Source organism: Coenobita brevimanus, chromosome 3 (assembly GCF_032717465.1).
Source record: "Coenobita brevimanus isolate Jiangsu-jjx chromosome 3, ASM3271746v2, whole genome shotgun sequence".
In the NCBI taxonomy this organism is placed as follows: Eukaryota; Metazoa; Arthropoda; class Malacostraca; order Decapoda; family Coenobitidae; genus Coenobita; species Coenobita brevimanus.
In genome coordinates, this window is record NC_136956.1 from 22158435 (window position 1) to 22302613 (window position 144179).

General features: G+C 42.4%; 2 protein-coding genes across 2 annotated transcripts; both read left to right on the forward strand.

The window, feature by feature from the left end:
- The first annotated feature begins 15996 nt into the window (after positions 1–15996).
- On the forward strand, positions 15997–94805 carry LOC145393495 (adhesion molecule nephrin-like). The gene is made up of 13 exons (XM_080267624.1): positions 15997–16182; positions 51014–51146; positions 52537–52709; positions 61830–62020; positions 67065–67227; positions 69067–69221; positions 76091–76235; positions 86547–86674; positions 87713–87872; positions 89300–89479; positions 89657–89779; positions 91434–91546; positions 94602–94805. Exons 1-13 carry the CDS (start codon positions 16104–16106, stop codon positions 94803–94805), a joined length of 1947 nt encoding a protein of 648 aa, XP_080123750.1. The 5' UTR covers positions 15997–16103.
- A 169-nt stretch (positions 94806–94974) lies between these two features.
- LOC145393501 (uncharacterized) lies at positions 94975–96031 on the forward strand. The gene is made up of 3 exons (XM_080267633.1): positions 94975–95014; positions 95292–95516; positions 95860–96031. Exons 1-3 carry the CDS (start codon positions 94975–94977, stop codon positions 95964–95966), a joined length of 372 nt encoding a protein of 123 aa, XP_080123759.1. The 3' UTR covers positions 95967–96031.
- The last annotated feature ends 48148 nt before the right edge of the window (positions 96032–144179 follow it).

Here is a 144179-nt window from a genome sequence, read left to right on the forward strand (position 1 = left end):
ACCAGCCACTGCGGTATATAACACAGAGTGAAAACTTTTGATACAACCTAACCGGAAGTACTGATAAATTCTGCGCTCAGTTTATGATATGCATGAGAGTCCTTGTATACATGTGTGCCTTCCAAACAATTTACAACCAAACTGACGTGAATGTTAAAGCGAAAAATATGGCAAAAAAAGAAAGAAAGAAGGAAACCAAGGGACAGCAGTCAGAGGATGCAATATCTGCCACCAACTGGTCTAGCGGCCGAAAATTTGGTCATGCCATGGAACCCTGATCTTCAACTGAAACCTCTCAAAATCAAATTACTTTATTTTTGCCTAACCCTTAACCCTTCCACCAACTTTGTTTCAAATAAGATTAGAACTATTTGAGCTGACTTTTTCCAGTGATTATTACCTTTGACACTCGTCTGTGACCTTGACCTCCGACTGTTCCCAGAATCGAATCTCTTTAGAGCTGCTCTAACCTGAACCCTAACACAAATTTTCGGTTACAGTGGATAAAACTGTATAAGTAGACGTTGCCCAGTGACCATGAGCTTTGATCTATCGTTCTAAAATGCAATTAATTTACTCCTTGGCCAACCCTCAACCCTTCCACCAGGTTTGGATAAAATCAGATCAGAAGTGTTTATCGTACTTTAACAATCACACACACAGGTCGACCTCTGACCTTGACCTGGGATCTCGGTCCTTGTCTGGGTGCTGTTAAAATAAAATCACATTATTTTTGCCTTATTCTTAATCCCTCCAGAAAGTTTGGTCCAAATCGGATGAAAACTGCTTAAGTTCACCCTGCCCTCAGAACTTTGGCATTTGACCTAGCTAGTGTTTTCGAGAGCACTAGTCCTCCTCCTTGGCCACACCCCAGTCATTCCATTAAGTTCTGTTAAAATCATGTAATATCTCAACATGGTGGAGTCAAAGGCTTTTCGTCTCATTAACTTTCCTCCTCTTACTGGCCCCCTTCAATCCCTGTCTCTTCGCCGCACTGTTGCATCTTTATCTCTTTTCTAACGCTGTTTCAATGGTCACTGATCCTCTGAACTGTCTGCTTGCATCCCTCCACCACGACAGCGGACACGCAGCACCCGTCTATCAACAAATTCTCATCTCTTCTCTGTCCAACTCTCTAATGCAACTGTTAACCGCTACTCACAGTCCGTCATGTATGCAACTGGTCAACTCTGGAACTGTCTCCCTCCGTCTGTTTTTCCTACTGCCTATGATCTCCAGCCTTTCAAACGGTGTGTCCAGGCATCTCGAAATGAATGGATCTTGAATTTGGCTCTCTGTTTTCTTGTTTTTGTTTTTTTCTTGGAGGAAGCAGTTTGCAGGTCACAGGCCTTTGGTTCTTTCTTCTTTGCATTAAAAAAAAATACAAAGTCGAACTCTGACTATGCCTTGTGATTTTGACATTTGACTATGTCCTTAAACCTGAATTACTTGATTCTTGGCTTACCCTTAACACTTCCCTCAAATGTGGTCTAAGTTGGATAATAAGTGTTTTGACATATTGTACTAGGTCCACGTTTGATCCATCCTTCTGAACTTGACCTTTGACTCATTATTTCTCAAAGCCATAATTTACTCATTTCCTGTCCCTCAACTGTGCCACCAAGTTTGGTTAATATTGGATAAAAACAGCTTTAGCTATTTTATTCACACACACACACACACACACACACACACACACACACACACACACACACACACACACACACACACCACTCAAAATACATCACCCTCTCTTCCTTGGCGAACGCAGGTGTAAAAGCAAAGTACTTTGGAACCAACTTGCTTGTAAAAACAGCCTCCGATACGTGATGAAGACTTGCACTGGCGTCTCGAAATGAAGGGGTTAGAATACTCAATGAATGTTCCCTATGAGAGTTTGATTGATTTATTAGACAAGAAACACATTGTCACCGGACCCAAGCACAACAGACGAGAGAAACAAGCTGAAAGAATGGCAAGATCTAGCAAGTTTAAGTACCTGTAAATCCACTAAGTCTGGATAACGATAAGATGTACTACGTTTAGATTGCTTCAAGTTGCTTTTACATACGTTTGCCGTCACTCATACAACAAACAAACACTTGACAATCCATCTGAATAGTAAAGAATAATGGCAAGATCTACTACGGTAAGTCTGAGTGACGATAAATCTAAGTATAAGCACGGATAGATCTACAAAGATTAAGTAACAATAAATCCACTAAGTTCAGATAACGATACGACACAAAGTATATGTTGTGCTTGGAGATGCTTTTACATACGTCTGCCGTCACTCACACACCAAACAAACACTTCACAATCAATCCGAATATTATAGGGAAGATACGAAAAAAAAACACGAATCATTTTGTGGTAAGTCAACTGCTTTGGAGGCGCTGATCGTAAAAAGAAATTTATTAGGAAAGTTTCTGAAGGCTTCCCGTGGCTTTACTGCTCTTGCTGAGACCCCAGGCTTACTTGAACGTGAACACCGTGGACTACAGGCTTCAGCTGCCATTGTTTTGCTTTCAACCATCCTCTTTACGTGGGATAGGGATGTACTTGAGGGACATTTGTATAAGGGCAGCGGAGACCCACGGTTAGAGAAGTGACACCACGTGAAGGCGTCCCTCTAACACCATAGTAAACAGATTAAGGTGTTTTATGATTGATTTCTAGAGACTGGGTGGGTTATATCACACGAGGGGAATGAAGGCGCCCCTCTAGAGCACCATAGTAAACAGATTACGGTGTTTTATGATTCATTTCTAGAGACTGGGTGGGTTATATCACACGAGGGAAATGAAGGCGCCCCTCTAGAGCACCATATTAACAGATTAAGGTGTTTTATGATTTTCTAGACACTGTGCGAGATATATCACAAGAGGGGAGACCTTTTGGCATTGGGTCGTGACGCGGGAACAGTGGACGTGACAACCTAACCTGAAGTATTGATCATCAGGCTAACATCACCACAGCCACTCGTACTAGGCAGAGATGGAGAGGCAGAGGTGGTGGAGAGACTGAGGCGGTGGAGAGACTGGGGTGGTGGAGAGACTGACGTGGTGGAGAGACGGGTGGTGGAGAGACTGAGGTGGTGGAGAGACTGGGGTGGTGGAGAGACTGACGTGGTGGAGAGACTGGGGTGGTGGAGAGACTGGGGTGGTGGAGAGACTGGGGTGGTGGAGAGACTGGGGTGGTGGAGAGACTGAGGTGGAGGGGTGGAGAGACTGAGGTGGAGGGGTGGAGAGACTGAGGTGGTGGAGAGACTGAGGTGATGGAGAGACTGAGGTAGAGAGGTGGAGAGACTGAGGTGGAGGGGTGGAGAGACTGAGGTGGAGGGGTGGAGAAACTGAGGTAGATGGGTGGAGAGACTAATGGTGGAGAGAAGGTACAAGATGGAACTGAACTGGAGATACAATACAAAGAACAATATAACTTGGAATATTTAGCATCCGCCTGTAGCACCATTCGAACAGGGCAGTACTCCCCAGGTGGATGGAAAGGAGAGAGAGAGAGAGAGAGAGAAACAGAGAGAGATGAAGCTCCCGTTTCAACAGCCCTCAGAACTCATTTCAGATCACCCTTGTTTTCAGCGTTTCAGTAACACAGAGAGTAGGTCTGCATACTCTCCCATACATTTTTCTCTGAGTGTCTTCATTAAACTACATGCACATTGTACACCACACTTCCTGTCTCAAAATGTGGAAAAAAATAAATGGTACCTGAACACCCAGCTTTGGTGTTCCAGGGGATGGGGGGAGAGGCGGACCATAAATGCCTTCACCATCCGCCCCTCTCCTTCACCATCCGCCCCTCTCCCGGTGACGACCCAGCGAGAAGAATGGAACCATTGTCTCACTGTCTATTCATTTCTGCAATATTCGTAGCATTTCCTCCAGTTTTCTCTCCGTAAACCTCGCCTTCTCTTCCTCACTGAGACTCAGATGTCAGAGGAGACCCATCTCTGTGTCGTTTTTTCTCTATATACACCTCAAAGACTTGGGTGGTTGTTGTGTTTATGTGCGTAACAATATTTCCTGTTCTCGTGTTCCTGAACTTTTATCCCCCGAGTTCTCTACACACTGGCTTTGGCTACCCTGTCATTCTCTGGCTAAATATATCTATGTTGTGTATTTTCCCTTAAAACTATCAACTATAATAAATTCTTTGACTCCCTACCGGTACTTCTAAGATGGAACATATTCTATCAATTTCTCCTTTCTCTGAAATCTCCAGTTTTAGTAATCCGAATGTTTACCACCACTGTGGCTGTCCTCTCCTTTCAGTGATCCACCTGGTGAGCATGCCTTGGCCTACATCTTTCCTATCCTTAATGACTCAGATCAGCTTGTACAGAACCCTACCCATTTACCTGACCGCCTTGAAGAGAATTCCAACAAGACATTTTCATTTCAATCCTTCTGCTTACTCTGTTAATCGTTTCTCCCCTTTGGGCTCCTCCTATCACAACCTTACCATCTTAAACCTGTCCTATTGCTCCAGTAAGACGTGAGGACCCTTCCAAGAAGCGGCGGAGACGGGACTTAGAGCAGCAGTACCTTTTTCATATTTCATGATTATTTTTTCAATGGCCGAGACCCATGTAAGTATGCCTCACAAATCACAGAGATTATTCTTTCTGGCATGGAGGCATACATTCCTTTCTTTTTTCCTTGACTAGTAAGAAGGAAATGGTTTAATCAAGCTTGTTCTAACGTTGTCCACAACAAAGGGAAAGCCCATCAAAGACACCAGCGTAAACCCACCCCTGAATCTCATCTCTTCTATGCTTCTGCCCAGAATCGTGCTAAGTCTGTTCGTTGCTCTGCAAAGAATCATTTCATTCGTACTAAACGCTCTGAACTCTCTGACTCATATTCTTCTCATCCCTTCTGCAACCTTGCCAAAAACCTTTAACAACTTTATCCTTCTCCCCACCTCTTTTCTGCTCTGATAGTTCTGTAGCTGTTTGTTCTACTGAAAAGGCGGAACTCTTTGTTCAAACTTTCTCCTCCATTTCCACCCAAGTCGACTCCAGTGCTGTTCCTCCACCTCTTCCCCCTTCTGACCTCTTTCTGACTGGCATTATAGGCCTAATTTCAATTTATGTAGTTTCTGTCCTCACATGTCTCAGTACTAACAAGGTATACGAGCCTGATGGAATCCCTCATAGCGGTACTGTTCTCAAGAATTGTGCTTCTGTGCTGACATCCTACTTAGGTACACTCTTTCACGTGTCTGTCGACTTATACCTTTCCTTCTTGCTGGAAATCTGCTCTCAGTCGACCTATCCTAAAGAAGAGTCACCGGTCACGACCCTCTATCACCCAATTCCTTCATCATCCTGTATTTCAAGATTTTAAATTCAATTCTTTAACCCTCAAAAAATAATTAAAGCACCCTTCCTGTTCTACTGCCAGTATGTGCTCTGCCAGTGACGCTCCACCGGCTATCTTCTCACCTTCCATTCAGACTCGTGGTCATCTTCCTTTCGGGTCTGGTGAAAGCTTTGCCATTGCACTTGACATCTCAAAAGCTTTCGATCGAGTCTGGCATACTCTAAACCTTTAAAATCCAAACTGCCCTCTTGCAGCCTATGCCCTTCTACCTGTGCCTTCATCTCTAGCTTCCTTTCTTGTCGCTCAATAGCTGCTGCTGTAGACGGCCACAAATATTCAACAGCTATCGATACCGGTGTTTCTCAGGGTTCTGTCCTGCCACCAACTCTCTTCCCTCTATTCATCAACGACTGTCTAGGCAGTGCATCTAACCGTATCCACTCATACGATGATAACTTCACCCTTCACCATTTCATTTGCTTCTTGGAGCATCCATCTCGGCAGTTACTTCAACAAACACTGGATGATACTATGGCACACCTAATGTCTGACTTGGCTCATATCTCTTACTGGGATAAAGGTAACATTGTTGTTTTCGCCTAAATGCATCAGACACCTGATTCCTACGTCTTTCGACCAGCCCAAATCTTCCACAGAAATATCCATTAATATTAAATATCCAGCTCGATCCTCTATTATCTCTGAACATATATGGGGTTTCATTCTCTCGGGATTTATCATGGAAAGATCATATTACCTCTTAAAAAAATCTGCTTCCGAGAGATTAGGTGCGCTAAGCCAACTCCACTCCCTCTTTACCCGTGCACAGCTGTTGACATTATACATATGTTTAAATACGGTATATGCCTCTCTTCACCCAGTTAACATTGGTACCACAGTAGGCTTTACTCACCCCGTCACTTGGTTTTGTAGTTACCACCCAGCGCTGTAAGTGGTTTCCTGGGTAACGGGCAACCATTAGGCTTGTCATTCAGTGGAGAGTCACCTTAAGAGAAGTAGGCAGCACTACATCAAGTGAGTGGATGATGGCCGTCACCACCTACCACTAACAAGAAAAAGAGATAAACAGCTACCTTAACAGACGGAAGGGATTAAGACTGACCCCCTGAATTTGGTCACTCACAGTAGCACGTGTGTGTGTGTGTGTGTGTGTGTGTGTGTGTGTTTCACTGTTTGTGTTTTTGTGTATGTTTGCATTTTTGTGTGTATGTGTTTATATTTTTGTGTGTATGTTTGTATTTTTGTGTACATCTGTTTCCATTTTCGTGTGTGTGTGTGTGTGTGTGTGTGTGTGTGTGTGTGTGTGTGTGTGTGTGTGTGTGTGTGTGTTTGTTTGTTTTTGTATGTATGTGTTTATATTTTTGTGTGCATGTTTGTATTTCTGTGTACATTTGTTTCTATTTTCGTGTGTGTGTGTGTGTGTGTGTGTGTGTGTGTGTGTGTGTGTGTGTGTGTGTGTGTGTGTGTTAACAGTATATCTCAGTTTTTATCCTTCTTGAACCAATTGGCTGGATGGAATGACAGTCCGACATGGATGAAGTAATCTGACCCTGAAAACAGTTGCTCAAAGGATAAGGTCCTGGGGCTGTCATTGATGCAACCCCTCCACTGATTGCAGGACACGGCTGATGCAATCTAGGTGAAATCCTTCTTGTTTAACTTGGGGAAGCCTGTCGCATTCTGGGGGCTTACTGAAGACTGTATCCTATTATTTTCGTTCAAAAAAGTGTATCCGAAGCAGAATACAATAGATTCGAAGTACCAGGTATATACATAGAGATAGATATAGATAGATAGATTGATGGATAGATAATAGATGGATGGATGGATGGATAGACACAGATATCCTTGGGTTGTGGGTGTTATTTAATATGTCAAACCCGACGAAGCAGAATGAAATTGTTTCGATGTACCAGATATATAAATATGGATAAATACAGATAGATAGATGGATAGATAGACAGACAGATTGATAGACAGATGGATGGATGGATGCATAGACATAAACATCCTTGGGTTATGGGTGTTATTAGATACCGGGTACGTCAAATCCAATGATGCCTATTTTAGTGAAACCTCCAATAGAGATATATACCGTATGGAGTTTTAAGGATCATCTTTTACAGCTAAGTACTAGAAAACCACTATTGGCTATCTACCGTACCCTTTCGGTTTGAAGAATCTGGCCTGATCTATATAAACCTGCCCAGTGGTAGCAAGAAATTAATTAAATATACAGGTACGCCATCAGAGTGAATGAGTATCCCCATCAGTATAACAATATCGTTTTCTATTTTATCTTTCCCATCTCCTCAACAAATTAAGACTCTCATGCATTTAACAGCCTAAAAAAAGCCGTTTACATCCCCTCCACATCAAAACGCCTCTCCCTAAGCTTTAAAATTTATCTATCTATCTATTAACTGCCAGACGCCTTAATCCCGTAAGGGGTGGCCACAAACAAATGGCCTCCATATCGCCCTGTCCCCCGCCATTTCACTGCCCTGCTCCCAGCTCACACCCCGCTCTCTCATATACCTCTTCACTCTATCCTTCCATCTCATCCTTGGCCTCACCCTCCCTCTCCCCCCCTCCACCTCACTCACATACACTCTTCTCGTCAGTCTCTCACTCTCCATCCTCTCCATATACCGGTAGCCTACTCTCCACTCCATCCCTCCATCTCATCCTTGGCTTCACCCTCCCTCTCCCCCCCTCCACCTCACTCACATACACTCCTCTCGTCAGTCTCTCACTCTCCAACCTCTCCACACGTAAATATCATGAATAAAACTTGAAACAGGTCATCAGATGGAAAGGATTAAGAGGGATACAAAATTAAGGCCCCAGGTTCATGTCCCTCAGATTACTTTGTTGTTAGTTAGACACCGCTTCATATATTAGCCATTTTTTCTCCCTCCAAATTGCCCTTCATAAAAATAATGGTTCTATGAGGTGGAGGGGTGGAGGGACAGAGAGAATTAGGTGGAGGGATGGAGGGACGAAGTGGAGGGATGAAGAGGGGTGGCGTGAAGGGATGCAAAGAGGGGATGAAGGGATGGCATGATGAGGTGGAGAGATGCAGAGATGAGATGGTGGGATGGAGGGACGTGGTTAAGAGGTTGAAGGATGAATTGGAGGGGTGGAAGGATGAGGTGGAGGGATGGAGGGATGAGATGGGGTGATGGAAGGATGAGATGAAAAGGCTGAGGATGAGGTGGAGGGATGGAGTGGAAGGGAGAAAGGATGAGGTAGTAGGGTGATGTGGAGGGGTGCAGAGATGAGATGGAGGGATGGAAGGAAGAGGTGAAGAGGCTGAAGGATGAAGTGGAGGAGTGAAGTGGAAGGGCGAAAGAATGAGGTGGTAGGGTAATGTGGAGGGGTGGAAGGATGAGGTGGAGGGGCGAAGGGATGAGGTGCAGGGGAGGAAGGATGAAGTGGAGGGATGGAAGGATGAAGTGGAGAGGTGAAGTTGATGCTTAGCTGATGCCCTTCCTAGGTCTGCCTGGCCAAGCAGACCCATCGACCTCAAGTAAACAGCCTCCTTCCTATGACTGATGTAATGGGATTGAAAAAAATTAATCCCTTCAGTCTGATATCCTATTTTGACAGTTTACCTTTGAGAGAGAGAGAGAGAGAGAGAGAGAGAGAGAGAGAGACAGACAGACAGACAGACAGACAGAGAGAGTTCCGACGAAAAGAGGTTAACTGCAGCATCATTTCATCTCTTTTACAATACTGTGCTCCCTTATTCTGGAAAAAAAAATTGTTTCATAGCAGCCAGAATATAAAGTTCACCCCATCGCAATAAAGGAAATTCCAGCAAACGTTTCTCTGACTAACAAACGTTCATTCCTGTTGTTCTGTGTGTCAGGGTGTTCCATAATTCTCGTTTGTTTGGATGGAGGTGATAAAGTGGGGAGATGGAGAGAGAGTAAGAGACTGAGAGAATGTATTTAAATGCAGTGGAGGGAAAAAAGGGGAAAGGGGGACCAAAGGGACTAAAACTGAGATGGATGGACAGGGTGAAGAGGTGCATGGAGTGACGTGAAATGGCGGAGGACGGTGAAGTGGAGGCGATCTGTTTGTGGCCGTCCATTCTGTGATGAAGGCGTCTGGCTATTAGTAAATGGATACCAACTTTACAGGGAAAAATGGAAATGTGATGTGTAATTTTTCACGCCCGTAATTTACCTGGAAAAAAATACAGGTGACACATAACGAGGACTTTCAGTAATTTTGAGACTGAGAATCAAGCTTTTTAGTAGCAACAGCATTTAAGAAGGTAATCCTCTTCTATTTTTCTATTGCATTAGCAGCCAAACAGAACACCATTAAAGGAGATAGAGAACGATAATGCACGTATTTCTGTATTCAGTGTTGCCAGTTCCGACACAGACCGAAAACACTGTACGTATTTTTGGATTCAGTGTTGCCAATTCCCTTCTTAAAATAAACCTAGGTCAATGTCACGTACCGTACTCTCCTTTCATCCCTTGAGCCAGGGGACTAGGGCTGAAGTGGGACGCCTTCATGTGGTTGCATTGATATAACCGGGCGGTTGAATTGACAGGTTATGCAAGCGTTCCTCACATATCTCCATATGTTTTTAAGGGAGAATGGGGGGACTGTGGGAGAGGGATAACTTTAGCCTGCAGTCCACTGGGTTCACATTTCAAATGAACCTAGAGCTACAGTACCATCACCTCCACTACCACCACCACCACCACCATCACCACGACAACAACAACAATAACAACAACAGCAATAACAATAAGAACAATAACAATAGCAACAGACATCACCATCACCACCACCACCACCACCACCACCACCACAACCACCACCACCACCACCACCACCACCACCACCACCACCACCACCACCACAACCACCACCACCACAACCACCACCACCACAACCACCACCACCACCACCACCACAACAACAACCCGAGGACATATTCTTACTAAAAACTACCTTACTCAGCCTTAGGTTCCTATTCTCGTCGGTTGAGAAAGCTCCCTAGCAACTCTTCATTAGCGATTTATTTTGCTTATCACACCTTGTCGTCATCTTCTGTGACACTTCATTCTAACATTGCCACACCTTGCATCAACAACCTACAAAACGATATCAGCCAGCCGTATCTAAAACTAAATCGCTAAGGATGAGGTGTTAGGGAGGGAAATCAGGTGGTAAGGGCGTAATCAGACTGTTTATAACCTCATCAATTACCTGGTCTCCCAAAATCTTAAGAATATCGTAAGGAAGTCACAAGAATGAAAAAAAAATGATTAAGCAAGAGAGCAAACTTAACTATTTCACTCCAGTGATATACTTTTCATTATATTCCAGTTACCTTCAATTACTTTCGTTCAGTCAGAAGAGAACTTTCGAACTGGAGAGGCAATATATTACTAGAGACAATTCTTTTCATTCTAGAGGTGGGTAAGGTCGTTGTATATATTATCTGAATCAATAAAAATGAAATTAAATCATATATTATCTAAGAAAAGGGGTCAAGGTCTTTTTAAAACGGATGCCAAGATATTCACATCCATCTGGAAATGAACGGATCTTGAATTTGGCTCCCTGTTATCTTGTTTCTGCTTTTTTCTTGCAGGGTGCTATCTTGCGGGTTTCTGGCACTTGGTTCCTTCTTCCTTGCATTAAAAAAGAATCTAGTAGTCAATTCTGAGGGTTAGGAGAAGGAAGTATTGTGGCATCTCGAGATTTTATGAGTATTTAGCGATTTCCTTGAAGTCGTGGCAATCTTTCCACTGATTTCTGCATTTTTTGTGTCATTCTAGCGCTTGTATCTATAGTATTAAATCTGAGAGAGAGAGAGAGAGAGAGAGAGAGAGAGAGAGAGAGAGAGAGTACATAAAAGACACATTTTACTATCATCACTTGTTCAGAAATAGTTACCAAACGCAATCACCAATAGCGTTAAAAGGGGTGGGTGGGTGGGATGGTGGGGGTAGAGGTAAGGAAAGGGAGTGGTGAGCAAAAGAATGAGTGTAATGGGTTGGAATATTTGGTGGGCAGTGGGGATGGCGAAGGAGAGTATACCCTGTGAAGAGAAGTGCTGTGGGATTACTGCTCTAAGTACAAGGAAAGCTAACCTTAAAATAAACTCCAAGACTAAGTGTCGAGGGAGGAGATGTAAAGAAAAGGACATGAGGAGCTTAGAAACTGGTAAGATGATCTGGTATTTTGGGAGTGAGTTGGGCGAGGTGATGCATTTATTGTCTGTGAAAACGGGTTCTGCAGAGTTAATGATTTAGGCGCAGTGGCGTTCTATAATAAGGTTTTCGTCAGCAGCAAGATACGGTGCGCTGCTCTCATTTACCAGGTCTTTCCACGTATAGAAAAATCAGGAGTTTGTTCACACTTTCCTGCACCTGGTTAAAACATGGTTCTTATTGATTTCGTAACTCTGCCCATACTGAGTGTTCGGTTTTTGGCGTGTAATTTACATCAGGTACTGTGCAGAATTTAAAAAGTACAACAACGACGGTGGACAAGAGACTGTGAAGAGGGTGGACTGTGAATCATGCTACTTTAAAAAAATTATTGAACAGAGCGGGTTTATATGAAACACATCGGCAATAGTGTACAGAGACATGATATTCACGTTAACAGTAATTGGGAAATGTTGACAGATTCTGAGTAGTGTCTTGCTCTGAATGATGATTTACTTCAATGTTTTTATGTGTCCAAGTCTGGGCACTGACTTGATAGCCCGTTTCCCCCAGGCCGTGCAGTCCAATGTATCATATATTTTGAGATGTCCACATTTTGGAATTAATATTGAGTGTCTATACTGAATACATGCAGGGCCGTTCATTAATGGCTAGTGTGAAATTAGTGGGGGTGTTTGCATGTGTCAAAGGGTCCTGTGCAAGAGTACCGTAGTAAATTTGGTTTTGATGAAATTCAACTCATTACTCGTACACAGTTCCCTGCCTCGGTCTGGGATCACATTCGCGTCTTTTCGATCAGCAGGTTACTTTTTTCATCACTTGAGCACCACCTTCCCCTGACATTACACTAGTTCTTTGTTAATAATAAACCCGAGAGAGGATGATGATACCGCAACACTGGGTAGAGCCGTGAGCTAGGCGGCATAAGAGGCCTCGCAGTGCCTCTTTTTTAGTGACTTATTTGGCATATTAAACATTATTCACTTCTCCTCTTAAACAGTATCTTTCATATCGGGAAAGGATTATTAGCGTACAAGAAGATATCGCGCTGTAATGCGTAAAATAAGAGGAAATGCGTTACTAAATCCTCAAAAACCACATACTTCTTCCAGCCATATCCGTATGTCAATGTAACTCAGCTGGTATCGTGACACCTCTCAAGGAATTCAGTTGGGTATTGACCTTCGCTGCAGGATCTATGTTGATAGGAAAAATAATTAGGACGGAGAATTTTGAAGGCAAGGGTGACATATAGCGAGGCTCTGATTAATAAGAGTTGCTGATAAATTGTACATACATTAGCTTTATTTTTTTTTACAACATGCAGTTTTCGGCAAGTTTTTAATTAAAGGTCGTAAGGGAGGGGAATATGTCGATAAAATGAAGCTTTATAGGGCAGGGTATCTCATTCCTTCACCTCCTCTTCCTCCACCTCCACCTCCTCTTCCTCCACCTATTCGTTCTCCACTTCCTCCTCCTCCTCCACCTCCTCTTCCTCCACCTATTTTTCCTCCACCTCCTATTCCTCCATTCATTCTTCCTCCACTTATTTATTCCTCCACCTACTCTTCCCCCATCTCCTCTTCCTCTTCCTCCTCTTCTTTCATCTCTCTCCTCTTTCTCTCTTCCTCCTTCACTGTACGTACATGAGTCTGTAGATTAGTAATACTGCATAAATAGGTAACGAAACAAATATGATGTAAACCTTTGCTACACTAAAAACATTTCTATCTATCTATCTATCTACCTAACTATCCATCTATTTATCCTTCTAACTATTGCCAGACGCCATAATCCCGTAAGGGGTGGCCATCTGACTCTGAGTTATTTGTTTTACGGGGAGGGGCACTAACTCTCCACCAACCCACTTGCTGACACGTAGGGAGCACGTATGATTCGGTTATATGCTTACCACCCAGAATTGTACATGGTTTCTTGGCTTACAGGAAACCATTTGGCTTGTCACTCAATGTAAAGCCACCTGTAAAGGAAAGAAAAGCAATAAGAAGTGACAGGAAAGATGGGAGAAATAGGAAGAGAGGAGGACAGGCACAGAAAAAGAATGATACAGGCTAAAGAAGCAGTAGGCATCACTACATCAAGTGAGTGCGATTAGCTAATTTCATCTCTGTTTCCAAATTACATCTCACAGCTAAACGTCAGTGGCTATTGATTCGTTGGATTTACGTAGAAGTGAAATGAAAGAGGCTATTCATTACGGAGAAAATAATTAACAGGATTACATGTTTCACAGTTTAGGTAACTGTCGTGGGGAATTATATTTGATTTAATCTCTCTCTCTCTCTCTCTCTCTCTCTCTCTCTCTCTCTCTTAGTACTTTTTTATAAGTAAGTATTTAGTATTTAATTTAGACTGTTCAGTATTACAATGAATTAAGAGAAGAGATAAACTAATAACATACTTCTTTTTATTGCAGGGTGAGAAGAGGGAGAGAGAGAGAGAGGCCACTGCACCCCAGCCTGACCTCTCCTGACCCCAAGTGCGACTGACCTTCCTGCAGCACCACACAACACTGCCGCATTACCACAATTTATCCCTAAGTGCCAGTGCAGAGCGCGTGATTTGGTTGTCTGAAACTGCCACATCTCTATTCTGAATGCTGTGCTGGTGACGAAGAATGCTGTGCTAATGACGAAAAATACTGTGCTTGTGACGAAAAATGCTGTTGATGACGAGAAATGCTTTTAATGACAAAATGCTGTGCTAGTGACGAGAAATGCTGTATTAGTGACGAAGAATGCTGTGGTAATGACGAAGAATGCTGTGGTAATGACGAAGAATGCTGTGGTAATGACGAAGAATGCTGTTGATGATGAAAAATGCTGTGCTAATGACAAAAAAATGCTATATTAGTGACAAAAAAAAATGTGCGAATGACGAATATGCTGTGCTAGTGACGAAGCAAGGGACGATTTTTTTTTCCCCCCAGCTGGAAAAGGACAATAATCTTCCTCAACTGTGAAAGATGATATTTACAGTAAGACCTGTGACTGAGGCTGGGTTGGCAGTCTCGTAGGGTAAGGAAGTTCCCTAGCACCTCTTCCTTAGCGATTTATTCTTGGATTTGGCTGGTGAATACGGTATCCTTTTCTAAGTCGTTCATGTCAAGTATGGCGACATTGGAAGGATTTGTATAAAACGGCAAAGGACAAAGTGTAATAAGCAAACTAAATCACTTAAGAAAAGGTGTTAAGGAGCTTCCTTTCCCGATGAGAATACAGGCCCAGGTGTTAAAGGATTGATCAATAGTACAAGTTGTTATAAGAACATACGTCTTCATTGTGAATTGATAATGTAATGCAATATATCACAATGTTTTCACTATAACAGGCACTGTATAGCCTATGGAGAAACTGATAAAAACAGATTTAGAAATAGCAATGGAACTGTAATAGGCAATTTTCCTGTAAACTGCTGCATTCATAATAGATGAAGGGAACGTCAAATAATATAACTAGATCACCAAAATTCTCAACGAAATAACAGTACGCAGGAATTTTTAAAGCTTTGTCTTGTGGACTTATTAAACTTTTCTGAACCTCTTCTGTACTAGCCTGTTATATTTTGTTTATCGCTCTTTTTTTGCATTTGTATATACTCCGTCAGTGTTGAAATGCTGTAGATCATAGAATATTTTATTAATATGTAATACCAACAAGATTCTAGTACGGAAGAGGTGTTAGAGAATGTACACAGCCAATGGGAACGTAAGGTCAATGGGAACCTGTGATATTGAAGCACGCGAGTTGTAAGTTTCGAAGCAGTGGTGTAACACGCTATAAACACTGGGTCAAAAGCAGGGATGGTTCTTCAGTTCATCAAATATGAGTAGCCTATACATATTCACTACCAATGATCCAACATCGAAAGTTTTAGTGATAATGTTGACAGGCCTTTATTGTCTAACTGTTCGAGTATTTCTTCACTGATTCTGCCGTTTACAGAGTAAGGAAAGTGTTATTATTTGGCATGTTATGAAAAGAATTGCATTTTTCCTTTTCAGATAATATTTAGCTGGAAAACTCACTGAACAATACGAGATGTATATACACCTTTTCAGAGATGGCACTGGTATGTTAATATTTACTGCATCCTGCTTGTGAGTGAAGCACTGTGTCAGGAACATTAAATTTCAACGGCATTGGGTATGACGACAGTGTAGTGTTTTATACGAGTCATTCGAGTAAGTGTTCTGCGAGTGATAAAGAAAAATCGAACTCCACATATCACGTACTTTAACAAAACATACCTTAAGTTGTATCAACATGATTGCCATTGAACTGTACTAATTAATATTTTCTAACCTAATTGTCAGTATTTATTGGTTTAGACACTGTTGGTTTTATTCCTGAAAAAGCACAGTGTGACGCACAAAGAGAAAACGATGGGCGAAAGGGAGCCATATCGATGGGGTGGAAAATGATGGTGACAGAGTTAAAATCATCACCCTGTAGCGCAGTGGTGTGTGAGTGGATGTGACAGGAGGCAGTCGGATCCGCTGTTTTTGGTGATGGTGAGGGCTGTGCTGCTGGCTGTGTTCTGCTGTGTCCTCCTACCGCCACTCTCACCCGCCCTCACACCACGCAAAGGTAAATCACAAATACACCTTTTTAATCCCTATATGTGGAAGTTGATAAGTGCAGTAATCTGTATGTGCCATCCTCAGATTATGCTCACATCAACATCATCATCATCATTTTCAGTATCATTTGTAAACCACAGCCTTCCTCCTAAAAACCTTCATCACAACCAAAAGTAAACCACACACTAGTATGGTATATTGTGAACTCTTCTCATGGTTTCAGTGCAGGTCAGTTATAATACTTTTTTTTTTTTTCTAATGATGAGGATAATGATAGATTTTTCTCTGCCTATGTCTTAACGCCGGAGGGGGTGACCACAGACAACTCGCCTACATTTCAACCTCTCCCTCTTTATCGGATTGCCTTCTCTCCAGCTCACATCAACCTGTACTTCATTCTCAGTCTCATTGTCCCCTCTCTCCCTCCATCTCTCCGCCTCCACATCGCATAAAAACTCTCTTGTAGTTGGTGTTCCATTCCCCATTCACTCCATATGGCCAAACCATTTCAGGGTACTTTTTATAACTGCAGCACTTCTACAACATCGTAATGCTCAGTAACTTAACCACTGCCTGTCTTTCTACATAACTACAAATGCTTCTCTGTACTAACTCATTCTCATTCCTCTCAGTCTTTATCTAAGAAAATAAATAAATAAATAAATAAGGTCCAAACTTCAGTTCCATACGTTAGGGTGCGGCCACACTTACTTCAAAAATGTGATCGACAAGAGGAAACGAGGCTCAGGGGTCCGTTCAATGTCCAAACTGCAGAGGTTTTAATCCGGTGCTTCGTTTCCTCTTGTCGATCATGTTTTGGGCAGGTGTGGCCGTACCCATAGATTGGGGATACGATTACTGTCGTGCAACTACTTACATACTTCTATGGCCACTTCCCTATTCCTGATTAGTGCCCTCCGTGTTCCTGTAAACTTCCTTCCTTGTTGTTCTCTTTGTTGCACACCATCCTGTAGATTCCCGTCCCTTCTCATTACACTACTTAACCCGTTGACTCATACTGTACAGTACGGTACCTCATATGAGTTTGGTCTGACGGGTTGTAACATACCTCATAGTAGCGAGATTTTCACCCTCCCGACAATGATTTCGAAGAAACCTCATCGAATAAATTTTGTGGCATATTAGGCTGTCTTATCTTACCCTCACTCCCAACTTTGAGCTCGGAGGCAAAGAAAAAGCAACCAGAATGAGCGAAATTTTTGGCATTTCCTTACCCATTTAACGGAGAATTAACATCTAAGGAAAGCCGAAACCTGCTTGAAAAAAAACTTGTTCTTGATGTTACACGCATGCAAAGTGGATAGTGGACATGGGAAGAGAAGCTTGGGTGGAAGTGATATTTGAAGTGGTGCGTCACTTATAGCAAATGGTGTATAGGCTAACTGGCTACTCAGCTTCAGATCCTCCTTCCACCTGGCGAGTTGCCGGTATGGTACCCTGCCAACTGAAGAACTTTCGACAATAACTCCTTAATTACGGTAAATTGAGAGAGAGAGAGAGAGAGAGAGAGAGAGAGAGAGAGAGAGAGAGAAAGAAAATAGCTGCGCAGTACCATATATAAGCGTTGATTTACACTTCAGGGCATTTAGCGAGGGTATTTTAATCTCCCATATTTCCACACCAAAAGGAAGCTCGGAACAAGAGTATGCCTTTAAGGAATGCTCAAAGAGGACAACACTAGAGCCCTAAAACTGTCCTATGAATCCTCCGAAAACTGTGCTGTTACCGTGATTTTCAAGTGATTGTTCTTAAAGCCACACAACTCATCCTTGCTTGACGATCACGCCCTACACCAAGCTTGGGCCAAAAGAGGTAAAAATTCTGAGTTGACCTTTGCCAGCGACATTGACTTCTGAGCTCCTGTTCTCAAATTTGAAACTCTTACTCTTTGACAGACCCCCATCCCTTGCTCTTAGTATGGTCCAGATGAAATTAACACCGAGTTTTAGGGTCGAGCATTTGACATTACCCGATGACTTTGCTCTCTCACTGATTATTTACAAACTGAATCACTTCATCCTTGCTTTATACCCAATCCTTTCACCAACACGTCTAAATCGCATGAAAATAGTATAAGATGACCTCGTGTGACCTTGACTTGCGATCAGTTGTTCTAAAAAATAACAGGTGAACTTTAGTGACTACAAATAATGATAACGAACACACACACACACACACACACACACACACACACACACATGATATGGCAGATGGAGTGAACAGTTATGCAAGTTTGTTTGCTGATGATGTAAAGATCTTGAGGAAGATAGAGGTTGAGGAGGATTGTAAAATACTGCAGGAGGATTTGGATAGGATACACAATTGGAGCCGGACGTGGGAAATGAAATTTAATGTAAAGAAATGTAAAATATTGGAAATGGGTAAAAGTACCAGGAGACCATCACTGAACTATTTTTTGGGTAATGAATTAATCACAAAAAGGAGAAAAGAGAAAGATTTGGGAGTGCTGGTCCAAGATAGTTTGTCACCAGAAAAGCACATTAACAAGATAGTTGGAGAGACTTATAAACTCTTGACTAACATAAGAGTAGCATTTCATTATATGGATGAGGAAATGATGAAAAAATTGATAGTGGCCATGATCCGCCCCAGGTTAGAATATGTAGCGGTACTGTGGTCCCCACACAAAAAGAAAGATATAAACAAGATTGAAAGAATACAAAAAACAGCAACCAAGATGGTCCCCAGTCTGACAGACCTGTCATACAAAGAGAGGCTGGAAAAACTGGATTTGCCTTCGTTAGAGGAAAGGAGAAAGAGGGGAGACATGATTGCGGTGTTCAGGACCATGGTGGAAGTAGATAAAATTGACAAAGTAGATCTGTTTGTATGGGATAAAAGAGCAACAAGAGGACACGGAATGAAATTGAAAAAGTCAAGCTGCTTGAAGGATTTCAAGAAATATAGCTTTCCTTACAGAAGTATAGACTTATGGAATAGCCAGGACAAAGAGATTGTCCAGTCTAAAAACTTAAACGAGTTTAAAGCTAAATTCGACTTATTGAGAAACAGCGACGGAAACCCACGAGCATAGTACATTCCGTTTATATCACAATTAGGTATATTAGGTAAATACTTAAATATTTGGAACGACTTAGACAAAGAGGTGGTGCATGAGAAAAATATTCATGTGTGTAAAGGTAGACTTGATAAATGTGGATATGGAGACAGGACAACACGAGCATTGCTCAATTCCTGTATACTACAAATAGGTAAATACAAATAGGTAAATACACCTAGCGACACAATACTCCTGCATTCCGTGTGTGGGTATAATCATTACAAAAAACACTCACGCTCTCCCTTTCCTGACCATTTTTAGTCTCGCTATGTACTTCGTGACTGACTGGAGAAAATTTACCAAAAAATCAAAACAAAAACAAAAAAACATCACTTGCGGACACTAAGCAACACACACATTACCAAAATCAACACACATAATTAAATATAACATCACAACAACATACTTAACCATTAATTCATCCTTAAATGTAGGGGGTCTAGCAAGCTGAGCCTTTCCTGTACTTTTTTTTTTCTCAGAAGTTGTCTATTTTCATCCAATCATACCTCAGTAACTACAGCACCTAGAACTTTCAACTAAAGATCATATACTCACCAATTCTTCTTCTCTCCATTGCAAGTGTCACGATTTCTCTAGAGGGAGGCACTGTGGAGGTAGGAGGTGATGAATGGGGGTAACTTTGAGGGTCACGGGTAGCTGCGTATGTACCAGTCGGTGGCTAATACAGGGAGTACAGGGTCAGACAGAGTTGCCCTGCCTCGCTCACACTTATTTGCACACCCCCTTGCCCCATTAGACCTTCCCATTCCTCTTTACCTGCCTCTGCCACTGGCCCATAAATAAATCTCTCACACCCTGTACGAGCGACTCACTTATTCACCCAATTGTTCCAGCTGTTCCAGGGTGACAGTGCCATACGGTGTGTGCGAAGAGACAACCAAGAATTATACGATACACAACACTTGCTTAGAAAGACTGCTTTAACTTGAACATGCTTTCCATATATGTTTCGACAGGTTACTTTTCACTGGTGTTCATCTTTTTATAATCGTGGGTACTATCTTCCAGCATTTTACGTTTAAAGGGAACTTCACTATAAGAATGGCAGTAAATTCTAAATTGATTTTTGTCACAACACTTATTTTTACGTATACTGCAAGTCACATTCATTTTCACTCGGCTGGTTTCTTATATATAGGTTTCTACAGTCCGACAGCAAAACCACAGTACAGTAATCGTCCCAAAATTTCACTTTCACTAATACTCTAAGGTATTTTTATGCCGGTGGATTAAGAAAAAAGAAATGTTTTTTTTTTTTTCCGAAATATCACTTTCGCTTTTCACTCATTTTCTATACGGGATGATACAAAACCACTACACAGTTTTTCTTATTACACATGATCAGTACCTAAGTTTCCTTATCTTCTATACCTTACATATACTTTCCTCTTCAGTCTTCCTTCACTAAATGATTATCAGTCCATTCATAAAAAACACTTCTTTTCTACACTGAAATTTCTACTTTATATCACTTACTCTCCGTACCATTTTTCTATACACATTTACACTCTGTATAAAGTGTTTTGTATTATAAAATACTTCCTCACACACCCGCAAAATGTCAGGCTGGGGCGATGTGGATGGTGCTGAGAGGATGGTGACGCACTGGCGCAGTGGTGATGCACGCTGTGGGCGATACTGTCATCTCGGAAACTCTTCCAATCGAACTATCGTTCAATCCCTCTCCTGCACGTGTGGGAGGCAGGGCGGGGCGGGGTGGGGGGCAGTGACAAGGATGCTTCTCGACGTGGCGAAAAGAATTGGACTACGGTGACGCAGAAATGGGGCATAACTCCTCCCCCTCCCTATTCCTGTGGAAGACTGGCAGGCTTGTTTACCCACCTCAGTGTTACCAGATCTCCATTACCAAATTATGCTAGACCATTTAAAATTATCCAGCAACCAGCAAAATTATGTTATTGGGGTTGCGAAATTTGAGTTAGTTTATTTTCAAAGTAAACTATTATACAAACAGCCCTTACGAAATAGAAGTAATGGTTAACACAGATCAACTGTACTGCGCATAGGAAAATAAAGGGATCTCAGGGATAATACTGAATAAGAACATAAAGCTGACTTTCAGCTGTAACAAACAAGGCTAAACAGTTTTGTGATTGAGATGGGATCGGTATCATAATACTTCTGCTTTCTGCATAATATTTTATGACAATTGGCTACCGGCATTAAAAAAAAAAACTGCAGTTAGCTACTCTACTATAAGGAATTCTGTAAACATTTCTGCTATTTGCTAATAAATGCGACTGGTTAAGAGCATCAGCCCAAGATCACAGCTGATTAGCAACTTGTAAACAAGACTAATTTTTCTTATACTGAAGCTTCTTAAAACTACACACTAAACACAACTGACTGTGAAACATGGAATATTAGCTACTGTCATATAAACATGATTGTCTGTTTTCCATTGGATTTCTGTCTCTACTTTCACATTCCACTTTACTCTCAATTTTCTCAAATTATTCAACATTTATGCCAAATGTACCAAAATTTTATTAGAATCATGCTAAATATATGAGAATGCCATTTATTATGTTAGCCTATGATATTCCCCTCAGATTATGCTAAAAACAGAAAAATTATGATAGATCTGGTAACACTGACCCACCTCCGATGCGCCTACGTCATGCACTGGGCACCATAGAAAATGGGTAGGACTCCAGATGCTGGTGGGATTTGCAGAGCGTCAGTGTTCATCAGAGCTGCCCTGAACATCTGGTTTATGACGCCAGTGGCCTTCATCCAAGCTTTAAGGGTTAAGACAAGCACCATATTCCACGAAGCAAAAGAAGACGCCTTAACTCAAACTTACACTGGCAATTTCTCACATAATACAATGCGACTCAAACTCGACTCCCTTCTCCTACCCACACAAGACGCCATTACAAGCCTAATAATTAAACAATGAAACTAACAACAAAATTAACACAACAGAAAGCTAAAATGCCCTTGTAACAACACTCAACCACTCCAAAGACCCCTCCATTCCTACAAATCACTTACTAGCATCATTAATCACAAATAACACCTCCAAGCCCCATTTTACCATCAGCACCAACACCAAGCACAGCCTATAGTGCAGAGAACAAGCAAACACACCCTTGGACGACTATGCAAACCTGAATCACCTTACATCAACATGCAATAAGTCATAAAAAACAAGCTTCCAGTTGACCGCAACATAACCCTCCTTTACTCCACAACAAACACCAAAACAAAACAAAACTCTGCAAGCACGGGTCTGGATGGCGTCAGTAACTTACACCTGAAATATTTATCACCACACGGCATCCAGGTCCTCACAAACATCTACAGCTATTCACATACACGTTGTAGTATTCGCAGTACCTGAAAGCTTAGAACAATCATCACTATACTTCTACCAATCAAGTACCTAAAATACTTTTCTTCGTACAGGTCCATTAACACAGTTCTCCACGCCATCCAAGACAGCCAAACGCCTGATTCTTAACAAAGTCACACCTCACGTCTCCCCTGTTACAACATGGCTTTAGAGCACAACACTTCACAAACACCTTATTGACCAGCGTCACAGAATATGCATCTGATGGCATCAAATCTGCAAGACCGTGCAACAACAGACATTAGTTAAGCATTTGGTGTCATCCTCTAACGTAAGCAAATCACGAACATCAACAGCACAAACATGAAGGAAAACAACAAACTCTAGCTTACCAACTACCTTGTTTATCTGGTAGAAAAGCACATACCGGTACTGAGCTCCAGGGTAGGTTGTCACGAATATGAAACTTTCGTAACAGAGTTGCAGAGGCCACCGTTCTTTCCCCTACACTCTTCAACGCATACATGCATAATATTCGCATGCCCAAATAGCCCAGATATAATCCCTAATATTCAGATGACATTACCCTAACATCCACACACCACACTGCACACATATCCTGCACACTGCACTACCTCTGCACACTTCAGGTATGGATCGAGAACAACAGGCTGACGATCATTCTAACCTAATGTCTGACTTGGCTCGTATCTCTGACTTGGGTAAAAATAATCTTGTTGTTTTTAATGCATCAAAGACTCAGTTTTTACACCTATCAACTGGAGAAAATCTTCCACAGGTATACCCACTAGTGTTTAATAATATTCACCTTAATCCTGCATCATCCTTGAACATGCTTGGGGTTTCATTTACTCGGCACTTATCTTGGAAAGATATTACGTCTCTTGTAAAATCTGCTTCCAAGAGATTAGGTGTGCTAAGCCGACTCCGTTCCTTGTTTACCCCTGCACAATTGTTGACTCTATACACGGGTTTTATTCGCCCCTGTGTGGAGTACAACTCTCATGTGTGGGAAGGCTCCCCATATACAGCTCTTCTCAATAGGGTGGAGTCAAAGGCTTTTCGCCTCATTAACTCTCATCCTCTTACTGACTCCCTTCAACCTCTGTCTCTTCGCCGCACTGTTGCATCTTTATCTCTTTTCTATCGCTACTTCAATGGTCACTGCTCCTCTGAACTGTCTGTTTGCATCCCTCCACAACTACGGCAACACTCGTGTAGCAACAAACTCTTATCCCTTTTCTGTCCAACTTTGTAATGCAAGAGTTAACCGTTACTCCCAGTCCTCCATTTATGCAACAGGTCAACTGTGGAACTGTTTCCCTCTGTCTGCATTTCCTACTTCCTATGATCTCCAGTCTTTTAAACGCAGTGTGTCCAGGCATCTCGAAATGAACGGATCTTGAATTTGGCTCTTTTGTATTTTTTTTTTCTCTTGGAAGGAATGATTTGCGAGCTCCTGGCCTTTGGTTCCTTCTTCCTTGCATTAAAAAAAAAAAAGTTGAGGGAGGTCTTATACTGGGAGGGGGGGGGGGAAAGAAGTGAGCAAGGGGAGAAAGAGGGGATTGTGAGTTATAGAGATTGAGGAGAGTAAGTAGGTAAGTAGCATAGACGTGTAGGAAAAAGGAAGGATGTAGGTACGCCGTTCTAGTATACACTAATGATTACGTTGTTTTACACAGTTATCGAGTTTAATATTTTGTGAGAATTAGTTTTGGCAATTTACGAGGCAACTGGCTAAAACAACGCAACATAAACTCTGCCTCTACACACACACACACACACACACACACACACACACACACTGGCATTAGGGAAACAGCGCTTTATTTTTTTTTATCCCTTCCATCCGATGAAGCATATTTTATTCTTGCTATACATCCATACGATTTTACGTAGCATTTACAGAAACACTTGTTGGTGGAAGGGTTAACAGAGACTAGAAGGAATGAAACTGAACTTATATAGGCTAATCCGACTATCTATCTATTTATCTGTCCATCTGCCTATCTATGGCCCGACGCCCTAATCCCGCAAGGGTGGCTGCAGACTGGATGGGTTGAACGTTACTGGAACATAAACGAAAGCATGAGTGTTTGACAATGAATACCTATGAATTTGCACGAATGTATCATAATGAACAATAATATATCATCAACTGTTATAAATATATCCCCTGCGTACTGCTTCTAATCCATGCTCTAAACTCGTTATGACTAAGACACTTCGAAAACAGTTTTAGTCACCCAAATAATTTCTACCTTCGTTTCACCTTAAGGTTCGTTGAAGACTCGTTATCTACGTGAATGTAATGCGTTTTTATTCTTGTTCATAGATATTAATGAATGTTTTTCCATAACCTCAGCTATACACCTTTATATTATTACTTAGTAGATGACTGTGCAAATCTGATCGCATACCATTCTGCTCGGGTGGCACTCCCAGCGAGGCGAGGTGCTGATGATAATAATTGGTCTTTCTTTATGTCATATCCACAGGTTTGGTTGAAAAAGACTATATATATTTTTTTTAAATTGCAGAACGGAGGAAGGAAAAACAAATAAATTAAAAAAATACGGAAATATGCATTTTTTTCCTCTCACAGGGACAGTCAAACATCGTACTTGTCTCTGTGTCACAGTCCCTCCCTCCCTCCCTCACTGAGTTACTATACTTTCTTGAATGGGTCCAGGTCTTGAGGAAGGAGTGTAAGGAGAATGAAATTTTGCACTATGGCAGCCCTCCTCTTCAGCTAAGTTCCAGGCAAGGACCTAGAGCCTGCCCCCTCCTTCCCTCCCGTGCCCAACCCCAAAGTATAAGGCATGGCCAGTCAATTTACCCAGAAACACAAATATGTACACACTGGCGGAGCATCACTCTCGCCAAGTTATAAGCATAGTGGGACCCCTGAAGATTATTACACACGGTAGGTGGTCCCAGGTGGTCTCAGCCAAAGTCGTTATGCGGGGCCAAACTTTTTTTACTGTCGAGCTCGTTTTGGGAAGGGCGTACCCACCAAGGGTCGTCATTCATGGGAGTGGAAGCTAGGGACAAGGAATTTTGCCTACTGGTACACGTTTACCCCGGTCACGTTTTAGGCAGATTGGGATCCCTGAGTACCTCTTTCAATGGGCAGTAGGAGGGGGGCAAGATGGATGCTGTCATAGTTTTTTACCCAAGAATATGAAATTTTACACAATGATAGATCTTTTCTGGGGCCACGTTTTATACAGGGTACGACCTCTAAAGATCACCCCTCACAAGGGTTGGGGGAGGGGGTGTAGACTGCCACCGGGGGCCGTAGCCAAAGCCTTTATGCATGGTCATTGTTTAAAACTTAAGAACACGAAAGTTTTCATACTGGTAGATGTTGACCCCGGCCACGTTTTAGTCAGAGTGAGGTCCCTGATGGGCACCCCCCACGGGAGGACTGCCCCTGGGGGGACAACGTTATAGTTTCTACGTAGGCACACGAAATTTTGGAGCATAGTGGACCTTTACCCGGACCAGAGTAGATAGATAGGGTATGTCCCTCCGCCTGACGCGTAAATAATTATTTCTTTACCCTTACAATATTGCAGGGGGGGTGGGGGTGACTGTCAAAAGCGTCCTTTGCCTTGCTGCGTTACTTGCAAATATACCACCTTTGCTGGAACAAATGACAAATAAAATTTCCGTCAGCAAGGCCATACATAAAGATATATGAATCTTATGGACTGGCCAAACTATTAAAACCCAAGTGTTGTCCGTCGTCTCTGCTTCCAGGCCATCATTAACCCTCTGTTGCTGGGATCCCTCACGCCTGAAAAAAACCGTTTGGTGTTAGCCTAAATAAAATCCCAGGTGTGTTAACATCAGAGAAAGCTGCTTCTGTTAACTCGAATTAACTTCCCGTGTTCAGGTCGACCATGAGACTATGCAGGGTCCAGTTTACAACAACCTATTCGTACCTGGAGCTGAAACATGGACCTGGCTTGGACATGCAGTGGTTGAGTGTCGCTGTTTGGGAAAGACTGGGGCCCTTGTAGAGTAGATGGACACTAATCTAACTCTTCTTCTACGCCTTTGTATAGAAAGGGTCGAAGTTATTACCTGCATTACCACTAACATCAAAAACATCACGAAATTATAGATATACTCGTGCAGCGTGTCAACAGACCAGCCTGTCAAATGTAAAAAATTATAAAAAAAATACAGATTCAGAAAAAGTCATCTAGTTTGTGTGTGTGTGTGTGTGTGTGTGTGTGTGTGTGTGTGTGTGTGTGTGTGTGTGTGTGTGTAATAGTTTTATAACATTACTGGCCAGACTGTAATCGAAATAGTGTCCTTTTATACAGTGGACCACTCCTTTGCCAATGTGGTGTTGGTGATACTGCGTGACTGTGGGTGGCGAAGTTGATTTTGCACTGTGGGGTGAAATGCTGGCTGAGTTGAGTGAGTTGGTTTTAGAATCTATCTGTCTATCTATCTATAGTCAGACACCTTAATCCAGTAATGGGTGGCCACAAACAAATCGCCCCCATGTTGCCCTGTCCCCTGCCATTACGTTGCCCTTCCCCCAGCACACACTCACACCTCTCCATTCCATCCCTCCATCTCATCCCCGGTCTCTCCCTCCCTCTACCCCCTCTACCTCACTCACATAGACTCCCCTCGTTAGTCTCTCACTCTCCATCCTCTCCACATGGCCAAACCACCTCAGTGTCTTTCTCCTAACACTTTCAATCACATCCACATCAACAGAATCATGAAATATATTGTTGCTACTTCTGTCTTGTGAATCTTGTTGAAATGTCTGTTTTGAATCGACACTGTTCAGGAAGTATTTGACGTCTGTACTCCTATCCACTGTCGTCGTTACGCTCAATATACTTTTTAAATATTGGAAAAACATGGGACACTTCCAGTTTTCATATCATTATAATGGAGAGCAATTGGTACTGAAAATGAAACATGAGAAGTTTCTAGTTAATTTTCAAGTGTATCAAACAAATTTTATATCTCGGTACACAATATGCTTTTTGCTCTAACTTGCCCTAAAATTGCCATCTATCCATGTTCAGTGCTGACCTGAGAAAACAGACAAACACTAGAATATAGTACAAGTCACAAAGAAGTGCAATAGACAGATGTAGCGCTGTCATGTATTTTTCAGCCACTGAGCTACGTGAAATAAGCAGCAAAAGGACGAAAATCTGAGCCATGCTAGGGTGCAGGAAGTGTAGTGAAGGTATATGAGAAGGTAGATTTGCCTTATGTTTTTGTGAATAAGTAATTTTAGTAGCAAGAGTTATTATCTTAGTCTTTCACTACAATGACAGACAAATTATTATATGGGCTACCCACCATTGTCAGGCGAGAGCAAACTGCCTGCTACTGTGCTGTACGTATAAGTATTCTTTCACACTCCCCAAGACGGATTTAGGCAACTTTGGAATGTTTTATATATTTAAAAGAGTTAACGAAGACTCAATATAAAAAAAAAAGACCTGTTCAAAAGCTCATTCCTAAGATTAATCAGATTACCCTTTAGTAACATGAAAAAATGGGAAAATGTATATCAGTGAAGGGATTAAACACAGAAATGGTATGTGCAGCCAGCAAGGCAAAACATAACACCGTAAAATTAAAGTCCTCGTATCCTCTTAATGGCCGGCCACACACCGCTCTTAAAAACAAGCTTGAGTTCCTGGTTTTTCCCTGTATTTTTGGCGGCACTCAAGCCCGTGGTGGAAAGGTGTGTGTTTTGGCGGGAAAATTGGTGTTGGGGCGGGAGTGGAGCCGCCTGGAATGGTTTCTGGGAGGGGGGGTCTCTTCGTGCTATTGCTGTATGTTTTCACTCGTTTTCAAAATTTAAAAGTTTATAAAAGCTTAGAGTGTTACGAAAGAACTTGCTATCATTACAGTTGTTTTGGCATGCAAGGTAAAACTGTGAGAAGCTTGGTGGATAAAGTGAGAGAGGGGTATTTGAAGTGAAGGACTAGCAGCGGAGACCGTGGCCAGCGAGTCGGAAGAGACGTTTGATGTCCCCCGTTTATCGACCCTAGTTCGGTATAGCGGAAAAAGTTCAGTGGGCTCAGAGGGGTTCGATAAATCCGAAATCCGTCATTGTCTGAGACGCAAAGCAATGAGGGATGAATAAAAGTGAAAATTTAAGGACCGTGAAGTGAAAGAAAATGGATACGGCAAACTTGACTAGCGCGTACAGGGGTTTTGGATTTTTTTTATATATATGCGGGAAGAAGGAACCAAAGACCAGAATCCCGCGAACTGTTTCCTCCAAGAAAAAATAAAATGAGATAAGAATGTCTGATTAGGAATGCTAAATCTGTGTGTGGCATTGCAAGGGTAACAACAATACCTTTTTTACTCTCACTTGGCTAAAAATGCCATCTTCCCATCTTAATTATCAGTTATAGCAATAGATTAACACTAGAATACAATATTAGTCATGAATAAGTGCTCTGGAAAGAATGTAGAACTGTATTACTGCCTTCTTGTGCCACTGAGCCACATGAAATAAGCTACAGCATGACGACAGAAGTCAAGAGTGAGAGCAGTGGAAATGAATCCTTTGAGAGGAGCATGTGGAGTCACATGGAGAGACAGGCTGACAAATGAGAAAGTGAAGGAGCGTTGTGGTGTGGATGTGGATGTGATATGAAGCGTTAGGACAAACACACTGAGGTGGTTTGGCCATGTGGAGAGGATGGAGGGTGAGAGACTGACGAGGAGAATGTATGTGAGTGAGGTGGAGGGGGGGGGAGAGGAAGGGGGAGGCCAAGGATGAGATGGAGGGATGGAGTGGAGAGGTATATGAGAGAGGGGAGTGTGAGCTGGGAGCAGGGCAGTGAAATGGCGGGGGACAGGGCGACATGGAGGCGATATGTTTGTGGCCAACACTTAAGGATTAATGCAACTGGCAATAGATAGACAGATAGATGACGAAAATCTGGGCCAAGTTAAGATGAAGAGAGTATATTAATAAAGACACAGTATGGTGAGATAAAAAAAAGTCGAGAGGAGAATCCAAGTGCCTAAAATGGAAACAAAAACGCGACACAAATGAGAGAAGGAAATTTATTAAGATTTCGGATACGTGTAGAGATCAGCATGAGTGAAAAGCTAAATTTATAATATTCTGAAAAAACAGGTCAAAGTAGAGGATAATCCATATAAACTTAATGATATTCACGCAAAGTTTATGAAAATAGTTCATCCTGTGCTTGTCGCGCTTCTACCGCGTTCAAAATAATTCTTTTCACTCGTGTTTTGCCTAAGTTACCGGTCCGTTTTTTTGGAGGTGACCATAAAAAGATGCCTAATTACCAACCCGTTTCAATAATACCGTGGAACTGTTAAAATTACTGAGCAACTGGTATATATATTAAATACATAAATATAAATATAATAAATAAATATTGATAGATAGATAGATAGATATAGATAGATATAGTTAGAGAGTTGGCCTGCAGTCCTAACGGACCCGGGTTCAAATCCCGCTGGGGCAGGGAACAGTTTAAGGATTTGAATTTCATAAATCAGACTTTACTGATCTACCAGAAGACCCGCCGACATGTCGTAAAAATACCCCCGCTAATACCAATACACCAGTCCTGTATGAGACAGCCCTAGCATGTATTCAATATGGACGGTGGGTGTTAGCGCCGAAGTGGTGACATGTAGAGGTGTGTGGTACGTAGGAGGACTACTGGGCCTTGAAAGCAGGCTGTGAAGCCTATGCCCAGAGTCGGTCACATTAAAAAAAAAAAAAAAGATAGACAGATAGATAGATAGGTATAGATGGATAGATAGATATATATTATGCAAGGAAGAAGGAAACAAAGGCCAGATGCTCGCAAGATTGTTCCCTCCAAGAAAAAACAAAAACCAGAAAGCAGAGAGCCAAATTCCAGATCCTCTCTACGGGCACAATTTTTTCATAATAATTATTTTTTGGAGGAAACAATATTAGGATTTCTGTTTAAAAAAAAAAATGGCTTTCCTCATTCCGCTAATGTGTTTGTGTTCAGTGAAATAGCTTTGTTGAACTGATGATGATAAACGACAGTCTGCAGTTCCCTTAATTTTCAGAGCGCTTTCAACACTATTTATACAAAAATCTTGGCCTAAAAGCTTAACTGCTATGAGGTAACATCAAAAGCACTACAATGGCTAACAGGTCACAGTCACTTACCGAACAGGATACATTTCAACTCTTAAATGGATGCCACTCAACTTGCCAAACATTATACTTCTCATATACCTTTCCAGACTTTATAGTGTGCATTTTTACGTCCACTGATTGCTTGTGGAGGGTGTGGAGAGTAAGCGTTTGGCTAGGAAAGTGTATGTGAATTATGTGGTGAGAATTAGGGAGAGGGGGAGACAGAGGATGAGGCGGAGGGTTTGCGTAGAAAGTTATGTGGATTAGAGTGGTATGGGATAGAAGATGAGGGAGAGGGCGGCCGAAGATGAGGTGGAGAGTCGGAATGGAAAGCTATGAGTGATTGGTGTGTAACAGCGGGCGGGGGAGAGGGAGGTTGAGGATGAGATGGAGGGACAAGGCGAAGGAGTGATTTATATGAGAGAAGTTTGAGATGGGGTGAGGGCTGCCTGATGGTGTAGGACAGAGAGGCGTGGAAGCATTTCTCGGTGACCCTTTCCAGGATTGATACATGTGGTGTTGACAGATTGCGTGACTGACAGATAGACTGCATGACTGATTAGAATTTCAGGAGGCAACCAGAATATCTGCACCTCACAAAAGCAAACTGAAGCACAAAACACATATAGGGGATTAGCAAAGGGATGCGATATACGGACCACCAAAGATATCGAAGGTAAATTTCTCTGTCTAACTGTTGGTCCACTAGTTTATGGAACTAATGGAAGGATCTTGATGCGATAAAGTTTTATTGATCCTACGATAAAGTATCCATTTTTGGTGAAAGTACTCTCGAGAAAAGAAAAAAAAGTTGGTGCCAATTCCGTATGAAACAATCCAGCACCACAGGGACATTGCAAATACCTGGATTTCGTATCCCAGACATCATTATGATGTACAATATCCCTTCCAAGTTATATTTTCTACCTGAGTCGTAGTATATTCGTATATTGGTATTACAGTATACGCAAACCTTCACTAAAATACATTTCTCTTCCTGAGGCATAACGTGTTGTATTAATCTCTTGAAATATCGCTGGAGCATTGGAGCACCGCATGGCAATATATATATATATATATATATATCTATATATATATATATATATATATATATATATATATATATATATATATATATTGCCTTACATACAGGGACATATCTGTATCTTCAGTACAGAATCCTAACACTGGAGTCCATAGTGTTTCTTATAATTCCATTCTCAAAACACCCTGTAAGAAATCTACAACGTTGTTGCTGCTGTTGTGGCCCCAGACTCCTCTGAAATGAGAACCCAGTGGACTGCAGGCCAAAGTTGCCCATCTTCAGTCTGTCATCCTTCTTTGAGGGAATGGGGAACAAGTTGTAGGCCTTTTGCATATCTGTGTAGTTGTGCCACTCCGTTAAATCAGTGCCGCCACACGTGTCCATCTCAGCCACCTTGCTTAGCCTTACGGTAATCACTCTGTTAATACCTTTCTAATTCTTTCCGAAAACTACCTGACATATTCCCAGGAAACAACAGACGGTGACAGTTTTCATATTAAGGTGTGGATCTGAAGGTATATGTATTGATATCATGGTACCGTGACTTGTTCAAAAGCAAGATTTATATCCACAACTGGAGATGTTTACGATGGAGACAGAGCAGCTCGGGCCAGACGTGCACCCTCTTCATGTATGTATGAAGAGGGACACAACATTTGCATTTAGCTGGAAAAAAATGATGATGAGGAAGTAGGGTTTATCAGAGAAATACCTACAGCAGTTGTCATCACCCCTTTCACCCAGTGTGGCCAAAGCAACGCCGTGTCCCGATCGATTTTTCACCAGCCCCCCCCCCCCAATCCCGGCAGATTTTCGATTTTTTTTTTTTTGGGGGGGGGCTAAAACCTCCGCTTTTTATGAGACACATTGGAAAATGCCCTTAAAAGTGCTCAGCTGAGCTTACAATTGCGTTATACAGGTGTCCCTTCGAATTCCTGGTACCGTCTTCTGTGGGCCCTGCTCCAGAGAAAACGTTTTCTATGAGAGGAGTAACTATTCCAAACCACTTCTAAAAGGTTAGATTTTTATTTGGTACGAATTTATATGTAGTACAAGAGTATACTGGTTTTCACACAATAATACAGGCAATATAAGCGTTGTTTCACTCACCAATCATATAAACATACGTCACCTTCCTTTAAGATGTTACCGCCTCATCACTTCTGCTTGTTTCTTCCTCTGGCTTCTTTCTACCTTTGTCCTCCACCTCGGGAGTAACTTTCACCTTGAATTTCGTCATTGGACTGTGGCACTGCATGTCTTTACTAGCCAGGTTACAGCTAACAAGTGAGTTGCCAAGAAAATGGCGTGCAGGGGGGGGGGAAAGGGGGTGTCAGGCGGGGCCAGGCAGTATCCCTGCCTGACGAGGGGTGGAGGAAGGTCTCCCACATATGCCTACCAAAAATCACCCGTGAAACTTGACAAATGTGCAAATGACGGACCTCGCAATCGCACAACATATGGCTACGTCGTCGGGTGTCACCGTGACAAAACGTGGGAACGTATCCATACATCGTCAGGACACCTCGGGTTAAAGCTCTTGATACATTTAACAGTGATAATCCAAACCAATTTTATGATACTGAAACCTCCATTACACCGGCTTATAGGTAAAAAGCACTTCCTATGATCAAATTTATCACTTTTATCACTCTATTTTCATCTATTTGCAGCTTATTTCACGCAGCTCAAGGGCAGTAAAGTAAAATGCTACGGCTCTGCATATTCCCACAGCATTTCTTCATGACAAGTATCGCATCAAGGGGATAATATATTTCACAACTCAGCATTCATAATAGAGAGATGGCAGTTTTGGGCCAAGTTAGTGTAAAAAGAGTATAGCGTTTAGTAGCCGTATGGGTGAAGATGATGGAAGTATAAACTAGAAATTTTATAACCTCTTTATTAATACAGTACTGTCACTAGGCAAAAACTCACATACAGTCACCTGGGAGCATTGCAACCTGTCTTACATATTTCTCATTCCTCCTCGATGGTTAAAAAGTATCCTTCCCTTTCACACTCTTCTGTACGTTTTACTGCCACTACAGAAATCTTTATCTAGCACTGTCCATGGCCACAGCCAGCAGGGAAGTGTCGGCGTGCTTTTGATAGTGATGAAGCAGGTGGGTGTGTCTGCGTTCCGTTTGAGCCTTAGTGGACTGCGTGTACCTGTATAGAGAGCGAGGTCAATCATAAACACACAAAGGGGCAAACGAGAAGGGACACACCTCGTTTGCTCTGTTGCCCTGATGACGCTGTGAAAATATTGATAACGAAGGGTGTTGTTTTATGTTTTCAGTTTTCTATTTACTTGGGCCTATTAATGAATGATGGCTCTACTATTTGATGATAAATATACTTTATGTAGGGTACGCAGATAGATAAATTTGTACATCATACATACATAAATAAGTACATACATACATTGACAGGCAGATAAATAAACGGATATGTAGATTTTCATGTAGAACTTTGATTTCACTGGCAAATAATATGTAAATCTGTTGAGGTGTACGGTATGCAGGAGGAGTACTGGGCCTTTGGAGTAGACTTTTATGGCACATAAAAGAAGTTACCTAACAGCATGAGAAATCGATTAGCAGTCTAAACATCAATGAAGACCAAGACCAGTGCTTCCCAAACTGTTCCGTTCCGTGGCCCCCTGGACACAATAATATAACATCCACGGCTCCATCCACAATTTGCACTGAAGAAGACAAAACATCGTCAGTCGAATGATTATGCTGGACATGAAATATTATCAACTCGAGTAATTAGAAGTAGAGACGAGGTGTGTACACGTAAAACAATATTCAATTTTTGAACTGGAAACTCAGTAGGTGGTAGGTGTTGGCGACTATCATCCACACACGATGTAGTGCTACCTACTTCTTCCTTCACCTTTATCACTCTTTTCCTGTGTCTGCCCTTGCTCTTCGTATTTCTCCAATCTTTCCTGTCATTTTTTATCGCTCTTCGTATTTCTCCCATCTTTCCCGTCATTTTTTGTTACTTTTCTTTCATTTTTCAGGTCGCTTTACATTGATTGACAAGCCAAATGGTTTCCTGTAAACCAGGAAACCATTTACGACGCTGGGTGGTGACCATATAACCAACCCATACGTGTTCCCTACGTGTCAGCCAGTAGGTTGGCGATGGGTTAGTGCCCCTCCCCTTAAAACAACTAACTCAAAGACAAACTACCGCCTCTTACGGTATTATGGTGTCTGGCTATAGATAGACAGAAAACTCAGTGGTATGGTAAAAAATCATCTTTTGTAGTCAAGTGGAGTAGCAGAGATTGAGTCATAAGATGGGCACACAAGAGGTCACCTTCCGCATAGGGCAGATTAATTTGATGATCGAGAACATGAGAAATTCTACTTTGCTCTGACATGCAGAATGGAAGGCCTGAAACACCCAGCCAGTCAATTTTATAGTAATAGGCCAGCGTTTTATTTTCACTCAAAACAACTTTAATCTCTTCCCGAATGCATCTTTGGCATCTCGAAATGAACGGATCTTGAATTTGTCTCTTTTTTGTACTGCATTTATTTATTTTTTTCTTGGAAGGAACGGTTTGCGGGCTCCTGGCCTTGGGTTCCTCCTTCCTTGCATTAAAAAAATAAAATAATTGAATCACTCGAGGTTCCTGGATATCACCATCCTTTGTCTCTTGGTCTGCTCTGTACGAGGTGGACTACAGGATGAGGATTCCACACAAATATTTCTCCGGGAATTACTATGAACTTTTATTTCTAGTGTCTCCAGGTACTTAAAATTATTCCATAGCCTCCCTAAGAAATACTGAATGAATATATTACTGCAGTTTCTTCAGTTTCTTACAGATGTCTCAAAGTTTATTACACCTCCTTGCATCTAAACTGGCTAACCATTCTGTGTGTGTGTGTGTGTGTGTGTGTGTGTGTGTGTGTGTGTGTGTGTGTGTGTGTGTGTGTGTGTGTGTGTGTGTGTGTGTGTGTGTGGTGCTTGAACTCAAAAAAACTGAAAAAACGACAGCTGTAGGATCAGAACTGTAGTCCTTCTATTAAAAATTGAACAGAGAAAGAGACATGGGAAAAAATATATAAGTTCAGTTTATTTCCATTTATTTTGACGATGCAATTTAGTTTGAATATTCGTTTTGACTTCCCTCGACATCTTACTTATCCCTAGAGAGAGAGAGAGAGAGAGAGAGAGAGAGAGAGAGAGAGAGAGAGAGAGGGAGGGAGAGAGAGAGAGAATGGGCGACTACCGGAATAGGGTATACCAGGAACTATAGTAGCAATAACAAAAACAATAACTACTACTACTACTACTACTGCTATTGCTACTACTACTACTACCACTACTATTGCTACTACTACTACTGCTGCTACTACTACTGCTACTGCTACTACTATTACTACTGCTAACAACAACAACACTGCTATTACTACTACTCTCACCACCTTCACCAGTTCTACTACTACTTCTACACTGCTACTACTACTACTACTACTACTACTACCACAACCACGATCACCACCACCACCACCACTACTACTACTACAACTACTACAACCACCATCAATAGCGCGAGTATCACAATGCATCCTTGGTTGTGTGTGTTTGCGTCGTTGCCTAGACAGTGACCCGCCGTTCAGTAAGGGGTCATTGTGCGAACGAACATTGAAGGGGAGTGTACGTGCGCTCCATTGATCCGGTACACGATGAGCGGCGTTACTATGGGCGTGTGGACGTGACCGTGGGCGTTTCTGTGGGCGTGTACTTGAATATTTCTGAATGGATCGTGTACTTCCTGTGGTATATAAAATGTGTTGTGTATGCTGTACTGAAATAATGGGAGAAACACTGAGGTGGTTTGGCCATGTGGAGAGGATGGAGAGTGAGAGACTGACGAGGAGAGTGTTATGTGAGTGACGTGGAGGTGGAGGGGGAGAGGGAAAGGCCAAGGATGAGATGGAGGGATGGAGTGGAGAGGTATATGAGAGAGGGGGGCGTGAACTGCGAGCAGGGCAGTGAAATGGCGGGGGACAGGGTGACGTGGAGGCGATTTGTTTGTGGCCACCCCGTATGGGATTAAGGTGTCTGGCAATAGATAAATAGATAGACATTCGGGGATTCATCCACTGCTTCAAAATATAAAGACAAAAGATTCGGATGTTTTTAGATCGAGTGGATACAAGAGTGAAAGCATACAGCGAATGATCTACACACACACACACACACACACACACACACACACAAACACACACACACAAAACTTCAATGGATTTAAAATTAGGTTCGCCCTACCTAGCTCGCATTACAAGCCTTATTTTCATGACGATTGTGAGTATTGTAATGCGCACACTCACATGAAAATCTATGCACCTTTCTGAGACATCCTGAGTAGTTGTACCTATTTCGGATATCATGCAACCTGTCCTGTGCGATGCTCCTCTGTTTTCATCCCTTGTACCACCAATTTATGCTTGCGATTGTGCACTGTGAAGGCCTCGTCCCTCTGTGTTGGTTACCGTCATCTATATTTCACTCTTCCTATCACCAGATGTTTATATTCAGCGTGTGGGATATTTTTCGAAGTGAGGGGTTAGATGCAGCCTTCATAGTATCTAGAGAGAGAGAGAGAGATTTCTGAAGTTGCGTAAATCGTTTGACGTTGGTAAAATTGATGTGACAAGTACGTACTTGGATTGACGGTCTTAATTACATCCTGCTTTAGAGTGGTGTGGTAGTGAGTGCTCTTTATGTCAGCATTCTAGTTTGATTTTTTTCTCCACGTCAAGCACATCTGTTCGTCACTTTCTCGTGCTAACAGAGAATTCACTAACCCCTTTTTCTTACCCTTCCGTACTGCATGAAACAACTTAGCATTTTCTTGTACCTGTTTTCACCTTACGAGTATACTGAAGTCGAATTGTGGAACCTATCTCACCTCTTAATGTGTGCGATACATTCACGCACTTGTCTGTATACTTCGGAATCACATACATTCTGAAAAATAGCCCAACACACCAAGATGTTTCATTTCAGTATCAACATAAATTCTTTAAATAACGTACAGCAGATTGTCATTGTGCCGTACGTAGAAATTTACCGGAAAGAAAGAAGTTTGAGGGAGGCTAATTATGGGACAATGGAAAAAAGTTGACAGTGATTTGGGTTTGATCTGAGGCAACTGCTACTACTACTACTACTACGATCACCACCTTCACCAGTACTACTACTACTGCTACTGCTACTACTACTGCTACTACTACTACTACTGCTACTACTACTACTACTGCTACTACTACTGCTACTACTACTACTACTACTTCTACTACTACTGGACCTCTGACACACACTGAACCCAGAAAGATCAGCGAAATAACTCTTTTACTACACTGCCCTCTCTTCTCAGCCTCTCAGTTCGCTGGTGTATTTTTTATTATATACTAGCAGGGGTATCCGGCGTTGCCCGGGCCAAAAATGCGAACACTCTACTCCTATTTGTTCTAGTTTAGTCTTTCTACTCCAGAAAGACCATGTACCTCTTATGCTTTTGAAGAGGGATTATATGATATCCAGGAACTTTCTATTTCAACTCGTGATTGAAGGACAAACAAAGAATCAAACAAACAACGCTGCTCCTTTATATACATAGATGTGTTACTAGCAGCCTAGTTTGCTAATCTTAAGGAAAACTATTAGATTGTGACGGGGTTGATGAGAACTGCTACCGACACCTGATTACAAAGTCTCCCAACACCTTTAAAAATACTCCTGACTTAGTAAGAATGAACTGAACAATACGTCAACAAACTGAAATCGAGTAATATATTTTGGTTGTCTCTGAGCGATGTAATTTGGATTCGGGGAGATATTATAAACTGAGAGAGATGCATATACTCTTAAGCTGACGAATTTACTCATAGAATGTTTTTTTTTATTCTGTTTTACTTTTTATATCCAAGGAAGAAGGAACCAAAGGCCAGGAGCCGTGATATTAATACCCAGAATAAATCAAAATGCACCATTGGACTGACAGGGTAATTTGAGAGGATACCCATGCAACTATTTTCGTGTACTTGACCTCTGTACGTTAATGCCAGGCCGATCAGTGTCAAAGGACCGGAAGTACTGGGTGACAGTGATGGATATGTACAGTCACGAACAACTCCTCACACACAAGGACGCACACACGCAAGTACACACTCTCTCTTGTATTTTGTTTTTCTCTTGGAAGGAACAGTTTTGCGGGCTCATGGCCTTTGGTTCCTTCTTCTTCACATAAACACACACACACACACACACACACACACACACACACACACACACACACACACGTACAACAGACACACACACCTCAGTATCAAATTTTTTTATCCTCTCTCTCTCTCTCTCTCTCACACACACACACACACACACACACACACACACACACACGCAAGCAAACACACAAGCAAACACTTCTCTCACATACACCCAGAAACACACAAACAAACACCTCAATCCTCGCAAACTTTCCTCTCTCTCTCTCTCATACACAAACACACACGCAAACACCTCAGACCCCACAAACTTCTCTCTCACATACACACAGAAATACACAAACACCTCAGTCCTTGCAAACCCCTCTCTCTCTCTCTCTCTCTCCTCTCTCTCTCTCAGATACATTACTGGGCGCCACAGTTTGGCACCAACAAGTGAAGGTGTAACTCTGTGTACGAGACGACTGGGTGTAGCTTGTGTTCCGTATTTATAATGATTCTCAACCCACCATCATCCTATAGGTGACTGTGGGTACTTATAAAATTTCTTCACGATTGTTATGCATATCTATATACCATCCATCCGTCCATCATCTAATCCAGTGTTGCCCCATGAGAAGCGTAGGAGCCCGGGGCTAGGCAAGTTGGTCCTGACATTTGAGATGAGTGACCAGCCTCACTCATCCCTGAGTGGCATTACATGAGCAACAAACCCCAACCACCCCTTGGATATAAACCTGCACCGGCTCAATCCAATTAGGGCGCCTTAATTACCCACTAAAACCACCAGGCGCCATAATTTGGTTATATGGTTACCACCCAGCGTAGTAAATGGTTTCCTGGTGTACAGGAAACCATTTGGCTTGTCACTCAGTGTAGATTCACCCACAGGCAGAAGGGAGAGGAAAGAATGAAGAAAAGAAAGACAGAAGCGGAAGAATGGAAAGGAGGATGGAAGAGAGAAAAGGGCAGGCACCCGAGAGCTGCACTGCATCGAGTGAGTGGATGGTGAGTGCCTCCACCAATCATCTTACATTAAAGCGATATAATACGCAAAAAAATGTTTAGGTGTAATAAGCAAAATAAATCGCTAAGGGAGAGGTGTTTCGAAGCCTCCTGTGCAGCTGTGAGATGGACGTGGGTTCGATCCCGTACTTTCTATTTTATTCTGGGTACGTAAAGACGAGTTTATTTTACGTAAGATAATATGATGAAGATCCTGGATATTACCTCTCTCTCTCTCTCTCTCTCTCTCTCTCTCTCTCTCTCTCTCTCTCTCTCTCTCTCTCTCTCTCTCTTTGTCCCATGAGGAGCATAGGGGCCTGCTTCTAGGCTACTCATTCCTGACATTTTAGGGGAGAATGACCAGCCTCCCCCTCCCCTGGGTGGCATTATAGAAGCAACAAACCCCAACCACTTCTTGCATGTAAAAACTTAGGAACCCTATTCGGTTGGAACACCTTAGCTCACTAAATTATGACGCACCACTTACTGATATGGTTACCACCCAGCGTAGTAATGGCCTCCTGGATTGCAGAAGATTATTTGGCTGTCTGGAATCTCAAGTAGGTGAATTCGCGTGCAGACAAGAAGAATAAATCCACACGAAAAAAAGGGAGAGTGAGAGACTGACGAGGAGTGTATGTGAGAGAGGTGGAGGGGGGGAGAGGGGGGGGAGGCCAAGGATGAGATGGAGGGATGGAGTGGAGAGGTATATTAGAGAGGGGTGTGTGAGCTGGAAGCATGGCAATGAAATGGCGGGGGACAGGTGACATGGAGGCGATTTGTTTGTGGCCTCCTCTTACGGGATTAAGGAGTCTGGCGATAGATAGATACAGACAGAGAAATATTTGATGATAAATGGTAAAATATCTCAGTCATATTCTCTCTTATATTCTCCTTGAGGTAATTCCAGAGGTGATTTATTCTGCTGAGGTACCATTAATCCAAGGCCCATATTCCTGTAGGGTCCCTAGCACCTCCTCCTTAGTGATTTGTTTTCCAGACTTCCTATTAATATACTCTTGCTTCTTCTATCTATCAATCTATTGCCAGACGCCATAATCCCGTAAGGGGTGGCCACAAACAAATCGCATCCATGTCAAATGTCCCCCGCCATTTCATTGCCCTGCTCCTAGCTCACACCTCCCTCTCTCATATACCTCTCCACTCCATCCCTCCATCCCATCCTTGGCCTTCCCCTCCCTCTCACCCCCCTCCACCTCACTGACATACACTCTCCTTGTCAGTCTCTCACTCTCCATCTCTTGCTTCTTATATATCCTTAATATTGACATAGGTACATGAATAACACACATGAATACAGTACCGTAACACCTCTTCCTTAGCGAATAATTTTCCAAACTACCCATCAATATCCTCATTTTGCTTCATAAATCTTTTTAATATCGCCATCCATTGCATGAATAACACACAAGAATATAATAACGTAGCAATTTCTGAAATAAACCGGTCAGGAAGAGGTGTTAGTAAGCTTCCTAACCGCATGAGAATACTCCATAAATGATCGCGACAGCTCTTCTCTTCAGGTTAAGCTAAGAAGAAGTAGCTCAGGTGAAGTCGCTAAGTATATTCATACCTTTAACACCCCAATTGTGAGGAAAAGCCTAGTATTCTCTTCTAGCTAATTCCAGACGATATTATTCAGCTGGAAGTAGATCCTGGAAGTCTGGAGTCCATATTCCCACCGGGTAAGGACGCTCCCTGGCCCTTCCTCCTCAGGCGATTGTATGAATGAAGGCAAAAGCATCAAGAAACAATATTACAATGTCTAAGCTCAAGTATGTTTATAAATACGGAGACACGTGTAATTCCCTGACTCTAATTGGAGGGTTACAGATGGTAAACTCCTGGATTTCACGGTATACTTCGTTATAGCCACTGTATACTATCAAGAACTGATTTTTTTTTTTCACTTATTTAACAACTGTATACTGTCGAGGACGGATTTTCTTTTGGGGGTTCTTTAGACATTGCTTTTTGTTAGGAAGAAGGAACCTAAGGCCACGAGCCCGCAATACTGTTCCTTCCAAGAGAAAAACAAAATACAAGAGAGCCAAATTCAAGATCCGATCATTTCGAGATGCCTGGACACACTGCGTTTGAAAGACTGGAGATCATAGGCAGCAGGAAATACAGACAGAGGGAGACAATTCAAACAATAATTTTTTCGCTAACTGTGAAGCAGTATACAATGAACAACTGATTTTTTCGCCTATTTAGCTACTTCATACTATGGAGAACCGATTTTTCCCCCTTATTTCCATCTTTCATATCTTATTTACCTATACCCAAACGTGTGTGTAGGTGGATAGGCCTGTCAGGTGCAGTTTGGATTCCGTCGACTGAATGGTTAGGTGACTCAGTGTGTAGCCCAATTTACTGCAAATGCTGTTGATAATTCTGTGTCTTGTGTGTGTGTGTGCTAGGATCAACTATATAAACACACACACACAAACACAATTCCTAGGAGGAAAAACAAGCTCAAACAATGATGATAATAACTTGATAATGCCCGTCAGTGTTAATATACAATCTCCCACGAAATAATGCGTTACGGAAATGTTGGGTGGAAGAGAGACAAAGGTTAGAGCTATATTCCTTTTTTTTTTTTTTCTAACGTTTCGGGCTGCGTTAGAGAGAAAACAAAATAATTCAAGCTTTATCCTGCGTCTCCCACCCAACATTTCGACGAGTGGCAATGGAGCATCTACAAATCTACATATATTCTTTCTTTTAAATAACACGACAGAGGAAGGAAAAACAAATGAATTTAAAAAAATAATCCATACACCAGATTACTGTCGTCCTCCATTCATAAAATATCTGTAACAGTTGGACTTGAACAGCTGTAGGTTGAAGTTTGGCGGGAAGCAACTCCGTGGAAGAGTGTTTCAGAGAGATGCAGTTCGGGGAATGAAAGAATTCTGATAGGCTGAAGTTCTGCAATATGGCTGTGTGACAGTCCAGTCATGAGCGCTACCAGATGCCCGTGTAGGACGAGGGAAGGCATGGAAAGGTGGCACAATGGATGCAACTTTGTCTGAGCATCTGCCATATAAGTATCTGTTAAATAATGCAAGGGAGGCAACATTCCTTCTTACTTGTAGGAAAGGTAATTTATTTATAATAGCAGGGTTAATAATAATTCCAACAGCTTTGTTCTGAATTTTGTCCAGTTGTTTTAATACAACCTCTCCACATCCATTCCTCAAGGGTGAGCAATATTCAAGCTGAGAGCGCACATGACTCTTATAAATTATATCTACCTGCTCGTCAGTGAGGGAGTTACGGACTCTGTACAATAATGCGTTACCCTGACCTGTCGAATTATAAAAACTGTCTTCTCTGGCCCAAACGTCAAACATGTAGATTGCTAATGCCCCGAGTAAGGTTAGGCGCACCTTTCATTTCACGGACGAGTTGGCGGGGCTGAGTAATTAACAGGTAAATCAGCGTCCCCGGCATGGGAGTAGGTAATTGAGCGGGCCAATCTCCATGGGTAACTTCCTAAACTAGGCAGACGAACGGATCAGCTTTCAGAGTCACATAAGCATTGGATCAGATATCAGAGTCATAATAGGCTTTGGATCCGTGAGCCGTGGTGCTGGAGAGGGACTTCATGCGGTGACACTGATATAACTGGGTGACGCAAGTGCCTGTTTTTCGAAGCGTCCCTCAGATACTTCTCTTATCCCCCGAAAGGAGAATGGTTGACTGTAGGAGATGGGGAACTCGAGCCTGCAGTCCACGGGGTTCACATTTCAGATGAACCTACAACAACAACAACAACAACACCTGAACCATGCGGCTGTGATCTAAGTGCCACAAACAACTTTTCTTTAGCGATTTATGAGGAATGTTACACCCTAATATTTCCTCACCCTGTATTTATTTAGTTCTAATATCGACCGTTTGTCCTAGTAACATAAAGGTAAAATGCTATAAAATACTTAATAATCACTGAGCATGAGATTCCAATAGCACCTAGGCCCGTATTAAGTTCCCTAACACGTTTTCCTTTGCGATTTATTTTTGGATACGGCTAGTTAATATCAATTTGTATGGTATTTATGCTGAGTATGATGGCATTAGAGGTATTAAAATGACAGAAGAGGAGAGTAAGGAGTAATAAACCAAATACATTGCTTAGGAATGGGTATTAGGGAGTGTTGGCCAAACTTGGTGGAAAGGTTAAAGGTCAGGAGAGGATAAATAATTCAGGTTTGAGAAAGGTCGATCAGTGGTAAAGGTCACATTACAAGGTTAAATCTATGAGCCATGAACTTTAAGAATTTTCGTTTTGAGCCAAACTTGGTGGAAGGGTTTAAGGTTGGCCAAGGATGAAATTTGTGACTCACCATCGCCATCATCATCATCATTATTATTATTATTATTATTACTGTTACACCCACGGTAGCGAGTCGAGAGCGGATGATTAGATTGGTGTGTGTGTGTGTGTGTGTGTGTGTGTGTGTGCTGAAGGACGAGACAGCCATCGAAGTTTTTTTTTTTTTTTTTTTTTAATAGAACAATAAGTCAAGGGCCAAAGTCATAGAGCTAGATCAAACTTTAACCTAGCAAAATCAGCTTAAGCAGTTTTTCCCCATTTGTAACAAAGCTTGGGTGAAAAATTGTTGATCAGACAAGGATTAAGTTATTGATCCTTTTAGAACAATCAGATATCATGATCACAGGGCAGGGTAAAATTCTATATGTGTTTGGGTTTTAAAAAATAACCCAGACAGTTTTCATGCATGTGGAGAGGACGGAGTGAGAGACTGAGGAGGAGAGTGTATGTGAGTGAGGTGAAGGGGAGGGGAGAGGGAAGGGGAGGCCAAGGATGAGATGGAGGGATGGAGTGGAGAGGTATATGAGAGAGGGGGATGTGAGCTGGGAGCAGGGCAGTGAAATGGCAGGAGACAGGGCGACATGGAGGCGATTTGTTTTAGGCCACCCTTTACGGGATTAAGGCGTCTGGCAATAGATAGATAGATAGATATGAAATTCTCGTTTTTAAGAGCAACAGGATAAAGGTCAAGGTCGATGAGAAAGGTCAATCTAATATTTTCATTCGATTGTTACCAAAATGAGGAATGGTTGATGGTAAGGCAAGAAGAAAAGATTGGATTCTGAAAGCAATCAACAAAGGTCATGGTCAAAGGAAAACGTCAAAAGCCAAAGTCACAGCTCAAGCTCAACTCACACATTTTTTATCTGATTTGAGCCAAACGGTGGAAGGATTAAGGATCATCCAAGAGTTTTTTTTATTATTTTTTTTTTTTAAGAATAGGTCAAAGTTGGTCACACGATGGGGTCAACTTAAACACTTTTGCATCCAGTGTAGAAAAGTTTTTTGTGAAAGTGTCCGGGTTAAAAGAATGGGAAACAGGGTCACATTTGGGCGTGACTAAAAGGTCAGGGTCACGGGAATATACCTAACGATTACCGGGCCGTGTCAGGTCAACAATTTTAATCTGAGCTGAGCCAATGTTGGTGGAAGGGTTAAGGATTAGGCAAGAGTGAACAGATTCGGTTTTGAAAGAAATATGTCGAAGATAAGGGTCACAGAAGAGAGTAGATGTTTCGACCCTCTGTCCAGTTGGTGGGAGCGCTGTTGTCCTCTATAATGCTCCTTCTGGCTATTATTATTATTATTATTATTATTATTATTACTATTATTATTATTATTATTATTATTTTTATTATTATTATTATCATTATTGTGCCTATTTTGCATACTCCTATTTGAAACTATTACGGTACATGGGCAAAGTATGTCAATGCTTAAATACGAACATACACGCATTCGTCTTCATAATGGGGTACATAAGTCACTATGAAAAATGTGTTACGACGAGTACAGTGCCATCTAAAATACCTATCACTCTGTATTGTAACTACTCCTAAACTACTTGGTATTTACTGATGGAAATTGGTAAGGAAATTGGATTGGAAACTACATCTATCAGCCAACATTTGAATTACCTCCCCACCCTAGCAGTGACAGGTCTTTACACACATACATACATACATACATGCATACATATATCTACATACACTCATTTATGCATTTATCCATACATACATATCCATCAATTCATACATACATACTATACATACACACATATTCATTCTTTCATTCATACATACATTCCATAAATTCATCCATTCATCCATCCATCCAGTTGTGCACATAAAAATCGATACATACATAGCTACATACATACATACATATTTATTCATTCATTCATCCATCCATACAGTTGTGCACATAAACATCGATACATTTCAAGACACTACACAGTGAGAAAGTGATCGATGGCTTTTGAATCCAGTGATACAATCTATGCAAGTTTTCAAAAGATCCTGTACGTGTTTCATATTCTTTGGCTAAACAAGTGCATGATATTTTTCTCTACACGTATACAGTTGGCAGCACGTGAGCCTGGTACAGTGTCTATGTGAGGTGGAGGTCTAGCTGAAGTCACCGCCGTAATCCGTAAGGGGTGACCACAAACAAATCGCCCCCATGTCTCACCGCCCTCTCCCCAGCTCATCCCCCTCCTCTCTCACGTATACCTCTCCACTCCATCCCTCCACTTCATTTCGGCTAATATTTGACACCCGTAATCCCGTAAGGGGTGGCCACAAAGAAATCGCCTCCATGTCTCCCTGCCCTTGCCATTTCGCTGTCCTCCCTCCAGCTCACACACCCCTCTCTCACATAAACCCCTCCAATCCCTCCTTCCACTTCATTTCGGCTAATATTTGACACCCGTAATCCCGTAAGGGGTGGCCACAAACAAATCGCCTCCATGTCTCCCTGCCCCTGCCATTTTGCTGCCCTCCCTCCAGCTCATACACCCCTCTCTCTCATATACCCCTCCAATCCCTCCATTCCATATCGGCTAGTATTATGACACCTCCTTTCCTTCATGTCAGTGCCACCAACAAACACGTGATTATGTCAGCGTTGCCAAGTGCAGAAAATGCTCGATCTCTGCTACACACTGATGCTGTACCAGGTTCATATGTTGCCAGATGTACATGCATATCCCTCTCTTATGACTTACAATTTCTGGAGGGATGCCTTCAAGTGGTGACATGATATAACTGGGCGAGTCAACTGCCCTGCTACACAAACATCCCTTCTTCCTATCCCCCGAAGAGAGGATGGTGGATTGGACATGAGGGGGTTAAGCTGTAGTTGATAGAGTTTGTGCTTCAGATGAGATGCGGGTCACACGGCAGCAAAAATAAACACCCGCTTTCCCCCTATACACGAAAAGAGCATGAAGTTTGGCCTAAAATGAGTCACTTAATTCCTGATGCTACGTGACCCCCCTCCCCCTCCTCCCCACACACACAGAAAAGTACCGGTATGAAGCTTGGCCCAAAAATGAGTTAGTGAAATCCAGGAGCTACGTATCCACACAAGAGTACTCCCAGAAAAATTAGTTCCAAAGTGGTGTCATGTGAAGATAACCAGATGAGGTAAAATTAGGGGGTTGGAATTCTTTTGGTCTGACTTATATTCCTGATTCTGTTTTATTATTATTATTATTATTATTATTATTATTATTATTATCATTACGATTATTTTCATTACGGCCCCTGAGCATCTTCCATCTCCTCCACACCTGATATTCTGACAAACACCTTTCCTCATATTCTCGTCCGGAAGCTCCCTAAGACCTGTTCCTAAGCGATTTACTTTGCTTATTACTCCATACTGTCCTCTTCGGTGTCTTTTAAATCAGTCAAATGCCACCATAATCATCATAACATTAAAAAAATAAATCGCTAAGGAAGAGGTGTTAGGGAGCTTCCTTCACCGACGAGAATACGGACTAGGGGTGAGAATTTCAGGCAGAGAGAGAGAGAGAGAGAGATTCAGTAACCTAGATTTTTTTTAATAGGATTAACCAGAAATACGTGTAAATAATTATGCATTCTTGGTTCCTTGTAAATCCTGGAGGAAAAGAAAAAGATATAAACCACTATAATTTCCCTCCCTGCCTAACACCTTTTCCTACGCGACTTATTTTGGTTATTACACCTTAATGTCCTCTTTTGTGTTATATAAATCCTTCTAATATCGCCATACTCTGCATAAATAACGTACAATGTATATTAACCAGCCATATCCAAAAATAAGTCGCTATGAAAGAGGTAATAGGAAGCTGCCTAACACGTTTTCCTAAGCGACTTAGTTTGCTTATTACACCTTACTGTCTTCTTCTGTGTTATATAAATCCTTCCAATATCGCCATACTCTGCATAAATAACGTAGAACAGTATATTAACCAGCCATATTCAATATTAAGTCGCTATGAAAGAGGTAATAGGAAGCCGCCTAACACGTTTTCCTAAGTGATTTATTTTGCTTATTACACCTTACTGTCCTCTTCTTTGATATATAAATCCTTCCAACATCGCCATACTCTGCATAAATAACGTACAGTGTACATTAACCAGCCACATCCAAAAATAAGTCGCTATGAAAACGGTGTTAGGGAGAAGACGGAACTAAGTATTGTCTTTAAGGAAAAAACATGACACATACGGAGACGCTGATCTCTCCTTCTCTTGTCAATCCTCCATAAAAAAGGTCTTAGGAACAGGCTTCAGAATAACTCCCTGTCCTAATGCAGTCTATTTGTCTTTTTCTTCCCAGTAAAGACAAGTACAGAGACACACTTTCCACGTCTCTTATTGTTTCTGATAAAAGGGAATCTAATTATGAGGAGATATTTCTATGATTTTTTCTATCTTTCTTTTTACTTTCTCTCTGTCTGTCTGTCTGTCTCTCTTCTTCTTTTTCTTCTTCTTTTCCTCTCCTCCTCCTCCTCTCTTCTTCCTCCTTATCCTCATCTTTCTCCTTCCCCTCCTTCTCCTCCTCCAATTCCTTCTCCTCCTCCTCCAATTCCTTCTCCTTCTTCATCTTTTTTTTTCTCTCTTCATCATCATCATTAACATTATCATCCTTATCATCATCATCATCATCATCTTCTCCTCCTCCTCTTCTTCTTCTTCATCATCATCTTCTTCTCCTCTTCCTCCTCCTCCTCCTCCTTTAAGTACAAGGAAAGAAGAGCTTGGAAACTTCCCTTCTTCAGTCCTTGTAAAAACACACCTAACTCATTACAATGCATAGAGCATAGTTAAGCAAGACTCTCCCCCCTCTCAGTATACTCAAAGTTAGGTATATAAAAAGAAAAGTTTGTTAGGTATACCAGTGTACAGAATGATAGTATAAAAGTTGGGTATATTAAGTACAGGGTGACGCAAAAAGAATGCAACCCATAAAAGTGTGTGTCATTTATACAGCTGATGAAAGATTTGCTTTGCTTTTGCATTCATGTTAAGCTGAGTTGATAACAAAACAGTCCTGAAGGTTTGGGTTCTGCAGTTCAAATGGTCTGTCTTTTTATGATCTTTCCAAAATGTGTTCCAAATGACCACCTCCACGTCGCAGGCACTCCTGAATGCTACATGATCAATTACGCGGACACACTCCTCCCTTGGGATGGCTCTGATGTTGGCGTGATTTCTGTTTTCAGGTCTCTGATTGTCTGCAGGTGGTTTTCATAAACATGATCCTTCAGATAACCCCAAATATAAAAATCTGGGGGCCTGAGGTTGGGTGAGTGTGGGGCCCACTCAGGGTCACACCTACTGATCAGTTGATCCCCGAATCGTTGTCGCAGCCACACCAACGTTTGGTGTGAAGTGTGTGGGGTCGCCCCATCCTGTTGGAACCATTGCTCCCCACCAGTGATGCCCCTATGTCTTCCTAGTGTCGTCCAGAATTTCCTCATGACCTCAAGATAACGTTCTGTGTTCACCGGGACAGACTGTTCTTCGTCTTTGAACCAAAAAGGTCCAGTGGTGTCATGCTTTGAGGTGGCCATCCATGCTGTGCAGCTTGTTTAATGCAGTGGACGCTGGAGAACTCCTCTGGTGGTGCTATGTTACTGAAAATATTGTTTTTGCTGCTGACTTGGCCTGAGAGAAGAAACTGTGTGCCGCATTCAGGAGTGCCTGCGACGTGGATGTGCTCAATTGGAACATATATTAGAAAGGTCATAAAAAACAGACCGTTTGAACTGCAGAACCTAAACTTTCAGGACTGTTTTGTTATCACCTCAGCTTAACGTGAATGCAAAAATAAAACAAATCTCTTATCAGTTGTATAAATGACACACACTTTTACGCGCTGCATTCATTTTGGGTACCAATGTATATAAGTTAGCTATATAAGTTAGGTGTATAAGCAAGGTGTATAAGTTAGGTATATAAGTTGGGTGTATAAGTTAGGCATATAAGTTAGGTATACAAGCTGGGTGTGAAAGTTAGGTATATAAGTCAGGTACCTTATACTCGTATAAGTTTGGTAAATAAGAAAAAGGTGTGTTAGGTATGTTAATGTACTGAATCATACATGCATTACCTAGTATTATAAAGCATTTCAAGGCCTTAGGAAAGTAACTAGATCATATAAAGATATCATTTTACCGATCTGATCGCATTATAATGATGATGATAATGATGATGATGGTAATGATGAAGATGATGATGGTACTACTACTACTACTCCTGCGACTACTGCTACTACTACTACTAATGCCACTACTACTGCTACTAATACAACAATAATAATAAAACAGCAACCGCAGCAGCAGGAGCAGCAACAACAACAACAACAACAACAACATAAACAACACTAATATTAATAATGATAATAATAATAGTAATAATCATCATCATCATCATCACCATCATAATAATAATAGCACTGGATGACAGGCAAAATTTACTATATGAGTTAAAAGTCTGAGAGAGAGAGAGAGAGAGATTAATACCCTGTTTCCTAGGTGTGTGGCGGCGTGTGGAGGCGGTGGCAGGGAGGGAGGCGGTACTGGCGTGTGAGGTGGGCAGCTTCGACGCTTCTGATCGAGTTTACGTCATTTTGTGGTACAGGAATGGACACAAAGAGCCATTCTACAGGTGCGTCTCTCTCTCTCTCTCTCTCTCTCTCTTTCTCAACCTCACACCGCAACACTGACCCCATGCACATCACACTCAACGCAGACCCTCCCTCAACATACCTTCAGCACTGCATTTCCGGGAGCGCTCGGCTAATGTGGCCAATTTCTAGCAGTCCACCTATTTCACATCCAGGAGGCCACACCACCACCACCACCACAAGCACCATAACCACCACAACCGCAACAAGCTTTTTTCCATTCATAGTGCAGTTTCTACTCCATATCATTTTTATCTAACCTTGGTCCATATACCTGTTAATATATATATATTATTTTACTTTTCTTTTAGGTAGGTTGTGATATCATCGTACCGAAAAGCACTCTCATCTCTGTGGAGCTCGAACCCACCTCTCCACTGCAGGCTTAAATGTATGGCCGTCACGGGTTATGAGGTTTTTTTCATCAGATCCACACGTCCAGACCTCGTGCAGTGGGGACGGGAGTGAACTTAAGGTCTCCCGGTCGCGATAATTGATATGTATATATATTATCGACAGGTTAGATGACATGTGTAATGACGGGAAGGCCTTAAATTCACTGCCACGCACACTGTATATATCGGAGTGTGTGGATCAGATATAAAAACGCCAATAATTATGTGACGGCCACCCCCACTTCCCCACACAGGTGAGGGTGTGGGGCGACGCCAAAGAAATTTATGATTCACTCCTTCACGCAGGTCGGGATCCAGCTCAAAATCCCATAAACTCTTCCTTGACCCACTGCCCCACCGATCCTCCAAACTTCACTGAAATCTGACCACAATTTAAAGATACCTTGAACTCAGATAAACAAACAAACACAGCGACTTCATAACTTGTATTTACTTTCACTGGTGGGGCTATCAACCGGCTCAGCAGACTAAAAACACCAGAGGATCCGCACACCATCAACAGTCGTAGTTACAGGCCTTGGGGACTCGTACAGGCCTGGCGAACAACAAAGGGGCAATGTTTTTAGTTTCTCCTGTGTTTATCATTACGTCTACAGCAGCCGGCCTGGGAGATTCCTAAGATCCATGGCGATGCTCTGAGTTGCCTGTTGTCCCCTTTATAGCTATGACAACCAGCCAGGGAGACCGAAGCAGCCTCAGGACCGTCCACTATAATGAGCAACTAGACCCATGAGTTCCCTGTCTGGGAGGCTCCTATAGGCCCCTGACGATAAATTCACCCATAATTAAGAGTTAGTTGCCTCTGCCGTTTTCCTTACAGCTACGACAACCGGTCCTGGAAACTAAAGGCACCCGAGGACAGATACATCAAGAGGCAAGATAAGGTATTGAGGTTTGACGCTACAGAACCGGGGCACTAACCTAACCCTTCTTTTCTTCTTTGCTTATACTGTAGCTATGATAACCGCCCCGGGAGACTCAAAGCTCCTGAAGACCGGCACACCATCAAGAGCCCCGTGCTGGAGGGGCGCGCCACCTTCCGTCCCGGCCAGGTGCCTGCCCTGCACATCAAGCCTGTCCTCATCACCGACCAGGCCAATTACACCTGCAGGGTCGACTTCCGCATAGGTAAGTGTTGGCGCAGGTGAATGATAAGCACAGGTTTAATAATGCACAGGTGGGTGTTTGTACTTGGAATAATATGCACAGGATTGTTCATGCACAGGGGGGTGTTTGTGCAATGAAATAATAGGCACAGGTTTTGTTTATGCATGAGTTTTGGGGTGAAGGAAGACAGACAGGAGCATTGGCAGTGGTCTACAGGCAGATGCTGGGTTAGAGACAGACAATATGTGGCTCGTCTGTCTGAGCAAGAAATACATGTAGGTGTTTGGGAAAGGTAGACAGAATATGACCGAGAGACACCACCGACTACTAGGCCAATACTCCAGCTTAAACGACTTGCCTAGGTTGGTACTGGATCTGGAAAATATTGGGGCGTGTTTTAGGTAGCACAGGAAACTTTGTCGCATCTTCTTAGTGATTTATTTTGCAGAGTATAAACTAACATTCTATTGTATGTTATTTATATTGCTTTAGTACTAACACGGTTTTCATCGGTATCATTCAAGAGGATACTGATGCGTCATGTGAAGAATAAGTAGCAAAAGAAGAGGTGTAGAGATTTCTCCAAAGACACTTACGACTCACAAAGGTTGGACTTAGGCACAGGTGGGTGTTGGTGCTAAGGCTGTAGTGAGACCATGCTATGTGGTTGGGAGTGCTAAGGTCCTCAACACAGGCAGGTCGGAATGGGACGTATGGTACAGTATTCTAGGTGACATAGGGACATGATAACCCTTCTTCCTCAACGTTTCATTTAGCGTAATACACTTTAATTTATCTTCCCTTACGTTACGGAGGCAAAAGCATGTAGTTACTAGAATTGCGGAACATAAGTGAATATCTTTGTGAATACTAAGAAATAGGCATGGGAAAATCCGCTAGGCTCCTTGGATATGGCCCACTTTCTGACACAAAAAATGCGAGTAGAAAAGGAAAGATTTAGGAAGTGATGAGATGGAATGAGGCACGACAGTTTTGAGATTAAACGTGGATAAAACAAAATGATGACGTCTAGGGCAGGTGGAGATACTGTCAAAGCAGAGGGAGTGTGGCCAGGCATAGTTTAAAGCAGGGGTTTGGGAAGTAACTTCACTTTGTGCAGTGTTTGTGATAAGTGGGTGCATTAGAGATGTAGTGGTATTAAAGGTGGGCTGCGAAATAATAATGATTTTAAGAATACGGTATGTAAAGGAGGGCATATAGAAGGAAGGAGGTGGGAAAGGATTAAGCTTTCCGGAGAATCCCTTGAGTGTGTGGAGGAGCTATGTTGTTTAGGGGACACGACATGTGCTGGAGATGGGGATGGAGCTAGCTTGGTAGTAAGGGTAAGGAGTAGTGAGGAAAAGTTGAAGGTGTTAAGAGTTAAGAGTGTAATGCTGTACAGTGGTGTGACCTGGGCAGTAAAGGAGTAGGATCTTCGTAGGGTCAAACGTATAGAGGTGAGCATGATCGATGGATGTGTAGTGCAAACTCGAAAGACAGACGGGGGGGGGGGCATTAGGACTGCGAGTGAAGAGTTATGAGGGAGAATGGCACTTGAATGTACTGTAATAGTCATTTGCTGAGAAGGGATATACAAAGGTGGTTCGGGCATGTGGAAAGGAGGGAGGATGATTGACAACTGGGTGCGGAGGGTGTGAGGTATAACACTGAAAGTTGAGTTGCGAGCGGCAGACCGAACTAGACTTGGGACGAGGTCATCCAGTGTAACATCAGGGATAAATGACTGAATACAACGGGTGCTAGAGATCGAGCAGCGTAGAGATCCGCCATTAGGTAACCAAGGCCAACGCATGGAAGCATGTTGGTCTTTACAAACGAAACGAAACTAAACAAACGAGATGGTTAGGGTGCCGTATGAAGGTGTAAAATGATAAAACATGTGAGTAGGCGTCCGGAGCCGTGGAAAATAAGGCCCTAGTATTTTTATTTATATATTTTTTTTAAGTTAGGAATGACGTCGAGAACTGAGGGGGTATTTTAAGACTCTACCTGAAGCCCTTAGTTCAAAGAGGTTAATCAAATCTTAGCAAAATCGTTGGGATATGAAAAGTAAAGGCAAAGGTGCACCAGAATCATGAAGTGCTCAGCCACACTGCTTATTTAGTCTTGGAGTTTTTTTTTGTTTTTTTCCTGGTTATTCACTGTCTGTCCTGCCACACCGAGCTACATCTCTCTGTCTCGGCTTCCTTTCTTACAAGTATCTTTGTCCTTTAGCCTCTGTCTTCCTCACTGTCTCACCTCTGTTACCTTCCACCATCCTTCCTTTCCTTCTTTCTTCCTCTGACAGTTTCCCTCCTTCATTCTCTCTCCCTCTCTCTCTCTCTCTCCATTACCTTCCACCTTCTTTCCTATCCTCCTTTCTTCCTCTGACACTCTTCCTCCTCCATTCTCTCTCTCTCTCTCTCTCTCTCTCCATTACCTTCCACCTTCCTTCCTATCCTCCTTTCTTCCTCTGACACTCTTCCTTCTCCATTCTCTCTCTCTCTCTCTCCATCACCTTCCACCTTCCTTCCTATCCTCCTTTCTTCTTCTGACACTCTTCCTCCTCCATTCTCTCTCTCTCTCTTTCTCTCTCTCTCCATTACCTTCCACCTTCCTTCCTATCTTCCTTTCTTCTTCTCACACTCTTCCTTCTCCATTCTCTCTCTCTCTCCATTACCTTCCACCTTCCTTCCTATCCTCCTCTCTTCCTCTGACACTCCTCCGTTCTCTCCCACTGTCCTACCATGTCTTCCCTTCCACCAGCCCTGCTATTCTCTCAGCTGCCTCCCATAAGTGTTACCTTAAGTATTAATCTTACATACCATTCTACGAGGGGTGGACGTATACGAGTCGCGAGGCATCAGGTGCTCGTGCCAGGCTCTACTGAGTTTTAACGAGCCTGCAGCTTCGTAATTAACATCCCTAATCACTCAGCCACAGTTTTGATAGTAAAATGAAAATGACGCTCCCAGATTTAGTCTCTAATTCTCCTCAAAACCAAGACGAATTCTGTAAAAGAAAGAAAAAGGAAAAGACATACACCAGTGCTTGCTTACATAGTGCCTTACACCAGGTATGATTACTGGTGTGATTACACCAGGTACTTGAGGCCACAGGACAATTACCAGGTACTTGATTACGGTGCCAGTTACACCAGGTGCTTGATTATTTCAGGTGCCAGTTATTCCAGGTTGATTACAGGTCGCCAGGTTACTTGGTGCATTGACCACCAGGTGCCGATTATTCCAGGTACTTGGGTCCTGGGTACTTGATTATTCCAGGTACGTGATGCAATTGATTATTCCAGGTACTTGATTACACCAGGTACTTGATTATTCCAGGTACTTGATTACACCAGGTACTTGATTACACCAGGTACTTGATTACACCAGGTACTTGATTACACCAGGTACTTGATTACACCAGGTACTTGATTACACCAGGTACTTGATTACACCAGGTACTTGATTACACCAGGTACTTGATTACACCAGGTACTTGACTATTCCAGGGACTTTGATCCAGATTAGGAGTGACCTTTTTTAGTTGATGTGGATAGATAGAGTTTCCAGTGATAGATATACTGTAGCTTCCAGAGATCGATATAGAAGTGATAGATAGAGCTTCCAGTGACAGATATAGGAGTGATAGATATAGCTTCCTTGATAGATAGAGCTTCCACTGATAGACAGAGCTTCCAGTGATAGACATAGGAGTGATAGATATAGCCTCCAGCGATAGATAGAACTCCCAATAAAGTAGATACATACCCATTACAGCATCTATCATTTTTTTTCAATAATTTACCTGGATGCATCATATCAAACTGACTTTATTACCACTCTCACCTTTATTAATTAATCTGTGATAATAAGAATTTTACTGACGCTGATATTGCTCTTATTCTTTACTGATAATTGGTGTTCAGTGAAATAATGAATGCTTGGATGTGTGTGTCTCGTTTGGTGATTATTCTGTGGCTGTTATTCTCGTCTCTTGTGCCCTGCTGTTCATTTCTGATGTCTTTTATTCCTTGGGTACTGTGGATGGGTAGGGAATGATGATGATGATAACAATACGGATACTACTACTACTACTACTACTGATTTGGTGATGATGATGATGATGATGATAATGATAATGATGATAATGATAATGATGATGATGACTGATTGATGATGACTGATTGATGATGATGACTGATTGATGATGATGATTGATTGATGATGATGATGATTGATTGATGATGATGATGATGATTGATGATGATGATTGATTGATGATGATGATTGATTGATGATGATGATTGATTGATGATGATGATTGATTGATGATGATGATTGATTGATGATGATGATTGATTGATGATGATTGATTGATGATGATTGATTGATTGATGATGATTGATTGATTGATGATGATTGATTGATTGATGATGATTGATTGATTGATGATGATTGATTGATTGATGATGATTGATTGATTGATGATGATTGATTGATTGATGATGATTGATTGATTGATGATGATTGATTGATTGATGATGATTGATTGATTGATGATGATGATTGATTGATGATGATTGATTGATTGATGATGATTGATTGATTGATGATGATTGATTGATTGATGATGATTGATTGATTGATGATGATTGATTGATTGATGATGATTGATTGATTGATGATGATTGATTGATTGATGATGATGGATTGATGGATGGATGGATTGATGGATGGATGGATTGATGGATGGATGGACTGATGGATGGATGGATTGATGGATGGATGGATGGATTGATGGATTGATGGATTATGATGATGATGATGATAATGATGATGATGATGATGATCATGATGATGATGACGATCATGATGATGATAATGATGATGATCATGATGATAATAATGATAATGATGATGATGATGATGATGATGATGATGATGATGATGATAAGGATAAGAATGATGACGATGATGATGATGATAATAATAATAAGGATAATAATAATAATAATAATAATAATAGTAGTAGTAGGAGAAGATGATGATGATGACAATGACGATGATGATGATGATACTACAACTACTACTACTACTAATAATAATAATGATGATGATAATAATGATTCCATGACATTACAGGAATAATGTAGAGTAATTTGGCATTCATACACCAATCTCTTGTCCTAATACAAACTCATGACAATATTAGCAGCAAAAAATAAATCTGTGAATACAAATAACGAAGTGAGAGAGAGAGAGAGAGAGAGAGAGAGAGAGAGAGAGAGAGAGAGAGAGAGAGAGAGAGAGAGAATAATAAAACTTTCCCATTATTAAAACTCTCAGTCAGCTAGAAATGAGTCCTAGAGTTGTCCTAACCATGAGAGGGTTAATGGTCCCACTATTAGCACTCTCAGGTTCTTATTCTCGTCGGGTAAGGAAGCTCCCTAACACCTCTTCCTTAGCGACTTATTTCTACATATGACTGGTTAATATCCTTTTGTATGTAATTTAGGCAGAGTATGGTGATATTGCGAGGATTTATGTAACACGGAATAGGACAGCTAGGCAAAATAAGTCGCTTAGGAAAAGGTGTTAGGGACCTTCGTTAACAGATGTAAATACCTGTCTCATCTCCTATACATGCGACTCAGCTAAATCAACTAATCTACCCTTGATTATAATATTTATCTATCTATTGCCAGATGCCATAATCCCATAAGGGGTGGCCATTTGACTCTGAGTTATTTGTTTTACGGGGAGGGGCACTAACCCTCCACCAACCCACTTGCTGACACGTAGGAAGCACGTATGGTTTGGTTATATGGTTACCACCCAGCGTTGTAAATGGTTTCTTGGCTTACAGGAAACCATTTGGCTTGTCACTCAATGTAAAGCCACCTGTAAAGGAAAGAAAAGCAATAAGAAGTGACAGGAAAGATGGGAGAAATAGGAAGAGAGGAGGGCAGGCACAGAAAAAGAATGATAATGGCTTAGGAAGAAGTAGGCAGCACTACATCACGTGAGTGGATGATGGTCGCCACCACCAACCACTAAAGGTATAATTAATCCCACTAGAGAATGGTTAATATTATCAGTATTATCACTCAGGTGTTGAAAGAATATACAGCCGTAGAATATAGAGTCGTTGGGTGGTATTCGTGTATGGGTAGGAAGCTTACTAACACCTCTTCCTTACCGGTTTATTTCTGATCCTGTGTTATTCATGCAGTCTGTGTCCACATTAAATAGATGTAAGAAGCAAAAAAGAGGATATTAAAGGGTAGGTTGGAAAATAAATCGTTAAGGAAGAGGTGCTAAGGAGCCTCCTTGCTTGAGAAAACGGGTCTCAATAAGTTCTTAATCCATTTCCGGTTACGTGTTTTAGTGATACATTCAACTTCCGGCCGATTTTACTCAGCTTGTGGGAGACCTGCTGCTGTGAAGGGGTATATGAAGGCTGTATGTTTTATTATTATTATTATTTTTTTATGCAGGGAAGAGAGAACCAAAGGCCAGAAGCCAGCAAGACTTACCTCCAAGAAAAAACAAAAACAAAATAACAGAGAGCCAAATTCAAGATTCCTTCATTTCGAGATGCCTGGACACACTGCGTTTAAAAAAAACTGGAGGTCATAGGCATAAGGGAGAGCGAGTGAAAGACAGTTCCAGAGTTGACCTATTACATATATGAAGGACTGGGAGTAACGGTTAATTCTTGCATTAGAGAGTTGGACAGAAAAGGGCTGAGAGTTTGCTGCCAGACGGTTTTTTACGTGTCCGCCGTAGTGGTGGAGGGATGCAAGCAGACAGTTCAGAGGAACAGTGACCATTGAAGTTGCCATAGAAAAGAGACAAAGATGCAACAGTGCGGGGAAGAGACAGAGGTTGAAGGGAGTCAGTAAGAGGAAGAGAGGTAATGAGACGAAAAGCCTTTGGTTTTACCTTGCTGAGAAGAGCTGTATGTGGGGATCCTCCCCACACATGAGAACTGTACTCTACACAGGGGCGAATAAAACCCCTGTATAAAGTCAACAACTTCCCAGTTGGGAAAGTTCTTCAGAATTCAACTAAACTTGTTTGGAAATAAATGTTTTGGAGACAGCAGTAATAAAGTGACTTACATGTCATCTGACTGAAGGGACTGAGTAAGTGAGGTAATTTGAAGAAGTGCTGTGCAGGGAAATAGAGCCGCAGTTTTGTCTTATTCTGTCAATGAACAACTTTAAGTAAGTTGCAGAATGACCGAAAAACTTCATTACGTTGAAGTGGAAGGAGTTTAGTCACGAAGAAGTGCTATAATTCACGTAGAGCCTAATACAATTTTATTCTGCCGGTAAGTTACGTGTAAGGGCTGCAAGACGACGAAAATCTTCACGTTACGTCTTAGAAGATGATGGGACCTCAACACTAGAAAATTTTGCTAGTCACGAAGAAGCGCAATGTAAAATATCTAGAACCGCATTTGGGTCTAATTTGGCCAGTGAGCTACGGGAATCATTTTGCAAAAGGACGAAAATCTTGGCCAAGTTAAGGTGGAGAAACTTTATCTTAGAGAGCAAGGAGGCGGCAGAGCGAGGTGGCAAGGCATGGCTCACTGGCAGAGAGAAAGAGAGAGAGTGAGAGAGAGAGAGGGGGGAGGAGGGAGCAAGAGGGCGAGTGGAGGGAGAGGGTGAGGGAAGGGGGAGTGGCAGGAAGGGAGGGGGTAAGCGAGAGGGGGAGGCGAAGTGGGGGAAGGGGGGACGGGTCTCCCAGGACGCCACATAAACGATATTAAGTTTCTGGCGGAGCACACCCAAGGGGGGAAGATGGCGGCCTGGTGAGAGGTGGTGGGATGGCAGCGGAGGGCGGGCTTATGTGATGATGGAATGGCACGGTGGCTGGGTGTTGGCAGGAATGTTGGCAGGAGAGAATTTGATGGTGTATTGGAAGAAAGTGGGAGAGGGAGAGAATTTGGTGATGTGTTGGTAAAGAGAATTTGGTGGTGTGTTGGCAGAGAGAATTTGGTAGTGTGTTGGCAGAGAGAATTTGGTAGTGTGTTGGCAGAGAGAATTTGGTAGTGTGTTGGTAAAGAGAATTTGGTGGTGTGTTGGCAGAGAGAATTTGGTGGTGTGTTGGCAGAGAGAATTTGGTGGTGTGTTGGTAGAGAGAATTTGGTGGTGTGTTGGCAGAGAGAATTTGGTGGTGTGTTGGTAGAGAGAATTTGGTGGTGTGTTGGTAGAGAGAATTTGGTGATGTGTTGGAAGAGATGTTGGCAGAATGGGAGGGCGGCTGGGTGTTGGCAAGAGAGGCTTTAGCGATGGGAGAGAGGGAGATGGTTATATTTTAGAGATATGAACGGAGAGAGAGAGAGAGAGAGAGAGAGAGAGAGAGAGAGAGAGAGAGAGAGAGAGAGAGAGAGAGAGAGAGAGAGAGAGAGAGAGAGAGAGAGAGAGAGAGAGAGAGAGAGAGAGTGTCGTATGCAAGGAAGAGAACACTAGGGAAACAGAATAAGATGATGGGGGGAGATTGGGAGGTTGCGTGCTAATGTATTGGTACAAAGGGAAGATTGTATGGGGTTGGCAATCGTGAATTTGATGAAGTGTTAATAAAATGGAAGTTGGCTGGGGACTGACAATAGAAAGTTTGATGATATGTTGGCAACAGGGATCTTGTGTTGGCAGTAGAGAATTTGATCGTGTTGGCAGACAGTGATGATTCTTGACAAAAGGGGATATGGTGAAGTGTTGGCAATGGAGATTTTACTGATGTGTTAACTTTAAAGTATTTGGTAATGTACTGGCAATGGAGTTAAATGCCATCCTGATAATACAATTTTTTTTTCTTAACTAGAGACACATATTGTACATAGGAAACAATCTAGATGCACCATATTTTTACCTGTGGGAATCGACTACTAGCTAAAGTCTCATCAACAGGTGACGTTCTTATTAACTCTACTCTTCGTGCCTTCAGACGATATAAATCAGTATAGGAGACACTTTTAAAACTGAACGGCTTAAATATATTTTTTGAAGCCCTTTCACTGGAGGATATCTCACCAAAGCCAGTTAGTATCATATGTGGTGACCTGATATAGTTAGAATGCGTCATGGGATTGAATTAAAGTCTTTTTTATTTTTTTCCCCCTGGCCAGCGTCGTCACACCGCACCCACCTGAGCTTGTGGGTAGTTGAGCCGCCGGAGCAGCCCGTGGTGGAGGTGGATGGGCGGCGTGTGCATGGCGAGGTGCTGGGGCCACTGCAGGAAAACACAGCACTGGTACTGACCTGCCGCGTGACCGGGGGAACGCCACCCCCAGCACTCGTATGGACACATGACGATAAGGTGAGTCATAAGTAATATTATAAGATGTCCGAAGATGGATGGCTAAATTTAATGGTGTTATAACGAAAAACTGAGGTACTGGGAGAGGCTGAAACAAAAACATGTCCAATAACTTAGATATTTAAATTGTTGGATGTAAACCGACTACTGCGGGTTGTGTTGAAAGGAACGATTGGGATTTAGTAAAAATTAATTGTCTGCCTTGTTGACGTTTGTGTAGTCCATAGGAATCAGTCTGTGATATTCTTCTTCTTTTTCATCTTCTTCATCATCACCTTCTTCTTATTATTATTTTTCTCTTTCTTCTCTTTCTTTTTCTTTTCCTCCTTCTCCTCCTCCTCATGCTCATCCTTCTTTTTCTTCCTACCCCACCTCCTTTCTCTCCTCGCCACTCACTTCCTCTCCTTCTATCCCTGCTAGACAGGAAAGTCCATGTTCACCCCTTCAGTCCGTTGTCATCTTTTAAAACCCTATTCCTGCTTTCTCTGGACAACCTTTTTCAGCTTTGAAGGGCCTTTCGAACTTACGGGGTTTGATATAGCCTTCTTTAGCTCTCAAGAACTAGGGAGTCAGTCTAAGTGAGAGGAAATATTCTAAAGTATGGGATTTGATACAGCCTTCCTTAACTCTTCACAACTTGCGAGTCGGTCTCATCAGAATGATATTGTCTGAAGGTATCATGAAAACAATAAAAACTGTGTCCTCAGGCTGAAGGGATTGACAGGTGTGGGCAAAAGGAACAGAGAAAGTGACTTCAACTAAGCATACAAGAACTGGGTCATTTCTGGCTGTCGAGTTACAGTGCAGCGGATGGGAAAGTGGTAGCATCCTCTCCTCATTTATCCCCATGCAGTCCCATTACCCCACCTCCCCCACTGTAAGTCCCCAAGTCAGAGATGGCCTAGTCTTGTGCACCAGGGCTATGGCATTGTCTGATACTTTTATGCGCACCTGTACTTAATCTGCATCAATATACAGGAGCAAACTGAGGTGTAATGTGGAAAAGTGTTAAGAACAAGTGATAAAACAAATCCGAGGCCGCTTGAACCGCGAATCATATAGTGAATGGCAGTGCAATGAATCTTTCTCTGGGTTTTGGTGTGGGAAGTGAAGGATTATCTATGTGATGATTTTTTTTTTAATTCTGTGGCTCTTTCTTTTTCAGACTATTTCTCACATTTTATAAAAGGTCTTTGGTGGTGAGGGGATACGTGGATACTACTTCTAATACTTCCAGGTCAAAAAGTCTCAGAACTGACTAAAGTTGTCTAGATTTAGCAGGAATGAAATAAAAAAAATGTATATATTATCTGAGCTGTTAAAACGCCAGGTTCATCAGACACATAAACCCGGTGGACTGCAGGTTGAAGTTGTCCCTCTCCTGCAGCCCACCATCTTCCTTTCACGGGATAGGGACGTCTGTATAACGGAATGTGGAGCCGCCCAGCCATACTGGTGTCACTACGTTAAGGGCTCCCTCTGCAGCACAAATTATTGGAGCGAAGTGGTTAAAAAAAAAGCTGCCTGATAATAATCCGTCTAAATGAGGTAATAAGGGAAATATGAGCAGACAGAGCAGCTGGGAGTGGACGTGAGTTGACGCAGGAATGAAATTATGTGGACAGTGGGATTGTTAATGGGTATGAACAAGGCTGGCAAAGGAGGAGGAAAAGCGTGTGGTGCGCTGAGAATTAAATTGATGGGAGGGCTGAGATTGGTGTTGCTGTTGTTGTTTTGCTATCTCTGTCTGTTCGAGCAAACCTATCTACTGCAGACAAGCAACCGTCTCTGCTTGGCCGTTCCGTGCAGTGAATCGATGGTCCCATGCGGCTGACAGTGCCTCCCACAGCGAAGCGCGGGGATAAGTGTGAAAGTTTGCTTCTTAGGAGGACGCCACACTTATATCTCTCTCTACGTAGCTAACAGGGACACCACAGTAGACTCCATTTCACCCCGTAACTAGGTTATATGTTTGCCACCCAGAGTTGCAAATGGTTTTCTGGGTCACAGGAAACCATTTTGTTTGTCAGTCAATGTAGAGCCACCTGAGGGGAAAGATGCTTAATAAATAGTGACAGGAAAGATGGGAGAAAGAGGGAGGGAGGAGAACAGACACAGAAAAGAATGACAGACATTATGGAAAAAAGTAGGTAGCTCAACATCAAGTGACTGGATGATGAGGGATGAGGTATAGAAAGAATAAGTGATAAATATTAATGGCTAAAGATACAGTAGATGAAAGCTGCTATTGACGATGTCGTTATGGCACTATTACAGGTACAGTCTGCAGAAGAAAGTCCAAAAACAACAACTAGCTTTAGTCTGGTATCTAAAAACAGCTTCGACTTCCTTTCAGCCATCAGTAGGATTATAATTGGCATATTATTACCTGAGGAAATTGGGCAATTCCCGCAGTTTTGATAATAGGTCATGGTTGTGTTGTATTCAGTGAGTCTTGGTTATGAGGTGCGAATGAGTCTCCTTGGTTACTAGTCAAATCAGCCTCCAATCTGACTGCATTTGGCCATGTACTGAGAGTAATGAGTTGAGGAGTTTGGGGTCTTCGCCAGCACAAACGCGGTACAACGTGTGAGCAGTGAGTCATGCTGTACAGATGGTGTGCTGCGTGAGCTGGGTGGGGGAACAGTATGGCATCAACACACACAACAGCGACAGCCAAACCTCCAGTACCTGAGCCTCACACATCAATATTCGAATACGTGAGAGCCATAACATATAGAGATTTTTTTTTTTTCTATTATATTTCTGCGTGACAGAAATAAATGGAGAGAAATTGTGAATGAATAAGTGATGACGCAGCCCTGAGGGGATATTCTCCCGCTTTTGGTCTGATCAGCTAGTCAGGTCAGGTGCGGGTAAGGGGATGGGTCTGTTATGATGTGGCAGGGGTAAACCAGTTCTGCTGTCGGGCCCTGCTGTGGATGTCACTGATTGCATTGCGCAGTTGACCCTTGTGCGTTGTGATGCAGTGAGGATCTGTCCGTTCTCCCCTTTGGGGCTAAGATGCGAATAAATGTGTTTGAATGGATGAGTAAATGGAGAGTGAGTCGTCCTGTCTCGGCTACCTCCCTTTCCTTGGGGGAAGCAGCCTAGGTATATAGATAGATAGATAGATTATATCCGGCGGCATATGACCCTGGCCATTGCTCCGCCGTTCTTTTTCTAATTTCGTGTAATCAATCAATTATAATTACATGCTCTGTGAAGATCTAAATTCCTCTTATCAGGGCACATATTCATTTCTTGGTATGCACTGAGAAACGTTTTACAGTTCCTATTCTAACCTCATTATCGTGATTCGACCTATTTTGGTAAAGAGACGAACCGTAGAATCAACACCTACATAGTGGTTCAAGATCTTTACTAACAATAGAGGAAAATAAAATGTATTACGACATTTGAGTTGATATAACTTCTCTCCTTGTACGAGCAGTGGCGGGATAACAAAAGTCGGATTCGTGGAGAAATGTCTTGATTATTTTGCTGTCGTTACCAGAGTTTGTTTTTGTAGTACGAACAAGAGACGTGGAATGTTTTTTGCATCTTGCTTTGGCCACCCTTGACAATGGTAGGCTCAGCTTGGCCGGTACCCCCCAGACAAACGAGCTGCAGTCACCTTGAAAGATGGATTGAACTACTTTCAGTTAGATATTTCTTTTCTCCCGTGTGTGGAATCGTTTGCGTATATTGTTTTCGATGTATTATTGTCATAGCAGCCTGTAGGCGAAAATCTAGTATCCTAAACCTTACAGTGTCAAAAGGCTGACCACATAAGCTTCTAAGGAGCGACACTGCACTAACAAGGCAGGCAAGAGTGAGGTATAAGCACAAGGGGACAGATTGGTTCATATTTATCACGCCCAACCTGGAACCCTTGCCTGGCTTCCACCATAGTGCGTTATAAGCGACACTTAACGAGGGAGAGCTCACCTCCCACACACCAGCTGCCGGAGGGGTCGATTTCGGGTCACTTGGAATGGGGGTCGAACGTTCAATCGACCTGGCCACAAAGTTCCTGCGTTAATTTCTGTCTCGCTTCACGTGTGTGTGTGTGTGTGTGTGTGTGTGTGTGTGTGTGTGTGTGTGTGTGTGTGTGTGTGTGTGTGTGTGTGTGTTTGTGTGTGTGTGTGTGTGTGTCGTATACTTAGTGGCTTTGATTTTGTAACACCCCTTCTTAAATCATATCTTACGCACATGACACATCAATATACTCGTGTGTTATTCATGCAAACTCTGTCAATATTAAACAGATACAAAAATAACTTAAATGAGAATCTTGCAGTGTGTTATGTCAGTTTCAATTACGACCCTTCAGTATTCAAGGTGAAGGAGTGGCCAATTTTATTCAGGTAACAACAAACTTACCTGTCTATATATCTATCTATTTGTTTATCTATCTATCTATCTATCGACACAAACGAATCGCCTCCATGTCACCCTGTCCTCTGTTATCTGGCTACCCTCTCTCAAGCTCATTTACCCTTCTCTCATACACCTTTCTACCTTTGATAAATAATAGTATTTGTCCTGTGCATGTAACATGCTTAGGTTCAATCTGGCAGTGGTTCGGTGACAGTGAAGCAACTCAGTAAACCACCTCTTTCTCGAAGCCTCTATAACACTTGCTTGTCCTGATGATGATGATAATGATAATGATACTGATGATAATGATGATGATTTGACTTAGTGCGCTGTACAGGTGATTGACAATGTGGCCAAGTCTCGAAGTGGTTCGGTGACGGTGAACCAACACAGGAAACCACTTCTTTCTCGTAGCCTCTACAATACATGCTTTTCCTGATGATGATAATAATGATGATAATGATGACGATAATGATGATGACTCTTGGCTTCGTGTGTTGTGCAGGTAACTGACGATGTGGTCGAGTCTTGCAGTGGTTCGGTGACAGTGAAGCAACTCAGGAAACCATTTCTTTCTCGAGGTCTCTACCACATATGCTTTTCCTGATGATAATGATGATGATAGTGATAATGATGACTCTTGGCTTCGTGTGTTGTGCAGGTAATTGACGATGTGGTGGAGTCTCGCAGTGGTTCGGTGACGGTGAACCAGCTCAGCCTCCCACGTCTGTCTCGAAGCCTCCACAACGCCCGCCTCTCATGTATGGCCACCAACAACAATGTCACTTCCCCTGCCACCACATCCGTCACCATCACCATGAACCGTAAGTCTTTGACGTGTATTTTAGGTGGCATGGGAAACGTGGCGCCTATTTTTCAGCGATTTATTTGTTATTCTACACCATTTTATCCTCTTGTGCAGTACTGGAACTTTGCTGATATGGGAAATACATAATGTGAAAAAGTCGATCATTGTGGAGTGTGGATAAATCGCTAAGAAAACGGTGCTACGGACTCCTATGCCACTCAGAATACAACCATTTCCTATATCTCGTCGGTAAAGTAGGTAGCCTTGCAGATCTTCCCTACCGGTATATATTTGCATGCAGCACGTCAGTCTTGTCTTCTACGATATTTATGCAGTCTGTATTGGCAATGAATAGACATGAACAGCACAGAGGAAGACATCAAGACATAAAAGGCAAAATACAGTAAATGACTATGGAGAACATGTCAGAAAGCCTAGTATATCCTGTCTGTCCCATGTTATCCCCAACAACATTCCTCACCAGCCACCACGTTCCTAACCCTCACCAATAACAGTGAGTATTGAGTGAACGACTAAATGAAACGATGTAGGAATGAACGCAGCAAGATAGGGGGTAATTTTGTCTTGTTACTGAGGTCGCTGGCAAATCTGGACGTAAACTCGGTGGGCTGCAGACGGAAATTGCCCTTCTGCAGTCACCCTTCACCAGGAGTCCTTTCTGGGGATAGTGAGAGAGCTGAGTGATGTTTGTATAACTAGGAAGTGAAGTCGATTGGTTGTGTCAGTGCTACTACGTGAAGGTGTCCCTCTGGTATGCCTGTAAATTGTATGTGTGTGTGTGTGTGTGTGTGTGTGTGTGTGTGTGTGTGTGTGTGTGTGTGTGTGTGTGTGTGTGTGTGTGTGTGTGTGTGTGTGTGTGTGTGTGTGTGTGTGTGTGTTTTAATGAAGCTACTCTAAGGGTGTGATTTACGAGGGGGCAAACCCTATTATTTATCCCACCCACCAGCCTGGTAGTCCGCAATTCACCACGCAGGTACATCATGGGTACATTGTGTGTGTGTGTGTGTGTGTGTGTGTGTGTGTGTGTGTGTGTGTGTGCTACTCTAAGGGTGTGATGTGTGTGTGTGTGTGTGTGTGTGTGTGTGTGTGTGTGTGTGTGTGTGTGTGTGTGTGTGTGTGTGTGTGTGTGTGTGTGTGTGTGTGTGTGTGTGTGTGTGTGTGTGTGTGTGTGTGTGTGTGTGTCTGAATGTGTGAAAGGAAAAAATGAGAAAGACTCTCGGGGATAAGTGTGTTTATGTTTGGGATAGTTAATAAAGCAAGCAATCGTAAGCTAAAGGCAGGTGACAGGTGGTACCACAGAGAGGCACAGCTGGCAACATATGAACCTCGGCCAGCAGCAATGTGTAGCAGAGGTGTAGCATATGGTACCCCTGACAACCCTGACATAATCACGTGTTTGTTGGTGGCACTGACATGAGGGAACGGAGGTGTCGAATATTAGCTGAAATAACCAGGTAAATGTGAAGCAGGAACGTCGGAAGTTGTGGCTAGACCTCCACTTCTTACAGACAGTCCTAGATTTATGTATGGACAACTGTACATTTATTACGTTTGGGAGGCAAGATGAAATTGGATCAACCTTGGGCTTCAAGTTTCGCGTATAAAGCCAGCGCTGTGTTTGTTTACACTGAGTTGGATGGACATCATTATAGAAGACATTCCATGAAATCTATACCGAAACATTACCAAATAAAGATTTCTAGATTTAAAGAAACTGCTTGGAACTTTAATCTCTAAACACTGAACTAAGGGTAACTGTCTTTATTCATGGCAGTCTAATCTTAAATATCCAGCGTTCTCTCAGTGCTATTTTCTTTTCTTTGTCCCCTGTCAGTGGTGCCTGTGGTGACCCGCCTAGAGCAGCCGCCAAGGTTCCTGAGGGTGGGTCATCAGTACCAGATATTGTGCATCTCGGCAGGCTCGCGTCCCCACCCCAACATTACGTGGACGCTGGCAAACCACGCTATTCTCAACCCCATTCTGGCGCAGGTAAGAGGAGACTGTAGTGACTGCTGCTGAAGCGTTTTTTATAGGAGCACCTCTCGTAAATTATTCCAGCTAACATCTCTCGTAAATCATTCCAACTAACACTTCTCGTAAACCATTCCACCTGACACCTCTCGTAAACCATTCCAACTAACACCTCTCGTAAACTATTCCAGCTAACACCTCTCGTAAATCATTCCAGCCAACATCTATCATAAACCATTCCAGCTACCACTTCTCGTAAATCATTCCACCTAACTCTTCTCGTACATCATTCCAGTCAACTCCAGGACGATTTCTTTCAACAGAGCATCTCTTAAAAGCCTGAGAGAGTTAACGTAATAATTCCACCATGCTAGTTTCCTAGCATTCACTTTCGTTTACCCTCTCATGCTCGGTACAACTTTTGCATGTATCTGCGTACCTCTGCGTCCATCCCACAGCAACCTCGCAAGGAAGCTAGCAAATCAAGTTATTCTCTGCCCCATCTTGGCTTATGTAAGCGTGAAATGTGTATTGTTTTTACTTTAACTTGACTTTAAACTATCATCTCTCCGTCTCCAGTGCCGAGTTATAACAACAGATTAACAGTAGAATGGGGTTAATAACTAAGACGTACTATGGAGAGCATGGAGAGCCACAGCAGTCTTTTTCTGTCATTCAGCTACATAAAATAAGACGCAAAAGGAAAATCTGGGTCAAGTTAGGGTGAAATAATGCAGTAATAGTGAGGAGCTTAACCCCATCCATCAGGAGACGTGTTAGTTTCATCATCTTAACCCCAGTCGATATCGTTCAAAATCAGAAGGCTGTCTCTTGGAAAAATGGGTTAACAGAGGCTACATCGCACCCCTCCAATTCGAAATGATGTTGGAGAGGAAGACCTTCACGCGGTGGCACTGAAATAACCGGGTAGTGGCTATACAAACGTTCCATGAGAGGAGGAGGAGGATGGACTGCAGAATAAAGGCTTCAACCTGCAGTCCACAGGGTTCGCATTCAGATGAGCCTGGGTCCACGGCAGAGGCAACAACTAATTCAAAAACATAGGGTCCCAAATCCAACATTACTTCAACGCTCGCTGATCATACCATCCTCAAGCCCTACCATGCCCAGGGGATTACAAAACTGCGGTAATCATCAGTTGCATGAAATATTAGGTCCATTGCTTTTCCTTTATTACACCTAAATGAAGATTGATGACTAATACACTTAATTCCCCTTACTTACGACCTTCACACTTTCAAAGAATATGTGTCCAGCCGTCTTGAAATAAACAGAACTTGAATCTGGTTTACTCTTTAGCGATACCAAGTTATATCTTTGAGGAAATCGACCAGGTCCCGGTATCTAACGAAATTTCTGACTTTTGTAAAATTACTGATCTAAGTCTCACCAGGTGTGTGGGAGGGGGGGGGGAACACCGTCCATCTGCCCCCCTCCCCCCGTGAATTTAACCATTTAGAATTGACACTCGGGTTAACCTTGAAAAATCCCAAGCAACCATCAGGCATTTTCAGCTGGGGAGGGAGGGGAAGGAGGCTAATCTTCCTTCCCCTTCCCCAGGCTAGGAATGCACATGCCTTAACTTAGTGATTTATTTTACAGGTTGGGATTTTGCGTAACACTCATCACACAGGTTAATATATTCAAAAAACCTCGTAGTATCCATCACACTCGAATTACTTGTATACATCGCTGTTTTAAGCAAGTGTTGACATCAGAATCAGGAAAGTATGAACTAGCACGTGGTAATGCGGGGATAAACACGTGGTAATGAGGGGATAAACACGTGGTGATGAGGATAAACACGTGGTGATGAGGATAAACACGTGGTAATGAGGATAAACACGTGGTAATGAGGATAAACACGTGGTAATGAGGATAAACACGTGGTAATGCTGGGATAAACACGTGGTAATGCTGGGATAAACACGTGGTAATGCGGGGATAAACACGTGGTAATGCGGGGATAAACACGTGGTAATGAGGGGATAAACACGTGGTAATGAGGGGATAAACACGTGGTAATGAGGGGATAAACACGTGGTAATGAGGGGATAAACACGTGGTAATGCGGGGATAAACACGTGGCAATGCGGGGATAAACACGTGGCAATGAGGGGATAAACACGTGGCAATGAGGGGATAAACACGTGGTAATGAGGGGATAAACACGTGGTAATGAGGGGATAAACACTTGGTAATGCGGGAATAAACACGTTGTAATAAACACGTGGTAATGAGGGGATAAACACGTGGTAATGCGGGGATAAACACGTGGCAATGGGGATAAACACGTGGTAATGAGGGGATAAACACGTGGTATTATGGAGAGGATACTGGCGTTGTGTGTAAGAGGTCAGAATATATCTATCGAGGAATTTGTATCTATCACCTCGGATCAACATTTGCAACTTCATAACTCTTCTTGAATCATTTATGCAACATCAGAATCTTTTAAAATCAGTGCGGTGAAAATCAGGATCTTTTAAAATCAGTGCAGTGCAATGGTAAAGGGCAGACTTGTCAATGAATTTTTTGGGGTGTAGTTCCTAGGAAAATATAAGGTGAGATTCTTAGACGATGTTGTTTGTTCTTAGAGATGTTTGTAATGTGTCTGTAATATGGACGATTTACGTATAACCTTTGTTCCATATTTCTGTATTTACGACAGGTAAGATCCAAGTTCCTAAACTATCAAAGCACTGTAGCATCGTGAGAATCAGTGTAGAGATATAAGTAACTATATTTTATCCATCTCAGTTCGTAAAATAATCTAATATTCAAGCTGCAAATTATTTCATCTATTTCTTACAAAGTGTCTCTCTATTTCTATGGTATTCTCTTTTCATCCCAGCTCATGGTTTCATTCCAAAATCCACGTCCCTGTTCTAAGCGACACGTACTATTGCGGACTCCAATATCGATCACCTCCTTACGATAAATAAAAAGAGACTGAACAGTAATTTTTGAAACTTACTGATGCGCCCTTCGGAACCCAGCGACTTTTCAGGATACTTCGTAAGCGTTTCATAATAGTTCGTGTTAAAAGAGGAGTGATATTCCTGACCGCAGTTGTACATATGTTCGTTCCAGTCCACACTTTCTGACAAGCATTATAATCGCCATCAACCTAACCATTTTATTTTCTCCCGTTCGATGTCACCTTCTTCCTTCAACTCAAAATCTCCACAGCACGATTATATTAACCTTATGTGAGATGGCTTGCCGTGAGGGAGTTAAATAAAGCACTCTCTATCACCTGTAGTACGAAAGGACTTAAAATTACAAGAAATCGTCTGAAGGAAGGAAGAATGAAAAGAACGCCATAGAGGTCAAGGGGTTAATGGTCACAGTACTAACCAACACAGTGCCTTGCCTAATTTGATAGTTTCCTGTTCGCATTTTTTTCTTCTGTTAAAAGCAATCCTATGTTACAACCAGGCTAATGACCAAAGCCTCTTGTTTTAAACTCACGACAAATTGCTATAATAGTGCAACAGCTGTGTGTGGTGCAGTAGAATTCACATATTATTCTTGCAAAACACGGCAGTAAATAGTGGCCATGTCCGTGGCATGCAGAGTGCGGAGTGATGAGGGTCATTACTAGTGGCCAGTCATGTGAACACCGCTCATTACCACACCTCATGTACGGGGGGAGGGGGGAGGGGACAAATATTCACCTGCTCTTCCACTATGTCTACTTTACACTTTAAGTCCGTCACTTTGTTCCCTGACGCCCCGCGTATGGGTGGGAAATATACCAAGCCTCTCTCAGCTTACGAATAATGGCCTGAGGAGTAAAGTGACAAGTAGAAGAGATGAAATATAAGGCACGCTTTTTTCTAGTACTGCATCATCACCCTCACCTGCAACACCAGGTCGTTTTGGCACATTGTCGTTTAGCACCTCTCGTTTCAGCACCAGATCGCTTATTATAGTACCCCCCATTTCAGCACCCCAGTTTGAGCGTTTCTCCTTTATTTACCCATTCGTGTCAGCACCGCGGGAAAGTTATGTCACGAGAGGATAAGTTAGCTGAAACGCAGTGTTGAAATGGAAGGTGTTTTAAAAAGGTGTTAAAATAGGTGTTAAACTGAAAGGTGTCTGAAAGGAGGTGTCTGACTGGGAGGTGATGAAAAAAATAAGTGCTGAGACGAGAGAGATCCGAACGATTACGTGCTGAGAGGACTACAGTAATTGTTCAAATGTAGTTACTGATACATAAAACACTAAAATAATAATTGCTGAACATATAGGGATGGCTCTGACGTATCCTTCAACCTTAACAAGTAAAATCCTCCGTAACTACCAAAGAGGAAATATGTCTTCAATATATCTAGCCTTAATCCTCACTTTCCTCTATAACGAAACATCTGCTAAACTACCTAAACATAGCACCAACAAGCTAAAACAGCGAACAAAAACTCAGATTTCTCCATATTCTTCTCTCTTCTTTCTTTCTCTTTCTTAGACCCCTCAAGCTCCTAAATGGAAACTAATCACCCTGGATTTGTCACAGAAGAGTTTTTCTCGATGGTGCTGCTTTGGGTGTCTGCCCTTTCCTCTCTTCCTTCCATCCTCTTCTGTCTTTCTTTCCTTCATTCTTTCCTCTTGATTTTGCCTACTGGTGACTTTACACTCCCTGTTGTCTTTCTTTACTTCATTCTTTCCTCTTCCTTCTGCCTATGGGTGGCCCTACACTGAGTGACAAGCCAAATGGTTTCCTGTACACCAGGAAACCATTTACAACGCAGGTTGGTAACCATATAACCAAATTATGGCGCTTGGTGGTTTAGTGGGTAATTAAGGCGCTCCAATCGGGTTGAGCAGGTGTAGGTTTATATCAAAGGGGTGGTTGGGGTTTAGTGCTCATATAATGCCACTCAGGGATGAGTGAGGCTAGTCACTCTCATCTTAAATGTCAGGACCAAGATGCCTAGCCCCGGGCTCTTACGCTCCTCATGGGGCGGCATTGGATTGGAGGACGAATGGATGGTTATATTCACCACCGTGTCTAATGCACGGTAGATATCGCCCGAAATGGTCAAAGATACGAGATCGGGAATTAGTTAAATTTTACTTTTCATCCTAAAGGCAAATTTAGCAGAAGGGCGGAAGATAAGCGAAGGGTGAAGCGGTTTAATTTTGAGAACAGTCAGAATTACAGGTCTCAGGACAGTGCCAGACTTTTGGCCCTTTAACTCAAAATGTTTTTATTCAGTTCAGATTAAACCTGCTAGGACGGTTTAGGGACAGATGTATATTAAATTTCTCGATTTTAAGATTACCAGGCCATGCGGAGAGGATGGAAATGAGAGACTGATGAGGAGAGTGTATGTGAGTGAGGTGGAGGCCAAGGATGAGATGGAGGGATGGAGTGGAGAGGTGTATGAGAGAGGGGTGTGTGAGCTGGGAGCAGGGCAGTGAAATGGCGGGGGACAGGGCGACATGGAGGCGATTTGTTTGTGGCCACCCCTTACGGGATTAAGGCGTCTGGCAATAGAAGAACACCAGGGCAAGAGTCACATTAAATTATTCGATTTTAAAAATGATTTATTTCAGACCTGAGCACAGTCAAAGGTCAAGGTCACAAAGCAAAGGTCAAAAGTTTGGTTATAGACGATCATCAATGTAGCAAAAGCAAATATAAAGGATGTTATATTGAAGGGGTTAACATATGGTTAGATTCCACCTTGCCAACACAGCTATCCCGCGTCCTGCCAACATAGCACTGAATTATCCTTCACCCATATTCTTTTACAGTCACTTCTCTCTTCTGCCAACACACAGCCACTTTTCTCTGCTTAATACGTCACTGCATTCTCTCTCTTGTCAACACGGTCCCCCCCCCCTCTCTCTCTCTTTCTCTGCTCCTTCTCGCTATTATCTCCAGAGTTTTATTCAGCTCAAGAGCGAGTTTAAGAACAGGAACAGGTTAGCCAGAGCCTTCATTAACCCCTTCACTACTATGATGCTCTTTATGAATTGAATTACAAAAACCTGGTGAACTTTCTTATTCAAAGGCTTTTTAAAAATAAGGGATAGGTATTGAAAAATAAAATACTTGAAGATGTAGGGATGGTAGTAAAGCAAATACCACCTGAACAAGATGTAGTAAGGAGTCTTGTGTCCTAGTCCCATCCCTTTATTATTATTATTATTATTATTATTACTCCAGTGCATGTCATTAAGTGCACCTGGAAAGTGTCAAGATAATGGTATATCTGTTAACAAATATGTCTTCCTATCTATCTACTGCCAGATGCCTTAATCCCGTAAGGGGTGGCCACAAACAAATCGACTCTATGTCTCCCCGTCCCCCGCCATTTCAATGCCCTGTTCCCAGCTCACACACCCCCTCCCTCATATACCTCTCCACTCCATCCCTCCACCTCATCCTCGGCCTCCCCCTCCCAAAAATAAGCCATTAAAAAAAAAATGCAGCGTTGGAGTTATATGCCTTGTTACTCCCTCGACCTTGTTCCATTGGTGTGTGGCGCTCTACCATCCCGTCATCTTCATAAATTTTTGTATGTACACCTATCTATCTATCTATCTACCGGTATCTATCTATGTATCTATCTGTCTAACTATCTAATTTTTACTTGTTTAATATAGAGCTGGTCAGTAACACATTGAACTCCTAAGACTGTATTATTAATCCTGTGAGTGGAAATGTGTACTCAAGCTTCTAATTTTTGTCGGTCATTTCTGAAAAGCTTGGAGCCATTGTTAGGTGTGATCAGCCCACATTCCGCACTGAAGATTGAAGTCAGGAACTATTCAGGAAGGCAGGCATGTTCTTTCATCACCGTATGCCTAAGGGTAAAGTAAAAAGAGTATAACCAGTCACTTTCCTGCGACAGACGGAGCACGGGGTGAACATGAGCACCTCGCGAGTGAAAGTGATTGCCTCCAGACGCCATCATGGGCAGCGGCTGAGTTGCACCTCCCTCAACCCTCTCTTTCCAGACTACCCTCTCACCGACTCCATCCTCCTCAACGTTACCTGTGAGTATCATTCCCATTTACCTCATACCTCACCTCCCATTCCTCCCACCTCCCTCTCCCCTTCCTCTCACTACCTTTTAACATTCCTCTCCCACCCTTTGACTTCCCCTTGCGTCTCACTTCCCTTTCTCTTCCCTTTCCCCTCCCTCTCGCCTCCCTCTCCTCCTACACTTCCATCTCACCTGATCCATCTACTTTAGCAATACCTGGATAGCTTCTTGCCATAAGAGACAACAGCACATTTTCCTAAGTGATATCCTGAATTGTGCATATCAGAGAAAATTGCATGTTAATTAAAGCATTTCTAAAACAACACAACTAGAAACCTTAACGTTAAATAGCACGCTTCTTATAGTGTGTGTGTGTGTGTGTGTGTGTGTGTGTGTGTGTGTGTGTGTGTGTAAACTTGCTAGTCATTCTGATGGTGAAAATACAGGGTGGGTAGGTTGCTGGGCGAATGGGTGGGAGGGTGGGTAGGCATGGGGTGTGCAGTGGGTGGCTGAGTAGAGCAGACATGGTGTGGGGATCGTGGAGCAGGTGGGTAGGCAGGTAGAGTGAAGTGGGTGGAATACCTGGGCTGGTTGAGGTGGGTGGGGTAGGTGGGTGTGCTGGAAGGGGGACTTGGTTGGGATGGGCAGGCTGGGTAGTGTGAGTGGACAGGATCAGTAGGGTAGATGGGTGAGCAGCGAGGTGTAGTGGGTGGGTGCACAGGGAGATTTGGTGTGTGTGGGTGGGTCGGCAGGGTGGGTAGGTGGATGGATGTGTAGTTTCCCACAGGACAAGGCAGAAGACTGAGTTAAGTTGCTAGTGGAAGAAGTACTTGAAATGGTTGAGGAAAAATTGAAACACGTTCAGATCAACCATATTACGGTGCTGCCTCTACTCCTCACCTGTCTTACGGTGCTGCCTGTAATCTTCACCTGTCTTACGGTGCTGCCTGTAATCTTCACCTGTCTTACGGTGCTGCCTGTAATCTTCACCTGTCTTACGGTGCTGCCTGTAATCTTCACCTGTCTTACGGTGCTGCCTGTAATCTTCACCTGTCTTACGGTGCTGCCTCTACTCCACCTGTCTTACGGTGCTGCCTCTAATCTGTCAACCACGATCTTTTTTTCCCGACAGCTCGAGGCGGAACAATATTTCGTAAATTTTGTCCATTAAAAAAAAAATCACAAGTGTGTTTACAATAAAGAAAGTAAATATCCATCAAGATCTATAACACGACCACCAAGTTCACGAATCATTCCTCAGTATTACGAAATAACACAGTGCTTTACCAACATAAGGTCGTATTCCGTGCAGAGTAAGATGGTTCCTAGCACCTCTTGATAAGCGATTAATTTTGTGTACTGCACCTAACATCCTCTTCTGTGTTATTTATACAGCTTTAACCCCTAAGTTCTAGGTGACAGGTATAGCCAGGTGTACAGAGGTGGTCGCGTTGCTACAGGTGATGGCTATGGCCGATATCGCGTTCCCACAACAGTTAGAATTGTCCACCAGTTTTGTCACCACAGGCTCGTACCTGCTCATGGTAGCGTAGGACACAGCATGATTAGCCACCCACACATTCTGACAGAGGAGGGAAACATGAGCTCTGATTATTCTTCGTCTGACTCCACCACCCCCGCTGGTACATGTGGTGCGACCTACACTTCCACCAAGCCATCCACACACCCAAGAAAGAGACCCGGAGTGTAACCCATTGCCGTATCCTTCCTGCATCACACTCACTCGCTCGTACAGTAACAGACTTTTATTTTTGACCAGTTTTTCTTTTCTTGAACAGGTGGCCTTTTTTGCCACCTGTATATATACGTAATTTCTCCTGCATGGTGGGAACAGCTCAATCATCATGAACCGTATCTACAGTGCATCATATTCTGCTTCCCCCGAACCTTTCATTCTTCATAGTGTCAGTTTCTTTACATTCACTCTTTCTATAGCTGATTAATAACTACATGCTGTTAAAATGTCTACGTTTCTCATATCAGCAGTCTGGACCGTAATATTAACACGTAAGAACACATTTTACAGACCATCTTTATATTACCGTGATTCCTTACCCACGACGTCTCATCTACACAACCCCTCTCCCTGGCCATCACAGTCATGCACGTCTCATCTACACAACCCCTCTCCCTGGCCACCACAGTCATGCACGTCTCATCTACACAACCCCTCTCCCTGGCCACCACAGTCATGCTATCTTACCATCAGCCCCATTACTCTTGTGGCCACGCATCCTTATCTAACTAGTAGCCTTTCAGAAGATAACAAGCAGAGGATCCTTTACAAGTGGAAATGTTGGGTAGGAGATACAGGTAAGGGCTTGAGGTCTTTACTTCTCTTTCTCTGTCGCCCGAAACGTCAGAGGAAGTACAGAATTCAGACTCTACCCTGTCTCTACCCCACCCAGTAAGCATAACAAAGCACTGAGCTACATTACTCCTGTGAAACCGGGTGACGAACTTTTGCTTAATTTTTGATGCTAGTAGACGACTGTATTTATCACAGGTAAGGCGCGTCTTGGTAAAGGGATTTGTTAACGCTTTACCTAACCCTTGTCTATCTATCTGTCTATCTATTGTTTACGCTTTACCTAACCCCTGTCTATCTATGTATCTATTGCCAGACGCCTTAATCCCGGAGGGGGTGGCCACATACAAGTTGCCTCCATGTCGACCTGTCCCCCACCATTTCGCAGCCCGTCCCCCAGGTCACACTCCCTCTCTCATATACCTCTCCACACCATCCCACCATCTCATCCTCGTCCCCCCTCCCTCTCCCCGCTCCCCCCTCACTCACATACACTCTCCTCGTCAATCTCTCGCTCCCCATCCTCTTCACAAGGCCGAACCTAGCCCCTTAATAATAAAATCGCCAGGAAACTAAGAATATTTTGAGAAGGAAGTCCACTGGCTCAGAAGATTAAAAAAACAGATTCCCTAAGGAGGAACACAATATTATTATTATTATTTTTTTTTACGCTGATATACAGGATGAAAAGTGCAAATTTGTCCTATCTACTTCGTTGCTAACAGGTCTATGTAAAGTGGAATGCAGGCTAATAATTTCCTATCAGTATTTTTTGGCTGACTGTCAAGAATTAAGAGCGTGTTTTCACCTTCAGGATAACTGCTTTAGTAACACCGGAGTTTGTGTCTATTGATTGCACGAGACATTAAACCCTTCAATGCTAAGTTGCAGTCTACCTTCTGTTCCTGGGCAAATATTTTCGTCGGTTGAGGAAGCTCCCTAACACCTTTTCCTGTGCGATCTGTTTTGTCTAGTACACCTTACTGCCCCCTTCTGCGTTGCATTAATTCTTCTGGTCCTTCCAAGATCATCAAACTCTGCCTAAATAACGTACAAAAGAATATTAACCAGTCATATCCAAAAATAAATCGCTATGGAAGAGGCGTTAGGGAGAGGCACCAGGCGAGAATACGGGACCCGGTCATTGGTCCAACTACGGTGTGAATGGCAACAAGACAAAGGAAACATAAGTAAGTCGCACGCCCCCCAGATTTCCACCTGCCCATCACCACTGCAACTCTTTCATACTTTCATTTCCATACTCTCCATTTTAAAGAGTAACTGCCTTATATATTTTTTTTAAGTTAGAGGGAGAGTTATTTTCAAAAGCCTAGTTTGTTAGTCATTTGGGAACCCTGTGATAAGAGATGTTTGTTTGGTAGTAGTAGTAGTAGTAGTAATAGTGGTAGTAGTAGTAATAGTAGTCTTGTAGTGGTTGTAGTAGTAGTAGTAGTAGTCTTGTAGTGGTTGTAGTAGTAGTAGTAGTAGTCTTGTAGTGGTGGTGGTGGTAGTAGTAGTAGTAGTAGTAGTAGTAGTAGTAGTAGTAGTAGTAGTTGTAGTAGTAGTAGTAGTAGTCTTGTAGTAGTAGTAGTAGCTGTAGTAGTCTTGTAGTGGTAGTAGTAGTAGTAGTAGTAGTAGTAGTAGTAGTAGTAGTAGTAGTAGTAGTAGCAGTAGTCTTGTAGTGGTGGTGGTAGTGGTGGTGGTAGTGGTGGTGGTAGTGGTGGTAGTGGTGGTGGTAGTGGTGGTGGTAGTGGTGGTAGTGGTGGTGGTAGTGGTGGTGGTGGTGGTAGTGGTGGTGGTGGTGGTAGTGGTGGTAGTGGTGGTGGTAGTGGTGGTGGTGGTGGTAGTGGTGGTGGTGGTGGCAGTAGTAGTAGTAGTAGTAGTAGTAATAGTAAAAAAATATCAATAAATAAACAATAAAATAATAACAGTAATAGTAGATGGCTGGTCAGCACAGCCGTTGGCGTGCTTGGGGCCAACGGATTGTAATAAGAGGGTTAGTGTTAACCTTCACATTACAACTCCAAATGGTGAACTGTATTAGCAAGGTTGGTGCAGATCTTCACACTATAATTCACCAATGGATGGAGGTGATTAAAAAAAAATTAGTAGTAGTAGTAGTAGTAGTAGCAGTCTTGTTGTTGTAGTAGTAGTCGTAGTAGTAGTAGTAGTTTCTGTTGTTGTTGTTACTGTTGTTGCTACTGTTGTTGTTGTTGCCTAGGCTCAACTAGAAGTGAATCTGGTGGACTGTGAATCTTTCCCTTCTGCTGTCCACCTTCTCCTTACGGGGGATAGGAGAGGAGTTGAGGGACGTTTGTATAACAGGCACCTGGCGGGCTATACTGATGCCACCACGTGAAGGCGTCCCCCTATGGTACCATGATGAAGGTGAAGCGTATTTTATTTTTCTTCCCTGTTACCGAATGCGCTCCGTAATGCTGACTGCTGCCCCACCTCCTCCTCTCACCCGATGAATGGATGGTAATGAACTGGAGGGGAGCAGTTTAGTTTTGCTGTCCACTGGGTTTACGTTTCAGATGAGTTTACAGCAGCAACAGTAAGAATAACAACAACAGCAACAACAACAACAACAGCGTGACATGGGAGTATGACACACCTGATCACACCTAATACACAAATGGGCATCAGTAATAATTCAGACTTTTCACAAATCTTTCCTACTACCAGACGATTTTATTCAGAGGCGTGACGCTCTGAAATGGAGAGGTCAGACATAGCCTTCATTATCTCTCTAATAAATATCCTTTTCTAGTTTCAACAAATATCATCTAGTGGCATCTTCAGTAAATATCTATGTCAAGGAGGTGAAGGAGTTATTTCAGTGACTTCTCTTGTGTACTTGCTTATAGAGGTGGTCAAATAGAACTCGAGAAAGACACCTAGCACGGGGTTAACGAAGACTGTATCAAATCACCTTCAGTACAAAAACTCTAAGATGAAGGAAATCAGGAATAAGATAAATCCGTGGTGGTAGTGGAGGGCTTCAGAATACGCCTGACACACCACTGTATTCCGTATTCCACCCCTCCTACCCGCTCACACAGCCTAGTGAGATCTGACCCGGATCCTTGTAGCTTGTGTTTGACATTGACCACAGGCATGTAGTCTCCCCCTTCTCTCTCTCTCTGTCTCTCTCTGTAACTAAAGTGCCAGAGTACAACCATTTACTTACTGTATGTAGAACTAGTTGCACCCATGGAGTTTTGGAGGAACGCAGAAATCCAAAGTTAAAATTGTCTGACCCCTATTTTTGCCCAGTTCATTAGTCCAAACTAGTTGCGATATTATCTTTGTATGATGAACCTAGAATTAGCAAATCACCTCGGCAAATACAACCACAACTATCTCAGGAATAGTCAAACGGTATTCAATCTCGTCTTTACATTTATCAGTCAGCTTCTGTATAACACTAAGTTCACTGATATAAACTACTCTGGTTTTCTGTGTTCTAGAGCATCTTTCCATTTTGCAGTTTTAGCGTCCCTTCCATCCAAGAGAAACAAAATATACTAACCTTGTGTAAGTAGGCTGTACAGGAACTATTTGCTTTCGTCCCACTATTTCCAACCACTTTCTCTCCACGGTTCGGCAGGATGGTCAGGTGAACTGATGGATGCCGTTCTGTTGAATATCATGACATTGGAGTTAGAAGTGTGTTATTTGTCTGACAGTTCACGATCAGCATACCTGACAGCGATCATGCCATCTCAAATAATAACCATGGTATCTTTGTGTGTGTGTGTGTGTGTGTGTGTGTGTGTGTGTGTGTGTTCGACTCTGGGCATAGGCTTCACAGCCCGCTGTCAAGGCCCAGTAGTCCTCCTACATGCCATACACCACATGTCACCACTTCGGCGCTAACACCCACCGTCCATATTGAATAATGCTAGGGCTGTCTCATACAGGACTGGTGTATTGGTATTAGCGGGGGTATTTTTACGACATGCCGGCGGATCTTCTGGTAGATCAGTAAAGTCTGATTTCATGAAATTCAGATCCTTAAACTGTTCCCTGCCCCAGAGGGGATTTGAACCTGGGTCTGGTAGGACTGCAGGCCACCTCTCTACCGATTGAGCCACCGCCTCCCCCCACATGGTACTCAAATAATGTGTCAAATATACACAACCATGACCCGGCTATAGGCTACCTGCTGGTAATGGCAGCTATGCTGATCGTTAAGTACGGTACAATCACAGTTTTCAAGCAAAACCATAGTGCATTAAGTATACCACCACCAGATTTTGCTCATTTTGTCATGGGGATGAGATATAGATGGCCAGTTAAAGGAAATGAAATACTTATATGAAATGCCTAATATGGTATCTACAAAACCTAATTTTAATAAAGCATCTTCCTCGTAATAGCTGTAATATTATTACAAGTAATAGATTTTTTTGTTGTTGTTGCAACTCCAGGCCCATCTGGAGGCAACCCAATGGACCGCAGGTTGAAGTTACCCTTCTGCAGTCCACCATCCTCTCCTCAAGGGGCAGGAAAGATGAGAGACATTTGCAAAACGGGTTATATCGGTACCACCGCGGGAAGCAGTGCTGTCTTAGTAGCAGTCGTTGAAACTAGTTTGACTGTGATGTCTAGTAAAAACAGAGTTTGAAAGCACTCCAGTCCAGCATTTCGGGTTTCCCCAGCCTCTGTTGCTGCAGCAAGTCCTGCCAAGGTAATACCACTTGCAAAGTACAACAATTATGTAATGCTGACAGAAACTATTTTAAGAGTGGAATGGGATATGCTATTAATGATACAGGGAAACTTTTAAATGAAAATGAACGCATAACATACTCGCAGTCTTGAAAACGTTAAGGATATAAAGGAGATTCGTTAAATGATTATACGAAAGAAACCTTAAAATCCCTACTGAGGAGAGAATATTAGAGGAGGCCAATAAGATGAAGATTAACAAAACTCTTAAATCATATCAGTTTTGCTCCAGGATTACTGTTAATATTAAGGACATTATAGTAAGTCCCTCACTAAGAGTTTAAGGTATTTCATGGTGGAGTGGTGACACGGAATTAGGAAATTACAAATGTTTCCTTAAATTATTAAAAGGGTGGGAAAGATCAAACAACACAAACCATTGAGCTGTGTATCAGTTTTAGACTAGGTGATAGATTCTGTTTTTGTGTGTGGTGTGTGGGGGGGAGGAAGGGGAGTGTGGGATTTGATGGATTGGGGAGAAGGAATGAGTGTGTGGGAGGAGATGGAAAGGATATTGGAAGGAGGAAGGAAGGAGGAGCGTAGGAGAGGGGGTAGGGAAGAACTGGTGGTGACCTGGGAGAGGAGGAGGAGGGGCAATGTTGGTATGGGAGGGGGACACTGTGGAAGGCAGCCAATACATTACCTTGGAACAACTACCGTGGGATCAGAATGGCTAGGTCCTGTCTCCAAAATATGCTTAAGAGACTGCATGGACACACGACTTGGTTATGTAAACAGACTTACCGATTTGCTCATTTTGCTATAACCGCGCTGGCTGCAGTAGCTTTATTCCGGCACATATATATAAATAAGTAAATTAAATATATAGCCTATGTGAAGTGTGTGTGTGTGTGTGTGTGTGTGTGTGTGTGTGTGTGTGTGTGTGTGTGTGTGTGTGTGTGTGTGTGTGTGTGTGTGTGTGTGTGTGTTGTACTAATGAAAAAAGTTCTGTCTCCTCTTCTGCTTTCTCTCCACGGACTTCGAAAATAAATCTGGCAATTTCAAAACTAACAAGCATGATACTGACGTGTAACCAAGTAGAGAAAATGCATCAGTGTCAGTTGCTGCATTTAAGAAGCTGTTTGTCAAAGTCCATGGCGAGAGAAGGAGGAGATCCAACAGGGATTTTTTGAAGCCTGCGAAGTACTTCAACATTGCGACACCACCGTCCCCTTGACCCACCTGCCGTAGTATTGTCGCTGGGTGAATTCAAGGCCTTAATTTTTTTAGTGTGGGGACGGATTTTCTTAGGCGATGCTTGTTATTTCTTTCTTTCTTTTTTTATGCGAGAAAGAAGGAACCAAAGGCCACGAGCCCGCAATAACTGTTCCTTCCAAGAGAAAAACAAAATACAAGAGGGAGCCAAATTCAAGATCCGATCATTTCGAGATGCCTGGACACACTGCGTTTGCAAGACTGGAGATCATAGTAAGCAGGAAATACAGACAGAGGGAGACAATTCCAGAGTTGACCTGTTGTATAAATGAAGGACTGGGAGTAACGGTCTGCACTGCTTCATTCAGTTACGAAGAGACACTTACAGCAGGAGGGGTCAGACAAAGTATTAAAAATTTCTCAACTAGGGACTGTCCTAAGCCTAATAAAGTAATGTAACAGCAGCAACAAAATAAAAACTACAACACCCGATGCTGTAGTCACTTCACTTGAACGTGGCCAAAGTTTCCCACTCTCATGGGCTATTTCACGTAACTCACTGGCAGAAAAAGACAATATTATGGCTGTATATCCCTTCCACTATACTTCTTCGTGATGTGCATCGTATTATTTTCTTGATCTGTTGTTGCAGCTCAGCATTAAAGACGTAAAAATGATAATATCAGACCAAGTTAAAGTGAGAATCATATGTTTTAAACGTTTTCACATCAGATGACCATAACCAACTCTCACTTGCCCGCAGACCCGCCTGTGTTAAGGATGTGGTTTGGGGAACTGTATTTATCTATCTGTAGCCAGACGCCATGATCCCATTAAGGGTGGCCGTTTGCCCTTCAGATAGTTGTTTTACGGGGAGGGGCACTAACCCTCCGCCAACCAGCTTTTTGACACATAGGGAACACGTATGGGTTGGTTATATGGTTACCACCCAGCGTTGTAAATGTTTTCCTGGCTTACAAGAAACCATTAGCCTTGTCACTCAATGTAAAGCCACCTGAAGAGGAAAGAAGAGTAATAAAAAGTGACAGGAAAGATGGGAGAAATAGGAAGAGAAGAGGGCAGACGCAGAAAAAGAATGATAAAGGTGAAGGAAGAAGTAGGCAGCACTACATCAAGTGAGTGTTTGGTGAATTCAAGATTAAAATATTTTCCTATAATATCACTACAGACCATCCGTGCATTTTCACCCCAAACCTGGCGATTCTAAATGTTGATAACTGCAACACTCTCTTGTACCTGAACCTACAAATGCAACACTCTCTTGTACCTGAACCCACAGATGCAACACTCTCTCTTGTATCATCAGAGAAATTACCAATATGCCGAGAATCGAACCCGGGACTCTCAGGTGAGAGGCAGGCAGCATACCACTACACCACGACCAGGTAAAAGTTAACTCACGTTGTCACAATCTTGTAACCAACGTCCCTCCGCCCCCACTGTGGGCATCAAGAGGATGAGTTAACCCCCTGGCACTCGGGCAATACAGGTTCCCTCTTCACTCTCTCTTGTACCTGAACCCACAGATGCAACACTCTCTCTTGTACCTGAACCCACAGATGCAACACTCTCTCATGTACCTGAACCCACAGATACAACACTCTCTCTTGTACCTGAACCCACAGATACAACACTCTCTCTTGTACCTGAACCCACAGATACAACACTCTCTCTTGTACCTGAACCCACAGATACAACACTCTCTCTTGTACCTGAACCCACAGATACAACACTCTCTCTTGTACCTGAACCCACAGATGCAACACTCTCTCTTGTACCTGAACCCACAGATGCAACACTCTCTCTTGTACCTGAACCCACAGATGCAACACTCTCTCTTGTACCTGAACCCACAGATGCAACACTCTCTCTTGTACCTGAACCCACAGATGCAACACTCTCTCTTGTACCTGAACCCACAGATGCAATACACTCTCTTGTACCTGAACAGATGCAACACTCTCTCTTGTACCTGAACCCACAGATGCAACACTCTCTCTTGTACCTGAACAGATGCAACACTCTCTCTTGTACCTGAACCCACAGATGCAACACTCTCTCTTGTACCTGAACCCACAGACCCTCCCGTCGTAATGGTGTCCTTGGGAGGCGAGGCAGCTGGAGTGGTGGAGGAGGGAGTGGACGTCCATCTCATCTGTAATGTGGACGCCAATCCACACGCCCATACGCTTTCCTGGTTCCATAAGGTAAGCTGCTCTCTCTCTCTCTCTCTCTCCAATTTATCTCAGAAACTACTAATGCAATATATCTAATGCACTTCATTGGAAACCGTATTGAGAAGTAGTAGGTGATATATGAGTGACTTTTCTCTAACGCACCACCTCTCTCTCTCTCTTATTTATCTCAGAAACTACTAATGCAATATATCTTATGCACATCATTGGAAACCGTAATGAGAAGTAATAGGTGTTATATCCGTAACTTTCCTATTTACCGAAGGAAAAGCCGAAAAGCATCAAACCGAACATCAAAACTGGATTACCTCGAAATTATTTATTCTACAAAGAAGCTACACCCATAACTAGAAGGCTTCTGGAATAGTAATACTCGTTGGTAATAATTTAGTGGCTTTTCTCAGCATTCGCCACAATACAGCTCAAACCATCTCAAAGGCACCTAACTCAGAGCCAGAATTTTATCTCGAATTATATTTGATCTAAAGTGGACCAACGCACACCAATGGGCAGCTAATATAACATGCTTTTACTTGTGCAAGCCTACAACTTAATTTATCGCTGCCGTCTTCTGGTCTTCTGATGATTGGAACTATGGAAAAACTTTGGAAGGCTTGGATACATTCTTTTATTACCTCGCTGAGAACGACAAGTATCCCCCAAGCTGAATAAAATCGCTTGGAGATAATAATAATAATAATAATAAAATGAAAACTAAGCATCCTGTGTAGAAGGTATTTTTCGTGGCACATAACTCACAAAATTGGAGGATCGTATCTTCAGTGAAACTAATCCATATTTTACGCGACATGGGAGACTTCGTTCCACCTCCTCCTTAGCCATTTATTTTGTATATTTTTCTTTTACATTTGCCTTTGTGTTACTTGTGTCATTTTATCATCAACACACTTTGCAATAATATACAGTAGATATGGGTGTGTTGTGCTAAATGAATCGCCAAGGAAAAGATGTAACGAAATCTCCAAAAACGCGTTCTATACAGACTTAGACTTCACCTGCTTTCCTTCTCTCCTCTCCCCTTCTTCCCAGGACCGTCCCCTGCACCATGATTCCCCCGGCGGTGTGGAGGTTGGGTCCGACAGTGTGACCCTTCGAGGCGTCACGAGGCACCAGGCGGGGCCCTATGTCTGTTCCGCTGCCAACGTGGAGGGTGAAGCACGTAGCCCTCCCCTCAACCTCACCGTCAACTGTGAGTACTGACAGACTGAGCTCTTATTCTCGTTGGCTTAGGAGGCTTTCCAGCAACTCTTACTTGTATATTACCTCCCAGGAACGTAGCATATGTTGTGCTGTTTGTATCTTTTCAATACTGACATAAATTAATTGTTCAAGAAAGTAAGAACGTGCGAACACTACAAAACCTCCGAGATTTGGTGTGTATAACCCGTGTCCCTTAAGGCTTGTAAAATACCATGCTTGCTTTCTTCTCAGTCAATAAGCCAACCATGTCACACCTTTCTGACAGCGCCATGAAAATTTCTCTCGTGGTACCTGTCATAAAAAGGAGCCAAATGTATCCTAAACAGTGCCAAAAATACAACATTGCTCGCTCGGATACGTTTTACACTTTCCTTGATATAAAAGAGAATGTGCCATACTGGAGAATTATACCGACAAGAAAGATGTGTTAAGGAATCTTTTAGCTGATGGGAATACTAGTTTTTCGGAGTTAGGTTCGATAGCGCCTCTCTCTCCCCAACTTACTTCGATCTTTGACACCTTACGGGATAAGGGATGAGCGTGGAAGTGAATGGTGAAGGCTGGGGTATCTCAGGTCTCACGTCTCTAAATGATGCTTTGTTGTATGCCGATAGTGAACTGAAGCTTTACTGCTGCTGTTTACTTAATACAGCTTGTTCTTCTGCATGGTACTTATATTTTTCTCATATCGATACAGGTAATATCTAAAACATACAAGAGTACATTAGCCTACCAGATAAAGGAATAAATTGGTTAGGAATATGTGTTAGTAAGCTCTGTAACACATTTACCTACCTAGTGAAGCGGGCGAGCTGGAACACTAGCTATCAAACATACATATTGTATCCTGTGAACGCCTATACCGTACACATCACCAACAGCAACTTATTCCAGAGATCATTACAGCTGCAACGGATCTCTGCACAAAGTCTGGAAGATTATGAATTATGCTCCATTTTTAAATTTCGCGGCACCGTCTGATTTTGTACATAAAAAACGGGCGGGATCTTTGAAACTGGTCTCTTCTGTTTGCTCTTTTATGCACTCAAAATATTAGACAAAGTATGGGGTAACAATATAGCATTTGAAAGCTCAGAAGCAAACCGATAATGTGTGTTCCATTCTGAGAGGAGATGGATGTCCCGCATTAATGATACTTATGTAGTCTGTGGGCATACACGTAAACCTATGCCTTCTTTCTGAGCACACCATTCCCTCTCTCAAGCAGTAGACAGGCATAAATCTTCTTCAGTATGTGAGTCAAAGGATGTAAGAGGGAAAGTCTTTGAACCCGATGTACAGGTAGGCAAGGTGATTAACATTACCCCTAGTGCCACCCCCCCTCCTCTCTCTTTCACTCTCTCTCTCTCTCGTGCAATGGATAGGTCTTCATCTTAGTCTTCTCTTCACCCACAGACAAACCAGTGTGCGAGGAGGAGGGTGGCGCAGGTAAGGTATATGCGGCAGGTGTGGGTCGAGTAGTTAACGTTACCTGCAGTGTCCTCGCCTCTCCCCAAGTCACAAAATTCTCCTGGGTGTTCAACAACTCGGTCACATCAGAGAGACTGCCAGGCAACCAGGTGTTCCTCAGGCCAGGTGAGTGTGGGACCTGTACATGTAGCTTAAACAGAGACCTACGAGTTTAAATCGAATGTTCTGTGCTTCGGATTCTGAGGGAAGGTTGGTACTCAGTAAGCAGTGAATGTCCGCCTTCGAAATGGCCCTCGTAGTCCACAGGTGTTTAATTTAAGGTTTGTTGTGTTTTTTCTCTAGATGGGCGAAGTGTGGCTCAGTTTTGGGCGCGAGGGAGTGAGGACTACGGGACGCTTCAGTGCTGGGCGCAGAACTCAGTAGGAAGGATGAGTACACCCTGCATATTCCACATCATACCAGCAGGTGGGTACATTATCATCATCATCATCACCACCACCACCACCACCACCACCACCATCATCATCATCATCATCATCATCATCATCATCATCATCATCATCATCATCATCATCATCACCATCACCACCATCATTATCATCATCACCATCATCAACTTAAACTTCCATGCTTCTTACGAGTACATAGGGTAGGAGGCATCCCGGCTAGGAACAGAAAATCATAAATGGAGGAGATTAATTGTTAGTGGACTGACGAATGGCTGCACCAAGCATCTGAAGCATCTTTCTAAGGGACGGGCACATCATCATCATCACCAGCAGCAGTATAAGCAGCATCTTATTATACTTGTACTTCTCCTGTTCTGTTCGTAGTAGAAGTAGTAGTAGTAGTGGTAGTAGTGACACAGAACAATTACTCCATGCGTTCATCATCATTCCTCCCTGATGTATTCACAAATGCATCAGTGTGGAATAACAGTCCCGCTCCTGTTGTCTCTGTAGGAAGGTAGGCGTTTGTTTAAGATGGCACATTTCCCTAACATTCGTATGGGGACCCAGCACGACCGTGGGGTAAACGCGATGTGCCTGGGGGAAATTGCTACCACTCAGCTGATGATCTGTTGCACTAATCGCATCACATTATAATTTATTCTTTCAAGCTTTCACCAGTCATGGTGTCTGAGGACACTGAGTATCAGCGGACGAGAAGTCCAGGAATGTTTAGGCCCATGCTTATGAATAACACGCCTTTAAATGCACGCCACTTTGGAAGGTCAGGAGTGTGTTGGAGACACTGTTCACAGCATTACACTGTACATTGCTGTACGGTGCTAACATATCAAAACACTGCTGCACACCGTATACTATGCAATGCTGTTACAGTACAACTTTACCGTTTGTAACAATACTATACAGCACTGCTGTACTATTAAACAATACTGTACAGTAAACTGCTATACGGTACAACCACTGTACAGTACTATTACTGTGTATGGAACCTATGTGACGACCCCAAAAGGGAAGTTGCTTCCCTCCGCTCGACGGGTCTGCTGAGCCAACATTACTGGGGTTCAACAACAACGGCATCAGATACTACTGTACAGCATTATTGCTGTAAACACTACTATAATACTGTACAAAATTACACTTTACACCATACACTGAGCATCACATACTGTACTGTAAATCGACTACCGTACATTACTGCTGTATAACAGAACTGTACAACTCTGTCACAGTACAAGTTGCCCTGCACTACACTGTACAGGACTGCCGTATAACACGAATGTATTAGTACTGTTTCAGCACTACTGTCCGACTGTACTCATCTGTTAAATAAGTGTACAAGTAACAAGCGAGATTAGTCAATTGGGCATAGCTATATCCAGGTCAGTGAAAGCTATCCTGGTGGGTAGGGGTGGCGGGTCCCTCCTTCACGGCTGACAGCAACCCTCTTACCATTAGCCTCTGATAGTGTCACATAGATATCCAGTCGCACCTCCCATTTGCCCCAGCCCGTAGGGAGTTAACAGATCGCACCTGCATCAGCGCATCTCGCCTCTGGGTGTTGTTATATCGAAGTACAGGACATTACAGAATCGCAAAGGAATATGGCTTAACTTTCGAATAATGTATTTTTTTTTCTCTCTCTTCTTCAGGGCGTCCAGAGCCCCCCGTCAGCTGCTGGGTGGTGAATCAGACCTACACATCGCTGGCTGTGGCCTGTACTCCAGGGTCTGATGGCGGCCTTACCCAGACTTTCACAACTACGGTAATATCACTCTCTCTCTCTCTCTCTCTCTCTCTCTCTCACACACACACACACACACACCAAACCACCCTTGAAAGAGAGAAAGCATTTTACATGTCTCTTCCAGGACCTTCATACGCTTAAATTCAGCTTACACGAGACTTTTAGCTGAGAGAGATCATAGCCTTCCTTATCTTCTTCAAAACACATGACATTAACTAATCTGAAGAGAAACGTCTGAAGATATTACAAGAAAACTAAGGCGTCACCAGATCCATGCAGTTAACCTTCTATCTATCTATAACTAGACGCCTTAATCCAGTAAAAGGCGGCCACAAGCAAATCGCCTCCATGTCACCCTGTCCCCTGCCATTTCGCTGCCCTTCCCCCAGCTCACACGCCCCTCTCTCTCATATACCTCTCTACTCCATCTCTCCATATCATTCTCGGTCTCCTCCTACTTCTTCCCCCCGCCACCCCACTCACATTCACTCTCCTCGTTAGTCTCCTGCTCTCCATCCTCTCTATATGCCTAACACTTAGAGCTGTATTCTCTTTGCCACAGGACACTTCGTAACGCCTTTTCCTTAGCGATTTGTTTTGCACACTACGTCTTACACTTTTACTCACAGGTCGTGTTTTACTGTTTTCGTTTTTTGCTCTTGCTGAGGACACTTCGTAACAACTTTTCCTTAGCGATTTGTTATGCACACTACATCTCACACCCCGGCACTTAAGGAAGCTCCCTAACACATCCTCCTCTGCTTCTGTTTATATATCACCTCGAGTACTGAAGTGTTACAATAAATTAACACTAGAATATGATGTTAGTCATGAACGAGTGCTATGGAAGGGACTTTTAGCGGCGGTATTGTGGCTTTCTCCCCTGAGTTACGTGCAATAAGCTGCAAAAGTACCAAACTCTGGGCCAAGTTAAAGCGAAAAGGGTATAGTGTTTTATTTCCCGTGTATCGAGACATGATTAAAATACAAATAATCCCGTCTTTTACTTATTCTATAGAGAAGAGGAATACAAATAATCCCGTCTTATACTAATTCTAAAGAGATGAGGAAGATCTTTGCAATGAATCAATGTGTTCCAGCAAGCGATCTACAAAATGAAATAGATAGGGAACTCTTGTAGAAGCTAAGAAGTAGGCCATGGTTGTGAGCTGTGTCTGGGGTACTGCCGCCTTTACAACCTAAGCCTTTATGCTCTCTCTTGCTTTACCTGTAACCATCGTAACGGAAGAATACCATTAAACACAAACTGATTTACACGTACCTTAGAATTATCATGTGTAGCTGGCCTTCCACAGATAAATAAACCTGACGTATTAAAAATTACTAATGAGATTGCCTTAAAATACCCTTTGAAAATTCTACCTGAACTTGTAGCATAAAAAATATTCTTTCATATCTTTGTAATTCTCCTGAACTTATATGAAATAGCTGATTCCGATAATTAGCACTGCCATTTCCAGTCGCTTAATTTTTCCATTCGTTTTTTGTTGGCTGAAATTCATGTACTTTTTAAAATACCCGCTGATGAATTTAATTATTGAATATCCCGGGAACGTATATGCTAATGGAGAAATTCTAGCTATCTGTTAAGGCGGACTAGTGGGTATATATACCTACAGTGGACTAGTAGGTATATATATGCTACTTACAATCATCAGTACCAGGACTTTGTAAGATATGAAGGAGCCAGTACAGGGATTAGCTGTATTTAGTGCTTGGGCAGTCACTGATGAAGTACCAACAGGACTCTACGCTGCTACATGTCAAGTTATCACGTACGAGGAAATGATGGATATTTAGGCCAACCAAGTACAGAATTTATGCAAAACTGTAGTGTGCTTTATAACGTAGCGCGTATATACCTTCCATTTCGCTATTTTTCTATCTATCTATCTATCTATATACCTAGGCTGCTTCCCCCACAGAAAGGGAGGTAGCCGAGACAGGACAACACACTCCAATTTACTCATGCAAACACACACATTTATTTGTGCTTCCTTTACTGTGATTTACGTTTTTCTACAATATTCCAGCAATCTCTATCTGACATCATGCAGCTCTGGGCGACTCTCTGAACTACAGGGATTAGATACAGCCTTTAGTTTTTTATTCATTAAAAGAGGTCTATCCTGTCTTGAAGTATAACGTCGAGTAATGTCAAGAATACAGCTAAATGCGTCGTCGGACTGAGATTGGGTACGCGAATAAAGCAAAATAACAGTATTAATAAAAACGTAGAGCTGGAATGCTTATCAGACCGCTCAGTAAAGTCGACCATATAGCCATTTTTACACATCATTCAAATATATTCGACTCTCAGTTCCATACCAAAGATAAATCCTGCTATACTAAACCCACTTCATTTAATCTGAACGTTCCTGCAAACTTCTGGGGCTTGTTCTGTCATCTGCCAAGGTAAAACAGTATCGGCCATATTTTCAAAACTGGGATCGCGAAGGTATACGAAACCCTTCATCTGACAGTCATTTGTTTAAACCCTTGTTGAGAGGAAGGTGTATGTGGCTTCTCTACCACCCTGTTGAATGCGCTTTGTAATGTTGCATGCAGGCAGACCATATCTAAGGCTCACACTTGCTCCATTATGGGCACTTGAAATTGAGAGTTTGTGTTCACCCTCTCCCTCTCAGTTTTAATACCATCATATACCTCCCCACACACAATACATCCTTTTATTTCAATCCATCATCGTTCGTCTGCTTCCTCAAGATTTATTTTCCAAACTACCCACTAATATCCCCTGGTTTGCTTCTTATGTCTTTTTAAAATCGACATAGATTGCATAAGTAACACACATGAATATGGTAACGTTGCAGTGTCAGAAATTAATAAGTATGGAGGTGTAAGTAAGCCTTCTAACTGTTCGATAATACCGCACTTTTTCCCTTCCTGTTCACCTATACCTATTCCGCCACTCCAGGTGTATCTCTCCTCTCCTTCTTACCACCTCATTAAGTGACACGCTGTTCTGCGACTTGATGAATACGCAACCTTACTGCATTATGAATAAATATGGAACCTGGCATCATTTTAGGTAGTGGAGGCAGTGACGGGTCGTGGGCAGGTGCGGGTGACCTCTCGGCAACCCAGCTTCACCCTGCGCGGCCTCACCCCTGGTCTAGACTACCTGATTGAGGTGGTGGCCGCCAACGCTCTGGGCACCTCACCTCCTGTCATGCTCAACGCCTTTACTTACAAGACAGCAGAGAATAGGATGAGTGAGTACCCATATAACTAGATTATTTTATTTTAGCAGAGGCACTATCTGTGAAACGTGGCACATTTTCTGAGCATTTCACCTCCTGTCGTGCTCAACATTTTTACTTACAAGACAGCCGAGAACAGGGAGGATGAGCACCTGTATAACTAGATTGCTTTATTTATCACCGCAGAGGCTCCTGTGAAACATGACACATTCTATCCTCATTCCCCAAGTTCTTATCCCTAGTTTGTCTGTCTACCTGTCTTACATCTGTCAGCCCCGTAGTACAAAGTGGCACAGACGACTTCGTAGCGCTCTTTCCCTTGCGATATAATTTCCACATCAGCATTTTCTTTTATCCTGTTTATATTGAATGTTTGCATCAGTAAGCTGCAAGAGAATACTGAGACTCAAAGTGAAGAATGAATCTCGATGGAGAAGGTGTTAGGAAATGTCCAGTGCCACTTACACATCCCTCTGCAGTGCCATCCTATAATTGTCCTAAAATCTGACTTGATGCAGGAAATGAGAAAGCGGAGGAGGTGACAAGTGTGGCCGGTGGTGAGGGTGTAGTTGCCGGAAGCAGGGTGGTGGTGGTGATGGTGGTGGCGGCGGTGGTGATGCTGGTGGTGGTGATGGTGGTCATGGTGATGGTGGCCAAATGTGCCGCCACAAGAAGGTACCAGGACGAGACACGCATCACAGGCACACCTCCTCCTAAACCTCGGTCAATAGGGTCAGAGGAAGGTGAGTGTGTTGTACCTGCGTTTTTACACACACACACACACACACACACACACACACACACACACACACACACACACACACACACACACACACACACACACACACACACACACACACACACACACACACACACACACACACACACACACACACACCAAACATAACATTGCTCTCACTCTGCAACCGCGAATGTACAATTGGCATCGTGGTAAGCAGTAACTTATGACTGTAAATATTGCCTAATGTGACAGACCTAGGACTGCATACCTCCTATCAAGTTCTCCTCTGTGTCCATCTCTCTCTCTCTCTCTCTCACACCTATCGCCTATCCTCCTTATCTCAGCCCCACACGCCGGCACGCCCCACACTGAGGTAGAGTATGAAATGGAAGCGCTGGTGGGAGACTCGCCCCCCTTGCCCCCTGCACCGCCCCCTCCGGAGAAGACATGACATAAGCTTCCCTCTGTCAGCTGTGGATCCCCCCTCACACTCCTGACGGGCGCTACTGACGCTACGTGAGGTGAGTTGTGTCAGCACGGTGTGTAACAAGGGACCCGTTTTTAAAATATACGGTTTTATGTTTGAAAAGATATTCCCTTAAATGGATGACGCAGTTTTTGTTATTCTTGTTGACACTGGGAGATTTTATTCAGCTTTAGAGAGACTTGTGGCAAATAATTTCAAGAATCAGAGACCTGAGTTTCATAAAATCGCCTGGATGTACTAAGAATGCAATACAAAGTTAAAACACCGTATTCGTGAGGATCAAACATAAATTGCTCAGAGGAGGGAGAGCTCCAAAATACTGACTAAGGTAATTATACCGCTTTAACTGTAGCCTGGCCTAAAACTGCCACCTCTCCATCTTGAATGTTGTGTTGTAACAATAGATTAAACTTGAATATAATGCTAGTCACGAGGAGGTGTTAGGGAGAGGTTGTAGGGCCATAGCACTGTCCTTTTCTGCCACTCAGCTACATGAAATAAACTGCAACAAATCTGGGCCAAGTTAGGGTAAAAAGAGTATGGTTTTGATTAGCCTACAACCCACAGTATAAGGTCAGTAACTAATGATATAGAGAGGTCAGGTATGTTAGATTTCCAACACATGCTTCAGAAATTAAAGGTATATATTCCTGGTTTGCCTTCCCCTTTCCGAATTAAATATTTCCATGAGGCCGAGAGCAGAACGGAGGTTTGGAAAAGACCCATTTTTTAAACACAGATCTCAGGACCCAATGATAAGGCTAGAGAATGCTTATCCTTTCTTTAGCACTGTTGAATACACTGTGTAATGTGGAATGCAACCTGATTACACCTATTAAATGTGTTTATTAATGATAGTAAAAAGAAAAAGGGGGCTTACTCATTAGCACACTCAATTTTAACAACAGGTGTGCCGTAAGGTGCTGAATGTAATATCAGGCCTTGAATCACAAACAGAACCCACTCCTGTCGCAAGTACTTGTATGATGCCTATTTACAGGAAGAATAAAATAAGTGGAAAGTTGCTACTATCTCCTTTCCTTGCCTGTCCTGAAACTAGAGGTCTACTATAACGTCCAATGTCTCTTGTAACAAAGATTAACTTGTGGAAATTTTAAGCTAATACTGCGAATTTATGAGTGACGAATATTGTAAGTTTATCCGCATTTTATTCCCAGCAGAAGTCAATATTTCCAAGACATTGCAGTGGCATGTATATATGATAGTTTTATGCTGTGTGATTAGTGATGTAACAGTCATTCCAAAACTGCATGTAGCTAGTGATTCCCTATACTATATTTTCATGAAGTCTGCAAATGGGACCTAACCTGCATCTGACAGGCTACCCGAAAGAATGGCATTTCAGTCTATATGTCTGCATTATCTCTTCATTTTTTTTTGTTCTTTATCTGTTTTGTTTTGCTGTGTTTGGTTATATGACTGAGTGTTGATCTCAACTGACAAAGGAAGCCACAAATGCATTTATTAGCACAGGAAATACATTGGTAGAATATAAATCCTACAGTATATCTCGTGACGCGTCGGACACCTGTAGAACCCGAAAAAAGATGCCAGATCCTTTACAAAGCTTTATCTTCACAGTTTCCTCATGTTATACCCACCGCCATATAACTTGTCCTTTAAGCCCCACCCCTCTCCGCCCACCGCCCGTAGAGTGGGTCAGGAGGGGCGGGGCTAAGATTAGGGAGGGGGTGGGGCTAAGGAGACAAGTTGCAGGGCGGGGGATATAGTTCGCATTATACATCTAATTAGGCCTATGCAGTCAAAACAATAATATATCATTCACTTACCACAGCCACATAAGCAACAGTGTTAATAGTAATGGCTATGCTACTTTGAACAGATCTGGGACATCCCGCACTTCGAAGGCAGTTGGTGTGAGAAATCCATCAACATCATTTGAATCCTTTTCTCCTCACTTCTTTTTATGAAGCATTCTCATCTTTTAACTACCACCCTTGATGTTTTAGGGAATAGGATACCACAGAGTCAGCATACGTACTGTTTATCACACAGCCATTGATTTCATTTTCATTACCTAGAGTTCTGCTTTATATTTTGTCCAATAGCATAGGAATCGAAGGCATGTAAGGTTCACTGTGTGTCCATAACCTCTAATCCTATACCGCAGTATTGTATGAGAAAGTGATGACAGGGATATACGAAAAGGAGGAAAAATGAGAGAAAAAATAGTAAAAATAAGGCGAGGGAAAGAGTATAATATTGTTAGATAGTGAAAGCTGGTGGATGGGCGGGGTGACGGCAGTGTGCCAAGTGTACGAGGCTGTGAGTGTCATTAATCTGTTCAAACCATTAAACCTGTATGACGATTACATACTATTTTGAACACTAATTTACGTTGCTCAAATACCCGAACGTTACTCTATTATATACATAAATTACAGTGTACCATATATCACGAAATACGATCGGAAAACTGTCCTGATTCATGAACTTATGAAGAATCTGGCATCATTTTGCGAATACTACAGGCTGCAGACGTGTCAGGATAATGTAATATTTGTTTCACTGTTTCCTGTGCCAATCGCTGCTTCTGTGGTTTGTTTATCGTTTAATATCGACACTCATCCATATGACCCGTTCCTTCAAAATAAACAATAAAAGGAGACGTTTATGAAGACATCTTGGAAGCTCGAACGCCTTTCATTTTGACGGCCAATCAGACGCAGTGATAAAACCCTGGTTAGGTTCCAGGTACAAGCTTCAAAGAAACACACTCGAGTTACATAGGCTGGTTCCATTTGTAAGCTGTAAGGAAACACAGTCAAGTTACTTTGGCTGGGTTTCATTTGTAAGCTTTAAGGAAACACGGTCAAGTTACATACATTACCTGTACTAAAGAGAACAGCATTTGCAATAGGATTGACTTGGTTGACATAAACGTTCTAAATGATATTACCTTTATGGAAACAGAATAATTTATGAAATAGGATTAGATTTGAGAAAACTAAGTGTAATATCTATACATCTATCTGTCTCTCTAGCTATTTACATGGTGCTATAAAGGTCCTCTTCTGCAGGGTAGTGCCTCTTCACTCGCCAGTTCTTCAATAACAGTATACCAGAATTTGCTCCCATAAAGATGAATTTATGACGAAAGCAAGGGAGGATAAGAGTAACGCTGCCATAATTTTCATATCTTTAAAAACCCAGGTGAAGCTGACAGCAGTAACTTCCACCATGGATGAACAATAAACCGCCCTCAGCAAGGCTCTGGTGCGAGGATAATATAGTCATATGGGAGATGAGAAGACAATGCTGGTGGCCATTCTCATCGTGATTGAAATCGTCTGAAATCACCAAGAATACGCAAAGAATTACGTCACCGGATTCCAAGAGTTAATGCGTAAATGTTATGTGACTGGAAAATGAAAGGAAAGTATCAAAAATCTGAACATTGAGATATACGTTGCTTAGAAGTCAGAAAGAGGAACCTGTATTTGTGTGATAATAGCATCTGAGTGTACTGGACAGAGACCATTAAAAAAAACAAACAAAAAAAAACACACTATTATCCCTACACAGTGATAATGCAGATGTAACACCTACAGTTCTATTAATCCAATTTAGAATAAGATCAGACTAAAGATGACGCCAGGCGGCAGACTGCTCATTATAAATATCGTATACTGTGTGCGTGTGTGTGTGTGTGTGTGTGTGTGTGTGTGTGTTTCAACAACAAAAACAAGAGACTGTAAATATATGTAAAAACATTATTCTTTTTTTTAGCTGACACTTAAGAAAAACTCGAGTGAACATGCGAATAATCGACTTGCATATACAGATATTTATGTATAGGTGTAAAATAAACTGTGTATCGTTTATTTGTATCCTGTGAAATTTTGATAGGAAGCGATTTCAGTGGAATAAGATTAATTTTGAAGGTGAAGTGTGCGGCATGTTTGGAGAAAGACATGCCACCAGTATCACTGAAACACGCAGTGGAAGGATTACACCCATTTTTGCAGAAATTCTTTATCAAGGAAATACAAACATTTTGGCCACATTTGATGCAGGTTCCAACAGAGCCTAAGCTGTTGATTTTACCCAATAAACAGTTTTTCCAAATGTGGGTATAATTCTTCTATTTGAACAGTTCACGGTACTGTGATATCAACACTCTGAAAACATAGTATTTAAAAAGACCACTGCGATCAGTTTCATACTTAATTTCCTCAACACAAACTTAGGAAGGTACATCTAAAAGAAGAAAACTGAACTCACAATAACGCATTCAAACAGTGAGTCAAACAAAACTTAGGATAGTAGTATTAAACCAGGCAGCGTGAATGTGTAGGCAGGTCCCCAGGATTTGACACATGTGATGATAGTGTATTTATGATCCTCCTACGACGCTTCTGACGACACTCTGTACTGTTGCATGAAGGCTGAAAACATCTGGAATGACGCTTCTTCCATTAATGACCATCCAAAGCACAGTCAGTTAAAACTGTCACAACAAAACTGTGCAGCCCAGCTCCATAGCAAGATATCTCCGGAACCGTCCCATCGTAAGAGGTGGCCCTCCAAGGTCACATCATGCCTAAAATTTGGTCTGGGTAGAGGTGTACCACCGTGCAAAACTTCGCACTACAGTAGTATGTTATTAAAAAGGGGAGTGGGGAGGGGGGCGCATAGCGGCATTGTGCGGAACCACTAGACCCTCCCATAATAAGGGGAAGTATTTCAGGGGCCCACCCAGCCTAAAACTTGGCCTGGGTGGAGGTCTACCGCTGAGCAACATATCGTGTGCACAGGTAATAAAAAAAATAAAAATAAAAAAAAGCTTTCCCTGTGGGGGAGGGGGCTCACGTCGGTAAGGATGGAGATCCATCCTGCCCAAAAACCTGCTCCTGGTGATGATCTGCGACTGTACAAAATATCATTTTCCTCGGTAAAAAAGTGGCCATGAATAGCGGCAATATACAGGATGTATACTATACATTAATTACTCATAGGGGAAAAAGCTCGAACTGCAACAATGCACATTATGAAACCATCAGTCACCTGTCTGAAGACACTTTCTTAATCGAATATAAGGGCAAGGGTGTGAAATTCCTTGATAATCTTCAGTTAAGATGCTGGAGAGGGATAACTTCCTGTGTTGGCACTGATATTACGGGATGACTTCGCTGCACAGTTATACAAACTTCCCTCAGCGCCCTCTCTGTCCCCCACAGCATGGTGGTGAGTTGCAAGGGAAAAGCAGCTTCAGCCTGTAGTCCACAATGTTCACACTCACTTAAACCTGGGATTAAGACTACTACTACTACCACAGTTCACAATACAAGAACCTGGAATTACGGTCATGTTATTAATCGCTTCATTCCGATGACGTACTGCCATTTCATTCTTACTTCACAGTTCAATTAAGCTTAGGAAAGTACACCAGTTGTTAGAGGTTAATTAGAGCTTACCCCTGTAGTTTGAGAAATGTCTCTTAATTAAAATAAATTCATCTGGAAAGACGAAGAAAAAGCAAAGAATTACGATATCGGAGCCGACTCAAACTTGGAAGTCCGTTTTTTTATATTTTCTGAAACACCTGACGAAGTATGAACGTTTTTGACTCCTCTCTACCGTACCAAACTGCATTAAGGACTGTGGGAAGCAGCACAGTCGGATCTAGTGACCATAATCTTGAATCTGGCTCTGTTAATTTGTTTGTATTCTTTCTTGGAGGGAACAATTGTGCGGACTTCTGGCCTGTGGTTCCTCCGTCCTTGCATAACAAAAATACTCAGCTCATAATTTGCCATCAGAAACTGGGGGCTTGCTACACCTTCGCGTAATCAGTTTTAATAATACAAACGATTTTCATTTGTCTGTCAGTGAGTGAGAAGGCGATATTCGGAGCCTGATGCCATGACGCCGGGCAGACCATATGCTTATTCCCCATTGCCTCTTTGATGACGTTTTGTCGTGTTTTGGGGACGGCTATGTCTGCGTTATCAGTGTTTACCCTGCATAGGTTCCCATTTCCCCATAACCTCTTCCATTTTTACGTCCACTGAATGCTGCATCATATGAACAAGCATGAACAACCCATTCTCAGTCCCACACCAGCCCACTGAGCCATTTCGCTACCCGCAAGATACCTATATTTATTTTTGTGTCCGACTCTGGCTCAAGACAAAAACATGATAGTCTGTTCCCTATGATCCACCAGTACTCCTACGCTCCACAAGCCTTCACATGTCTCCACTTTGGCGCTAATACCCACCGTCCAAATTCAGTCATGTCAGAGAGGTTTCGTTCGAGACTGGTATGATGGTATTAGCTGGTGTAAAACAATTCCTGTGTGTGTGTGTGTGTGTGTGTGTGTGTGTGTGTGTGTGTGTGTGTGTGTGTGTGTGTGTGTGTGTGTGTGTGTGTGCGCTGTACAGATACTATGCCTGACCTGCTTGTTGCTTTACGTGGAGGGTTTATGTATATTTTTGTACTGAATGCTTGTATACAAATAAAGGAGTAATAACCAAACATTATTTCCTTTACCTACCAAACTTATCACTCATTTTTTCTTTTCTTTACGCAATATCTAAGCCAAACTTTTAAGATGAGAATTAATCCCTTCCTTACTAAGCAATAATCTCTTCCTAAGGCTTAAAGTAAATTGTCTCATCAGTAAATGGCTTCATCCAATTTTCCTTGAATGCATCTTAATTTTCTGCTCCAAGTACCACCGATTTTTATAATAATGTCCAGATTAAAGACCTTTAATTTGTGAGTCTTCATGAAAAACTTAGTATATAATTAAACTGTGGTTATGGCCGAGACACTGGTTGAGGGAAATGAAGTTAAATTTGCCATATGTCATGTACGGTCGCCAGCAGATATTTTCTTCATATTTCCTTGTATGATAATAAGCCTTCGATCAGATAACATTATATGGCAAAGGCATGAAATGTGTACTGCAAATAACCATTAATAATTATACGGCACTGGCTGACACTGAATTAACTCCACGCATTTTAAAGACAGGTAGGCTCACAATGCATGGAATCTTGAGGTGAATTCGCGCTCCCGACTGTACAACCGTGAGTCATAGTTTACGCTTATCTTCTTTCCTTTCCTCTGGCTGAAAGGAATCGTAGCCAAGGTTTCACCCTGAACAAAGAACTCGTCTACACCACTACTAACAGTACCATCATGACCTGTTCCTCGTACAGTCTAGGGATGTTGTATGTTGCCACCCCTACAGTAGTCAACATACCTACGTGGTGTGAATCCCTGGGTATGACTTCCCTCCGGTCATTTTTTTTTATTTATGCAATGTGTTCATGCATGTCCTAGTGACCGGACTGAGATTTTCACTCTGATTTTTTTTCAATTTTCCATTAACGAAAAAATCTTTTCTTTTACAGGCTCTAAGTCTTTGCTTGTGTCATTTAATATAAAGAAAAATATCCAGCTTAACATAGCAGTACTTCAAAAGCGTCTTACGTTGTTACAATGACGGCATAAGCTGTGAAAAATAGAAAAATATAATAATGTCTTCAAACCCTAAAGGTATTAGGCAAGGCTGTGTACTGACAAATTCTACCCAGACAGACACTGCCTGATTTTACAGGATACTATGGAATAACTCTAATCAGCCAGTTCTATGTGCTAAGTACAAAGGAGGTCAGGTATATAGGTTGGGGACTATATTTAATGAGCAGCAGTAATCAGAATGCCCCATAGCTGTATGTGAGGTATGATGTAAGGCAATATATGAAATAATCTATCATTCAGTGGAATGTGTTTAATCCTCCAAGGCAGGTATATATAAATCTTACTGAATGTGAACTAAAAGCAGAGTCCTTCTTTCAAACATAACATCATGCATGTCTATTCTAGTAGTCAAACTAATATACATACTCGTAAAGAGTTGTGCTTAACTAATAAACCAATTGACAAAGCATGTGTTTCAAAATTTCAGTCACATTCGAATATAACGTAAGAAGCATCCCATTATCAACACTCTTGCAAGAAGGTAGCAATGACCCGGGATGGATACTTCAATGTCTGCAGAGATCATTTTGCTGAAAAGTTATTTGCACAAGTACTGCACACGGCCCAAAGAGAGAGTACGTGAAAGGCATGTGTGCATGTTTGTTGGTAAATACGTGGCATGGACCTCAAGGATCTGCTTGTCACTGTAATTTGAATTGCTTGACCAGTTCAAAAGCTCCATTTTATGTTCTACTGTGGTGATTTCAGGAACAATGAATAGACAGGTATATGAGTCCATCATGATCTTACGCTCAAAAATTCTGAAACTGTCAATGAACTGCTAATTCTAGTCCTGCAAAACATCAGCCTACCGGCATCCAGGATAGTGTGACACAATTGCTTCTTGAGTTTTAGGATGTCAAGAAGAACACCTGAACGGGTATTACTTGAGTTCAGATCACGAAGCCTGTTTCCCTGTCAGTCTCCCTGGGATGAGGCAGTTCTTGCACTCCAAAGATACTGTAGGTTCAGATCGATTGACAAGAAAGTTAGTCACCGCCTCACTGATTTCAGGGCAAATTCGACCTTTTATCTCTTTCAGCCCCTTCAACCACACACTGTCTGCTGCTGTGCTGAATCTGTATCATTCTACTGTCGCTGTTTCAAATGGCACTGCTCTTCTGAACTGTCTGCTTTCAGCACTCCTCCATTACAGCGGGTATGCAGTACGTGTCTGGCAATGAACTCACACTCTTGTCTATCCAGCTGTCTGATACGCGTGTTATCCGATGCTCAGATTCCTTTGTTTATGCAACAGGTCACTTCTGGAGCTGCCTTCTTCAGTTTGTATTTCTCTCTGTCCATGACCCTCAGTCGTGTGAACAAAATGTGCCAAGGCATCTTGAAATTAACTAGCATTGAATCTGGTTCTCTTTGGTTCAGCTTAAAACAAAAACTTAGCCAGCTCTCAGTCTTCTGCTCTTTAATTTTTGCACAATAAAGACAACTTTGACAGTCGCACCCACCCGTTCAATATTCTAAGGGGTCAGAAATAATTATTTACTGGTTAAGTACTCAAATTGACATCCTTCTGGCTCACACGTCAAACCATTACAGCTAACTGTCCAGTGCTCTGCCGTGCCCATCTGTTTCACATTTAAAACTCTTCTAATACGACGCAGGTACGCGGCCTACTAGATACACACCATACTCTCCTCAGAAGCGCCTCAGACACTCTAAACACACACACACCCACACCCACCCACACACCCACACACCCACCCACCCACCCACACACACACACACACACACACACACACACACACACACACACACACACACACACACACACACACACCAGTTTCTGCCCTGATCCTCTGTGTTAAATGTACGAGTATTCTGGCGTGACGCAGGTAGACGGTCGGCTAGACGCATATCACACACACCTCATACACACGCCAGACACAGACCCCCCTACGCCTCAACACAACCTTATATGGCCTGGACCCATCCTCCACAACCGAACAGTGACTCTAAGCTCTTAGGGAGTGAGTGACACAGTTGGGAACACACCGTGGATTTGGCTGCCCCTCCCTGTGTTAGTGGTAAAATTGTTCCAACCCAACAGAAAGACTAAGGTATGATTCAGGAAAAAAAAGAATGAGGCAAGGCAAAAGTAGGAGAACTGAAACAGCATGTCCCATGGAATAAGCCACAAGCTTCCACTTCCAGAAGCCTTTGAAATTCTATAATCCTTCCAGAGCATTACTATCGATCTATTCATGTGTATTTCTATTTATACATGCGCTTCATTTAAGCCCTTAGGATAGAGTCAATCCATCAAGTACAAAGTTATTAAACGGGTAATAAACCATAACTTTTGTTCCTTTTTTTTCGCCACATCCATCCACGTCTCTCCACTGCCAATTCACCAGCTTCTTCAATTTCCACATCTGGCTTTTCATGCACACCTTTGCCATACGTATCCACTTTCTTCTTGTTCTGCTTCTTCCACCTGCAAATTAACATATACCAGAAGAAGACTTGGCCGTATATATTAATATTCTTTGTGACCATACAATGCAAGACACACACATTTAGTTTTTCATACACAGATATCTTTGCCCCACGTCATTCACAACAGTCTCTTTGGTATGCACTCCACTACACACATCCCACTCTCATTCCTTAACCCTTTCCAGTTCCACCACCTCTCCAGCTCACCATCCAAAACTCCCTTAATGCAGATTCTCAAGAGCTTTTCTGATTCTGGTTATTTTCCTCAGTCGAAGGTATTGATATTGTGTGTGTGTGTGTGTGTGTGTGTGTGTGTGTGTGTGTGTGTGTGTGTGTGTGTGTGTGTGTGTGTGTGTGTGTGTGTGTGTGTGTGTGTGTGTGTGTGTGTGTGTGTGTGTGTGTGTGTGGATAACTTACACCACGAAGTCAAACACACCAAAGGACATCTAAAGAACAACTATGAAGGCTTTGACGCCCCGAGGAGTCTAAATGAACAGGAAATTGAGTTACACTACTTTTACTGATTACTTTCTACAACTTCGCCATATGAGTGTCTGAAACCTATACACTACTGTGAGCACTAACACACCTTGACCTGCATACTCGTCTTTGAAGGAAGCTCACTGACACCTCCTATGCGATTTATATTGCTTAACACACTTTGTTCTTCAATTCTGTATTATATAAATCCTTCAAACACTGCCATACCTTGCATAAATAACGTACAAATATATCAATCAGCCATAGTATTTCAAATCTCTCTTCATTCAGACACTCATCGCACTATCAGTCAACTCTTGTCCCAAAATCCGTCCTTCTCGCTTATCTACATTCACTTTCAAAACACATCACTCACAGACACATTCACAAATCGTTGTACCATTATGCTAAGATCGTATTCACTAAAATTACGCAGTAGCTCAGTATTATTTGCATACATCAAATCTGAAACACCACGCCATTCACCATTTATCACCAGCCCCTCTCGTTTTCATCTTCCTTACAAGCGAGTCCTTTATATGGAGACACCACATACCCTTTAAGGGATTATTTGTCGACAGGGCAATCTTTCCCTTCTCTGAAATCGACAAATACTTGGGACAATGATGAACCATCGGAGTTATATGTTTGATGTAAAGTATTTCTCAAAGTTACAGTCATTATAATATACTCTAAACATCTGTAATTATTTGAGCTTTAATACAATTGGTAAAAATTGTTAAGGTTTACTCTAATTATGTGTCGTATTAATTTGGCTTGAAATACTTTATAACGCAGTTTGTTCGTCCATGTATCCGAAACAGTTCCAAGTCTCGGATGTTAGCCTGACTGTTTCCAAGGCTATAATAACTACACGGCAGAGCAAAGCAAGCATACGCGTTACTTTATTGGTGTTTATTGTGAAGGACACCTAAAATATAAAGATGTGTCCTGGTAATCTCTTGTAAAATCTGCTTCCAAGAGATTAGGTGTGCTAAGCCGACTCCGTACCTTCTTTACCCCTGCGCAGTTGTTGACTTTATACACAGGGTTAATTGCCCCTGTTTAGGGTACAACTCTCATGTGTGGGGAGGCTCCCCACATTCAGCTCTTCTCAGTAGGGTGGAGTCAAAGGCTTTTCGCCTCATTAACTCTCCTCCTCCTACTGGCTCTCTTCAACCTCCGTCTCTTCGCCGCACTGTTGCATCTTTATCTCTTTTCTATCGCTGCTTCATTGGTCACTGCTCCTCTGACCTGTCTGCTTGCATCCCTCCACCTCTACAACGGGCGTATAGCACCCGTCTAGCAACAAACTCTCATCCCTTTTCTGTCCAACTCTCTAATGCAAGACTTAACCATTACTCCCTGTCCTTGATTTATGCAACAGGTCAACTCTGGAACTGTCTCCGTCTGTCTGTATTTCTTACTTCCTATGATCTTCATTCTTTCAAACGCAGTGTGTCCAGGCATCTCGAAATGAACGGATCTCGAATTTGGCTCTTTTGTAGTTTTTTTTTTTTCCTTGAAAGGAACTGTTTTGCGGGCTCCTGGCCTTTGGTTCCTTCTTCCCCGCATAAAAAAAAAATTACTCAAGTTCTATGAAGTGCTAAAAGTGTCACATGGTAAGACCCTCAGTACCGAACCCTGTGTTTATCTCATGGAAGACCCACAACCCAGGTGTGGGGGTTCGTGATCAGAGGTGAGTAAGGTACATGGTAATTGCCAGTCAGATATTATCCCTTCGATGAGCAGGGCACCGAGGCGAGGCTACTGAAGTTAAGTACATTAATGAGTCGATGACCAGCTTAGAGTAATCCCTCATGATCCAGAAACACCAGCCAACTCACGGGGATCGAACCTCAGCAAAACTGTCTCTCTGGCTTGGGCGTTCTACCACATCAGCCCCTTCAACCGAGGATATATATACATAAATTTATATAGGTGTGTGTGTGTGTGTGTGTGTGTGTGTGTGTGTGTGTGTGTGTGTGTGTGTGTGTGTGTGTGTGTGTGTGTGTGTGTGTGTGTGTGTGTGTGTGTGTGTGTGTCCATAATAACACACACCTCCCTCTTAGCGAAGCAGGGTCATATTCAGCAGCTAATGATGGTGTTTGTCAGATACGACGTGCTCGACACTCCAGAAGGCTCGTTGACTGGTGGTGATTAGCCGACTTCATCTTTCCTTTTTAGATTAAGTTTCTGTTTTGCCCAGGCTTCTTATGGCTTCCCTTGTGCTTTTTAGAAAATGTTCTTTGTTAAATATTCCTATTCAAAGTGGCTTCCTGTTTATCTGAGACGCACGAACAAACAGCTATGTGGTGTTCAGAGTCTTTCAAGATGGCCTGTGGTCAGTGGGTTATAGAGCTGCTGGATCTATATTACTGGCTTTTCAACGCGTCTGAGGATCTGTGTGTCTCTGTGTATGTTAAGGATTAATTTTGCCCACTAAGAACTATTAACGATGTGGAGAAAGTTATGTCTGAGAGCATACTATCCTGGCGTTGTAACACACACACACACACACACACACACACACACACACACACACACACACACACACACACACACACACACACACACACACACACGTTAACCACCAACACAGTCATCCGGTGTGCTCCCTCCAACACTCGGTCACTGTAATATTCTGGTCGGTGGTTAAGTAGGGTCAGGTTACAGTAGATTCGGTGACGTGAGGATAGGTCAGGCCAGGTTAAAATACTCGAGCTTTGTTAGGGTAAGTTAGGCTACGAGAGTAATGGTTGTTAGGTTAGGTCAGGTTGGGTTAGGCAGAATTGGTTTTTAAGAGTGAGGTTAGGAGGGTTTAGGTCAGTTTCCTCTCTCTCTCTCTCTCTTGAAAAATTATCTTTGACGCTCGATTTGGTTACATGTGGGTGTGTTTAGTGACATTATTTGCTTTCATTTGTTAGCCACGTGTCCCCCCTCAAACACACACACACACACACACACACACACACACACACACACACACACACACACACACACACACACACACACACACACACACACACACACTGCCACCTGGCCCCCCTTATCGTTGGAGGTTTCTGGTGTATAACGACAAAGGAAGAACGAATCGCCAATAAATTTAAAAATAAAATGAGATACAAATGAAAGAGGAAAATTAACTAAACCTGAATTTAAATCAAGGGTCAAGCTGAGTGAAAGTTTGCTATCTGGAGATTGGTAAGGGCAGTCGTAACACATTCATTCGTATTACTTATTCCCTTGCATCGCCTCTCAAGAAGGTAAAGGATAATTAAGAGCCTGAAGTACTGAAACAAGGTGCAGCCTGTAATGATAGCAAGCATCTTCACACCTTGATTAATCAGCGTATTACAAGGACGTCCTCCGTATTAAAAATCGCTACTTTCAGACGCTTATAGTCAGCCTAGGGGGGATTTTTTGCGGGGTTAAGAGATTGATGCACCCTTTGTAAATCTCATGAGTACTAAAGTCTTTCCTTAAACCAAAATATAATCGTCTTAAAGCAGCAGGAATAAGAAAAAAATGTCATCTTATTAGAATGGTTAATAAGTTCACCCTAGGGACGTATTTTGTATTAGGTGCCAAAGACAAATTTTGAAAGACCTTGGACTTCTTTTTTCGACTGGAGGAGTTATAGTTCTCATCAGCCACTTCAAAACGAGATGTAAAAAAGGTCTCATCAACGCGAAATTTACCCTATGAAGAGCGACTAATGAAACCAAATATGTCTCTCTCCTTCTCTCTCTCTCAAAAAAAATAATAATAATAATAAAAAAAGACTTAGAGATCTATTGCAAGTATTTATTCAATTTTGTTCTACAGCTTCGACGAGTTATATATGGTAATTTGTTCGAAATACAGAATGATAGCATGACTAAATAATGAAATGGATTGGAACTCAGAAGCAAGAGGTGCAATACGAAGAGGTGCAATACTATCTATCTATCTATCTATTGCCAGACGCCCCAATCCCGTTTGGGGTGGCCACAAACAAATCGCCTCCAAGTCGCCCTGTCCCCCGCCATTTCACTCCCCTGCTCCCAACTCACACCCCCCTCTCTCATATACCTCTCCACCCCATCTCTAATATGGGAAAATAAATTGCTTTGATATTCGCGTAGTGGTAGAACGGAATAAGCTACCAGGGACATTATTTAGTGACAAAACTATCGATACTTCTAATATTCGGCTGGACACATATTTCAAGACTATAGGCTTGGTGGTGTTTGATTCTAGGTTTGAAGTGTGTGACGACGACTGTGAGACGTTTGGCTTAATCATGAGAAAGTTTGGCGATAGTATAATTTATGCTCTCTCTCTCTCTCTCTCTCTCTCTCTCTTACATATCTATAGACTAGAGACCAAAAAGTTTATAGCTGCTCCTTTCCTGCCACTCCTATAAAATTTCCATTCTTTCTAACAAGCATGGCGTTTCTATTACCTTTTTCCTGATGGATTTACCGGAGGGTGTGGTGGGTGAGAGACAGCTTTCCTTTTTATATCTTTTTTTCTTACATGGTGGTTAGAGCTTAGTAGAATTATTATTATTATTATTATTATTATTATTTTTTTAACAGATAACTTCGTTTTGGAGCAATAGGCATCCTGTTATATGTACTTCCAGTGAATAGTATGTATTCCTGTCTATCTATCTATCTACCGATCTGTCTATGTATCTATCTGTTTCCAGATTCCTTAATCCCGTAAGTGGTGACTACTATCAAATCGCCTCCATGCCACTCTGTCCTCTTCCATTAGATTTCACCCATTCCAACTCACACCCCTCTCTCCTGCATAACACCCAATCCCTCCATTTCATCCTCGGTCTCCCTCTCTCCCTTCCCCTCACTCACATACACTCAACCTCTTACTCTCCATCCTTTCCATGTGGTTAAACGAATCCAGAGTGTCTCTCCTAACTGTCACTTACATCCACGTCAGCACCATAACCCTTCTTTCAACTCAGCTCTTTATTTGTCAGCCTGTCTCTTCACATAACTCAACTTCCATATATCAGCGTAGGAATCACAGTACTGCCTTGTAGCATTTTATTTTAAACTTCCATATTCGCTTCCTTATTTCATATCACTATTTTCGGTGAGCCAGCAACCTTTCCTCTCTACAGAACTCTTTCATGAATGTCACCCTCTAAACTTCCATCCTTACTCATCACAGTACCGGTACCTAAATACTTCAGTGCAACGCAGGGGTGTCATTGTAGAAGACGAATGTATGAATGCAAGAGATGAGCCCTCAGTGGTCATTAGCTCTGTGTGTGTGTGTGTGTGTGTGTGTGTGTGTGTGTGTGTGTGTGTGTGTGTGTGTGTGTGTGTGTGTGTGTGTGTGTGTGTGTGTGTGTGTGTGTGTGTGTGTGTGTGTGTGTGTGTGTGTGTGTGTGTGTGTGTGTGTGTGTGTGTCTGTGTGTGTGTGTGTGTCTGTGTGTGTGTGTGATCTTTGTTTTTTGTAGGAGTGAAATGTGCATACTGTGATCGTGAAAAAGTTCTTCAGTTCGTGGTGTTTGATATTGAAGGCTGTTGACATTCATTTGTAGTATGTTTATGTTGCTTGTTCGAGTCGGTGTATGCCTAATGTGGGTAAGCTGAGTGTGAAGTGTCTGAGTGCAGGAGCTGAGTTGTTGTGGCAGAGGTTGTATGAGTAGAGGTGAGGAGAAGTGTTTGGTGTGATAGGAGGGGTGTTTGTAGGTGTGCTGCACTTGTCAACGATGCATGTGCTGTGGTGTTGTCCCATATTTGTAAACGCAGCGCATGTGGTGTGGATCCATTCTGTGCAAGAGTTGGATTGAACAGACCTACACTTTCGTTTTGTGTCGTAATGCGTAGGGAGAAAACCGGCCAATTATATCGTGTTTAGGGCTTGGGATTGCTCTTAGTACCTCCGACAAGTGTAAGGAGGAGAGATGTGTCCCCGGAGAGTCATTTTTATCCGTCTATCTATGTACTGCCAGACGCCTCAATCCCGTAAGGGGTGGCCACAAACAAATCGCCTCCATGTCGCCCTGTCCCTCGCCATTTCACTACTCTGCTCCAAGCTCACACGCCTCTCCCTCATATACTTCTCCACTCCATCCCTCCGTCTCATCGTTGGCCTCCCCCTCCCTCTCCCTCCTTCCACCTCACTCACAGACACTCTCCTCGTCAGTCTCTCACTCTCCATCCTCTTCACATGGCCAAACCACCTGTGTGTATTTCTCCTAACGCATCCTATCACATCCACGTCTGCACCACAACGCTCCTTCACTTCCTCATTCATTTCCAGCTTTGTATAAAATGGCACAGGAAGCAGCCGCCCTGACACGGAAGACAGTACCCTGCCACGCTGACCGAGATCTTCCCCGTAGGTCACAGGGTAGCCTAGGTCGGGAAAGTTTTGACCTAGGATGATGTCGCTGTTACTCCTCCCTGCCTGAGCCATCACAAGTAGGCTCCCCTCATGCGCTAGAGAGGTTAGGTACAGATAGGTTATTTACCCCTTCAATCCCTTCAGTGAGGCTACATCTATTTTATTTATCTATTTATTTACTAATGATAGGTAGTGGCGACCATTATCCACTCACCCGATGTAGTGCTGCTTACTTCTTCCTTCACCTTTAATATTCTTTTTTCTGTGTCTGCCCTCCTCTTTTCCTGTTTCTCCCATCTTTCCTGTCACCTCTTATTATTATTCTTTCCTTTCCAGGTTGCTTTACAATGAGTTAGAAACCTAGGAAACTATTTACAACGCTGGGTGGTAACCATATAACCAAGCCATACATGTTCATTACGTGTCAGAAAGCGGGTTATGCGGACGGTTAGTGCCCCTCAACGTAAAACAACTAACTCAAAGACAAACGGCCACCCCATACGGGATAATGGCGTCTGGCTATAGATAGATAGACAGACAGACAGAGACAGATAGACAGACAGATATATAGATAGACAGATTTAACATTTCTTAATATTATTTTACCTCCTGACGATTATATCCAGTTCGGGTGCCTTTCAGACGCGAGTGATTACATGTAATTTCGCTGACCACTTCACCATCAAATATCCATCCGGAGTTCAATAAATTTATTTCGGTCTGAATGAAATAAAAGTATACTTCCCCGGACCAGGACTGAAATATTGCAAGTCAGGGTAACTGCACTAATTCGCTGCCCTTTTTTCCCCCCTCCTCAGATGATATTATTCAGGATATATATATAGTTTTTAATCCAATGTGAGGGTTAGATAAGGAATTCATTTACACTTTCAATTCAGGTGTTTCCCGCGTTGAATAAAAAAGTAAGGAGGAAGGGAAGTCAATCTATAATATCATCCTCGTAATGAAGGGTATAAATACTTTTGCCTTTACTGCAGGGTACATTTATTTTGCCAATGTGGAGAGGATGGAGAGTGAGAGACTGACGAGAAGAGTGTGTGTGAGTGAGGTGGAGGGGGAGAGAGGCAGGGGGAGGCCAAGGATGAGATGGAGGGATGGAGCGGCGAGGTATAGGCCTATGAGGGAGGAAGGCGTGAGCTGGGAGCAGGGCAGTGAAATGGCGGGGGACAGGGCGACAAGGAGGCGATTTGTTTGTCGCCACCCCGTATGGGATTAAGGCGTCTGGCAACAGATAAAGAGACAGATAGCTTTTTATACCTACTAAGCTTTTCAGAGCATTACGCAAAATATGAAGGAATTTTTAGTTGTTCAGAATACCTTACGTTCTATAAAAGGGGCCTGTTGATTACACACGCAGCCCTGTATACTAAATATTTCAGCTTTCCACTCGAACCCAGCGTAGTTTTGCATACTGTCAGACAAGCCCTCTTCTCTTGACAATATTGCCTTCTACATTTTTCCAAACATTTAGCTTGTAGTATTTTTCAGTGGGGTATTGCTCTCGGCTGGATTAATCAGAGTTATATTTGGCAAGGTTGAGATCTATTTAAAAAGATGTACCGTGGGCATTACAAGTTCCAGCTACACACAGAAAACTTAATCTATCAGTCTATCTATCTAGTGCCAGACGCCTTAATCCCATACGGGGTGGCCACAAACATATCGCCTCCACGTCGCCCTGTCCCCCGCCATCTCACTGCCCTGCTCCCAACTCACACCCCCCTCTCTCATATACCTCTGTCAATCAATCTATCTATATATTGCACTTTGAGTGACTGCTATCGTTGGATTCTTCTCTTTAGTGTTGAGGCTGAGCACTTCGAAAACTGCCTCGAATGATTGATATATATTCGTAGTTATGGGTGGGGGTATTAATTTTTGTGTACAATTTTTATATACCTTAATTTTTGTCAATTTTCTTCAATAATTTTCCATATCTTACACTGCCAGGAAAATGCGGCTGGGTATTTCCGTGGAGTTTCATGTCCACACACCCACCCACACACACACACACACACACACACACACACACACACACACACACACACACACACACACACACACACAGATGGGGGGGGGTTACACATCTGCAGTCCGATGTCTTATACCTCACTGATGCTACGAACCGACAATTTATGCAACAGAAAATGGTTGGTAGTTTTGGTGGTGGTGGTGGTGATGGTAGTTGTGATGATGGTGGTGGTAGCAGCTGTGGTGATGGTGGTGATAGCTATGATGATGGTGGTTGTTTGTTTTGTATTAGCCATAACTGCCTTACTTCCGTACATTACAGTTCAGATACAGAAGAGGACTTGCTCAAAGAAATTACTTGCATAGTGCTGATGCAGAGTGTACCTCTGACCCGGGGTGACGCCTGGGTTAAAGCTAGGGAGTAGGCTGTAGCACCAGTCGAACAGGGCGGTACTCCCTAGGTGGATGGCAAGCTGGTGACAGGGAGGGCTGGAGCTTCCGTGTCACCAGCCCTCATCACCCGTTCCTGACCATGTCCCTTTGCTCAACATTTCAGTGTTTCCATTAACACAGAGTAGACCAGCATACTCCCATAATACCTCTACCTTCAACTGTCTACACCACACTACATACACGTTAGATACCTCACATCTTCTTTCCATTCCATTAGCAATGGCCGCTGCCCCGAATTGCATCCTTTTGGAGCTTAATTCACCAGAGTCGTTTCCCGCCAAATTTCAATCTACGGCTGTTCACGTCCAACTGTTACAGATTATTTTTTATTTATTTATTTATTTTTTTTTTTTTTGAACTGAGGACGCCAGTAATTTGGTGTATGGATTATTTTTTTTTATAATTCATTTATTTCTCCTTCCTCTGTTCTGATATCTATCTATCCATATATCACAGGATTAACACAATTTCTTATAGCCTCCGGAAAGTAGATTTCGCTAGAGTGGTTTTGTGATCTCCCTGTGATAGACTGAAACCTCAAAGATATTAAGAGATGATGAAGGACTGAACTTATAATGCTGTTGAATATTAAAAGATACTCCAGCGAAACATTTTTGCGAATTGAAAGATGTACGAACTGAACTGCTGATTAATTAAAAAACTTTGATTTGCCAGAGTCAGAAATACGAACCAAGTCAGAGATAATGCTTGCCATAGTTTCAACACGTGATTGCCAAAGTGAATGTTGTAAAGGCGCTGCACGTGACAAGCGGATGTAGAAATGAAGGGTGGAGTCATCAGTGAATAAATCGATCGTTAGATGTGAACCTCAGATCAATGATGAAAAAATGGAAGAGAATTTGTGACAGGACATAACTCTAAGAATACCACTATTGACAGCTTTACATGAACAATGGTCGCCTACAACTGCACCTATAGAAAGATCAGAAACGATATGAATGACGAAGATGCATAGAATACGGTAAATCCTTCAGAGACCTGTTTGGATATTAAAAATTTATGCCAGTCTCGGTTGAAAACCTTTGAGACGTCAAGTACAATGGCTAAGCCTTCGTCGAAGTGCCGAAACTAGGATGAGGAGTCTGAAAGACGTGAGATAAAGGCCGGTGGCGCGTCCCTGGCGAAACCCATAGTAGCGATCGGAAAGGAGTTTGTGATTATATATATATATATATATTATAGTGGTCCACATATAATGCTTTCCACCACCCCGTCGGGCAATATCCTGTGTTGGGGGTACGGCTCAGTCCGTGTCATCAATATTTAGCTACAACATCCGTCCATTTCCTACTTCCACTGACACACCCATATCCACACCGGCAAACTGAACCGTCCCCACAAAAACACGATAACATCGCGTGAGTTTCCAGCGGAGCGCTGTTTATATATATATATATATATATATATATATATATATATATATAATAACAACTGAGGATCCAGTAGGGAACCTGATGGCATATATAAAACTGAAGACCAGGACAAGGAGACGATGGACTGGGGTCATGTTCACAAATTATTCCAGTGACGTTTCGAGGAAATGCAACCTCATCATCAGACAAACTAAAATACGTAACATGAATTACAAAATGAAGTATCACCAAAACCTCATTCACAAATTAATAAAAACCAAAAAAATATAAACAAATTAAATGTAAAAATGTAGTAGAAAAAAAAAGAAGAAATCATTCACAAAATTACTACAAATCTAACTTAAACACGTGCACAGCGTGGCAACTACACAAAGCAAATAATCAGTAGAGGAAAGTCTATGGAAAAGTAAACTTGGTTGAGTTGTATGTGACTGCTGAATCGAATCCGTGAATCAGTGGGTAAATAATTTAATGGAAGACTCATAGGTATTCGGTGAAGGCTTTAAGTCATGTATAAACAATGATTCCGCTAAGACTAAAAATATATACTATTGGATCCTTTTTTAGGTATAAGGATGGAATCCCCAAAGCTTTATGCTCTAACATTGTGTACAAGTTTAATTGTTCCTACTGTAATGCAGGACACATTGGGAGTTCTATTCGAACCCTGAAAATTAGGATGTTCGAACACAAAGGCCTGTCATATAGAACCACTATACCACTCTCAAACCCTCCCTTCTCGGAAATTAGGGAACATTCATTTGTTTCGGGTCATATATTTGATGTGGATGATTTTAATGACAAATAATGATAAAACTAGTCTTAGAATAGCGGAATCATTGTTTATACATGACTTAAAGCCTTCACTGAATACCTATGAGTCTTCCATTAAATTATTTACCCACTGATTCACGGATTCGATTCAGCAGTCACATACAACTCAACCAAGTTTACTTTTCCATAGACTTTCCTCTACTGATTATTTGTTTTGTGTAGTTGCCACGCTGTGCACGTGTTTAGGTTAGATTTGTAGTAATTTTTTTTTTTTTACATTTTTTAATTTAATTTGTATATATTTTATTGGTTTTTATTAATTTGTGAATGAGGTTTTGGTGATACTTCATTTTGTAATTCATGTTACGTATTTTAGTTTCTGATGATGAGGTTGGATTTCCTCGAAACGTCACTGGAATAAATTGTGAACATGACCCCAGTCCATCGTCTACTTTCCTGGTCTTCAGTTTTATATATATATATATATATATATATATATATATATATATATATATATATATATATATATATATATATATATATATATATATATATATATATATATATTATCTACCTATCTATATCTCTATCTATCTATCTATCTATCTATATAAATATATAGTGTGTGTGTGTGCCATCTTTCTAACCTGAATGCTGACCTTTATTAATAAATGGACAATTGGATACAGTGCTAGTCACAAATAAGTGGTACCGGTATGGAGAATATGCTGAACTGTAGCATTATCTTTTCCTGTCACTGAGCAATGTGATATAAGTTGCAAAACTACGAAAATCTTGATCAAGTTAAGGTGACAGCAGTGGATTATATTATAACACGTTCAGGATTACCTTTGTCCTTATCCTGTGGCCATGACCTTTGGGTATTCACAAAACTAAATCCTTTCATACCTGTCTTTCTCCAAGCCCTTCCACCAAGTCTGGTCTAAAGCACATTAAATAACGTTTAAGGTCATCTTGCCATGTGACCTTGAACTTTCACCCATTTTTCTGTTTTAAAAAAGTAAAAAAGCACCGTAGGTCATATGAGTAGGTTACCCCCAACTTTTCCATCAAGTTTGGCGTAAATCAGGAAAAAAAAAAGAAAATCTTAGCATTTTGGTCACAGTGATGCAATTAGGTCGAAATTTTACCTTGCCCTTTGACCTTAACCTTTGACTGGTTGTTCTCAAAAACTGACTCTTAGCTCGTGCCGTATCCTCAGCTCTTCCACACTCCTTCTTCAAAATCGGATTAAAACCATTTCAGTTGACTTTCTCCATCGGCTTATTGTCCTCAAAACCAGTCAGCCAACTCCTTGACTGACCCTCAACCATTTCATCAGATATTGGCAAAACGTGGACTAATACTAAGAATGATATAGTCCATTTAATCCAGCGTTGTGACTGAAGCCTACCGTACGTGAACTTTAGTCCCTGCAGGTAAATGTCTCTCAATAATAGGATAATTCGAATAAAAGGAAGTTGTTTAGGTAGATGATCCATTGGGACGTGTGTGTGTGTGTGTGTGTGTGTGTGTGTGTGTGTGTGTGTGTGTGTGTGTGTGTGTGTGTTTGTGTGTGTGTGTGTGTGTGTGTGTGTGTGTGTGTGTGTGTGTGTGTGTGTGTGTGTGTGTGTGTGTGTGTGTGAGAGAGAGAGAGAGAGAGAGAGAGTAGAGTTAGACTTCTTTATTTTCCCTAACGACTTCGGGCTGCACAGAACCCATCTTCAGAGAGTTACAGAAAGAACTGAGGCTCCAACATGTCTCTCCCTCCCACCCAACATTTAAAACTTATTACGCTATACTCAGAACAAATCACCAGCAGGAAATGAAACTCAGGTAGGCTTCAGTTGCAAAGGTCAGGCAAATTGACAATATTGCACAAGTCGGTCCCTTAATTAATTACAATGTCAGTCAGTTGCATAATAAGAAGTTGAGATTTTTATTTGCATCTAAAAATCACCCAACATTACCTGGAATAAAGCTATGTAGTTGCTCGACTATGATAAGGGAACTGAGAAGGGCGGAAATAAGATTGACAATGAGGAAGAGCATAGAAGGGGAGAAATAATGAAAGACTGGAAAAAAGTGGAATTGCACGGGCGGAGAACAAAATGGAAGGGGAAGAGGGAGCAGGTAAATGGAGCGCGGAGAGAAGAGGGAAAAAGAGGGAAAAGAGAGGAGGGAGGTAAAAGAGGGAAGGCAGGCTGATGAGCAGATGATGCCGGGAAAATATGAGAGTTTTACGCCGAGACTCCAGGCCCTTATTTACCTGAGTTTATCTTCTTCCTTCCCATGACTCTTATTTCTGATTTTTGCCTCTACCAGTCACTCTAATTAACTTGGGATGAACCTCCAGTAACGAGGGGATTAATGGAAGCTAAACCAAAATCCTCCAGTTCGGAAAAGTGTACCCGTAAGAAGAAAAACGTACGGAGATTGCAAGACTGGAATAAACTTGTACAAATATGTCACGGATTCAATATGGAAGATTTTTTTTTTTTTTTAATGCCTTTCCCGTCACTCATACAGCCACCATGCTCTTCAAAACCAAATGAGAGTGAGTATTTATTGAAAAGAAAAAACAAAATAATTAGGCATTTGATGGCAGTGGTGAATTAGATTGCTTTTATGTATTATAGTCTTCACTTGTGCAGCTACCATGTCCTTCAGAACACACACACACACACATCTATGTCTATCTGTCTATCCATCTATATATGTATATATTTAGTGATAGACAGGTAGACATAGATGTGTGTGTGTGTGTGTGTGTGTGTGTGTGTGTGTGTGTGTGTGTGTGTGTGTGTGTGTGTGTGTGTGTGTGTGTGTGCGCGTAAGATACCACACATTGCATATAACTGCCTTTTTATATATTCCGATACTTTTTTCCTTCACTCATAAAGTTGCCATTAATTTCACAGTAAAACAGAAATGAATCTTTAAAAAAAATCGTTGAGTAAAAAGTTTTCTAATAAAAAAAAAACATTAAATTCAGAAATAAGATGATGCATGTCTTCACGCATTGGCGGTACTTCCTGGTGATTATAGTTAAGTTAGAAAGTCGTCTCTAAATGAATTGAATAAGGAAGGTTATTTCTAAGTCCTTCATTCAGAGACCTTTAAGCTGAATACAAGTGTCTGAAAGTTACATCCCCCCTCAGAAAAAGGTTACTGAAGCGATGGCACGGAAAGTAAGAACAACAAATATATTTCCAAGAATTGTGAACCCCCTCGAGACGCGTCTGTCATGAAAACTGGTAAAGATCCTTGATAAAAACGAACCCAGACGCCCCAAGCCAGACAAGAAACCAAACAGGGAGGAGAGGAGGGCGGCAGGGAGTCATCAGCTTTAGTTGAAAAGTGGTGTATACCTTTCTGTGTGACTGGGGAAAAAATATTTTAAGAAGTATTTTCAAGGATTCACTTACTCTACTGTGGTTACTCTAACTTAGCACATCTTTTCGTCCATCCGCTGCTTACTTCACGTACCTTTGTGGTAGAAAGAGACAGTGATACCGCCTCACATACTTCCCATAGCATATATTTGTGACAGCATCATACTCTAGTGTTAATCCTATCTTATAACTCATCATTCAAAATATAGATGGGAATTTTAGACCAAGTTAGAGTAGAAGGAGTATAAAAGTTTCTGTAAGCTCAATAAAATCACCTTCCAATTGTAGGAGTAAAATACAAAGTTTCTATCTTATTACAAAGGTAAATTACACAGAGCGCATCAAAGCACACTCTGTGTTGCTGCCGTGAGATTCTGTGAGGTGAATTAAGTCCTGAGTCACAAGCTGAAATAAAATGCAAAGAGGAAGGAGCTCAGGGAGTCACCAGTTTCAGTCGGTCTGTGTCGTACCTCACTTGTGTTAGAGCAAAACAGACGGTCAACTAGAAACCACTCAGAGAGCTCATACCTCCTCCAAAGCCATTGCCATTAAAAAGGATCCGGATCCGATTCCGCCCCAAAATTTAATCAATTCTCTCTTGGTCCATAGTCCACTCTTCCACACAATTTCGTTGAAATTCATTAAAAACGTTTTGAGATATTGTGCGGGATACTCCGGATCCGGATCCGGATCCGACCCACCATTTAATAACTTCTTCCTTGGCCCATGGCCCACTCTTTCAGAAATTCTTATTGACATTCATTGAGAACTTTTGGAGATATCGTCTGGACAAACAGACATACATAGGTGAATACACAACCTCCTCCAACTTCGTTGGCGGAGGTAATTATAAAATGTTAATGAGAGCTCACCGTCACCCCTTGAATGCTGCGATGCAATCTTATCTTGTTCTTGATATCCACATGAGAGTTTATTAAATTCCCAGAAACCATCTGGAGTGACACAGTAAAAAATAGTCTCCACTCACGTCTTTACAGTCTGATTTCTGAATAACATTATCTGAAGGCAGCAAAGAATCAAACTGAAAATTAAAACGTTTGGATGACGTCTGTCTCTAGCAGCTGACCAGTTTTTCATGCCGCTTCCCCTCGACTCACTGTCAGCTGAATACAATTATCTGCGCGTTAGCTGGAATAGAATACTAGAGCTGTCACGATCATGAGAGGCTTAAAAATAGTTTGTCGCATGTTGGAATAAAATAAGTCGCTGTTTATGCCGTTAAAACATAAATCGATAAATTATAACAACTCTTAAAATAAGAAGCCAGATCTTAAATCCTTGTAGTTTTAACCTCTGGGTGTGCAAGGTCGCTACTGAACACATGCAAGCAGACGTAAACGGTAAAGCAGGTAATACCCAACTAAATGGCTGATATAAACACAAAAAACAGTCACACGAAGTAAACCTTGCTCTGAACCTCCAGCAAACCTCAGTGACGTTACAAAAAAGCTATTTCTCTTTTTTCCGTTCTCTCTTTACTGTTTTTCCTTTCTCTTGCTCTCTTTTCTTTTTTTCTTTCCTTTTCTTTCTTTGTTTCTTTGCCGTCCTAAACTCACACAAAAAGTACATGTTTTGTGTTCTATCCCGACAAACACCACACAATTCTGTTTAACAAAGTGTGCACGAACCTGAGAATAATTGTACTGGTATTATTATCCACATTATGAAGGGGAAAACTGTAGTGTTCTATCTCAATTAACAGCACACGTATAATATTAAACTGAAAGTGATTATAGAAGCCTCAGGTGATATAACTATACTCCTTTTACTCCAACTTGGCCTAGATTTTCGTCCTTGTGTGGGTAATTTCTCGTGGCTCAGTGGCAGAAAAAGGTAATGTTGCAGCTCTACGTCCTTTCCATGGCACTTCTTTGTGACTATCATAATACTCTGGCGTTGATCTATTACTCAGCAATTAAGATGAAGAGATGGCAATATATGAAGACGAAGAGATGGCAATTTATGAAGAGATGGCAATTTATGAAGGGATGGGAATTTATGAAGATGAAGAGATGGCAATTTATGAAGAGATGGCAATTTACTGTATGAAGAGATGGCAATTTATGAAGGGATGGGAATTTATGAAGATGAAGAGATGGCAATTTATGAAGAGATGGCAATTTATGAAGATGAAGAGATGGCAATTTACTGTATGAAGAGATGGCAATTTACTGTATGAAGAGATGGCAATTTACTGTATGAAGAGATGGCAATTTATGAAGATGAAGAAAGCCCTAAGTCATCTGCATATCGTCAAGTGAGCAGATTTCAAACATTAAGATGCCTTGTCCAAGAGTTACATTAATTAACCCTTTGCTGCTGCCCAGTACACCGTTTGACATCTCGAAATGAACGAATCTTGAAATTGGATGTCTGTTGTATTTTTTCTTTTCTTTAAGGAACGGTTTGCGAGCTCCGGCCTTTGGTTCCTTCTTCCTTGCAAAAGAAAAAAAAAAAAACGACTCAATTGTCTAACTTCTGACTTACATGGCCTGCGATTTAGATGTTCCGGATGCCAGACTAGCTTTTGAAACAACTCTGACATATGCTTTCTGGTAATGTTGAAATATTCTGTTCCACTCCTTAATTTTCGTTCACGTATACTTGTTGCTGGACAAAGAACTCAGTGCACGAATTCATCTCTGCAACTCGTCATTAAGGTCACAGGGAAAGGTCAAAGTTTAACCCTAGTGTGTTTGTGTTTGAACAGAATAATTAAAAGTCTTGATCTTTTTGGTAATGTTGAGGGTCAGACAAGGGGCTTACCTATTTTTTTTTAGAACATTAGGTCAAAAGTAAATGTCACACAGTAAGGTCGGATGGAACTTTATTTTTTTTAAAACCAGATTTACACCAATCTTAGAGGAAAGGTTATACCGTATTAGGACAAAGATAGTAGATTTTGAGCACAGCCAGTTGAAGACCAAGGTCACAGGGAGAGGTACAAGGTTAAGGTCATTTGTCAAAGTCAGCTTAAATAATTTTGATTTTATACCTAACATGGTGGAAGGGTTGATGGTAAGACAATGAAGAAGGGACTGACAAAAACACACACACACACACACACACACACACACACACACACACACACACACACTTAAGGTCAATATCACTTGGGGAAGCTCAACATCTGACCTGTGTGTGTGTGTGTGTGTGTGTGTGTGTGTGTGTGTGTGTGTGTGTGTGTGCGTGTAAATAATCGCTCAGTTTTGATCTGATTTCAACCAAACTTAGTGGAAACGTAGAAGGTCAGTAAAGGGATTTCCGTACTGCGTCAGAGAACAATCGCTCAAAGTCAGTTGACACGGCAAGACCACTTAAGCAGTTTTTACGAAACGTTGTCGATGGTTTCAGGGCTAAGCAAGGATGATGGGATTAGATTTTGAAACCCATTCGTCAAAGGTCAAGGTCAATGAGCAATGTCAAATATTAGACGTTTTATGTCAGTTTAATTCAATTTTGACCAAACTTAGTGGAAGGATTAAGGGTCAGCCAAAGATTAAGGGATTCGATTTTGAAAGATGTCAGACATAAAGGTGACAGGGCAAGATCAGCTGAACTTAGTTTTGATCCGATTTAAATCAAACCTAGAAGTGCTGAGGATCAGGCAAGAATAACGTATTTCAGTGTTGAGAATCATTCGAAGATCAAGAGCACACGGCTTGGTAAAACATTCAGCCCTTAAAACAATCTTATGATGCACGCGTTGTAGTAGTAGAGGACTCCTTTCTTCGATCACTTTACCCTTTTACTCTAACTTGGCCTAAAATTGCCATCTCACCATCTAGAATTCTGTACTGTAACAAGCCATTAGTACCAGAACATTAGACTAGACATGAAGAAGTGCTACTGGGAAGGATGTAGAGCCATAGTGCAGTAAAACTTAAGTCAGCATGATAGGGGCTGAGACATTGCCAACTTAGGTGAACTGCCAACTTAGAAGAGTCACCCTCCCCCCACCCCCAAAAAAAGGCCTAAAAAAGTGTCTAAAATCACTTACCATGTTCCATACAGTAGTAGGGTGTAATCCAAGTGCTGAGGCCGTCTGGTGGGATGTAGAGGTGTTTGGGGGGCTTAAGGTCACTTCTGTGCACAATTTTCTAACCATACCCACACTTAATGTTCACTTAATCACTTCTGTGCACATTTTCTAACCATACCCACATTTAATGTTCACTTAATCACTTCTGTGCACAAGTTTCTATTCACAACCACACTTAAAATACTGTACACTTAATCACACTTAACATACTATGCACTGTACAGGCCTTTATCACTAATTTACATCACTGTTGTATTAAAATTATCATTCTGAATTACTCTACTGAACTTAGCATAAACTTAAATACACTTTATATACAGTACATTTTTCACTACTATCACTTAATTACAGCAGCCTCGTCAGCACTGGCACTTTCCCCTACGACTTTCTGGTCGGTGAGGCAGTGTCGGGTCCTGAACTTGAAGAGCCAACCAGAACTTGCCTTAATATGCGGGATCTTCAGATGCTTGGCCAACCTCGGTGACGGGCACGCCAGCGGCACGCTCCTGTTTGTACCACTTAAACACAGCAGCGTCTAAGGTCAGGTGCTTCACTGGCCGGATCCTCTTCTTAGTCCTCTTGGCAGAGCCTGGGTCCTCAGGGTCAGGGGAATGGGAACGAATTTTCTCTCTGTTTTTCTTGATGTCGTAGAAGGTGCAGGACTTGATGTTGAACTCGGCACAAACAGATCGCATGGAGGCGCCAGCGCCCATTCGTGGCAAGACTTTCAGTTTCTCCTGCAGGATCAGAGTCTTCAGCTTCATTCCCTTCCTCCGAGAGGCTCCCTTGGTACCGTGCAGAGACGACATGATGGCAGGATGCAGGATAAGTACAACTGAAAAGTGCGCAACACTATCACAGTCACGAGCAAGCAGAAGAGACCCCAACGCAGATAGTGCCCGGGACGCAAGTCACAAGACTGAGCTCCACGTGATCAGGGTTGCCGCAGGTGTATATGAAGAAGGTTGCCAAATCTGAAATCGGCCACATTACCAAATTCCTCATTAATTTTTCATTACCAAATCTTACTTTTCATTACCAAAGTTTAAAGCAAGCATTTATTCCTCAATAATTATATATACAAATGGAAATAATTACTCATTTTATAATTAGCAGCATGTTGATTATTATCACGTTATGTAGGCTAGCCGATTAATCAAATATAGCAGACAGTCAACCGTCTCCATCCTGTGTATCTTCATACATGTCAAAAATCCGTTTGGTAATGAATCATGTTGATTCATTACCAAACGGATTTTTCATTACGAAGTTGGCCCAGATTTGGAAATGAAAAATACCAAATGGCAACCCTGCACGCGATGCTCTGCGCGGCAGCTCGGTAAGTTTATACCACCCAAGTCGGTATACTCCCGGCCAACAACCAATGTGCCGACTTAATTTTGACTTCTGCAAGTTTGAACGGGATACCCTGACGCCTCACGCCTCACGTGATGCCGAGTTTGGGTTATTAGTCGGCATTTTGAAGACTTGGGTCAATTTTGCAGACTATTTATTTTTACCACGTCGTCAATTTTCGAAAATGATTCTTTGAATGGATCTTTTAGAGCCGTCCTAAATCCCAACTTTGTGGAATGCAGACTGGGGAGGTTTTACTGTATTGTCTTTTTCTGCCACTGAGCTATAGGAACTAACCCGCAAAAGGACGAACATCTAGACCAAAATAGAGTGAAAAGAGTATTGTGGATGCAGCTGGGCCAAGTTAAGTGTAAGCAGTATAGTGGAAATACGAGTCCAACGGCACTGCCTGGGGCCCCTGCACATCGAGAATAATAATATGGGATTTGCTATTACTGTTGGCATTTCAACTTTAAGCCTTCTGCTGTTTTCTCTTGTTCCGTCTGTCAGTTGATATATTTCCGCAGTTCATTATTTTCGCTCATAGACGATTCTAGTGGCGTTAGGAAAAGCCGCTTGTACTGATTCGGTTAATGGAAGCTGTGTCTAACGTCTCTAGTTTTAAAAGTTTCTCCTAAACCGAAGAATGCTAGAAAATATCAAGTAAACAGAGAGAAATGCAGTAAGTTTTGAGCAAGATTCTCTCTCTCTCTCTGCGTCATACTCTAAACATCCCTGCCTTTTTACGAGCCTTTCATCCCATAGCATCACATCACATGAAGTTTACCCTTTCCTCTACTCTGGTCCATCCTTAATCGGTCCCACGTAATATCCCTTTGGTCTCTTACGTTAATATTTTCTCTCTTACGTGATCTTTATGCTCTCTGGCCCGTCTCCCCGCATCCTTAGCTACACACCCATCCGTCCCAACCCCGTCCATCTCGTCCCTGTTTCTCCCCCACGGTCTACATATGCAAAGTTGTTTACAGACGTGAGTGATGGAGGAAGTTTATGGCCGACTTCGTGCCAAACTGACCAGGAAATTCTCGTTCCCCGCCCCATCAAAGGCTATCATTAACTTGGCATTTACATTTTCATTATTTTCTGTCGTCTCGCTCCACCAAAAGGCCAGTCGTAAATTTGCCGCGTGGTCTAGTGTTACAACGTCCCTGTCTTGCGTGGCTTCTGTCTTCAAGAGGTGGCTGGTGTTTTTCAAGCTTGTAATGCCACCAGGGGAAGTAGTTTGGTGTTTTTCCATCGTACACTGCCATCAAGGGGAGGCAGATTGGTGTTTTTTCAATCGTACAATGCCATCAGGGGAAGCAGATTGGTGTTTTTACCTCAAATATACTTAGGCCTTCACACCTTGATGCGGATATTTCGATTTATTCCAGCTTTGCCCTGAACAGTAAATAGCAACGCCTACCTACCATCTGCCACCTAACCTAATCTACCCTAATCTACCTACCATCTGCCACCTAACCTAATCTACCCTAATCTACCTACCATCTGCCACCTAACCTAATCTACCCTAATCTACCTACCATCTGCCACCTAACCTAATCTAACCTAATCTACCTACCATCTGCCATACTGTTTCCCATGCCATCTGTCAACCACCTTTTATATCCCCTTCAGTCTGATGGCTTATAGATAATCTTATTCTTGTTTTCCCCAAATAATATGTTCGGTTTGCGAGACACTTTTGCAAATGGAGGATTTACATAACAACCTAAAATAACCTCAAAGAACAAATAGGTCTTGTAGTACCATGAATAAAAGATAAAATACGTCCTGGGATTGAAGAGTTTATATGGGGCTTTTGAGGACACTGTGTAGGCTGGACAGAATACAAAAAGTTGGATTCAGGAAGACGTATTGCCAAGGAATGTCCTATATTCTTTTTCCCCTCCCCAGAATGCTTCATTTTACTTTTTAATGGCGTCTCGTATCAAAGGGGGTGAAGGCAAGCAACATCTAACTCTTCACGTTCAAAAAAAATCTTCTTGGGAAAAAAATATGTTGATAGTATGGTTTAAAAAAAATCATCTGGTTTTTGAGAACCCTTTGTGACACAGACAGGACAGGATAAGAAATGTAGAGACGCGAAAATGATGCGGGGTAAGGAAGTGCAGGCCATAGAGACGCCAAAATGATGTTGGGTAAGGAAGTGTAGGCCATAGAGACGCCAAAATGATGAAGGATAAGGAAGTGTAGGCCACAGAGACGCGAAAATGATGAGGGGTAAGGAAGTGTAGGCCACAGAGACGCCAAAATGATGAAGGATAAGGAAGTGTAGGCCACAGAGACGCGAAAATGATGTTGGGTAAGGAAGTGTAGGCTGTTGAGACGCCAAAACGGGGAGGGGTAAGGAAGTGCAGGACAGAAGAGACGGCAAAATGATGTGGGGTAATGAAGTGCAGGCTATAGAGATGCGAAAATGATGAGGGGTAAGGAAGTGCAGGCTATAGAGACGCGAAAATGATGGAGGGTAAGGAAGTGCAGGCTATAGAGACGCGAAAATGATGTGGGGTAAGGAAGTGCAGGCTATAGAGACGCCAAAATAATGTAGGGTAAGGAGTGCAGTCTTTGATCATAGGCCGGAAAAACTGCTTAAATGATACGGTCTCAGGGAATGGATATAACCAGTATGGAGAAATTATATAATATGAATGTGGAACGTCCAGAAGATGAGTGGGTATTGTAAGGGACTGTGTGTGAATTAGCCAGGTATGGACGCAGGGGGAATGCTAAAGAGGTGGAATGTAAGGATGAGGGATGCATGGAAATGTGCCCCATAGAGGTTTGAATCGGAGCTGTAATTTAGGCTCGTTGGTCACACAGTACCGTTCAGGACAGAGCGACTGGCCACTCTCGCCTTGCATGTCTGTACTGAGGAGCCAACGCCAGAGCCCAAATGTTTGTAATGGGACAATGAAGGCTGGATGAAGAAATATATACACGACAATTTTTCAAACTTTAATTATAACCATTTCACTTCCAATTCTTATTTTGCCATTCCACAGCTGGGAGGGAGCAGGACACGGCATTTCTGCAGGAGGAGGAGGAGGAGGAGGATTGTGAGGTGGAGGAGGTTCTAATCGAAAGCGTTATAGAAAATTGGGCTAACTGTGGAAGTGCTACAGAGTTCTTTATAGGGGTAACTATGGCATTAATTACGTTTTCTATGACTCACGTTGCTGATGGGAAGAAGAGATGCACAGCTTTTCACTTTACACTGAGAGAGAGAGAGAGAGAGAGAGAGAGAGAGAGAGAGAGAGAGAGAGAGAGAGAGAGAGAGAGCTTAGATACATCATTAATCCCGTCAGTACAACATATCATTTCCAAGTTTGATACAGTCCCCTGGAAGAATAAAATACAAATGCCGTGTTGAGGTTGAAAGGGTAAAGATGGCAATGGAAGACATGGTTTATATCAGACAGGCAATATGACTTCCTGCATGTCCTAGAGGAATTATATTTTTGCGTGAGATGGGGAGGTTGAAAGAGCGGTGGAGAAAGAGGATGTAGAGGGTATGTGAATGTTAGAGGGCATGCAATGAGACTAGTGAAGAGGGGAAAAAAAAGACTGAAAACGACATCATGGAAGAAAAATTAATCAGATACCCTGGACACATTAAGCTGTTCTAGAGAGAGATGCGTAAATTTAGAAGTGGAAAGCAGCGTGAAAGTGGGAGGGATGAAAGAGAGAGAACACTAACCAATGGAAGCAAAAGTAAAGGAAAAGACAGAAAGAATAATTTGAATGACTGAATGGGAGCGACGAGAGCAGGGCGGGTGTTGGCGTGATTGGTTTTGGTAGTGTGAAGGGAAGAACTATAGAGGCAGGATACGTGACAATGGCTAACGTGAAGAATGATGTGATGGTGCTGAAGAACGGGAAGGTAGCAGGTGTTGATGAGGTGTACGCAGATATTGAGTGTGGTGGATAGGGTGGAATGAAGGTTGTTTTTAGAGCTACGTAAGAAACCCAGGATGAATGTAGCTTTACCAGTAGCGTGAAAAGAGGCTGTGATGTTACCTGTGTGCTATATTAAAGGTGAGCGAAGTGGGTGCAAAAATTAACGTGAGACAATTCATTTGCGTGGTGCAGGAAAGACTTAAGGAAGAATTATCAGAGAAAGCAAGGCATATTTCAGAAGGACGGGTGAGTGATGTACAGGGTGGCTTTAGGAGTGGTAGAGGATGTGTGGATCATATATCTGCAATGAGGCAGATAAGAGAGAAGGCTTGTGAAAAGAATTATAAGTTATTTGAGACATTTATGGATCTAGAAAAAAAAAATTGATGGCAAGGTAAACAGGGAGGAATTGTAGAAAACCTTTGCATATGAATGGTGTGGGTGATAAGGTGTTGAATACCATTAAGGGGTTATATAATGGGAGTGAAGCATGTGTGAGTCTATGTGGGCATCTAAGTTAATGATTTAAGATTAGTGCCAGTGTCAGACGAGAGAGAGAGAGAGAGAGAGAGAGAGAGAGAGAGAGAGAGAGAGAGAGAGAGAGAGAGAGAGAGAGAGAGAGAGAGAGATGGGAAGAGGAATGGCGCTGGCAGTGGATGGTGAAGGGTAGAATATCTCAAATCTTATGTACTAAGATGCATCGCTGCTTCAGATAGTGGACAAGAATTTCGTAGACTGGTGTGGAGTTTTGTAGATGTCTGTAGGCCTCGTGATTTGAAAGTAAATGTAGATAAAAGTTAATTGATGATTTTTGAGGGAGAAGGTGACTCCCAGCGTGATGTTACAGTGAATGGGAGGAGAGATTTGATACCTGGTTAAAGAGAACAAAACGAGAGGTATGTAAGCAAAAGAAGTGGATAAAAGGGTGGCACAGGGAAGGAAAGTGACAGGTGCTATGTAGGCCTATTATGAAGCAAAGGTCTAAGTGTGGCGGCTTTGAGAGACTTGCATGTAAGAATTTTTAGTGACTTCTATACCATTCGGATGTGAAAGTACAGTGTGACATTAAAGTGAAAAAATAAATAAATAAATAAATAGGGCTGTTGAGTGTGTGTGGAGTGTGGAAAATGGATGGAATAAGGAATAATATGACTGATTAAAGGTGAGGAGTTAGGAAGTCTCTGGACACCCGTGTCGAATGGAAAGTGGGAGGCGGCGTGATAGGCCAAAAGGAAGGTTGATAGAGAAGTTACTGAGTTTGTGCGATAGCCAGGCATGGTGAGTGATGAGGCTGGGGAAATGGCAGCGGGTCGAGCAGGGAGCAAGAATATCGTACGGAGTGTACGACAGGGGCTTGGCATCTGTGTTCTTTCCCGGTGAAGTGATGGGCATTCCACTGACTCTAGAATATGGTGGTATGAAGCGGGTAAGTGTGTATATGTTTATCCCTGCGAGGTGGAATCAAGATACCAGGGGCTCGAGCGGTAAAGACGAGTGTCCCTCTTAATTTGGGAAGACTTTGGTTAGTTTCTCATTCCATCATTTTTTCTAGCTCTCTATACCCTACCTCACCTCATCCTAGGGTGGGAAAGGGGTCCGTATGATGGTGAATGATCATTATAATGATGAAAAGTTGGCGTGTGATGTGGAGATCATGAATGGCAAGTAGATGAATAATTCTTGTTAGATGTGCGTTGTACATTTTATGCTTTGGGGCTCTGCTGTTTATGTTCCTATACTTTCTAGAAACCCATATAAGAGTAAGGGATCTGGTTAGAGTAATGAGTCTTGCTGGAGGTGAGTAATTGAGGCAAACGACGATTTCCACAATGATCCAGTTAATATTCATAGGAGTAGGGGGACATGAGAACACCCAACATTCGTTAGGCAAGATATTTGGAATCTGCCTTTGCTATGACATACAGACAGTGAATTCAAGAAAACTACCTCATATTTTGTTGCTGATAACTGGTGGTGGGCATCAAAAAAAGGGTAAATTTAAGTTTGACTTTTATATACACTTCTCTCTCATTTTTTACTGGATTCATTACCAAATTAAGTAAAAGAGGTTTATTTATTGCTACCTATATCCCCAACTCTTGATCTGATTTTACATTAAGGTTGTAAGCATAATATAATCGTTTCTAATGCCAAACTCTCCTTTCAGTTTAAGGTCGTTGGTTGTTTATAATAATTTCTGATGCCAAGGTATTGCTGGTAAAGATAACGACGTAAAATTTTTTGAAATAGTCTGTTCTGTCGAGGTTATTTTGGGCCCGCTGCGACTCCCACGTCTCTTCCTTTAGGCGGGATGATTGCACATTGTTCTCTCTCTCTCTCTCTCTCTCTCTCTCTCTCTCTCTCTCGCTCTCTCTCCCTCTCTTTCTTTGTGTGTGTGTGTGTGTGTGTAGATATTCGTGTGTGCGTGCTTGTCTAGGTACTCGTGTGTGCCTGCTTTGTGCATACGTATGATGTGTGCCTGTTCATCGCTATACCCTATTCACAACAACCTGGCCTAATTTTACCATCTCTCCACACAGAATATTGATCTGTAAGAAGGTGTACATGCTAGAATACGTTGCTAGTCACGAGGAAGTGCTATGGGAAGGATTTAAGGCCCTGGTTGTCATATATAACCACTAAAGGTGAAACAATCTGCAGCAGGACAAAACTCTATGTCAAATTAACTTAAATGAAGGACAGGTGTTTCAATATCATTTTTTTTTTCTTCTTAAGCAAATACATCTTTACTCTTTCAAACTGGATGATGTACAGTCGGCCACAGGAAAAAGTAAACAAAGGGAGAAATATAAACACAAAAAGTAGCGCACGTTCTCGATCGACCTTTTTATATCAGGTAGGAAGGGAAACAGCTCAGGATAGTTTTCCGTTCAGTTGTTGATGGTGTTCAGGGCAGAGTTACTTATTAAAATCCTCCAAGAAGGGACCAGAGGTGAATATTTTTTCCTATGGGTGACTGAACTTGTCAATATAATCTTACGCTTACCAGATTTCAACATAAAAACAATTACTATATATGAGAAAGCTTCGAGAGTACTAAACGTTTAATCGAGAATGGCATTTGTTTTTGTTCTGAAAGATGTGCAGATCTGAATATTCCCAAGCACTGCAGCAGACAGCAAATATATGGTGAGAATTAACACTCTCATGGTCGGAATAACTCTAGTATTATATCCCGGTCAATGCTAGATGACATAAAGGAATGAGTGTAGGTCACTGGGGACAGAAAGTGGACATACTGGGATCTTTAATACTCTTATGGAATGACCTTTTTTTTCCTCTCCCTCTCTCTCTCTCTCTCTCTCTCTCTCTCTCTCTCTCTCTCTCTCTCTCTCTCTCTCTTTTAGCCAACGCAAGATTATTATTTATTTTTTTTTATTTTTTTTTCGAGGTTCTGCAGAATCATACTATCTTTTTTGCTTCCTGCTTTTTTTTTTTTCATCCATCTTTTTGTTTTTTTCATTTCTACATCCGTGCTCGCAACTGGAAGGCGAAATTTCTGTTTTGCTTACAGTGTGTGTGTGTGTGTGTGTGTGTGTGTGTGTGTGTGTGTGTGTGTGTGTGAAATATCCCCCAAAAGCTTCGATTCAACATTAAGTAAGCTTGGCGGAAGGGTTGAGGGTCAGTCAAGGGGTAAACCTATTCTTTAAGCAATAAGTTAAAGATCAATGTCACTTGTCAAAATCAGCCTGAACCACTTTAAAACAACTTAGTGGAACTGTTAAGGGTCAGGCAAGAACGAGGATTGCTATTTTTGAGAATCAGTGAAGGGCCAAGGTCACAGGAAAGGGTCAAGGTAGGATCTGTATGCGTCTGTGTGTGAGCAAAATAACTAACACGAATTTAATCGTTTTGAGCCAAACTTGCTGGAACTGTCGAGGGCAAGGCAAGAGGTCAAAGGTCATGGCCACATAGCAAGCACACTTAGTTTTTATCCACTTCAGACCAAGCTTTGCGGAAAGGTTCAGGGTAAGGCAAGAATGAAGGGAATCGATTTTGAGAACTATCAAAGGTGAAGGTCAAGGGTCAAGGTCATAGGGAAAAGGTAATCTTAAACATCTTATTTTCTATTTAAACCAAATTTAATTACAGGGTTGAGGTATGAACGAAGGGACTAACTTTTAAGAACAATTAGTCAGTAGCGAAAGACACCAGGCAAAGGTCGACTCGGGTATGTGTCTCTGTGAAGAAAATATGTAAAGCAGTTTTGTTTGAATCTGGAGCTGAGTTAGTGTTTTTTTTTTTTTATGCAAGGAAGAAGGAACCAAAGGCCAGGTTAGCATAGGGACCTTTTTTTTTTAAAGGAACAGTACGCCAAATATCAAGGCTACATGGTAAGAGCTGCAAGATCAAATTATAATCCGACTTAGACCAAACTTTGTGGGAGGGTACAGGGTAAACCAAGGATGAAGGGAGTCAGATTTGAGAACACTCCATTAAAGGTCAAGGTCACAGGGTAAGGGCAAACATCTGACCCTATATCTCAGTTTTGCTTTGAGTCAGTCAGGGATACGAGATTTGATCTGAGGAAACTAGATCAAAAATAAAGGACAGAGGGTAAGGTAAAAGAAAGTTCAGATTTGGACCAACGTAGGTGGACTGGTTGAAGGTAAGGCAAGAATGAAGTAATACGATTATAATAAAACCTGATCAGATGTCAAGGCACAGGACAGAATCAAATTTACGGCTCATAAGGAAATGTAAAACACGGGTGTTGTACGCTGTGAGTGCTCCGTCATTACCTTCGCCAAGGAGGTTATGTTTTCACCCCTGTCCGTTTGTTTGTTCGTTGGTTTGTGGGCAAGATTACCTAAAAACTACTGGACGGATTTCCACGAAACTTGGTAGAAGAATGGGCCTTGGTCCAGAGTACACTTCATTAAATTGTGGTGCGGATCCGGATAAAGGTGCGGATCCAGGATTTTTTTTTTTTTCACTTCATTGCGATAGAGGGCGTTTGGCGGAGGTATGCGCTCTAGTGAGTGCCATTGTAGTTTTTATTATTATTGTTTCAACCTCTCATTTCCTCCTTGGGTTAGGGATATTGCCAGTGTTTCTAGTGAGCATCCTTGGGTAGACACACTGCAGAGGCGCATCCCTCCGTTGTTTCCTAATGTAATTACCATGCCATTATAACAGGAGGGCCACAGCTGTACATCATAGGAAACTGCACGTACCCCACTGTGTTTCATTTGCATGGCCCTTCATTAAAGTAAGTGCATCCATAATACAACAGGATATACAATATACAGAGAACTGTCTACGGGGGGAACCTCGTCAAGAAGATGACATAACTTTTCCTTCCTGTTATCTCAAGGCAATTTGATTCAGATTAATGGAGACATTTCAAGCTGGAGTGGTTAAGTATAGCCTTATGCTGGTTAACACCTTGACGACGCCACATGGATCCAGAAACTGACTGAAACTGTCCGCAGACAGGAAACAATTATGTCGTCGGAGTGATGCTTAAGCATCTAAAAATAAAGAAATTAATGACATGAAGGGTTACTCGATATTGCACGGATTCCCCGGAGACTGTCTCATGATCCTACAATGCTCAAAACCAGGTCCGCGTGAAGGTCTGCCACTGTGCAAAATTTGTTTTTCTAGGGGAAAAACTAGCCAGTGCACTGAGGACGAAGGTACACACAAATACTCCCAACCTGTTCTTTAAATATTAGATTACTCGTGTACAGTCATGTAATATATGACTAGCATTTCTTTAACAATATACTTAAATCACGATGATTAAGCTTTGCAACAGTGAGTGGAATGATGTTGGTGTTACTTGCATGTTAACACTCTAGGATCCTGTGACTCATTTCGTGGTGGTAATCTATGAGTAACTGTTACCTTTTATATCGACCTCTGTTACCCATTAGTAAATATGACAGTGTTAATGCTGATGGTGTTATTACTGAGACTCCAGGTTCATCTGGACGTGAACCTGATGCATTACAAACTAAATCTGCCCTGCTCCTGTAGGCCACCATATTCCTTTTGGGTGAGAGGGAGGAGGTTGAGAGATGTTTATATAACTGAACAGTGGAGAATCTTTATTGCGTTTATGTCACCGCGAGAAGGCGTTCCCCTCCCTTCTCGCGGTGACATGTATTAAACTAGATCAAAGCAATGGATAACTACTGATATACAAGTTTTACATTAATCAGGAATACTTGAATGACCACCTTGGTAGCCATCTTGATATCTTACATTCTCGATATATATGATAGTGTTACATCGACTGAACTTTCCGCCTAAATGATATCTCCTGGTCTTCAATGATCGCCTGAGCTGTGTATTTAGCAATGTCCCCTCTTACACTCATTTCTCTTGTCTGGCTGGAAAGCACTTACCCAAATGAAAGCCGTTTCTAAACAGCTACCACCACCACCACCGCAGCTGCCACCACCACCACTTTTATCACCACAACCACCACCACCACCTCCACCAACACAGCTACCACCACCACCACCACCACCACCACCACCTCCACCATCATCACTGCTACCGCCATCATCATCACTGCTACCGCCACCATCATCATTACAGCAATCACCACCATCATCACTGCTACCACCACAATCATCATCACAGCTATCACCACCACATACACCATCAGTAAAGTGCGCTTTGTGAGCGCGTGACGAGCGAGCGAGCGCCATATTATCACAATTTCCCTCCGATATCTCAGTTGCAGGATGAAAGTAAGAAACATGCGTTTTCCCTGGTTGATTTCTCCCTGGATGATTTTCTGCTATTGGTTAAATTTAGATTCGCTCATTGAATACTGTGGGGCACATATTAAGAAGCGAAGAAAACCAACGTTCTTAATACAGTTCAGGGTTTGTTTGAGCAACATAAGTTCCAACGGTATGCAAGTGCTGGTGTAACCCGAGGCGCCGCAGCATTCATCACACGCACAATGCTAAATTCAACAACCTCCGCTGCCAACCTGCCGTGTCGACGAACCTGAAACGATAAAGACTTGGTTATTGATGAGATGATTAAAGCCAGAAGTGGGGGGGTTTTTCCTTGGTGATTTCACCATCAAAACACAGCAAAAATGATAATACAAAATTGTAGGCGGAATCCCCGATACTTAATTGCTAGAGTTGATGCTCCAAATATATAGTGTAATGACGGGAAATCTTTTTAAATTTGATTTCGTAATTGAGGCGTTTACCGATTAGGTCCGACCACTCCGTTGGAAAAGTCGAGACTCCAGGGGGTTCCTTTATGGGTGAGTTTTTAGTTGAGAGAATTTATTAAATGAATTTCAACTCTACATCACATAAGAGTAAAGTTATTACGGTAGCTGCTACTTAGTGTGATGGTCGGGTCGGGTCGGGTCGGGCCGGGCCGCTCATTTCCAAACTTAAGAGTAAACATCGCTCGCTCGCTCGCAACCATGTTCTGCTGAAGGAAATCGCCTATTCGTAGCATTTAAGAAGTAGACATCGGACTGTAGGTGGACAACCCCCCCCCCTCTCTCCCTCTCTTCAAAGACGAATGAAATTTCACGGAAATGCTTCGCCGCCTCTTCCACATACACGTATTGTAACACCAATGGGGACAATTTTTAGGAGACAAATTGTAGAAAATATCAATTGACAAGAAACTGAAATTGGCCCATGTGAGAGCCATTCCAACCATCCTGCTATTTTCCATTTTTTTTTTTTTTAGTTTTGGACACACACACACACACACACACACACACACACACACACACACACACACACACGATTATAGCGTTAAAGATTTTTCATATTCAAGTTTTATGAATAATAATGCTTTTATCACAGCAACTCAACAGTTTCGTCATCTAACAATGTTGATTTATTATTTATTACCACTCTGCCCTAGGGTGGGAGGGGACGTCCGGATGATGATGATGATGATGATATACTGTTTACCTTAGTTTTATGATCGTACATGTTGGCAGCCATCATCCACTCGCTTGTTGCAGGGCTGCTTACTACGTTCTTAACCCTCATCATCCTTCCTCCGTGTCTTCCTCCTTTCTTCCTACTTCTTCCTTTCCTTCCAGTCACTTTTTATTACTCCCCCCCCCTTTTTTTTTTCATTTCAGGTGTCCTTACTCTGAATACCAAGCCTTGTGGTATCCTGTAACCCAGGAATTAAACTAATAACGTTGGGTAGTAACCATATAACCCAATAAGAGGGTAATGAGACACCTACGTGGAAAGACACTAAATGTGGCTTTCATCCACAAACCATACCTCTACACTCATCCCCGCGCCTCGCCGTGGCGAAACGCTGTCCACCGCAAAGGGAACATTGGTTTTCAGTGTAAGGGACGACCCTATAGGGGCGATTGTTTGCCTGCGGTTAATGGATCTACTCGGGCAGATAGACGAAGGTTAATCATCACAACAACCTTATTTTTGTATGAAAGCTTAACACTGATCTTTTCCAGGTTTTATTATTCATCGTTTAAATATCTAGCATATTAAAGGGATGTCCCTTGTTTCCTCTCTCACTGAATTAGAATGGCTTAATGTTGACACCGAAACGTCCCAGTGAAAAAACGAAATGAAAGAGAAAAGATGTTCTAAGCACTGACCCTTCTCTGACAACATCTCTGATCCAGGTCGTAATCCTGAGGTCATTTTGTTGAGGCTGCTCCCGATCTTCTTTGCCCTGTCTCTTGGTGCTCTGCCGCCCACGTCATCAGTCAATCAGCTTTCATCCCACATTCCCCCAGCCTGTCTGGACTTTATCTCGATTCTCTCCACGTGTCCAAACCACCTCAGTTTCACTCTCCCCACGTGTCCAGACCACCGCACTCTACCTTTACATCTCATATCATCAGTGGCATCAGATCCCAGTCATCTGCAGATGTGTCCTTTAGGGAAGCACCACACATCATTATCTCTCTCTCTCGCTACACACACACACACACACACACACACACACACACACACACACACACACACACACACACACACACACACACACGCACCAACAAACAAACACAACAAATAAAACAAACCCAAACAAACAGACAGGCACACACACACACACACACACACACACACACACACACACACACACACACACACACACACACACACACAAGAGGATGGTCCTCGGTTATGACACAGGATCGTTTTCTGTTTTACCTGGTCAGACGAATTAACTCTGTAGAATCACATCACAGGAAAAAGGTTAAAAATTTTCTAAAGTAATATTTTGACCAAGAGTTAAGATCATGTCACCTACTGTAATCCCAGCCAACGTCAGATGATTATATTCAGTAAGTTTTGGGAGAGTGAGAGACTGACGAGGAGTGTATGCGACTGAGGTGGAAGGTGGGAGAGGGAGGGGGAGGCCAAGGATGAGATGGAGGGATGAAATGGAGAGGTACATGAGAGAGGGGGGTTTGAGCTGGGAGCGGAGCAGTGAAATGGCGTTGAACAGGGTGACATGGAGGCGATTTGTTTTGGCCACCCTTTACAATTTTAAAGGATATGGAAACAGATGGGATTAGTCTGGTAATCAGCCACACAGCATCAGGGCAGAGGCAAAACCGACTCCGCAGCCACAGACACAGACAGATGCTACAACCACCTCTTCCCCTCTACTTATTGAGATTATGAAGATGTTACATTAAGGTTGGATTACATTAAAGAAGGATGTTACATTAAAAAACAGTGCTTAGAACCGTATTAGGTAAGTGGTGAGTGTATTAATTTCAGTACCCGTTAGTGGGATTTAAGCACAGAAAAAAAAACTAGAGGCACCCCCAAGGAAGGAATCACACCAGTCGCGAGCCGATACATATCTACCGCGGCTCGGAATATGACCTTGACCTTGACCTACTCTCACCAATTTCGAACTCGTCCTAGCTTTTCATCCCTACTACACATCTGTAAAATTAGGTGATGATACGTTGAGCGGTTGCGAAGTTATCATGCTCACAGACACACAGACAGAGGCACAAACTGAAAACGATACCAACATCACTATCGCGGCTGGAAATAAGACCTCATTTACACACTGCAAAACCCAACACAGGCGAATAACACTGAGCTCTTCACTTCTAAACCGTATTTCCAATAACATTTTTTTACCACCAGGCGATTTTACTCAGCTTAAGGGAGGTTTTTGCTCAGAGGAAAGGTACAATATAGCGTCTAGTGGTAATGGGGAAAAAATGTCATTGGACCAAAAGGCTCGGTTAAGTCTACAGTTAGGGTGTGGGGTGCTCGGAAAAGGAATTTATCTTCACCTGGCCAACACCGCTTATCAGAGGTGACATGATTGTGAAAAAGTGATGCCTATAGTTTCTCCTCAGCACTGCATTTCCATCTCTTACTGAAAGCAAGTTGATTGATTTGATTTGATTAATTTATTACGCCCGAAGGCGACAAACCTAGTATAGTGCCATGCGGCCATATGTGAGGTGAGTACAGGGGAACTCGTGCCACGCAGGACACGCTGTCGAGCTATAACAAATTAACACCCACCAAAGTGTGGATGACGCATGAGAATAACATCTAGGTTATCATATTCCAACAAATGTTTACAAGTGTCCACTAATGTGAGTCAGTGTGGTATTAAATCAGAGACAAGTGGAGACTGCAGGCAATAATGGTCAAGGGTGTTGGCATTGGGTGCGTCACACAGCTTACAGGAGGAGGAATGAGGTGCATTGCCCGCCTCAGCCACCTGCCACGCAGGTCGGTAGCCCAGTGTGAGGCGGGCACACACACCACGTTATATCAACGAACCATAAGACCACTGCAACGATATCTATGGGGACGAGAGAGAAAGTGGTCATAATGTTGGATGGACACACTGTGAGCCCTCTCAGCATTTCCACAGTGGAGAATAGGGGAGTGGGCTGCTCTGGATATTATCTGCTTGTAGCAAATGGGGGAGGCATCAGTCGCATCCACAGCAGGCGGGTCGAGTCCACAGGCAGTCATTGCAAGGAGGTCAGCGGTGTTGTTGGTTGTGAGACCAATATGAGAGGAAATCCAAAGAAAGTGCACCACCAGCGGACGATCGCGGGCAGTGGCCAGTTGACTAAGTATCTGTGTAACAAGGTGTTGATATGCAGGCCTGGGAGAGGAGAGGACATGGAGGGCCGGCTGTGAGTCACAGATGATCAAGCCGATGTTGTTCATCCATATTAATAAAGTACCGGTAACTGCATCCAGGAGTCCATGTAGTTCGCAATATGTAGAGCTCGACGAGGTTGGTAGTCGACGGCCCAACCAGCCCCCTTGAGGTGGGTCCAGACTTGGGGAAAATACAGCACAGCCAGCATTATCCATCTCCCCTGCAGGGAGCCATCAGTGTAGATATGGTGGGCCGAAGGGAGGGAAGATTACAGCCTGGCGATGGTCTCCAAAGCTAGCTGTTTCTGAAGCTGAGGCAGGTCAGTCTTGGAGGCCGGAGTGTATGAGATAGCAGGCACAGGGGTCTGCCAAGGTGGAATGCCATAGTCCACCTCCTCAGCAAGCACCGGTACGTTGATGTTTAGCCGTCGGACGTTTGAACAAACAGTATTAACTAGTGTGCGGCAACCACTGCGAAGCAAGGGCCTTGGTGCAGTGGGATCAAGGGAAGCCCGAATGACGTAAGCGTAGTGGGGAGAAAGATGAGGAGAAAGCATGCACTTAACGCTGAAGTATGTAACCATGGAGTATAGTCTCTCAACAAGTGGTGGAAGGTTGAGTTCAAGTTGCATGTTGACAATTCTGGTTGACCCAGGGCAGCCCAGGATGAGTCTCATTAAGGCGTTGTGGAACTTCTCAAGAGGTTGTAAGGCTGTTCTGGAAAGTTGACAGAGCAGGGGAGAGATAATCAACAACTGATCGAATGAACGCTATGTATATGGTTCGTGCTACAGGAATAGACACCCCGGCGGCATAATTAGTGAGCCACTTGAGAGGTTTTAGGCGCCGCTGTAGCCGGGTCAGCAGATCCTGAACAATCGGATGTACTCGTTGTCTTGCTGGTATGGAGGGAGAAATCCATAAAGGCGCCCCCAGAGAAAGGTACTGTGTGTACAGAGGGATAACACAATCCCCGACAGAGAATACAGGCAGTGTTCTTGCTGGACGGGAAGTGAAGATTCTCCTCTTTTCTGGAGAAATAATGAGACCGCATTTGGAAGCCGACTCGTGAAACAAGTGAAGGAAACGTTGCAGATCTGCTGGGGAATCTGAGCTAATGCAGATGTCATCAGCGTAGCAAGTAATCGTGGGTCCAGGGATGTCAGAAAAGAGGGTGAGTAGACGATGTATGGGGATATTAAACAGAAAAGGACTAAGGACACCACCTTGTGGAGTACCAAGCTCGAAATCCTTAGCAGTGCTGTATGCGCCCTTAAAAAGAACACGAGAGGACCTCTTAGACAGGTAACCACGTATCCATCGCTGAAAGCAAGTTGTTGGATTGTAAAAAGGTGATGTCTGTAGTTTCTCCTCAGTCCTGCGTCTCTATCCCTGGTTGAAAAGTTGTTGTTATCCTGGGCTTCACAAAGAAACGATCAAGTGTGAAGGTGATGCTTCGGAGCTTCGTTAGAGAGCACTGCCATTGTTACTCGTGGGGATAAGCTTCACACTTCCAGCAAGAGATTATCCTTAGCTGCAAAACCCACACAATGACTTCTTTTCAGCCTGGGAAAGGTGGATGGGGTGAGCAGAAACTATGAACCACGAATTACTGAAAAAACGTCAGATAAAAGTGGATTTGAGCGATACTATTCCATCTGTTTCACTGTTTTTGTAATTCTCGGTGACTCAAAATTCATGTTAATCCTAAATTCTGTGTTTTAATGTATAGCTGGACGCCTGAATTCCGGATCTCACCCCTCTATCTCACCTCTGTTCACTGTCATCAGGCTGCCCCCCCTCTAACTCATCCTATCCTCTCGCATATCTCCCCACCACACCCTCCATCTCATCCTCAGCCTCTCATTATCCATCTCCCCTTCCATATTTCTCACAAGCACTCCTAGTTAGTCTCTCATTCTCCTAAATTGCAGCACTGTGATGAATGACATTAGACTGTACTATACTGTAATACTGAAACAGAATATATAGTATAATATTTCAGGAATTGTCCAGTTTTCAAAAAAGGTATTTCACAGGAGTCTATAATTCATTCTCTCTCTCTCTCTCTCTCTCTCTCTCTCTCCAGGTAACCCTTTCATTCCGATGGTCTTTTTTCTATCTATTGTTAAAGGACCTCGTTTTGCATGTGAGAATATTTTAAAATGAGGCGTATCATATTCACCACACCTAAACTTTTGAATACTAGACGTCTTTCTTTAAATGAAGAAAGAAAGAAAAAACGTATAGATCAAAAAGAAAAAATTCTCTCTCTCTCTCTCTCTCTCTCTCTCTCTCTCTCCCTCTCTCTCTCTGTAGGGGCTTAAGGACGAATCGTGTGTACCAAAATACATCTTTAGTTTCAAATATTCTTCATTAAATCGTAAACTAATTACTTCTGCCAGGAAAATAAAATCCGTAGGCAGTAGACAGAATAAAATACCTAAGCCTGGCCATTATCTAATTGTCTATTCAGTACCTGGGAGTTGGAATATTAAGTGGTTTTTATTTCCTCATCCTGTACTATCCCATATGAACAGTTGGGGTGAGTGATGCGTGGTGTTTCACTGAGTGGCACTGTGTTCTTTTTTCCTTGCACACACACACACACACACACACACACACACACACACACACGACATTTTGGAGGTGAGACTGATGAGTGGTCCTGTATTGAGTGGCATTGTGTTCCTTCTTCCTTGCACGCGCACACACACACACACACACACACACACACACACACACACACACACACACAAAATAATACAAGTAATAAACACCATTCAACCATCTGATTTAAGTACTTATGAATCACAGTAAATCCCAGCACGCTAATCTCTGGACTACTATACTCCTTTCACCTTAACCTGGCCCAGATT

What these genes read in the sequence shown, in the direction of transcription:
- LOC145393501 (XM_080267633.1), top strand. Translation starts at nt 94,975, where the DNA reads ATGACACATTCTATCCTCATTCCCCAAGTTCTTATCCCTA. An exon ending in TCCCCAAGTTCTTATCCCTA is followed by an intron (nt 95,015 to 95,291) that starts GTTTGTCTGTCT and finishes GACTTGATGCAG; the next exon opens with GAAATGAGAAAGCGGAGGAG. An exon ending in GTCAATAGGGTCAGAGGAAG is followed by an intron (nt 95,517 to 95,859) that starts GTGAGTGTGTTG and finishes TCCTTATCTCAG; the next exon opens with CCCCACACGCCGGCACGCCC.
- LOC145393495 (XM_080267624.1), top strand. Translation starts at nt 16,104, where the DNA reads ATGGTGAGGGCTGTGCTGCTGGCTGTGTTCTGCTGTGTCCTCCTACCG. An exon ending in TATGGACACATGACGATAAG is followed by an intron (nt 62,021 to 67,064) that starts GTGAGTCATAAG and finishes TGTGTTGTGCAG; the next exon opens with GTAATTGACGATGTGGTGGA. An exon ending in CATCCTCCTCAACGTTACCT is followed by an intron (nt 76,236 to 86,546) that starts GTGAGTATCATT and finishes CTGAACCCACAG; the next exon opens with ACCCTCCCGTCGTAATGGTG.